The sequence below is a fragment of the Electrophorus electricus genome, chromosome 5 (assembly GCF_041902795.1).
Source record: "Electrophorus electricus isolate QZ-2024a chromosome 5, ASM4190279v1, whole genome shotgun sequence".
NCBI lineage: Eukaryota > Metazoa > Chordata > Actinopteri > Gymnotiformes > Gymnotidae > Electrophorus > Electrophorus electricus.
This window is the reverse complement of record NC_137501.1, coordinates 4,419,836-4,560,338: the sequence shown is the minus strand read 5'-3', so window position 1 is coordinate 4,560,338 and position 140,503 is coordinate 4,419,836. Positions and strand designations below refer to the sequence as shown.

The window sequence follows — 140,503 nt, the reverse complement described above, 5'->3', positions numbered from 1 at the left end:
AAGCTCAAGCCTGATGGAATGTCCTCAAAACAACTTTCAGAAGTTCCTCCTCTCGACCTCTCTTAAGGTTTTAGGTCACTGATGTCAAAACTAGCTGCCACATTATAGCATGAGTGCAATGGACAGCACAAACTCAACCAGAGACTTTGAAAATGACCCACAGCACACGGGAAGTGCGTGTCTCTGAAAGGGATGAACCATGCCTGACTATTTTCATGTATTCTGTTTTTCTTGTTTGTTTGTTTGTTTGCTTCATTGTTTGTAAATGGGCAGTGATCCGATGCACCGTTTAGAAACAAAAACACGTGGTACTTAGCAGCATCAGTATGATGAAACGTGATGAAGACATTTTTTAGAAATCAGGCCATAATAAGACTGGAAGCACACTTCCTGGCATGGCTTAGACTGGAACTGGGCATGAACTCAATGACGTGGACGCTGAAAATGCATTCATCTTTATGTTAGAAGCATCAGACAGGATCTGACATAAAATGAGATATTTTCGGGGGGGAATTTCATCTGAGAATGTCTGGTCCCTGGAAGTAGGCCAAACTACAGGATACTACAGCATTCTCATTTGAGAACAATAGCAAATATTGTACATCTATGTTACACCTTTCCTTTAGATAATTGCCACTACTGTAAACAGAGAAACCTTTGTCTTTACAAATTATTCTAAAACGCTTCTGATGTGTCTATAAATAACTATTAATTTGCAAACAGCACAAGACATGTTCAATATTTGATTCATATGCACACATACAAATGCACGCGCACACACACACACACACACAAAGAGCTGGTATCATGTTCTAGCCAAAGGGAGAATCAGTAAAACACCTACAATCTGTCTCTGAAAGATGACATGTAGCGCATTTTGGGTTTATGTTGGGTATTCTGTGGTCAAGGCTATCTGAGGTTCAGCCAGCTCTGAGCATTTTCTCCAGGATAGCTTACTCTTTGGGAGGAAATGGTACATTCATGTTGGGGGAAAATTATTCCTAAATTTTTTTGTTAACTAAGTGTGCTAGTTTTCTATCTTAAAGTAGCCTGCATTAACGTTATATCTATTCGTTAGCCACACTAGTATATAAAAAGCGCCTAAAGAGGGCAGTGGAAACGTTAACTTTTCTTGCTATGGAATTGTTCGGTGACATAGCTCGAGCGGCACAAAGACATTTAATGTCACTGCAAGTCAACCTTCATACGATATGATGTAGAGCCTGACTGGACACCATCCCGAACAACACGATGTCCAACTAAAGTTTAGAAAGTTACACTGTGCTTTATCCTGCTTGCCACATCTTCTGTAATAAAGCCTCTACAATAACATTTACATAAATGTGATTCTTGGCTCTCATCATAAGACTTCGATAGCCAAAGGAAATAAGTGTTCTGCATATAGGGAAAAGTTTAATGGTAGTGTTTATTTTACAATGTTGACAACTACTTACAAAGTTTCAGTATTTTATTCTCTGAGTATGGTATTCTCTCGGTATGGTGTTCTTTCAGTATAGTGTTCTCTCAGTATGGCGTTCTCTCTGTATGGTGTTCTTTCACTATGGTGTTCTCTCAGTATGGCATTCTCTCAGTATGGTGTTCTTTCAGTATGGTGTTCTCTCTGTTGACATTCTCTCAGTATGGTATTCGCTCAGTATGGTGTTCTCTCTGTTGACATTTTCTCAGTACGGTGTTCTCTCTGTTGACATTTTCTCGGTATGGTGTTCTCTCTGTTGACATTTTCTCAGTATGGTGTTCTCTTGTTATGGTGTTCTCTCAGCTTCTCCAGTTTGATGATTTCATGTGTGACCTACTTGAAAACTTGTGTTGTTTACTGTACCAGTCATTGTAGGTATGAATGACAAAGACTGATAGCAGATATACGTTTGGTTTCATGAATCAGTTCACCTCCTTCCCTTCACTGATCTCTTTGACAAGGACCTCCATCGCCATCAAAACATGAAGCAGTGCTGAGAGAGGACATTAGGGGTAACACCTGACCCACGGGGCTCCTCCCAGCACCTCTTTCTCAATCACACATACACTTGTAGCATATTGATGATGTCGTGCACAGTCTAGGCTATGGCATAGCCACTTTCTAATAGCCTTATTTAAATGAGAGCAATACTGTAAATGAATTTTGTCATGCCAATAAAGCTTACTGAATTTAATTGAAAAGGAGATTAGGTACACTACAATAACATCTCTTTAGTGTCATATAAGGTTAAGTCAGCTATATGGCTACCAGGACCTGTGTTCCATTTCAACAAAGATAAAGATAAAGCAGGTTTGCGTTTCGCACAGACTTTAAATGCCGAGTCCATTTGTGTTGCTCTTAAACAGCACCATCCTAACTGCCATTTGGGCTCATGAGTGTGATCTAATTATCAATAAAAGGATGGAAAAGGCAGCAAAGTGCTTACCCGACATCTCTCCCTGCTCGGTAACGGCCGCCTTATCTGGACACGGGCACACTGAGGTGTAGAGAGTACAGCGGTATGGAAAGTACAGTGCAAAACCATATGCTGCTACCTGTGACGACGTCCCTGCCGCAAATTGCTGACTCACCCCAGTCACATGACCTTCACGCAGCTCGCCAAAGCGAACTAGCAGTGCTACCGAGGGTCTCAGGGTGGGCCATGAGCGGCGGCCTCAGCTAGCGCCCAAGGGAACATGTAACGAAACCTGACAAAGCACACCTCCAACAGCAGGTGAGGATGGCCTGTGTTCCGCTGTAAGTTCAGTGCCACGCCTGTGACGTGAGTCTCCATGTGGGACGGGGGTCACTACACACAGCCCGGGCGAGGTTCTGTCCCGTCTGTCCTCCGCTGGACAGTGCTAGATGATACTACTGAGAAAGAAGCCAACAGGAATGCAAGGCAATACCTCCTACACACCTGTGTTGCATAAGCGGGTATAACCAAACATACACGCTGACGAGCACCGACACACACACCGACACACGGTGAGCCGAGGGCAGTCAGCTCTGGTGAAAGCTTTCTGAAACAGCTCTCCTTCCACTCAGCCAGCAATCTGATCCAGGGTGGCCCATAATGCAACCCACTCTGACCTCTCGGATGTTTGGTGAGAGGATGCTCTGGACAGTCCAAGTACAAAGTGGGTCATTACTGTGCATGTGAGCTCAAAGTAAGGCACAAAAAATGATGACATAGTAGTCAGTCACTTTACCAAAAACATTCAGTGATGTTTGAAATGAGATTTTAACAAGGAACCAAATATTGCATTCCTGGAAGAATCAAGCCAGCGATTATTCTTGAAAAAACAATGGTTGTCTGTGCAAACATATGTATGTGTACTAATGCAGACACCATTCAGACAGAAGTCTCTCTATCAAAGAGAAAATTGCATCCATTTTAAACTCAAACATCTTAGACTCAAACCCTTAATACTCAAACATCTTAAATCCAAACACCTAATACTCAAGCATCTTAAACCCAAACACCTACTACTCAAACATCTTAAACTCAAACATCTAATACTCAAGCATCTTAAACCCAAACACCTAATACTCAAGCATCTTAAACCCAAACACCTAATACTCGAACATCTTAAACCCAAACACCTAATACTCAAGCATCTTAAACTCAAACACCTAATACTCAAACATCTTAAACCCAAACACCTAATACTCAAGCATCTTAAACTCAAACACCTAATACTCAAACATCTTAAACCCAAACACGCACACACACACACACACACACAGACACACACACAGTAATAAGCCACAGATTGTAAGATGTTTCTTTGAAAAGTTAGGGAATTATTTCTATGCACTAAAAATTTGGAGGTTTGATATGTTTTCTGTGCAATCTAGGCTTAGATGGAAAAGGATCTCATTCACCCACTAGGTCCTGCGGATAGAGAGTGTTTACATCTAAAAAGATTTTTATTTCTATTTTTTTTTTAAAAACATAGTATATAGAGAATGAAAATGGCCTGTGATTGATCAGTTCGATGCTTTATTGGTGAAAATGTCTGTAGTGTTTTCATTTGGGAAACAACTAAATGGCATTCATCATTTGCCTTTAAATGTTTATCTTCATGTTGGCTGTTAATGAGGTCAATACTGATCTGCAGTCAGCCTAACCCAGCCAACAATGTACTACAGCTGCTGCTACTTAACACCACTACAGAAAAAAAAGGGTGTGAATGCAACAACAGAACACTGGTTGTAGATGCTAGCACCAGAGAAGGCAGTTCAAACTAAGTATGAGAGAGAGAAAGAAGATGACAGAATTGAGAGAACACAATACCTTGGCCAGTCAAATTTCAGTTAAACTAGAGAGACTGATGCTACTTCAATTGGACATTAACCGATTTTCAGTCTGTACACTAGACCCAGCCTATTTCCCTCTTTGACAGAGAGACCCCCATGCTGGGCTCCTATAACGCCTCCGGATGAGGGTGGATATAAAGCAGCTCCAGAAAGGAGCCCACTCTCAAAGCACATATCAGCCGTAGCCACATTGTTTTGGAGATGCGGAACATTGCGAAATGGAGGTGAGTGCGTGTGCAGCTATGGAACGTCGGCAAAGGAGAGCAGGGATGGAAGGAGCCTGAGCTACACAGGATCACCCTTCAGATGTTCGGATTGATGGTGGAATTCCCATCACTCAGGCCGACTCAATCTCCACTCAGTCCCTAAGCCACAAAATACTCTGTAAACTCTTCTCATACTTCTCTGTCTCTCTCTCTCTCTCTCTCTCACACACACACACACACACACACACACACACACACACACACACACTCTCTCTCTCTCTCTCTCTCTCTCTTCTCTCTCACATTTTTAATCTGCATTTCATACATACACAAGCTCACTCTCACACACACACACACACACACACACACACACACACACACCTGCCTCAGAAAGGGCTGAGTTACTTCACACTGTTTCCAAATATTTCCACATCAAACTATATGACATTATCCACATGCCAGGTGCTGCTGGGCTGGGACATCAGTACATTTGGCTTAGTACCATTTGCTGTTCCATTCGCATTCAAACAAATGATCTCAGTTCCTGAATAAACCGCACAAGTATTGACAATTCCAGGGCCATTGTGGGAGCTGCAGAAATACAATCTTCTCCCAGAGGTCTGCAAATGGAGAAAGATCAAGAGATAGAGGGTGGGAGAGAGAGACAGAGAGAGAGCAGGAGAGAGAGAGAAGTGGAATCTGGAGATTGCTTCAGGAAGTGCAGCGACGGCAAAATCTATTTGGCTGAGCAGAAGGGGAGGTGGAGTGGCCAGTGTGCAGCTTCCTGTTGGTCAAGGCGTTCTACACCACTGACTCACCAATACACCCGTGCTTGGATAAATGGAGAGGCCACATAGTAGCCACAGCTCAAAGGCTCAGTCGCATTTCAGTTTACATGCTGTGGATGAAAATGAAACCTTGACCATCAACATATGTGTCTCTAATAGAAAAATGCAATCCCATGGTGAGGGTGATCAATAAGGACTCCCATGGCAGGTTCCTGTGTTCAGCAGATGCAGGGCATAACCCTATCCAGTTCTACACCCTCGCACAGCCAAACAGCTTCAGAAGAGGGTGGATTGCTGCTCAGACCTCCAACAGGCTCCCACAGATCGTGTGTTTCTTATACTTCAAAGGCAGCAAGCACCAGCCGTTGGCACCTGTAGTGCCTGGACATAATCAACGCAGAGTGAGCATTGCTACATTCCTGAGCTATTGCCACGGTATGTCCCATTTGCTCGACGGATGAAAAAAAGTCCTGGCATGTGAAAACCGCACGCCGTTCACTGTGAAAGGTTTACATACGTGTGTGTCTAATACATCTATGATATGGCAGGTGTTTCAGTTATAAGCAACAACATAGTTTGTAAGATGATTCAATATCAATACCAATATCCAGGTTCAGGAAAGATAATCTGACCTTATTGCATAAGGACTTAGTGGATATGGAGGGTAAACATAAGTAGATTGATGGAACTGGAGGTGCATTATAACTGTATTGATTTCAACTATATCTGTGCTGATATCTGACACCAATTACTGTCATCATAGCATAGTACTGGCCATGAATCATCTTTTGTCACATCTTAAAGTCTGCCAAAAAAAATGAGGTTGCATTAGTATCCACACACAATATCAGTGCCATGTTCCATGCACTCAACAATATCTCGATCTCAGCGGGGGAGAGTAGGAGCAGAAAAGGACAGCACACATGGAGTGCAGTCCTGAGCAGGCGAGCCAGCCAGTGGAGAGTTTGGGGTGGAGTGGGAGGGGGGGAAGAGTGGGAGAGAGGAAAGGAGAGAGAGGCGGAGTGAAAGAGGGATAAAAAGAGAGGCAGAAAAAGATGGTGAGGAGGAGAGAGACTGAATAGATGAATAGAGGAAGACAAGTAAAAAAGCAGAGCTATAAGGATAGTGGAGTACAGAGGGAGGGGTGAGGGATAAAGGGAGAGGTAGAAGGAGAATTAGAGAGTGTGCAGGAGGGAAAGAGGGCGAGAGAGAGAATGCTGCTCGAATGCACAGTCATAAAGAAAAGTGGTGTAGCAAATCCATTCACTCTGGGTTTGGTTCAATAGTGTATTGATTAGGGTGGGACCACAGGGAGGCAGATATATGCTCTTATTAGCAAATCCAAATGTCTTATTGGAGGAGTATCGGAGCTGTGCAAATGGACAGATGAGGTCCATGTTACCTCGCTATTTCACATGAGAACATCTCATTTAGTTCATTAACACTTTAGGGTCCTAAAGTTATTTCATCATTCATCAAAAACCTATATCAAATTTTTACTTACTATTCAGAAATGCCATATTTAAAACTAAGACAAATGGTTTTATATCTGTTTGAGAAAGTCTTGTATGAAATTAAAATGGTGTTTGCACCATTGGCTTCATTTTTAAAACTGCGACACCAAATATTTAATTTATCCGGGAATACAAAAATGCTTTTCTGACACATTGTCAATTGTTGTCATCTCTTAATGACTAACACCAGACACTGACTACTGAGTCACCACAGAGAGTCTTCTAATGCTACTTTCCACTGCATCCTTCCGGCTTCACTTAACTCAGCTACTCGACTCTTCCAGCTTTTGGTACCGGGTACTTCGTTTTCCGCTGCAGTTAAAGTTCTCCCTTGGTATAGATGGTCGTCATAGCAACACAATATGAGCTGCCATGGCTGCGATGACGCCAGCTGTTGTGGCTCTTCGTTTATCTATAGTCACGTTAAAGTTTTTTTCACTTTTCCCTACACTGCTGGAATGTCGTTTGGTAATCGTGTGTGGCCAGTTCAGAGACTTCTTGGTAGACCTTTTCATTCCTCGTTGGTCCAATAAGCTCTTGCTGGATCTTTTATCTCCTCCGTCGACCACAGCATGGTGTTGTCAGCATCATCGCAGATATTATGTTTATAATGAGTGAAATTCTATTTAAAAATGCTGTTTGATCAGGACATTCCTGCCTTCCATTTCAGATGGCTATTTGAAAATGGCGGGTGACTCTTCTTAACATGTTAAGAGACCCGCCTGTCTCATGCAGTATGACGCATGTAGTGACAATTCTCTCTGACCAATCAGCAGCCTGCAGTGTTTTCTCATCACCATTGGTACCAGCTTGCCTCACCTGGAACCTTAAAGGAGGTGATACCAAAAAAGGTACCACAACTTTGCCCAGTGGAAAACCAAAATTGGAGAGATGAGGCAAGATGAGTCTGTACCATGCACTTAAAAGCACCAGAAGTACTATCCTAACTGCTTCTAGTGCTTTAGTTTTAAAGACCAGCTGAACATATTTTTTAGCTTTTTAAAGAAGAAGTTTGAACCCCTATTGTTCTTCTGAGCACTGAGAATGTTTTGTTTATGCAGAAGTGCTGAAAAATGACCTGACTAATATACCACACACCCCTGGCAAGGCCTCAGACGTTTAGAACCGACTGTGCAAGTTAAACAATAGTCCAAGTGCACGCAACAGCAAACCATACGCTTCTTTTTTTATCCACAAAAATATTGCCATTGACCTGCTGTAATTGTACTGGCATATTGTAAGCCTTCTCCAGCTCACCTGGACCAAAGCAAGCTCGTGTGGCCCATAATCAGCACCAACTTAAACCAGTCAGGCTGATTTTATCTGTGTTTGTTTAATCTTGGCCTTCAGGAGAACACCACCACGACATTCCCAATGCCCCTATAGACAAGCAGTCAGCAGCACAGCTATCACAGTAATGGACTTGTCATCCATCCTAAAAGGAATGGACAGGAAACAGGAAGCGTTTTCATGACGACTGACAAGCTCCCGATAATCTCGGCCCCGCCCCCTTTTGCCCAACAGCCCCAAGACAAAACATGTCTCCTGAAAAGCAGCATCAGTGGCCATCTGCCCTGAGCCGTTGCTACGTCCCACCTAATGACACAAACACCACATACACTGCCTTCCTCTCTCTGGTCTCTTTGCGTATCATCTCCTACTTGCACATGTCTTCCTCATGCTGTCTCTACAGCAGCGAGTTGCATGTCACGCAGGCTTCTGCTTATTGGAGGGAGGACTGTATGTCTCGCAGTCCTGCGCAAAAGCCAGAGTCACTTCCACCAAATCTGTTTATTGCAGTGAGCTGGTGGGGCTGACGTAAGCGTTGCTGGATGAGCAAAATAAATCTCCCAGCCATTAGCGACGGGGAGCCAGGACCCTCCCAAGTGGAGGCTGTAACCATACAGGGACCTGCTCCAACGCAACACCAACCCCCATCACCGCTTCATCCCCCAGGGTGGTGCCACGTCCCTGGGCTGTGTCAGCCAGGAGCCCTCCTTCTCGCAAGCCGGCACGCTGAACCAGCTCCGGCCTCGGCTTAAAACGCGCCTGCTTCGCATTGGGGTTTCTCTAAGGGTGGTTGATTCCTCTCCCCTGTTCCACACGGAACAGCTCTACGTTCTACAATCTGGGCATTTTCTGAGCAAGAAATGCATCAGCAGGCAATAATCGTCCCTTCGCCAGCTTCTCTACAAAAGCCTCATCAACCATTTAGTGGGGTAAACATTTTGTTTACATTTTGCAAAAGAGCTGTACTGTATGAATGTTGTTGTAAAGCACTGGGCCATGTTGTCTAGTTAGTGCATAGAGTGTTTTGAACATAGGAATTTGTTCATTGTAAAGTGTGAAAAGCGAGTCGCAGACATGGAGCGCCCCAGTAACTTCTGCTGTAACTGTGTTCCACATAACACAGATCCACAGTGCTAACTGATTACCCACTAAAACTGGCAGAGTGCAAATAATAACAGCCAAATCTCTGGACTCACCCCGTCAACACGACGACAAAATCCATCACGTTCCACCCATTGCGTAGATAGGAGCCTTTATGAAAAGCAAAGCCAAGAGCGATGATCTTAATCCCAGCCTCAAAGCAAAATATGCCAATGAAGTAGGGCTCTGTGTCATCCTGTGGGAACAGAAATGAAAGCACAGGGACTCTTACAGTAGGCTTAAGTTGTGGTAAGCTGCATCAATTTCTGGAGAAGAAAATCAGAAGGTCATTGATTCTTTGGGAAGTTGTGCCACTGTTCATCTAACAAGCTCATGTGGTAGAAACAGAATCTGCGAACATTGCCTCAAACATGAGCAGAGAGACATGATCAATGTTGTTATACAGTAATTAATGTTCTCTGATAAACAGTAACCTGTCACATTATTATATTTGCTTGCTAAGCTATGACAGCATCAAGGCTGAATAAAGAAGGGCAGCCAAACATAAAGCATTGAGATTCTTTTCTTAAATTCACACCACGTTGCACAAGGAGCATGAAGAAAGGGTAATATATCCCTGCCTGATTTCTCGGTGAAATTACATTCAGCGCTTTGATTACCTGCTTCCTAAAAATGTTTTAACTAAAGCAGGCAAAGAATTTCAACGAAGTGTGTGCTTTGTATTTTTGGTTGGTTTTTGTTGGGGTTTTTTTTGGTTTTTTTGAAATACTATTAGATCTAAAACTGGATCATCTTGATATATATAAAAAACAAAGTTCAATTCAGTGTGCTCCTTCATATTAGAAGCTGATGTATTATACACATCATGAAGGAAGGAAAACATCTAATAAATGCTCTTTTAATCCCCCCCCACACACACACACATACACACACACTTCTCCACCCATACACACGTATTACCCCCTGCCACATGTCTACCCTTTTAATGACATGACAGGGTTCAAAAGGATATCTGGATTTAAACACAAGGGCAGGGTGGGGGTGCGCAAAGGGAGGCGCAGTGTGATGCCAGTTCATTTACAAAGTGGTGATGAGATGAGCCTCCCATCTGCCTGGGTCTCACCACCTTCCTCCCCACTGAGGAGACTCTCATCAAGGAAGGACACTGCCGTTCAGGTGCCTTTCCTGATGCATGCCCTCTTTCATATCAGTTAAACGTGCAGGGTATTGATTATGCCTCATTTTGTCTGTGGGTAGGTAACGGCACAACTACAAAACACACACAGAGGGCTGGCTGTCAGCTAAACCTAAAATCACAAGATTTTGTACGTGGATTTGTACGTGGGAGTGTGACTGTGACCAGCTGCACACGTGCGTGGATCCAAACTCACCAGGCGCTGTGACATTGGAGTCTTGTCCTCTGCAGGTAAATGCTGCTCCAAAGCCAGCACAATGCAGTTGGCTATGATGGTGGCAAGGATCATGTACTCAAATGGAGTGAGATAGTTAAGAAAAAAAAACATATCCAGTGGAATACTGCACACAAACAAGCAGTAAATATGTTTAGAAAATTATCCAGATCACCAGTAATGCAGTTCTGTTCTGTAGCAGAGGGAGACTAAGAGGCTTATGATGAACATTATATGATTATGAATCACTTGGATGGCTATTATTATGAATCCAGACACTGGGCACACCTTCTGCATTTTTAATATGCTAGAACTGTTGAATCTCGATATATCTCCTATACATTGACTGTTGAATACCGATATATCGCTTATACCTTGACTGTTGAATCTCGATATATCGCGAATAACTTGTGTTTCCCTGTTTGCAAAGGGATCGGAAACATATGACTCTCTGGCAGCATTAATTTCCTGTTTGCAGACGCAGCAAGTGGGACGCGGCGGCTGTGTTTAGAGGCGGCGGTTGCCTCTGTCAGGTCCTCGGTTTGAGCTCTGGGAGCCTTGCACTGCAGAAGAGCGAAACCCCGACACAGCCCAGGGAGCAGGTGCGCGAGCTAAAAGTAGCGGGTAAACTGCGTCACTCGCCGCTCTGTGCCCGGTCAGAACCTTAATTATTTTCTTTGGCGCTTCGAACAGGTTTGCGTCAAAGCTGAGGAGTTTCAGAGTTTAATATAGTGAGGCGTCTGGTTATAAAGCTCGTCTCTCTCTCTCTCTCTCTCTCTCTCTCTCTCTCTCTCTCTCTCTCTATATATATATATATATATATATATATATATATATATATATATATATATATATATATATTCTCACGCCTTAAGTAGCCACTAGGAACTAGGAGCAAGCAACGAAACATACAGAATGGTAATTTAAACAAAAGAATAAATACAATCCACAAAAAATAACATTGATCCTGCGTGTTATGTGTAAATGTTGTACTTGCGCTCATGTGCACAGCCGCCCACGTTGAAAATGCTGCCGTGTGTGGTTTACTGGGCAACCCCTACTTCCTCGCTGCCTTTGCCATGTTCCTGTAGCGAGTTTAATCCGAGTGGGCGTTTTCAGAACCTTGGAGAGCGCTTCGATTTGGCACTCGCTATCTTTGCTGCTGCACGGTAAACTTACTCAAAAAGATTGCAAAAGATTACATAAGGCATGACTGTGAATAATCTTTGCCAAAATGATTTACATATCGTATAAATTGATTGGCTTTGCCACACACACACACACAAACAATGAAATCGAATCGCACCACAGATTTTTGGTAAGCACAAACGAATTTTTCTAGGTTGTCTTCAGATGCACATAAAAGATTGTGCCAATTGCCAAGATGTCTCCTGAATGCCTTGTATGTGAAATGCAGACAAGAAGAGCAGTAGTAATATCTTCATGAAATTAACTACTGCATTTTAGGCGCTTATTACTGGTATTCCCACGGGCAACTCTGAACAGTAATTTAGGCGGCCTAATGTAAGGACTGTTTTGGTTGCTAGGAGCGACCGAAAGGCTCGTCTGATTCAAAAAATCAATACTGCAATGACTTTATGTGGAAAAATCCATAACACGCATGCATACTGCGAACAGAAACGTTATCCTTGAAACTGAGAAAAGCTGCCTGCTTGTACACTAGGTGTAAAATACGCCAAAGACACCGTTCAGAATCTGCCATCTGCGGTTTGTCAAAGAAAAGCGGAACCTATCCGCTACTTCTGTCTGAGCAATTGCGTGAGACAACACCCCGGTTAGAGCGTGTCTGTAGGCTTCAGTACCGCGTACGTATATTTGCTTATAGAATTTTTATAGCAGTTTGACCAGTAAGAAAAAAACAAAACAATTGCATTTAAATAATAGTCGAGATGAAAATCTACTCTATCGAGTAAACAAACTTTAGCCCAGTTAAACGTTATCAGACCAAAACGTAAAAAGTAACCCTATAAAGCACGAAAGCAAGGTGTTGCTTCAAAAACAATATGCTTTGTCATACACGGTAACCTGCAGGCTTTTGTTCATTAAACAGTTTATGCCACCACTTCAGAAGCAGTACCATGTGTAAAGGATATGGCCACTCTGTTACTTTCTTTGCGTATTTCCGAATTATGTTATCCTCACTAAAGATGAAAAGAGACCGGTTAACGGTGAAACAGTTCTGTTTGACAGGAATTGGATTGTATATGGCCATTGTCCGGGCTCTCTGGGCCATTGTCTGCTTGTACATCCTCTGACCGACCGGGGGGCCCGGCTGCCGGCTTGCCCCTCTTCCTGGACCCGATGGTGAGCCACCCCCATATCGGGTCGGCAGATCGTCTTCGAAGCGAGCCATTCTAGAAACGCACAGATTTGACCACAGAAATCAAAATTGGCATCAGATAGAGCATAAAGAAGAAGCATCACAACGCACGATGTAGTCCCAGCCACGAGTTTTCATCGATACAGGTCTGGAATCCAACTGAGCAGCCCATTCACCAAGCGTCACACAGGAGAAAGGTAGAAGATTCTTTATATTATTCCACCCATCAAAACAACTAAGGACATTTCTTCATTTACTTCCATGCAAGCAACGTCATGGATCGGCACGCAGAATCGCCTAAACTTTATCTTCGCGTGTTACACAATCCTTTCCAAAGGCGACTCGTGTTAGTTGCATTCATTTCGCGTAAACGACTAACAACGAATATCAACGGCAATATCAATCGGCAAAAGGCGGGCAAAGATGCCTGTACAGTTCGCTGCAGCTGAACAGGGTGAACGCGTTGGGGGGCTTTAAAGATCCCGTTTCGACGCTGTTGCAGATGCTCTGTGATTCTTCAGGTCCAATCTGCCGACTTCTGTCTCTTTTCTCAAAGGCAGTAATATCGGTATGCCATCGCCACTGCGTGCAGCCTGCATAAACTACACCTTTAAAAAAACGACAGAAAAAGCGCGATTGGCACTTCTGTCTCTGTTTAGGCATGCGCTGGCAACGAACATGTAGCACATTTCTGCAGCCGCTGCTCTTTCCGAATCGCTCACGTGACCGAAAGACAGCCTGTCAATGGCTCCACCTGTACCGTTACAGTATCCATGGCAGTGGGTCGAAAGGGAAAACACTGAGAAAAATGTTACCCAAAGTGTCTCACTTAGTGGGGATTCCATAAACAACTGATAATGAACAATTTGGATACTGAGATTTAATCGAGATATTCCACGTATGTCTTCCTTCCTACATACGCAAGGAGTGTGCGTGTTCTTTTGGGTAGGGGTGGGACCGGCTGGCGTAATTCAGGATAGTCTGTGATTGGCGTGCGCGATTTCGGATTGCGACTTAGGCTAATAAACCATTATCGACGTTAGTTAATTAAAACGACCAATAATCTGTACTGCTGAGGCAGAACTCTGTAAAGTTCACACGCGCAATACAACAACAACAAATATATCCGAATCAGAACAACTTTCGTTTACCAAGCATTGTCAAATGAGTACCAAATGAATATCGTACCTACATAACAGGCCACAATGAGTACACGTACCCGTGTGCCAGGCTGACATTATAGGCAGGAACATACTCATTTAGAAGAAAACAGCAATTCATTTCTTAACAGTGCCACGGTCTGTGAATAACACAATGTACAACGTGTGCTCTAAAAGTGGACATAATTTGGATTGGAAATAGTATGAGGGTGACTATGGTTGAACTGATAACGCTCTGACTTATATTCACTTACATATACAAATTAACTATTTTTAAAATTGTGGGACATTTTATGCTAAGTCATCCCATGTTACTATCATTTCCACCAAAGCCGACAATCATGTTACAAATAGAATAAACCAAGCCACCATTTTACTGGTTCCTATATCCAAAACACTGCTCATGATTCAAAGCCTAAAACCTCAATATGTGAAACTAATTATTCAAATCACAAAGCCTCAATATGTGAAACACGTTGGAAGGAGTGTTGAAACAGAAATAGCTCGATAGAAAAGGCTGTCATGGGCCGATAGTCTTACTGGCACTTATCTCCATTGATCTTGAGGATAATTACACTGAAAAAGCTCATCTCCGTTCACATTTATTCCTTCCAAGTGAACCCTTTCTAAATTGTGCGTTATCTAGGATATACGATTTGATTGTGGTTGGAAAAGAGCTGATTGGTCTAACGTGGTTGGTTTGGCCTGGGCTGCTCTGTAATGGAGACTATCTCCACCTGCACACACTCCACCTGAGACGGATGGCAGAGGGTGTAGGTACAGGGACACAGGGAGGAATAGATCAGTGGATCAAATATTTTCATTAGCACTTATTGAGTTCATCATAAGTCTGTATTTTTTGTCTTTTTTGAAATTGGCAGATTGAGGAGGATTTGAAGGAGCTGGGAGTATAGGGTGCACTGGGCCAAGCATTGATTGAAAATGTCTGAACGCTGGGGCAAGCTGTTTGGCACAGTGCAGTTTTTATTACGACAGGGAACACAGAGCTGCAGCTCCAGATGCCTTTTTTGCCAGCTTTTCCCAAACCCTCGTGTTTCATTATGAGGAGTCAGGGTGTCTGTGGAAGAGCAAGTCTCTCCGAAATCATAGTGGGATTTGGGAGCATTTGTCTTGGACGTTACAGCACGTTTCCATTCCTCTGAAGTTTAGTAGAATGCTGCAGAATCCAATCTAGAAACTGATTTCCTAATGACTTTAGTCGATTCCCATGTGACAACGCACAAAGCAGGATGTACAGGATATCTTGTGCTAAGCTTTAAGTGAGCAATTAACCATGTCTAGCTATACTGGAAACTGACTTTATAAGTGGTTAAATCCAGCCCTTATCTAAAAAGAGCTAGTTATTAGGTGTTTTAACCTACTAACAGCTACCGCACCATGTATATTTACCTGACTATCTGAGCAGTTCTAACAGGTGCTAAACCAAAAGGTCAGAGGCAAAACATCAAGATTTAAAAATATAAATAATGTATCCAGGCAGCAGTGTATGTGAGAATTGAAGAGCACTGAAGCGAAACTCCAGCCCCATTAAATCAGCTGACAAAAGGAAAAAAAAACAAACAAACCTGAATGAAGACATGGCCTCCACTGACTAATAGAAAATATGTACAAAAGTCCTTTATTTCTTATACGAGCATCATAATCAGCATTACTGAGAACCTAATAAAACTGAATGAAAAAATATATTTAAAGATCCGCCAAACTGCTGCTACTCGAAAGGCACAAAAATGGGAAAAGGATGAACAATTCAGTTGTCCTTAACTCAGGGAGGTGGAGGCACGCAGCTGCAGACCTGTCCAAAGTTCATAAACATCTGTGATAAAAATGCAGCAGAGAGATGGCGTACTAAAACCAGCGCGTCTGCCTTTACTTTCATTAGGTGGTAGTATTCCTGTTTCCCTCCAAATAAAAATCAACTGTGACATCACTTCATCCAAATTGAAAAGTCTAAATTTAATCTGGTGTAAAATGATCATTAAAAAGTTCTGTTCTCTTCTCTGTTTGGAAGTGCAACAATAGAATGTGTCTTTATGAAAGGTAAAGTTAAAAAAAAAAAAGACATGAAAGCGCAGTACTGAGCTCTAGTAGCACATATAAAATAGTTCACGTGGCAGGCCATGGCAGCTATGCTAGCCATCCAAGCATCATGGCTGGATCCCTGCTATGGCAACACTGGCTGAGTGATTGTGCTCAGTGTTGCCTGGCTGTGCAGAAGACTGGACGGCAGCCACACGAGCCGAGGCGGCGCGGTGGCCGAGTTCTGCGACGGCCCCCGAGTGTCTACACCTTGGAGAGCCACACTTACAGCTGAAGTACTTCCTCTTGATCTCCCAATACTGATCGCCATAGTCAAACCTGGGGGGGAACACACGTGGGATGGGGAGATGGAGAGTTGCATGCTGTGATAACTGAATAAAAGACAACAGGCGAGACTGCTGATGGCTGGCTTTGTGCATGCAACGTCCAGCCTTAGCTGCACAGTCGTGCCTGCAGGGTTTTACACACAACCAAATTGTTTCATGTTTTTCTAATAATCGATTGGTTGCAATCCGGCGTGCGCCTTCACAGCTGAAGCGAAAACCTTTAACCACGCCGGCGCTCAGCAAATGCGCCTCGTTTTTGAGGCACAAACGGATTGAGCAGATACACATGCAAGGATCACCCGCATATTCTTGTGAATGATGCAGAGCGCCTTACCCAAGCTCCTCTCCGGCACATATGGGTTTGCAGGAGAAAAAAGCCACCCGTGGGAAGCGCAGGTCCTGGTGCTTGGTGAACACCCGCACAGGAAACAGATTGGGCTCACACAGGTGGTTCATAAACCTGCTGACATTGCCGTAGGACTGACCATCGATGCAGTACACCTCTCCAACCTAGAAAAATGAGGATCAAAACCATTTGGGCCAAGCAAAGGTATGGAAGATAAAGAGATTTTTCAATTCAGTGACTGGATGCCAACAGCACACCCTGCTGGCTTGAACATTATTCAACATCTTGGCAATAATAATAATAATAAAAACCTTATTATCCAGGTGGAACATGTAGGAATCATTCTCTCTGACGTTTGCCTCCCCATCTGAAATGATCTCACCAGCGAACCTGCACAGACACCAAAGCAAGTGCATAAAAAGTATTTGACCCAAAGATCAACATTTTCAACACAGACCAACAATTAATAACTATTGCACTTCCCTTTTACCTACTGCATTTCAAATTCACTTCAATCTGACATCATCCCCAGATTTATGAAGTGAGAGATATTAAGACTTTGAATATATAAATGTCCTGGTATATTCTAATATAACCAAACGGTATCTAAACAAGCCAACAAACAATTATGCTGTAGAAATGAATGCAATGACTTACTATGGCTCTTCAAAAACAAAACAAAACGTGTTAAACACACACACCCACACACACACACACCCACACACGCGCGCTTCCTGCCATTATAAAAAATGAACTTGCTAATAACATCTGTGAGGAGGATGCCATACTCGCATACAAAGGTTCCTTCAGGAATGTCCTGCAGTGCTCTCAGTCCCCAGCCCATTCTGGCAGTGCGAAAGACCTGCAGGCGGACCCTAACACACGCAGACGTCCCCTTTTACTTAGTCAAACCTATTACAGCACACTCAGTTAAGGCAGCCACTGCATGACACCTCAGCACGCCTTATTCAAAATCTTTATATCTGCGAAGGCTCTAGATGAGGAAACGCTCCTTACCGCGTGCGATTCTGCACTACCCGGTTCCGGCACGTTCTCCAGCACGAGCAGGCATGGTTACACTCAAACAGAAAGGGTGGGTCGTCCCTGCTGAACTCCTGCAGCAAACGGCCCTCCTGGACAGACGCGATAACCGTACCGGCGTATGCCGACTTCACAAAGAAAAGACAGATACAGGGAGGCTGGACGCTCTCCGTGGTGCTGATCCCAGCCACAGGACAAGTGTTATGGCTTCCTCTCAAACAATACAGCACGATTCTTCTTTGTTCATTTCTGATTCATTGAATCATTTATTCAGTCATCCATTCCGTTACTCGTACGTTGTTGCCCCAGGCAGGGGCGTCACCTTACCCTGTCATACCAGCAGCGCATGCTCAGCTGGCCACAGATACAGCTGCTGGAGGAGCAGTCGTCTTTACACGTGCAGTGCTTCACAAACAAGACCAATACAAATCAGGGACACGTCTGGGTCAACGTGTTACAAGATGTAGAATACAAGAAAGAAAATGATGAACAACACTGCCTGATGTTCTGAGGCACACACACACCTGCAAGTGTGTGATGTTCTCATCAACATTGACCTGGGTGGTAAAACAGTTCTCGGGGACGTATTTGAAGTCATTTGGACAGGGTTCCTGGTCAACGCCGTTCACACAGGTGATGGGCACCTCCTCATAGCCTCGAGACAAATCTCTGTGCAACATTGCATTAAAACAATATACATAAATAAACACAAACACCTGGGCCTGTGTGCAAACTGTAAGGACATTGCAATACACTAACAACTGTCTTACAACGATGCAGTTCAAGTGAAAATATACACAGCATTTTAAGGAAGGAGACAATAGATGGAAAGGTGCCAGTCGTCCTGAAGACCTGCAGAGGGGCCTCTCTCCCTGGTTCTCTCGGCTCCTGCGTGCATCGGTGAGCTTCTTGCTGGTGTTCAGAATGCCCCACACCTTGGAGTTGATGCTGCAGCAATCCAGAGGAGTCTCCCCATCCCTGTTCTTGAGATTCACGTCCGCTCCTCGGGACAGGAAGAGCCTGCACGCCAAGCACAGGTTTCACGTCCACTTCTCCACACGTAACCCTGAAGCATCACATACTGACCGGGCACTTGTGCGTCATCTTCCTAAACGGTCACACTGAACTGCTCGCGTGCACGACTTGCATGGCGCACCGCTCCACACTCACATGACACAATCTAGATGGTTCTGCCTGACAGCCACGTGAAGAGGCGAGTCACCGTGGATGTTCACGGCATGCAGGTCCGACCTGTTCTCCAGCAGCAGCTGAGCGATGGCATCGCTGCCTGCAAAAGCTGCCCAGTGCAGGCAGATATTCTCCTCCTAGGCAAGAGCAGTCATGCAGCATGTCGCAAAGGCTGACAATCGCACACAGATTAAGCCCTTCTTGGACTAACCTAAACTTGGCCTAGACTAAACTAGGGATTCTTCACCAAAAGAGATCAATAAGTCCAGGACTTCACACAGTGAAACAGCAGTGTCTGAATGTTTCAAATAAAAATCTGGAAATTGATCCTAATGGTAAAGCTCATATAAGCCATTAGAATGCCCTCCCCCCCCCAACCTACCCCATAACCCATTAGAACCTCACCACCTACCCCATAACCCTGTAGAACCCCTCCACGTTCTGCACTTCTTAACTTCAAAGAACTATAACTCAAACCCAGAAGAACCCATCTACCTACTTTGTCCCTCATATGGATGTCGGCTCCTTTGGTAATCAGTAGCTTGACCAGCTCTTTGTGCATATTTTCTGTGGCCCAGGTGATTGGAGTCCACCCTCCATCATCCTGACGGCAACAAGAACATAGAATCAGCACACAATGATCCTGGGCTGGGTTTTCAAAAAGCATCATAACCAAAAGATCGTCTTGTAAGGGTAGAGCAAGTATTACACTGCGCATATCTTTAATTTAATCTGATCTTAACACCACCACACTTATGGGAAATGGGGCCCTGCATGCTGCAGATGTCATCTTAGTGGCATTTTAAGTGCTCCATAGTGCTTCAAACACCCAAATAATTCCTGAGGCATGCTATATGAAAGCTGACCTGGTATGACCTCTCCTATGTAGGAAGAGTCTCAGGAGGAGCTACAGCCAGTGTTACCTTAGTGTTGACATCCACAGCGGTGGTGGAGAGCAGATGGCGCATGATGCCAGTGTGGCCTCCTCGAGCGACCACGTGGAGACACGTCGAGCCTCTCGTGTCCTGTGTGGACAACAGGGCACGTTCAGCGGAGCATTAAAGTGCAAAGCATTTGGGTTGGACTCGGTTCATCCAGCGGGCCTGCTCATCTGGTATACAAGTTTACAGTTCTGGCAAGAACTAATTACAAACCATCTCTTCTACTACTGAATCATTACGGCTACTTTCCATAAACATTCCCTTTTTGTGTTGGGAAAACATGAAAGTGAAGAATTATGCAGTGATCTCTGAGTACATTTGCCAGTAAGGGGGGGTGGGGCAAAAAAAAAAAAAAAAGTCACATGACTTGTTGCCTCACTATAGTGACTCATCCAAGGCAGCTTTGGACTTCATACGTTGCAGCTTTGCTGGAGGCCAATCGGCACAACAGTATAAGAATTCTCCGGCTTCACAGGTCGCCATCAGGTACATTAACATCTTATCCAGAGCGACTCACTAAAGTGCTCTCATATACTCATAGATCATATCCTAGCCAGTACAGTAGGTTAGAGAGCAAGATACCATTAAACTAGAACGCTTTTGCAATAGAAGAATCAATGCTGATGTCTACAAAGTGCAAAACAAGTATAAAGTTCAGACACCAAAAAGTGTGCTATTAGGAAGAGTGCAAGGCTCAGCTTGGCCTGAAGTCAGTACAGTAAAACTGAACTGAGCTCGGAGTGATGTCCTGGAGAACGTCCACAGGAGGGCTGCACTGTCCGCACCCCGCCCACGCCCACCCCACCCTCACCCTGTGGGCTATGGAGGCCCCAGCCTTTAGCAGGTACTCCACTGTCTCCCCACGGTTGTTCTCACAAGCCTCCATCATGGGCGTCCGCTGCTGCTCATCGGCCATGTCCAGGTTGGCACCAGCCTTGGACACACACACACACACACACACACACACACACACACACACACACACACACACACACACACACACACACACACACACACACACACACACACACACACACACAGAGAGAGAGAGAGAGGTAGAAGCCTTTCACAAGCAGGCTCCTTTCTGGGAGTCGTTGCTCAGAAGCCCCACACTAGCGGCCCGTGCAGATACCTGCACGAGGATGTGGCAGACATCCCGGTGACCCGCGGCAGCGGCAGCGTGGAGCGGAGTGCGTCTGCGCTCGCTCTCCATCTGCAGGTTTGGGTCCGCCCCTTCCACTGAGGTCCACGGCCATGCGGGGAGAGGGTAGCGTTCGGTCAGCAGGCTACGGACGGGGGTGTCCACAACAAGCTACGCACACGTGCTTGTGAGCGGCTCCTTACCCAGCATGTGCGTCACGTGCTGGAGTTCGCCTCTCCTGGCAGAGTAGAAGAGTTGTTTCGGTGGGAACTTTGACCTCTTGTACCTCAGACATGGGCCAGGAAGGAAAAGAAAGAGAAGAACCTAAAACACGCGAACATTCCAGCATACGTCCGAAGCGAGTATTCAAGGAGTGCCTTAGCTCCGACCGCCGGAACGAGAAGCGTGCGGATGTGGGCGCGTACTTCCCATCCTCCAGGGCTTCCAGAACCGTCTCCAGGGACTCTACGGTGGGTTGCGTGGGACTAAGCAGAGGTGTGGCATTTACAGTAGGACATCTGCGACATACGAAGCCACAATTGACAAAATCATGGCACATTAAATCACTCAAACTTTAAAATATAAATTGCACGTCATCGCAAGGTGAAGCCGAAACCATCGAACAGATGCCAAGGGCCCTGCCGTGAACGTACTGCGTGGGTGCTGGGTCTCTCCTGTCCCTGGGCAAGGCGTCCACGGCAACAGGGGGCGTTGCGCCGGGGTCAGGCCTGGGGACGGCGACCTCTTTGGCCTGGCTGGCCTCCTCGCCGCAGTGCGGGCAGAAGAGCTGGCCATGGATCAGCGAGGCACAGCCTCGGTGGAAGCGGTGCGAGATGTGCCCGTCCGGCTGGCACTCCATGAAGGTGCCCTGTGGGAGGGAACACAATGCACAGCATGCCATGGCTGCCTTCCCGGGCAGTGCCCTGTGGCGGTGGGCACAAAGCGCGCCCGTTTAGGCTCATTACATGAGAACATACAGCACCGAGGGAAGGAGAGAGAGGTACCAGCGCTCCAGCTCCGAGACCGAGATTAGGAGTTCAGCAGAATGACTGCTGGGTCAGGCCTCGCTCATATCCCAGGAGACTTTATTAAAACACCAATGAGATGATCAAAAAAAGTATAAATATAACCAAGTCAATCTCATTGTCTACTCTTGTCATTCATTTATTCGTGGTGGATGAAATGCACCACATTAACAGTTCCCAAGGCCTGTTAGGGCTGTACAATGCAGATAAAAATGCCATCCTGAGATTTCAGAGCAAAACATTGCAAAATGCAATATGCCTTAAGCAATGTTTTAAAAACATACTGGTCAATCCTTAAATCTGTTTATACATCTCAATGTTCCGTGATAAAAACGCAGACAAAACAGTCATCCATCTGAATTCAGTTAGGATGCAAGCACCTTATTAGAAAAAAATGCATTATGAATTTGATTGCTGTGATTGGTTAGGCAGCTCTCTTGCATATTGCCACCGTGCGCCATGCAAAAGATCAACCTTGCAATAGTGTTTAAGCAACGAGAGAGGGCAGGGTGCTCACCGCCCGGCAGAAGAAGCCACAGCCTGGACAGCTCTGGTGCTTCACCATGCCTGCCCGGTGGTCCTCACACAGCACCAGGAGGGGGATGCGCAGGGAGGGCCTCATCATCTCCTGCTTCTGGATTGCCCTCCGACACAAACTCAGCTGCAGTGGGAGGAGGAGACACAATGAAGAATCTTAAAGCAGTAGAAAGAAACATTGGTAATGAGACGGGGTGAGAGACAGAGTGATGGAGAAAGAGAGAGAGCAAGAGAAAGAGAGGGCGAGTCAAAGAGTCAAAGGATCAGAGAGAGAGAGAGAGAGAGAGAGAGAGAGAGAGAGAGAGAGAGAGAGAGAGAGAGAGAGAGAGAGAGAGAGAGAGAGAGAGAGAGAGAGAGAGAGAGAGAGAGAGAGAGAGAGAGAGAGAGAGAGAGAGAGCGCTACCTTCCCATCCACACTCTCCACAGCCATGCACTTGCCCTCGGCAAGCGTCACCACGTCCTGGTTCCTGGGCGCCTCCATGCGGCAGCTGCAGAGGGGCGGCTCCAGCAGGTCGTCGGCCTCCACGTTCTCCTTATCCTCAGGCAGGCCTGCAAAGCAAAGAGCACGGCATCAGCTTCCTGCCTTGGGCAGGTGCGGCGACCGATAAGGATCTGAGCGCTCGCCCCCGCCCGGCCGAGCTCCGTCTCCGTCAACAGCTACAAGTCATTTAGGAGTTCCGGAAGCCAAAGACGGATATGTAATCGGATAGGCCACTCCACACTCTCCAATCACCGTGTTGGGAAAAAAAAAAAAAAACAGCTCTTGTGCTCACTCACCACTTTATGTATCCACACCTGTGTGTACGAGTGCAGTCTACAGCCCATCATGTGGCTGGCACCGTGTGTCAACCCCCCTCACTACTGCTTGGGTGATATTTAAGTGGTGCTCCATTCTCAACACAGCGCCAATACTGACACGACAGTGGTACGGCTATCGGGGTTAAGTTAGACCAGGCTTCTCATGGACACCAGTGATTTTGCACGTGAGAACATCAGTGGAGGGTTGCGAGTGGCCTGCCTCCCTAAAAATATCCAGCTCTGACCAATGAGGAAGGAGTAAAGGAGGCATGGGAACAGCTGGGCTGTGAGAGTGTGTGGATGAGTGAGTGTGCATGTCACCGCCGCCCACCTGTGTGAATGGCTGTGAGCATGCTGTCTGGAGCCAGAGAATGCAGAGGCAGCTCCGTGTATTCTTCACAGAAGTTCTCTGGGGCTTTCGGCGTGTCGTTCGAGTTCTGCATTTCGGCTGCACCGCCCCCGGGCGCTCGGCCAGACAGCCTCTCCTGGCTGGCGGATTTGGGTCTGGGTTTGAACGCCTGCTCAAGCTGCAGCTGGACCACCTGGGCCCCATATGAAGGTTCCTTCTGAGGAACGCAAACAATGATCTCAGCTGTGTAAGTGCACGCTAGACTGGTCATAGGAATTCAAAACAGGTGAAGCAAATATTTTCTCTCAGCCAACATTAGTGCCCCTCCAACACAATCACATGGTTACACACGTGCACAAACACACGCACACACACACACACTTAAGTACAAGATATTGACACAACTATAGAAAGCAGTGATATACGTCAGGAAGGCAAGACTGGTCACCTTGCTATTGGAGGATGGTAACGTGAGAGTCTGCCTTGTTGACACTTTGGTTTTTTTCTTGGGAACAAAGTTGTACAAACCCATTTTCCTCTTCTTCCTTCTCACCACTGCGCAGAAACAGCAGAACAGAAGAATGGAGCTCAACGCTGGATTTAGGTGCTGATCGCCAGCAGCTACCCGTGGAAAAGGCCAACCTCAGAGGGTCGCAATGCTGACCTGCTTGGGGCTTTGCCGGGCCTTTGAGACTCTGAGGTAGCTTTAACTGCAGGGGCGGCGAGAATCTCTCCAGCTCCTCAACATCTCTAGTCGAAGCTCGCTGTTCAGCAATCAGGATCTTCGCATGTTAACATAAGAATATGCCAGTCATCACTCAGGATGTCACAGCCACTCAGTGCTATGCAACCCACTCGTAATCTAAAGAACGTGCCGCGCCAAGCAGGCCACACCACAGAGCATGGCGTAGGGATCGGGTTGAGATGCGGCGCTGCTGAGAAGCCATCAGACCGGCAGTAATTACCTTGAGTGCATCTGGAGGAGGGGCAGCTCTAACCATGGTCTTCCAGGCCAAGCGGGGCTGCACAGGCTTGGGCCCCCCCCGCACATCCTCCGGCCTTTCTGGGGCGCTCTTATCCGTTGCTGAGGCCTCGCAAGCTGCCGCAGGCGAAGCCTGAAGGGTCTTTGCTGCGTGGCAGGCAGTCATGTTTGAACCCAAGCTCTTCTGAGGCTGCTGTGTTGCTTGTACAGATCCCTCGCTGCCTGAAGTACTGATGTGAGAGGAGGTCGGTTTTTGTGCTGACTTTGCAGAAAGGAAATGAAGGTCAGACCCTATTTGATCCTCTACTGCTGAGAGTTGCCCGTCCACATCGGAGACCTCAGGCGTGGGCTTCGATTTGGGTCTTCTCCCCCTCCTCGAAGGATTACCAGCTCTGTCCACACCTTGAACAACCGCGCAATTGTGAAAATACTCAGCGGCAATTATATTAAAAAAAGAAAGCAGCTGTCCTTCCATGCAGCTTAAACTTGCACTTGTTTATGATAATAACAAGCGTTATGCATTAACTGAACTCACCAGTTCTTTTGAATTTGGCCATGGCACTCATGATTTGGACCACTCAAAGATCTCCCAAACCCTTCCTATTGCAAAAAACCCAGAAAGTGGGATATTATGGCGAGATGAGGCAAGCTAGTGAAGCTAGGTCGCGACGTGAACTCGGCTTCGAGAAGGGTATTCTGACAACTAAGTTCGCCATTATACTAGCTGGGAAATGTAACCATGTCATTTTTTTCGTATGATTCTCGTTAAATGTTTCCCTAGCTCTCCTAGCTACCTAGGTTAGCTAGCTACGTTACAACCAGAAAAGCATGAGTATACAAATAGCTACATAAATCTCGCTAGATGTGTGTTCTAGCAATAACGGCATTTTGCTGCTTTTAATAAATATAACGAGAAAATACCTGGCTGACTTGCTCCCTGCAAGACCAAATAACGCTAAGTGAGCAAGCTAGCAAGCTAACTAGATATCCTAGCTAGCTAAGATTAGCAAAACCAAATCATCAATCAAAACCTTAGAGTCATGACCAAGAACTGAATCTTTTTAAAAAAATCAACCAGGTGAAATCGTAAGCTCCAGTATATATCTATGCATTTTAAAAAAAGCATACCTGTTAACCTCAAATGACCTGCATGCTAATAAAAGATAAAAACAAAGAAAGTTGTGAGACTGGATCACTTCCTTTCCCTCCAGCATGCAACATGCCCTCTGCAATTTGCATGTGACCGCATGGCGCCCTCTGTTGGTCACTTATTTGCTTTAGTGTAGTGGGCCATTGATCATTGATCTTGTATTGCACACCGGTCTAAGTGCTCGATATGAATGAAATTCCTGACGAATATTCCCAGGTGTGAAGCTGAGTAATTATTCAAACCTTTTTTACATTTGCAAATTATATGACTGTGATATACCAATCAATAGTCCAGGGCGAACAAAAAAAAATCAAAATATGTGAATACACAATGAAATAATTCTAGGTAATTCCATGACAAAATACAGACATCAGGAATCTGCTCAACTCAACATTGAAAGGGTAGACACAGTATTTTATAAATCACCTTTCTCATCTTATATTGAAGCCATATAAAACACCAGCTCCACTGGTGGGGTATTACAGGGATATGTTTCTGAATTAAAAGTTGTCTTAGAAAAAGGTTATTGTATTTCTTATCTGTTATGGTTAGTTCATTAATAAATACTACATTGGCCTGTGTTGAAATTACTTCTATAATTTAATGGTTATCTTTAATTAAAGAAAATAAACTATCTGGGATAGCCCCACATAGCCTCTTTTATTTCAGTTTAGGAGCAAATGTAAAATCTAACAAAAGTGAAAGATGGTAAGGATATGACACCTTTGGTGAATAATTGTAATAATGTTAAACATGGATTGTAAAAATAGTGGTTTTCTCTCATATAATGTAATGTGCACATTGTTCAAAAAGAAAAACAATTAAAAATGATTAAAAGTTGTTTTCTGATTGTGTCCAAATTTCGCACATAATTACAATGCCTAATACACATGCCTAATACATTTATCAAATACTATTGCAAACTAGTCCAATTTTCTTCACAAACTTGATATCAAAATATTCACAAGACTGAATTTCAATAATTATCAAAACACATTTACATTTGTACACAGTATTTCCTCTACATACTAATCAATCCTCCTAAGATGTGCTTATTCATTCAAAACAGTTCAGGAATTCCTTGAATAATTTTGGAGAAACTTGACAGGAACAGTCATTTCTGGACTTTCAGGAAGTATGCTGATTTATGTGTATTTTTGATAAAAGAGGGCACTATAACAGTACTACAAAATATAAAATGGATCAGTTCCATTGTGTTCAGACTGCGTTTAAAAAATGCAGTGCAGTGAGGATCAAAGTGTTCCATAAATAACTATTATAAGCCTCACTATTATTAAAACCCTGGTTGGTCAAATACACTTTCAAATCTAATCATTGGCCTTTCGCAATCATTTCAATAGGGGAGCTTCTTTGTAAATAAAGATTAAAAAAAATATGTTGGCCTTTTAACACACTATACCTGTCACATATCAGTCAGCCTTTTTTGGAGGTCTCTTTATTAATCAACTGGCTAAAATTCTGTCATGGTTTGTCCAATTGTCACAAAATTTGAATGGCATTTACAAAAGAACATGATGTGGGTACAAACCAACTGTTGTTTTGAATTGGCCTTTTGGGAGTGTTATGATCCTCAACTTGTGTCAGATATAAATAATTTGACTGCTGAATTGCTTTTTATAAAACAAGAGAAAAACTACTTGTTTAAACTACTGGATTTAAAATAGATCACTCCTGAGATCCACAATCCAAAACAAAACACAGACACTGGTGAACTTGCATTAATATAGTTGTGAAGACCCATGGCTCACTGGCTATAGTACTATCCTTGTTCGTTTTTTGATATGTTGGGAAAAGGATCAAGACAATTATTTACAACAAATACAAAGCAACAAAAGATGGCTTACAAAACATTCACTTTAAATGTAATCTGAATTACAGCTTTATTTTATGCAACACAACTCTCTGACCTTAAGTGAAATGAACAAACAGTATTTACTTTTATAATGTCTTAAGTGAACAATCTTAACGTAAATGTTGTTAAATTTTATTGCCAAATGAATGTAGTTGTAGACCCTCCAGAAAAAACCTCTAAAAAAGAAGTCAAACTAAGTCCCAACAGGGATCGAACCATTCTTCTTCTGTTCCTAGGGCTTAGATATTCATCTTAAGTTATAAAATATGTGAAATAATTTTAATAACATTGCTTTAAAAAAAAACAAAAAAAACCTTTTCCACAGGATGTTCAAATATTGATGAGGAATAACTTAAAGAATGGTAATAAACTAAAAAGAAAAATACATTAAAATGAGGGGCATCACAGACGCACTTCCAAGCTTAAAGAAGATATTTCAGTAAATCCTTTTGCTTAAATCAAAGAACCTCCGGTGTGAACGTGGTCCCAATGTCCCAAAAGTGCAAGAACTGTGATTAAGAGAAGACCAGTCCTACAAAGTACATGTTTACAAAAGGAGTCATCCACAATAAGTCATCCTCTATACATCAGACACTGTATAAATCCTTTATGTGTTGGTGCAGCTGTCTTCGTACGATGGTGGAGGCGCTGAAGAAGAAAGCAAAACATTCAATAATTAGCATTACTTAAAATGTCACAAAAAGAAATAAGGTATATAACAAATATAGTTAAAAAAAATTTCATCTAACTGTAAAACATCCACAAGATAAATATCTCAAGATATCCACAAATTAGCACTTACACCATTAGGGTGTACAACAGAACTATCAGTATTTCTAGCCAGTTTCAGATCATAACCCTTATTTAAGTACATGTTTGCCCAAAACTGTCCTAAAGTCCAGCAGAGTTTTACTGTTTCTCTGGTTCGGCTCAAGATTTCATTTCCAAGTTTATTGGGTTCTGGTTGTGAACTGCGGCAATCCAGGTGCAGCGGCTACAAAATACTGGTTTAAGGATTAGAACTGACTGTACCATTCCATTTATGTACATGAGAACCATTTTACTCCAGTCTTGTTGCATGACAACAATCTGGCAGACCCAAGGGCCCATTTCAGATGCCTCTTTTTCATCAACAATTAACAGCAAATTAAAAGACCAAATTCTGTAGAGTTTCAAAAAAAAATCTTAACCAAAAGACCGCAAATCATAACGCTGCCACGCTACGGGGCCTCACCGCTTGGCTGAGCTGAACTCTGGTAGTCCGGTGGTAGGATCAGGGAGCATGAAGTTGGGATAGGGGCGATGTTCCCCTCACTGAAGAATGGGATAGTGGCCCCTGTGGACAGGCAGAACAGAGGCGCTGAAGCATCGGAGGCGTTGGTGCCATTGGGTCGCTGTGGGAAGGCGAGGCCCGGGGCATAGCTGAAGGCGCTGGGAGACAAGACCGGCACTGGGCCTCCACCTTGCTGCTGGGAGTGGCTCTTGGTGGGGATCTCTTCACTCTCACCACCCTCTCCGCCCATCCCATCCGGCTCAGCAGGAGGAGCACTGGGCGAGACGAGCATGCTGCGTGGCCGTGGTCGAGGGGCAGGCCTGGGGGAGGGGGCTGGGCTGGGAGAGGTGGGCGGGGCATACGCAGCATTGCGCGGAGCCGGGATGGGAGGCAGGGGCTTGGCAGCTGCACGCCGGCTGGGGTCGACTGCGATGTTTCCGATGCAGATGGGCAAGGTGACCAACGTTTCCGGGTACTTCAGGGAGACCTGGCAAATGAGAGGGTTTTACAGTTCTATAAGAGAAGGGAAGAAAGACAATATACACACAGAGCAGGAAAAGAAAAAAAGCAGGATAAGGTCTGAAGAGGAAACAGGAAATGCTAATTGTAACCTACATGAGCGCCGGCTAAACTGCATTTAGTGCAGAGCTAGTGACCTGCAGCTTACTGCCTTTCAAAGGGCACCATTACATCTACCATGCACACGTGAAAGACTTAATTACAGAGAAATGACTAAAAAACACAACATATCCAGCACCCAACAGTGTAAACACTTAGGAGATGATGTTTACTCAAATGAATGAAGCACCCCTCACCTGGATGAAATAGGCGATCTCGATGAGGTTACAGCCAGCCACAGAGGACTGAGGCAAAGGGGGAACAATGATCTGCTCCTTCCACTCCGCCTGCTTCCCCGGCTTCACCCCGGCCCCTTCCACTTCCGCTATCGCCCTCAGGTCGTGCGTCGGCTTCTTCGTGCGATACGTCACTTTCTGGTGGCACACGAGGTAATGCAACTGCTGAGCAATGCTGTGGAGAAAGCTGGGAAGCTGACGCATGCACGTCGGGCCTAGCTTTGGTTCCGGTGTCACGCTGTCAGACCGCGGAATATTTTGGGGCAGGAATGCTAAACTGGTACCTGCGATAGGCTAGCCAAAACCTTGGAATTATTTGATTCCACACACTCTTTTCAGTCCCAAAACTCATTAAGCAGCGCAGCCTGTTCCCATCTTTGCCACGTTGCCTTCTCTCTCCACTTCATTTCCACGAGGCAGAAACACTGGCTCATGCCTTTATTACACTATGTTCTCGCTACTGTAACCAAGTTATCATCATCAGGTCTCCATCTCAATTCCCTTAAACTTCCAATATGTCCAAAACTCAGTTACTTACCGACACTAGGAAAAATGCTCGTATCTCCTATCTTTCATCAACTTCACTGACTTCGATTTTACAGATCCAAGGGGGCAGAGACCCTTACCTTTCTTAATGTCTCCTTCCCTATAATACAGTAGCCCGCACACTCACAATGTGCAGAAGTATCAGCTGAACGGGTTTCCTTCCCTCCTACCTTACACAGCAGCCCGTACACGTGACATGGGCTGTTCTATAGGGAAGGAGGTAGCGAAACATGCTGCTAGGTAAGCTGGGGCGGAGATGTAAGGACGTACAGCAAGCCTAGCCTTGGCTCCGGTGTCACACAGTGGGATTGTGGGATACAGATGGGGTGAAATGCTCAGTCGCTACCTGCATTAGGCTGGCCACCACGTAGCCTGTGGATTTCCCCGACCTGTTGTCGATCTTGGTGGACAGTTTGATGACCTGGCCCGGGGTGTAACCTCGAAGGTCAGTTTCGGTCGTCAGCAGCACTGTTCCGTTCTTCACCAGCATGTAGGAAAAGTTCTTGGTCACAGACGAAGAGTTCGGCTCCTGTTAAACGAAACGCAAGGTGAAGGTGTTGGGCCGATACATCCGGAATGGCGGACAGCATGCAGAAGAGCGGTAGTCACATGGGTTATACGGCATTAGTCATGTGAGTGCAGTCAACTAACGTGTATGTCAGGAACTTCGTTGAGGTCAATGTTGTTGAGCATGTAGAAGGGTTTCTCCATCTTGTAGTCCTTGGAGAAGCGAGGAGTGTCAATAAGTGCTCTGATTCTGTACATAATCCTTCCATATGGGCCTTCATATGACGTGGGAGCTGTGGCTATTGGAAAAATAACAAACAGTGTTGGTGTCTTCCAAAATCCCCCCCCCCCACCACCACCATTAATAAAATCTGAAGACAATTCATGATTTAATATCAAAACAATGACTATCGCAATAGTCCATAAGATGCAGAAATAGCCTATCCAAATATCATAGTTCAAAAGGCCCTCACAGAATTACATTATTACATTACGGCCACGTGGGGGAACAGCTGGTGGAAGATTCAAGTATCTTGAGCAACACCATAGCTGCTAACACAAGGCAGGGCCAATTTCTGGGTTTGTTTCACGTTGCTAAGGAAGCCAAATCCACTGTAAGGCTAAGCGATGAGATTAGGTCCACCCTCTTTAGTGCTTCGTATAAAGAGCAACCCTCAGACATGACAACATCTGTACATAGTACTCCCAATGACTAAGATCTATTTAAAACACGGAAATGTCAAACTGATTTAAAGATGTTTCAGTGAAAATAAGGAATTCACTGTTTACTCTTCACATGTACTTTCTTCATGTCAGCGCATGGACACATGAGCAACAAACAGTTTCATAGCCATCTTCGACTCTTCTCAACCAGAATCATGTAATCTGGCCTGGTTTTCCACACAGATTTAACCTGACCCAACGCTACAAAAGCACGGTCAATTGAGAATCTCCATCAGTGTCATTTAGAGCATGACTGGGCCTCATGTATGACTCACAATCAAGCCTTGTAAAATTTCTTCTTGGCAAGTTTCCCCAAATTTACAGGCAAGTGCTACTGGAGCCAGATCTTTCTGAAGGCCTGTTTAATCAGTAGCACTGAAACCAATCACTTCCCCATTTAACGAATCTGCTTCAGGCTATTTACTAAATACTTTTATAACTTTCATAATGTCTACTCCCATCGATGGTGTAGGAGTCTACACTAATGCTCATAAGGCCCATTTCTAAGGACACAAGCTTGTAAAGAGCCAGAGAACACAATGTAAAGTTTTTAAATGTTTTGAATGACACTAGAGTGTTTAGTATTAGATATTCAGTAATCTTTCAGTTAAAAATAAAAATGAAAGAGAAATCTGATAAATAAAAACAACTAAATTGGCTCATCAGCCCAATTAGCATGCTTGACTTACAGTTCACTGTCACACACGTGCTACCTGCTACAATATTCAGGCAGGGTTGAATATAATTGTGCAAGATGGGAGAACCAGAATGATTCCAATAGCAACACAAATAATTCTGAAGTTCAGGCACTAAAACGTCTTGTTCAGGGGTGTTGACGGAATAGTGGGTTTATGCAATCTTGGTGCACTGCAGTGTGTTGATCCACATGTATAAACATTACAGTTAACATTTCAATTCAGTTCAGTCCCAAAGATGCAAATTGCCCTGTAATAACTGATTAAGGCTTGGTAATATCTGGTAATATGTTCTAACTTGCTCTCAGCAATCAAAGCTGAGGCAGCTTCCGTAAACTGTGTTCCTGCGTTCTCAGCCTTTTCCAGTATGAGCAAGTGCGTATCTCACTAAGTCTTACACAACATTTTCATCAGAAAGGAAGAAACTCTTCTTATGTACAGTACATGTACGTCATGTCCTTAGATCATCTTAATCAGAAAGAAAACAGATTTAGGTTCCCTGGGTTTTTTAAGTGGCACAAGGGCTCAACCATAAACCCCTTGGCTATGTGCTTCAGTTGTACACATATCTGAGAACAGAAACAATTTTACCACAACCACAGCCACAGGATACTACATCAGTTAGACTCAAAGTTTTTACACAAAAAATGAACCATCACAAGTATTTGTGTTTGCACTCTGTTTTTCAAGCTAAACAAAAAGAAACTCCCTTGGGTGTGTCTATGTGTAAAGGAATGCAGGGAGACAGGTGTGTGTTTGATGCCGTCACTGTGCTGTCTCACCTGGTATGAGAAACTTGAACGTGAAATTGTGTGTGCCCTGTTTCAGAGTACCTAGAGGAAGTAAACAGACGGTGCGTTAGGCGTTCTGAAAACATCAGATGACTAAGCTCAAAACCCAATGTGGGCAGCACAATTGAAAGGAAATGCACTTTAAAACATTACTTTTTGATCCCTGCCCAAAATAAAGACCAACCTAAGGTCCCCCATGTTCAACGCGCTCTCTCTCTCTCGCTGATGTCATTATAACTACTCCCAAATCCCCTCTCAGTTTTCTCATTTCTGTCCATCTGCTATCTCCTAGCATCGTTCGTCAGAGACGCACCTCCCAGCTAGTGGTCACACGGTGTCAAAAGACTGGATCCTGCGGGGTTCATGGGGTAATGATATGAAGTTTCATTAGCAGTATCATGCTTAAAACTGCTCGGTGCAGAAGGCGCGCCGATATCTTTTCCGACTACACGATCCTCTCGTTTGGCCAGGTTCTTCTTCTTCTTCTTCTTCGTCTTCGTCTTCCAAACAAAAAGCGGCCAGAGCAGGGACATTCTGTGGTGATAATGGGGCCCTGGTGCAGGGAAGGGCTCGGCGGAAGTGTAGGGTGATGTTCTTTTGTGAGTACCTTTATCTGCCACAGAGAGAGTACTGCTGAAGTACTGCTCCTCCTCCACCCACGCCGTGTCATTCGCCTTGCTTGTCACCCCGCAGAAACCCTGGCAGTTCACCTTGATTGCTGCACATTCAAACAAAACAAAATGGGAACAAATTGAATTATTGTAAGTTACATAAGGGGGCAGTAACACCTGACAATGGCAACGTTTACTAAGGGTATGGCAACTTATGAGGAACGCCAACAATGAGACGGCTATTGCACAGTGCGATAATAAGTCATGGGACTCGTGTGAGCCAACAAACAAATAATTTTGGTCAAAATAGGGCAGGATGCTCTTCAACCATCGACATCATGGAATCAAAAATTGTAATTCATACTGCAAATGTAATGTGTAGAAATTCAAATTACTACAAACTATTTTTGTCCACACGTACAGTTCTAGGTCAAGCACAGCTAATAGGTCTTTCTTGGGAATTTAGTGAATCACTCTTTTCTGTTTACACCATTTTTGAAGAGGTTAATTTTCTCAAGCGGTTAAACCATGCAGGAACTCAAGGTACCACACAAATCTCCTTGATGGTTTGTGTAGATAAACAAGAATAGAACGTCATGGTGACTCAGAGAATCATCACTGGGATTCCTGACTACATCAGAGCCTTTGAAATTCTTGTAAATCATCAACATGCACACTTTAAACTGCCTGTGAATGATCTTATACAGCACCTAAAATTATATGCTGTAGGTCTTTACGGAAGGATGCCTTGTGCCAGACACAGTACCCAATACACAGTACCCAGTATTGCCAACTTCTTCTTTCTCTTTTTCTCCACACTTGGAGGGTGACCAGTGCCAGACCACAACCACTTCTCGTTTTCTACAACTAAAAGATGAGCACCTCATTTTCAAACTATTTTCCCAACAGTACAGGGCTCTTGATGAATAACAACTATGAGTGTCCTCCAGAAGCCCAGCATGTCTCTCTCTCAGTGCACCTCTGCTCCTCTTTTATAGTATTCTATAAAAAAAATATATAAAACAAAATTAAACATTTGCTAATAAGCCACGTTTAACAATTATGTTTTAGCAAACCACAAAAACACAAGCTGTGTCCCAGTTCCTAACGATAGATCCTCAAAAGGGCTGTTTGCTGGGTACAGGATGAATGTATCTTAGTGTAGATTGACAAAAGAAGCCTTCACAAAAGAACAAGTTTACCCTTATGTTGCATTACGTCGGTTCAGACCATACAAGGATAGATCAGTTGACAGAATATGCTGCAGAAAAAATAAGGGAACCAGATGCAGTGTCCAAATTTGAAAGATAATTCTACATCATTTATTTTTAGAACTCTGCAGTGAAACAGCAGATTCTATGAGGGGCCCACTAACATTTAAATGCAATTCGCCCTCATGATCATTTTGTATATTTTGAAAAATATCAGTGCTTTCAAAACACAAGAGCATTTATGTCCATCAAGCAAGCACAGCTAAATTTCCCAGGTTAACTGTTTTATTTGGCTGTTTCAGAGGGAGCATTTTATGTTGTATTTGTGGTTAATATTTTGTGACAATTTAATTATACTTGATGGATTTGGTTAGATTAGGAAGCATTATGTTGTTCCTAAACCAGATCAATGTTCTAGTGTTTAGAATGTTCTATGTTCTAGTGTTCTATGTTTAGAACTGTTCTCGAACAACAACAACAACAACAAAAATTCTCATAGACGAACTGCTCTACCGTTGGTCACTTCTTCTTCCCTTTTCCCCTGCATGGATGATCTGTGCTAGAATACAACCACCTTCATTTCGTCAACAACAACAAAAATTCTCATAGACGAACTGCTCTACCATTGGTCACTTCTTCTTCCCTTTTCCCCTGCATGGATGATCTGGGCTAGAATACAACCACTTTCATTTTGTCCATCTCCCTCCATGATGAGCATCTCAGTTCCTCCTGGTGTGGCGCCTTTGAACAACAGCGAGGAGCCCTCTGAGGCTCAGTGTCATCCAGGAGCCCAGCACGTCTCACTCTTGGTGCTCCTCTGCCTGTTCCATCTGATGGGACTCTTCCTCAACGGCTTCAGCCTGTGGGTGTTTACCTGCCGGATGTCCAAGTGGAGCGCAGGCACAGTTCTGCAGTTCAACCTGGCCGTGAGCGACGCCATCGCCTCGCCTGCCACGCCGCTGTTGGCCGTCTACCTGGCCAGTGAGAGCCAATGGAAGTTTGGGAGTTTTGCTTGCCAGCTGAATATTGCCCTGCTCTGTGCCCACTTCTATGGTAGCGTCTTCTTCCTCATGCTCATCAGCGTTCACCGCTACATTGCAGTGGTCCGCTTTAACCGATCTTCGCTGATGAAACGGAAAGACTTTGTGAAGAAGCTGTGCTGTGGAGTGTGGTGTTTCTTGCTGGTTTTGGGCCTAAGCTTTGGGTTTCTCCTGCCTGTCACCACTGATGATCACAAGCTGTGCCTGTCCATACATCAGAAGAATCGCACAGAAGCGTACATCGCCATCAACTTCATGCTCTTCATTCTTGGTTTCATTGTGCCTTTAATTGTGTCTTTAATTTGCTACAGCTGCCTGGCGACCTCAGTTTCCCATATGAATGTTAGCTCGCCCCAGGGTCAATCGATCAAGAAGAAGTCACTGAAGATGATCGGAATATGTCTGATCATCTTTGGGCTGTGCCTTCTTCCTCTCAATGTGGTGCGGACAGTCGCAGTTGTTGTTAAGAAGTACTACCCTAAGAAATGCCAGCTTCTTTTACAACTGGAAACTGCATATTATGCATCCTACATCCTGGGAGGAATTAACTGCTGCTTGGATCCCTTTATCTATTTCTTTGGCTCACACAATTTTAGGAAAGCCTTCAGAAAATCACTGAGAACAACAAGCGTTCAAAAGGAAAGAGACAACGGAAGTGAATCAGACTGTAAAAAAGCTGTCATCTAAAAAGTAAATATACAGTTATACTGTTTATTAGTAGTTACATGCATATAGTACCTTTCTCAAACCCAAGGACGTTTTACAGACTGTTAGAATTTCTCTTTTCAGTATAGCACATTCTTTTCTACCCAGCTGTATCAAAGATCTATACTCTGTCGTTAGCATGTCTATTTTTAGATAGGTGAAAGACTATGTCAAATATAATTTGAGGTGATGACAGACAACTGTCTCATTTTTGATAGCATATATTCATGTCTGAACATGTAGCACTTGCTATGTCATTTATATATTTGCTCTAACTCATCTGCTTTGACATCTGTATATATTCATGCATCTCTGAATAAAGCATGCTTGCTTTTTAGCTTCTATGACTCTGTCTCACTCATTCTGAGAAACGTGCCCCTGAGAAACGAGAGTCAGGTTAAAGAAAACAGAGAATTTAATTATACAGACAGAACTCCCTTTACAGTTTCACAATCATATGACACACACAAATCTAAACTTCATATCTGTACAGATTATTAAAATGTGTCTTAAGTCAATAAAGAATTTATTTTTCCCACCATTCACCTCAAATCTGAAGATTCATGATGACTGTTCAGTTGTGCAATTTTGCCTTCTTCTTTTTGACCGTTTTGCTCAAATGTATTTCCTGTAGCATACTGTGTGTGTGGGGACAACAAGAGAACATTGTGTGAACAGCAGAGCTGCTAAGATCTGGAGCCTTAGAAATTGCATGTATTTGGCTGGAGTTTTCTTTTTGAAGGACCTCTGTCTGAAAAATCCCGTTTCTCTGAAAACACTGCATTTTACTAGAGGTTTGAATATCTCTACATCTCTTCGGAGATTCTTTGAATTTTCCCACCACATTGGGAAGCCAGATCTATTAGGACTGCAGTTTTGTGCATCTTGACGACTATCACAATATCTCTCTGGTTCGTCACTACTTGTTCACCTTATCCTTGTTGTTCTCCACCAGTCTCTGCAGTTGCCCCCTGCAGGGGGGGAGTTTCAGCTCATATGCATGTGAGCCTGTTTATGACCCCTGGCCCTTGGTTGAGTATCTTTTGCACAGTCTGCATCTTGCGTCCTGTCTCATGTGATACACTCCCTTAGTGCTTCACCTTGCACCGTCATGATTAGCGACTCTGTGCTGTCCATCAGTCCTGCCTCTTCTGACCATTGATAGGTTGTGTGGGTGGTACATTCCATGGAGGGGCTCATCTTGCCAATGCACCTCCTTTGCTTCCATGGTGATCATGTCCCCAATCTGACTGATTCACTTCCTCATCAGCTCATCCTTGGGGGCCACTGCTTGGATGGATTCATGGCTGCTTTGTGCCTCACCCTGGACATTTGCACTTACACTTTGTATATGTATGTATGCATGTATGTGCACTTTCTGATGCATAACTACTCAAACCCTTGATTCCAAAGCAGACAGACAGGTGTGTGTATGTCTGTGTACATATATATCAGTCCAGAAGAGTGCAATCAGCATCTCCACAATTTGGGGAAAATTATTATTATTTTGAAAATAGCTTTGCCAAGTGACAGTGTTATCACAGCAGAACACATTTTCCACCAAATTTCCATTATCCATTATCTGGCACACCACCAGGGGGTGCTATGCACAGCACAACTGGAGAATAACGGCCCTAGACAACAGCTCTCTCAAGCCTACACGTCGCTCTTTGTATTTTGCTCACTTCCCCAGTCTCTCAGCAATGAATAATGCTAACCACAGATACATGAGCCTTAGGGAACATGTCTAAACAAAGCATAATAACTGTACAAAGAAAATGGAATGTTGAGGAAAATTATATAAATAAAACAACAAAATGTCCTACAAATACACACAGGTAAAAGGAGACAGATAAAAACACTATTTGATTATTTATTATAGGAAATAATGACATACATGACTGAAACAAACTTTCTCTTCAATAGATAGTTAAGGTTTTGCATCATATATTTTAATAATATACTTGAATAATACCAATAGTTTGTTTATCTCTAGATTATTTCATAATACAGCATCATGAAATAATAATGAAAGATAATTGTTCTACACAACTGAAGTCCGACAGCTGATTCTACCTCTTCATGAGATGATCCATAGTACTGGCTGACATCATTTAATTGTGCAATAAGGCCTAAACTCTTACAGAAAAGTTCACCACTGTTAAAAACATTGTTGTTTACTGATGAGAAGTACTCGGCTTCGTTCTTGTCTGACCTGCCTGACCAGGAACGTCAACAAACCAGTTCTAAATGCCTTAGCAATCAGCTTTCCCCTACCATGTAAGAACAAGGTTTCACACCATTTCACTTAATGATCCAATTTCCCACAACATGACATTTAAGCACGGCAATTTATCATCATGTTCATGTAAACTGTTATTAATCTTTTCAGAGTTCTAATTGCAAGACTGAGTCTTCAAACGGGATTTGCATAAGTTCCAGCCAGACCTCACCGGTGGGACTAATACATTTCTCTCAAATTTGTGCTTCTTGAAATGTAAATGGTCAGGAACGATTCTGAACCTTTACTTCCACAGAACAAAGAGAAGCTGTCTATTGCCAAAGCCCTTAACGTTAAAATGGGTCGAGTGACAGAGGAGACAGTGCCGCTGTTGTCAGGAGGCCAGCTGCCTGTTTTCTCATCCCTTTTCAGGTTGGGGCTGGCTGCACAGATGCCGCTACACCTGTACCTTTGTTCCAAGGACAGAAAGCATTATTGCTTTCTTCTGTCCATCAAAGAAGAATTAAAAGTACAGCACAAGTTTTGAAATCTTTTGCCTCCAAATGTAGTGTAAACATTTTGTATAATAATTTAACTCAAATTCAAATGAGCATATTTATAGTATAATAGAGCAACCCATAGTCAGAAATAAAGATCACTGGATACCCAATGCAAGACATTATTCATAATTATTATTATCCATTACTAACTATAATTATCAGAGCTGTTGTGGGGCATGACTGGAGATTTTCTCTTGTGCACTCTTTTCAGGGTGTTTAGTCACTCATAAGTCATTAGTTAACTCTCATAACCAAGTGACAATCCTTTGGACCAAGACACTAGTCTCAGCAAATACTGCTTCTATTAATCAGTTTTGTTTTATTGTGTTAAAATACAGAAGGCAAACTGGTTAAACGTACAATAACATGTGTCTATCTCACCACCTGTCTTTAATGGATAAACATGTCTGCCTTTCTTGGAAAGTTGTTAACAGTGACATGTTAATATGAAACATATCTCCTAAAGAACAGATGAAAAAGCACTTTAGGTGGGGCCAACAGGTTGTTGGAATTAAGGTCAGATGACGTACTACGATGTTTATCACAAAGGGTAGAACCAAGAGCCTTAACTTCCAGGATGTTTAGCTAGATTTTAAAAATAGACTATCAAGATCGATGATCAGACAGTTAAAGGTATAGTGTGAATGATTAACCACGCAGGCTAGGTTTTGAATGGCTTGAGGGTTGAATACATTTGAACCTCTTGGAAAAACAATAAACATCAGACTAACAACATATGGGCCAAAGTGGTGGAGACACACAAATGAGTTAAGGCATTCACTAAATAAACACCCTTCAATTAATATAAACAAGGAAATGTTCCATTATACTTCACTCTTGCTCAGTAGGTATAATTAATAACGCGGTGTAAGCCTCTCAAAAAAACAAGGCTTCATCATACATCCTGGACACACGCTTTCGTAAATAATTATCGGTTTCTGTATCATGATCCTGACATAATTTTGGGCTTGTGTGAAGTTAAAACTATCTGTGACAAACACGTAAAAACGTTTAAATGTTTTCTCCCCTCGTCTTCGGCTGTAGGTAGCTAGGTAGGCCCAGACAGTAGGTTCACTAGCGACACAGGCTTTCCCTGGATTTCCGTTTCGCCCCAGCCAGTACCTACGCGCGTGTTTACCTCCTATAATAAATGACATGTATCCTAATAAGGATGTTTAACGTTAAGCCACTAGATATAATAAAAAAAAAACGCAATCCATTGGGGGGACCCCAGTGCCTGGGTGTTTTAGTGATCAGAAGACAAGCAACAGGAGAAAATGCCTGGCAGACTACTTAGATTTCTTACCTTTACATTGTATTGGTTGCGCAGTCGAGATTTTCACAGATCCAGAGATAGATTCGCCAGGACCGTAGACTACTTTATTGTTTTTCAGAGTTATTTCGAATTCCTGTAGTTTACCCATCTTTCGTTTCTTCCCACCACTACGGACTGGATGGCCGCGATCGTCTGATCGACAGGGACAGGGTAGGAAACTTTCCACCTTTGCCAGGCGCAACGTGACGTCACGTCCGAAGTGCTCCACAGTGCTCACCTGTAGCCGATATGTAGATCTATGGCTCCTGCCCCACAAACGGCGTTCAAATACAAACAGAGGTGCACAAGTTCAGGTTTAAAAAAAAAAAAAGTCTTAGCATGGTTTTGTATTACCTTGCTCATTCACCAGCTGATGCATGGTAGTTTGAGATTATCGATAAGGTACGTTTTGAACTTGAGCTCTTCACTTCTGACGTCATATTAGTGCATAGAGTCTGCTTATAGTTGTCGCAGTCGGTGGCAACTCTGTACTGAAATAGAACTTGCTGGTTGATTCACGTTAAATTTAAATTAAAATTAGCACACCCAGTGGTTAAGGTACCTGACTATTAATCAGAAGGTTGCCAATTCAAGCCCTACTGCTGCCAGGTTGCCACTGTTGGGCCCCTGATCAAGGCCCTTAAAAATAAATTGCTTTAAAAATTGTACTCAGTCCTAATTGTAAGTCACTTTGGATAAAGGCATCAGCTAAATGCTGTAAATGTAAAAAGTTCCAGAAAAAGACTGGTCATTGCCTTACTAAAATGTCTTATGATCATATAATAGAAATGTTTGTAACTTCAAATTTAACCTTTCCATTTTTTTTCACAGTTTTTAAATAAATTAGAATTAGAAAATGCTGTCAAAGATGTCTTTATGGCTAACCTTGAGAAACTTGCATGTAACATTGGACATGGATGCCGAATTCACTCATTAGGCATTTTAGGGTTTAGGCTGGTGGTGCTTAATCTAACCGTCATTGCCCAGATGGTATAAAGTGTGCAGACCAAATCTGAAAGCCTAGAGACAGAAACGTAGTCGTTATGTAGACCTAGTCGTCCCTGCTGCTGCTTTGGAAGTCAGGAAATAAAATCCAGCTGAAGGGGGTGCGACAGTGCAGCACCAAACAATTTGGGCAGTATCTTCTGAAGTGTAAATCGCAGAATCAAAATTCTTTGTTCATCCTTGGCTTCCAGTAGAGTTCCCTTCAATTTCTGCGATGAAGATTTTTTAAATGTATTTATTTTTTGCTAATTTGCTAATTTTACATATTACTCTTACAGTTCTTGTCAGATCTGCACAAAACTGGTGTTATAATATTTGCAAGTGATAACTTTAAATGCTATCCAACTAAAAACATATTGCAATATTGTCACATGTCAATCAGCAGTCATGGGGCAGAGCTTTATTTGTTTAAACAGCTTTTAGTAAATCATTTTTAATATGAGTCTAGAAACAATCTGGAGAGTCCCTGTGGATTCCTTGCAAAGAATTGTCAAATATATGTTGACTTTTAAATTCACTATGGCTGCCACATATCAGTCAGTCTACAAGAGTTGGTCTTTTCAGAGTCAAGTGTCTAAAACTTGGCCATTAGGTGTCAGTCTGTCACCAAACCGGAATAGTATGTACAGAGTTACATGTTGTGGATGAATGCAAAATTTGCTTTGAAACACCAATTGGGGAGAGCTATAGGTCTCAGTGTTTTGTTAAACAATATGACCAATATGACTACTGGATTGGTTTTGACAAAGCAGAGATGAACTTTTAGTTTTAAATTTATTTATTTTTTAAATACTATTGAGATGCGCAACTCAAAGACAAACCACAGAGACAGGTGAACTTGCATCATGCTAAAAGGTGCTATCATGTCAGTTGCCAAAGTACAAATGCACATAAATGTGCTTGAACACGGGGACTGCCATTTACATCTTTGTTTGTTTTAATTCACCTATGGTGACACCATTTGTTGTACACTGCATACATGCTATTATATACATTAACTGTGGCATATAGTATTGCATCATACTAAAAGACATAAGCCAATCTAAGTGCTCATCAGTGTCATTACTGTTGTTTAAAAAATGTCAGCTTACTGTGGTATTAAAGGCCACTGACCATTGTTAAGCATTTCCACTGAAGGGAACAGCATAATTCTTCATTTTAATATCCATACTGGCCTGCAAAAAAAGACATGTATATGTATAAGAGAACCACTGCACTTCAGGTTGAGTGCTATATTCACACTTAACACTAGCACGCAATATGCTACAGAAGGAAAGCAGCTGAACAGAAGGTAAAATTGACCAACCAAAGAGATGAAAATATTAGTGGTAAGGACAAAGAGATTCTATGTTAACTGAAGATGGACAATTATATTTTAATAATCTGCAGATATGACATAATAAACATGTTCCAAGCCAAATAATAGCATAATTGTATATTTACATTTAAGAAGTGACCGTATAGACAACATTTTTATTTACACTGTAACTTACTGTCTCCGATTCGGTTCTATTTTCTCTGTCCTGCTGAACCCTTATTATTCTCAGTGATTTTCTGAATGTTTTCTTAAAATTGTGTGAGCCAAAGAAATAGATAAAGGGATCCAAGCAGCAGTTAATTCCTCCCAGGATGTAGGATGCATAATATGCAGTTTCCAGTCGTAAAAGAAGCTCGCATTTCTTAGGGTAGTACTTCTTAATAACAACTAGGACTGTCCGCACCACATTGAGAGGAAGAAAGCACAGCCCAAAGATGATCAGACATATTCCGATCATCTTCAGTGACTTCATCTTGATCGACTGACCCTGGGACGAGCTAACATTGATACGGGAAACTGAGGTCGCCAGGCAGCTGTAGCAAATTAAAGACACAATTAAAGGCACAATGAAACCAAGAATGAAGAGCATGAAGTTGATGGCGATGTACGCTTCTGTGCGATTCTTCTGATGTATGGACAGGCACAGCTTGTGATCATCAGTGGTGACAGGCAGGAGAAACCCAAAGCTTAGGCCCAAAACCAGCAAGAAACACCACACTCCACAGCACAGCTTCTTCACAAAGTCTTTCCGTTTCATCAGCGAAGATCGGTTAAAGCGGACCACTGCAATGTAGCGGTGAACGCTGATGAGCATGAGGAAGAAGACGCTACCATAGAAGTGGGCACAGAGCAGGGCAATATTCAGCTGGCAAGCAAAACTCCCAAACTTCCATTGGCTCTCACTGGCCAGGTAGACGGCCAACAGCGGCGTGGCAGGCGAGGCGATGGCGTCGCTCACGGCCAGGTTGAACTGCAGAACTGTGCCTGCGCTCCACTTGGACATCCGGCAGGTAAACACCCACAGGCTGAAGCCGTTGAGGAAGAGTCCCATCAGATGGAACAGGCAGAGGAGCACCAAGAGTGAGACGTGCTGGGCTCCTGGATGACACTGAGCCTCAGAGGGCTCCTCGCTGTTGTTCAAAGGCGCCACACCAGGAGGAACTGAGATGCTCATCATGGAGGGAGATGGACAAAATGAAAGTGGTTGTATTCTAGCCCAGATCATCCATGCAGGGGAAAAGGGAAGAAGAAGTGACCAATGGTAGAGCAGTTCGTCTATGAGAATTTTTGTTGTTGTTGTTGTTGTTGTTCGAGAACAGTTCTAAACATAGAACACTAGAACATAGAACATTCTAAACACTAGAACATTGATCTGTTTTAGGAACAACATAATCCTTCCTAATCTAACCAAATCCATCAAGTATAATTAAATTGTCACAAAATATTAACCACAAATACAACATAAAATGCTCCCTCTGAAACAGCCAAATAAAACAGTTAACCTGGGAAATTTTGCTGTGCTTGCTTGATGGACATAAATGCTCTTGTGTTTTGAAAGCACTGATATTTTTCAAAATATACAAAATGATCATGAGGGCGAATTGCATTTAAATGTTAGTGGGCCCCACCGTACTGAGGAAGATAACCAGAGCAACTACAACATCATGTGTTCTGAATATAATTGCTTTGTCACGTTCACACGCTTCAAGTGTACTGCTTCCATACAGTGACAAAATATCCTGGTTAGATAGTACAGATGACCTGTTGAAATTTGTAGTTGATTACAGAAAACCGAACAGTCCTCTGCACTTTTATGCCCCTCATAGAATCTGCTGTTTCACTGCGGAGTTCTAAAAATAAATGACGTAGAATTCTCTTTCAAATTTGGACACTGCATCTGGTTCCCTTATTTTTTCTGCAGCATATTCTGTCAACTGATCTATCCTTGTATGGTCTGAGCCGACGTAATGCAACATAAGGGTAAACTTGTTCTTTTGTGAAGGCTTCTTTTGTCAATCTACACTAAGATACATTCATCCTGTACCCAGCAAACAGCCCTTTTGAGGATCTATTGTTAGGAACTGGGACACAGCTTGTGTTTTTGTGGTTTGATAAAACATAATTGTTAAACGTGGCTTATTAGCAAATGTTTAATTTTGTTTTGTTTTTTTATTTATAGAATACTTTACATTGTATGTATATATTTACATTGCTTTTTTTCATTATAAGTAATGTGAAATTCTGACAAGGTCAAGTTTCTTTTTGTGAGATGAGGGCAGATACATATAAATTTCCTATTCTGTGCATCACTTTGATTTGTATCACTTTGAATAGTTAAATTAAATTAAATTAAATTAAATTTAAAAAACACGATGAGCTACAATACCAGATTTGAATATAAATGACTGATTATATGTTTCACATATTATTATCTTTTATCATCTTAAAAGCATTTTGAATTAAAATATATGTATAATGCCTATGCCTATATATTATTTTATATACAAAACAAAACTGCTCTCAACCACCACTCACTCCACCCCACCCTGGAAGTGTTCAGCATATATGAACGATAATTAAATTTTCAATCGATTCCCCCCTTTTGCGTTTCTTTCTAGTTATAAGCTTTGACCCCTGTATTTAGCAGTATTCCAGTTCAACAGTATCTTTGACTGTAACCGACTGTATTGGCCAGGATGCATTTTATGAGAAAATGACAAAACAATTTTGTACATCACTCTGTATAAGATTGTCTACTAAATGCCATAAACGTAAACCTTTGTCAGCGAGTGTCAGTCATAGTCATACGTTTCCCAGTAATGGTCCCTGTGGCAGGTCTGACATGTGTTGTCAGACCACTGTCTTCTTCTGCGTCCTGGCGAGCTGTTTGGATGTGGACCCTTATCTTTCTCAGGGAACTGCGAACAGCCTTAGTGAACTTCTGTGAGGCAAAACAATATATGAGTGGGTCGAGGCTGCAGTTAATTAAAGAAACGATCCATGTGACGAAGTATGCTACCTCCACTCCATCAAGAAGATCGCAGTTTTTAGGAAAAAAAAACTTCACCACCACCATCGCAATGCGAACCACATTCATGGGCATGAAACACAGGCCAAATATCACCAGGCAGGCAGTCACCATTTTGTGTGACTTCCTCTTTATCAGCTTGCCTTTCGGGTGACAAACACTGATACCTGACACAGACCACACCAGGCGGCTGTAGCAGACCACTGACACCGTGAATGGAATAAGGAAACCGAAAATGACTAGAATGAAGTTGATGGCAAAACACATCTCAGTCGTTTGTCCCTGGTGGATGTATAAACATATCGTGATATTCCCATTATTGCTGCTGCTGTCAAAAAAAGAAACCAGCAGTATTCCTTTTAAAAACACAGCCACCCAGACTCCTAGGCAAAGCTTGTGAACAAAGTCCTTTTGTTTCATTCGGGAGTCCTGATGGTGGTAGACCACAGACACATAACGGTGGATGCTTATAAGAGTAAGAAAGAAGATACTACCATAGAAGTGAACCGTCATTAATATAATTTTGAGACGGCACGTTACACGCCAAAAGGTATCCCAAAAGTACTTTCCCTGAGCGAAATAAAGCACAATGACGGGTCCTAGTGGACAAACGATGACATCGCTGATGGCCAGGTGGAACTGGAGCACGGTACCAGCTTTCCATTCCGGCATGCGGCAACAGAACACCCACATGCTGAAGACGTTGAGGAAGAGGCCGAGCAGGAGGACCAGGCAAAAGAGCACAGCAGTGAACATATGCTGCTGCTTCACTGCACACAAGTTGGTGTTGTTCATCTACAGAAGGCAAATTTGAGTAAAGAGAACTTGTTAATGGAGCCCAGTACAAGAGAAACACTATAATCTCCCACACATATCTAACATGGGCATTGCTCAAGATTAAAAATGATTAATGCTCCTGTATTAAAATTTGATGATAATCCATGAAATATTTATCTTTTTCAATATTAGGCTATTATCAAGGTCACCTCGATGGAATTTATACTCATCAGCCACTTCCATACCTGCCTTCTATAGCTATATTGCTAATAAATCTGTGTTGTTGCTTACAAAATTATATATTTTCAACCATGCAAATATTACATACTATATTGATTTTTTGTTAAAGAAACTGCAGCATGTAGCTGTGCATAAAAACAAGTAAAATACAGTTATACACTCCAGCAAACTATAATTGATATAGATAGTTAAATGATAATAATTTAAATAGGTTTGAGCTGCTTACCATGTAAATGGATTCTGATTGTAAATGTGGGTTAGGCTAGTTTGCAGTGGCTTGTGTAGCTTCTGCTTACCCGTAATGCCTTTAAATGACGTCCTGTCTGCTAAGGTCACTGTTTTGTTCATAAATAACTGTGGAGGATGTTTGAATGAAGAAGTGTCTGCATAAGTGTTAAACCTGTGCGTCAACACTCCAACATCTTACCCAGTGACTATGCTGGTGTTGTCTACAGTTTCATTGTGCTTATACAGGGAAATGTGTCGACAAAATAACTAGCTATTAACCTCAAGATAATGTCTTAATAAAAAAAAAGAAAGAAAGTCTAAATTTGGTGTGTCATTTTATATATGTACATTTATTCATTACTGGTGAAGTAATGCACATTTTCGAGCTGAATCACACATACAAATGGAATGGTGTTGCTGTGGTAATAGATCATTAACGTTCTTGCTTGGACGTTCTATGAAAGACACTTTGTTCATTATGTTTGGAGGATGAACCCCAACTGTAAAGCACAAAATGAATCAGTTTTGGCAAGATTACCAATTAGGATATATAATATTCATTCTTTCCTTTTGTAATTTTCAAAACATTCACACAACTTTGTGTTTCTCTATTTGCAATTAAACAATAACTAACAGAAGGGCTAATAAGGGGAATTTCTGCATTTTGCATTTACAGAATAATGTCCTGTTTGTGGAAAATGTGTACCCCAGTGCCAGTGCTAGAAAGGGCAACTGGGAAACCTCTGGATTTGCTGGAGTGTATTGGAAAACCAAATTCTGAGCTGCCATTAAATTAAACAGAGATGCAAACAGTAAACAAACGCAGGCTGAAACAGGTGATCTTAGCTTGCTTAAGAACATGTCTAATCATTTGGTTAAATGTTTAATAAAGCCTTCATCAGTGAATATGCAAAACGTTAGGCCCAGAACAAGTTTTGCAATTTGGAAACTCTAAATTAAAAAAAAAAAATCATAAAGAAAGTGACTGCAGTTCTTTTGTGTATTGTAAGAACTTCTTTTGTTTGAGTAAATTACATTTTCTCTCAGCAGTAACACTGTTTCCACTTGAAAGACATTTTTCTGCCTTTTAATGTACTATAGAGGCAAAAAGGCCCCATGAAAATCATCCTTGGCAGATGTTCAGGTCCAACAACAAGACTGCATGATTACAATCTGTGGCCCCAAGTTATCTGTTAGCACTACCACCTCACAGCTTCAGTGACCTGTGTTTGATTACCAGCCCACCTGCTGTCTGGGGAGTTCAGGCACGTTCTCCCTGTGCCTGTGTGGGTTTCCTCCCATATTCTAAAAGATGTGCACCTTATTTTGATTGGCATCTCTAAATTGGCCTAGAGTGTGCACTCTGTGGACTGGCACCCTGTCCAGGGTTGATTCCTGCCCAGGGCTACTGGGATAGGTTCTGACCCCCCACCCCCACCACAATCACTCTGAATTAGATTAAGTGGCTTGAAAGATGTATGAATGAATGCAAAATTTTAGATGAGAAACACTTCATGGACCTGTTTTGTAACTCAGTCACTCATGTCTAGCAGGTAGAAGACTTCCCCATGTGCCACTGCTTTATGGAAGCGTTAGTGACTCAGTGAGATGCATTGTAGCTTTCCTCATTTGTAGGACAGGTGAGGCACATGTGAAGATGTGGGGTAGGAGGAGCGAGGCTGTGGAGCTTCTGTCTGTCCCACACCCAGGCCAGACGACCCAGCACCCCATCCAGAGTGAGGGAACTTCCACTTTCAAAATGATTAATACGGTTTACAGAGACCATTTAAAACGCACATATCATACTACACAGCAGTAAAGAATATCAAAATCAAATAAATGCTCCATTCTAAAAACAAACAAGCTCTATATGAACAGCCTATATACTCACCAGCCACTGTATTTGAAACAGCTACCATACAACTTGTGGCCCATTTATTACCATTCATTATTTGTGTTATTCATTCTCCAGCCTTTTATCTGTGAGGGGTTTCTGACCACATTATTATTGTTGGCTGGCCATTTTGTGTAGAGGATCGCTCTGAACACAGCAGTGATAGTGACACTTGTGAAAGCCCAGCAACACTGTTTCACACTGGCATCAGTACAACACCCACAATCACGCCAATGCTGTGACTGCTACTGCTTTGTTGAGAATGGTCCTACACACAAATCATTCGGGCTAGAAAGGATCTTGACAAATTGTGCATTCCCCCCCCCCCATATAAAATACAAAAAAAATAAATAAATACAAAAAGATTAGGTGGTGGGTAATGTGAATTTTCCAAACAGTTAATTTTAAAAAATGCTTAGGGGTTTAATCTGCTGGCACTGAATGGCCAATTAAAGTTTTGGTATTAGTATTGTGATTCAGCGTGTTGATATTTCACGAGCCACCACCGCAAACAAGCCGCTGTCAACACTCCAGATGCAGGGCAGGGAGACCCTGGACGGCAGAGAAGCGACCCCACCAGGCAGATGCCTCTCAGGAGACCAATGGAATGGCACTGCCACTGTTTGGGTTTTTTGCTAGAAAAAAAAAGGCAAAACATAAAGCCTACTAAATCTAAAAATAGAAGCAACAACATTCTCCCTCTGTCTATGAAAATAAAACTAGTTTTACTTCCACATTTTAGTAACATGAACAATATCCATTTTTGGCCACTGCTACGCCCAGTACATTTACACAGCTCAAAACATATATATATATATATATATGTGGCACTACGTCAGAGGTGCTAGTCTAGTATTGGTGTACTTCTGAACTATGCTTCTGCAATAATTGCCAAGAAGCATTGTGTAAAAATAAAACCTCTACTATACAGTATCCCATGCATCTCTGTTTAATGCTCTGCTAAATGTGCCTATGTTCTCCTTCTCTCTCAGCAACCTGAAGCCTCTGAAACCAGTCAACCAGCAAGGGCCAAACATGTCTCAGCGCACTGGAATTATGTTGAGTAAGCCAAACTTCATACTTCATTATGATTTTCATATGATCTTCATCTGGCCCTTTATGTAACTATTAGGTTATTCCTTAATAATAATAATCATAATAATAAACAAACAACACATGCATTACATAATTTGATTGTCATGACAAACTGTAATTAGACAAATTTCTAATCTGTCAATACATAATGTACTATTTACTACTGGTTTATGAGAGCGAGGCAGGCATTGGCAGGATGGAGGTGAGGTTGGAGGTGAGGGGTTAAAGGCCAGGATTCCCATGTTCAAGCATTTCTATGAGGTGGCACCTATGTTACCAGTTAAAGTGATATATCAGTCACATGTGTCTGGGAGGACATTGGGTGGTCCAGTTTAATCCACTGCAAATTCTGCAGCAAGTCATTCATATGTAGTGATGATGATGATGATGATGATGATGAAGAAGCACTGGAAAGACTTCAAGCTCAATATTAGGTAACTTAAGATAATTAATTTTTAAAAAGACACAAATACTTCTTGTTCTTCATAAAGCACATGTATTATACGGAGCACTACACAGTGGTGTGAAAACATGTTTGCCCCCTTCCTGATACTTTATTATTTTGCATGTTTGTTACACTGAAATGTTTCAGATCATCAAACCAATTTAGATATTAGACAAAGATAACACGAGCAAATGCAAAATGCAGTTTTTAAATGAAGGTTTTTATTATTAAGGGGAAAAAAAATCCAAACCTACATGGCCCTGTGTGAAAAAGTGATTGCCCCCTAAACCTAATAACTGGGTGGGCCACCCTTAGCAGCAGCCACTGTAATCAAGCGTTTGCGATAACTGGCAACGAGTCTTTTACAGCATTGTGGAGGCATTTTGGCCCACTCATCTTTGCAGAATTGTTGTAATTCGGCCATGTTGGAGGGTTTTCGAGCATGAACCGCCTTTTAAAGGTCATGCCATAGCATCTCAATCGGATTCAGGTCAGGACTGTGACTAGGCCACTCCAAAGTCTTTATTTTGTTTCTCTTAAGCCATTCAGAGGTGGACTTGCTGGTGTGTTTTGGATCATTGTCCTGCTGCAGGACCCAAGTGCGCTTCAGCTTGAGGTCACAAACAGATGGCCGGATGTTCTCCTTCAGGATTTTTTTGGGAGACAGCAGAATTCATGGTTCCACTTACCACAGCAAGTCCTCCAGGTCCTGAAGCAGCAAAACAGCGCCAGACCATCATACTATCATGCCATTTTACTGTTGGTATGATGTTCCTTTTCTGAAATGCTGCTACTTTTACACCTTTATGTAAACCTTTATTTAAAAACTGTAAATAAGCTGTTGTGTTAACTTGTCATCTTTGTCTAATATTTCAATTTGTTTGATGATCTGAAACATTTAAGTGTGACAAACATGCAAAAAAAAAAAAAAAAAAGATATCAGGAAGGGGGCAAACACTTTTACCCCACTATAAGTATATAGAGCATTACATGAAATAACCAGGGTGATTAACTAGTGTGCTTTTCCATGTTTGTGTGTGCTCAAACAGCTCTCAGTTCCTAACCTTGCTTTTCACCTTCCTATATACATTTTCAATTCCTGTCTATGATGCCAACAGATTGTTTACTTAGATACTATCAAACTACCGTACACTGCACTCAAGCACTATTAAAAGGTAAAATGCTCTATATATACTTGGATACGTTAACAGGAAAACAATGAAAAGACAGATTATGGCAAAATGTTATTTTGATTACATCTTAGAAATTAAATTGCCAGCTAAATGAAGCACTTCAGTAAAACGGAAATAAGGTCGCATTTGATTTGAGTCATTGAGCTACTCCAAGCATATATACACCATATGAATGCAAAAATAATGCAGAGTAACCATTGCTTACAGGATGAAAAGGACAATTGGGTCAAGGGGTTCTGAACACCTGCTCGCCCGTCCAGCTGAGCTTCTGCACGTGCATCCGGAAAACCCCCGTCCCAGAGGACTCAGCCGGAGACAGATGGAGGACAGACCCTGCATCCCACAGGGAGGGACCAAGGCTAGTCTTCAAACGCAGACTGAAGACCCATCTATTTGCAGAATATTTAAAGGACAACTGACCCTGCTCCTATATTGACTGACTAAATTAACACTTATTGTAGGGTATTGTTTATGTTAACAAACTCTAGCACTTATTTATTGCACTTATCATTGTTTAAGATAGACCTCATGTATTTTGCACTTCTAGGTATCAGCATTGATCCCTGTATTCTACAGTATTCTAGTTCATTGGTATGTTGGACTCTAACCTACTGTACTGTACTTGGATATATTCTATGAGTAAACGACAAAGCACTTTTGAAAGTCGCGCTGGATAAGAGCTTTTGCTAAATGCCGTAAGCGTAGCAGAGTTAGACAGGCGCATCCAGAGCTCCGCAAGGATGGAAGCATAACAGAAGATGGAAAGGACAGACTAGGGGATGTAGATGAAAGCCCTGCACACATCAGGCCACATACCAGAGCAGGGGCTTTCCAACTTCTGCTATTAGGAGTAGAACAAGAAGCAATGACACCAGTGGTTAGGTGAAATAAATAAACCAATCTTATTTTGCAGTGAACAGGTGACTTAAAATAAAGAGCAAAAACTTTGAAACACTAAGGAATTTTATTTACATCTAGGCTGGCTACAAGCACAGTGCAAATGTGTCTATACCATACACAGTCAGTCACAATAACAGTGCTGTACAAGAATAGGTATGTATCCTTTTGAATTGACAACACACAGGTTAATAAAATATCCATTCACACCAAAAAGGTTCTCAAAGTAACCATTTTGAAGCAGGAAGAGGCCCTAGTGGAGCCCTGCTGTAGCCTGACTCAGAGGGGCGTGGTGGGGGCGGATGCCGAGGCGGGCACCGTGACCGGATGGAGGCCCAGGTCCAAGGCAGGAGCCTCCTCAGGCTCCGGAGGACTGCGCTTGAGAGCTTCCAGTTTCTCTGCCAGTTGCATGTACAGCTCCTTAACTGGATCGCTGCTCTGTGGACACCAGTGCAGAAGACTGACATACGATTCACTGAGAAACAGACATCTAGTGGCCTTTGAGTTTTAACACAGACCCAGGTGAATGAACAATTCATTTAAACCTTTACATGGCACAGAGCGCAACAGTACAGGGACACGTTCCTCAACACTGCAACCAAGCCAAACCGGTATATAGTTGGTTTACACTGCAGCCTTTTGAACAAACTGATCAAGGTGACGGGCTCTGTTGTAGCAATCAAGCTGGACAAACTGGACGATGTGGCAGGAAAACCGACTCTTAATAAGCCGTTGTGGACAATGCGTCACACCCTCTGCAAATTATACTGGACACACAGAGGCATGCTCAGGGGAGGCTGATACAACTGTGCTGGGATAAGGAGCGCTGTTCTCCCCTCTGCAATATGACTCTACGAGCTTCCTTACAGCAGGGGCACTACTGATCTCTGAACAGTGCTGAGCTACACCATACTCTTACATGTCCACTTCATACCATCATTTACACTATTATGATGTGCTCATTTTCATGCTTACTTTCATCTGACCTGCTACTAAAGTTCACTTCTACTTTCTAGATGGACCAATTTTGTTACTGTGGCTTTATTAGTGCAATAATTACTTATGCAGCTCTTGTTTGTCATTTATGTATACAGACATTCTCTTGTACATAATTTATATATGTATATAGAATAAACACTGTTTAATAGCTGTACTCTACTATACAAAACATGTTTATAACACATAATGCTAATTTACACCAATTCTACTTACCTGTTTGGGCGGTTCAAGGGTTTTGATCAGGATCCCCATAGAGGACGGGTGAACCTTCTGGTGAAGATGGTTCAACAGTCGTAGCGTGTGCCTGTGCACGTTCTCCTTACTGGGCAAAAACATTGGCATTAACTTAAATGGCTTAAACATATAGAAATACAGTTTTAGGAGTGTACGCCACGCCTTCGAACACTCAATAAAAGCAACATTCTCTGTAAGGGTTCCTGTACAGGTTGTCATTATCACAACCTGGAGGGCTTATCTTGCATGGCCAGCTGGCTATAATTTATTCCATGGCTACTGCCTAATGAATTAAATAACCTGATACCATATAGTGGTTTAGAAATTATGTGACAACGTAATTTTCTGTGAAAAATGAGCTGCACAGCTAACAGTGATTGCTTATGGCATTAGTCTGTTATAAAATACAGTGACCACTTATTCAGAAATAACAGACGTTCAGATGCCTTAACTTACCAAGCAGAATCATATTGCACTGACACATATAAAAATAGCATTACCTGTGGTTGATCTCATAAAGAACATTCATTGTACTTCAGGTGAGTCATCTTTACACATCACATACAATTGTTTAACAAGGTACTGTTCATATCTAACCATTGGCAGGCTCATGCACCAAGTGAGACAGCACTGACCTTGAGTAAGAGGTGAGGAGAAAATTGTCAAAAACCGCATGGCAGAAATCCTCTGAGCCAAAATCATCAGAGAGAAGGGTCAGGTGGCCAGTGAGGAGATGCAAGAAAATGTCTCCAAATGCCACATCATTATAGGTTTCCACTGCAGTAGACACACAGACACACACACACGCACACGCGCAAACAGATCAACTACAAAGCCACTAGAGAGCAATGGTGGTGGTCGTAATACGGGAAGAGACGTTGGGCCAAACTTAAAAAACAGCGCCAGTATAGTGCGACGTTAACAGCAATTAGCACAATGATAACACATTTCCTCATTCACAAATGTGTGGGTTGTTGGCATGTTTTACTTTTGGAGTGATATATGGTGCCAGCACATTTTTTCATCATTTGTATATGAATTTAGTAATTCTCAATAGATATCTAAATACCTGAACCTGTCCAACGCTAAATGCTCTGCAATGCTAAAGAAGCCAATGTGGACTGGATGATCTTTTCTCTAATGTTTGGTCACACATGCAAGTGATCACCAAAATTTTGAACATGCACGCATTTAGCGAACTGATACATTTAAAAAATGTTATCTGTCTGGAGTGAGCATGATGGCAAACTGCAACTGCAACAGTAAGAGGGGCCTACACAGAGCAAGGTGACTTGCTTGAGCAGGATCTCATTGTCATGAACCTTTGCTATAAGAAAGTAAAAATCACAAAGGAAGAAACTATCAACTGATTTAGACTGAGGAGAGATACAATTTTGCTACTGGGCCAGAATTCAGTGCAACCATCCCACCTTGGTAAAAGTAAGAAATGCGTGAAATTTTTATGCAAATGTCGGTTTTCAGAGTACAGCTGGTCTCACGACTGGGGTTTGTCAGTCATCTCTCTCGACAAGGTGCTTTAATATACATGGGCTCATTTTCATGTTGATTGGTTTTCACATTGGGCACAGGTGAATTATCATCGCAGTAAGCTGACATTGGTGTGTTAATTATCAACAGTAAATTGAACAGGAATTAAATTGTGTGTCACACATTTTGCATGGCTAGCAAGTTTCCTGTCAAGTTGTATGAATCTGGTCCCATTGGTTTTTTTTTGATGAAAATATAGTTTGTCGTTAACAATGATTACAAGATACACATGTGCACACGAACACTGTGATCACAGAATGGGTGGCTTACCCAGAGCAGGTAGCAACCTCTGCAGAGCATTGTTATTCCTCTGCTTAGCAATGTGAAGCACATAATAAAGGCCCATCTCACAGGCTACTCTGTTGTCCTGCAGATATCTGGGGAAGAAGCAAAAGTCTCTGAAAACCCACATGACAAAACACACAACAAAAACACCCTACTTTGATCGGTTCATGTGCAGGAGCATCCGTCCTTAGAAAGGCAGACCTAGTGAAAGTGTTTTGCTGCTACACTGTGTGTGTACCTGGTAAAAGTCTCAGGCAGAGCGATAGGGTAAGTGAGCGAGCTCTTCTCTTCACTAGGTAGTTTCTGCTCCACAGTGAACGTATAGTCATCCACCACTATTGACATCATAGCAGGCAGGAAACGTGTCACAACTTCCAACTCCTGATGACAGCACAGAAAAAGCACGCTCGTCTAGAATTTGATCGGCACTATTTTAAAATCACACAAAAGGGTGTTTCAGGCTCTTCCAGGAAGTAGCTGACAGTGGCAGACGATCTTACCAGACGTGGCTCTTTGAAAACCTGGCTGTCGATCATGTCCCAGGCTCCCTGGCCGAGCGAGAGCATCCTCAGTAGCAGAAGCAGGTCTGGGCTGTCCTGATCACACACACATACAACACACACCTTAAGAAACCTGACAGTCAACAAATATACATACACATAAGCACACAGTTCACTAAGGTTTTTAATATTGAAATTATCCTAAAAATAAATAAATAAATAAATAAATAGAAATTGTGTCTCGATACAACAGAATTGATACAGTTCTAGATTCTCCCCCATGACGCTTGCTACATTGTCAAGGTGGAGCTCTTACTCTGGGTAAGGCATCTTGGCTGAGAAGCTCCTGCAAGTTCCTCACTGTGCTCAGTACCAAGGTGTTACTGGCAAAAGGATCGCACAGGATCATAGAGAGGTCCCTGCAAGAGACAGAGGCATAAAGGACATGACAATGGTACAGCAGCTAGGCCTATGCAGTCAGCTTTACCCCCCCGAGGCCACAGCTCACACCCTGGCACACAGCACGCGTCATACCCCAGCACTTGTTCCTGCCCTTTCTTCACACCGTCCAAGAAGCCCTGCAGCTCACGAGCCCGCTTGGCATCCACAAACTTTTCCCTGATGCAGGCATCCAAGCACCAGGTGAACTGCAGAACAGAGAGAAAAACCGCTGTACCTTTATGCCATTTGCATTTGACCACGTCTAGTGCTGTTGAATACGATCCCCAGCACTGGTTTAGAACTTAGCACATTTTCCAGCTTCAGGTTTCAAATTACACCAGCAGAAGCTGATGAGAACAGGTTCCCACCTTGTGGCAGGGGTCAACGGAGCAGATCTCACTGACATCTAGGTCGTGGAGGGACATAAGGAGTTCAGCGCGCAGGGTGCAGTAGTGTACATTACGTGTGCGCAGGAACAGTGTGCGAAGGAACTGCAGCACCATGTCATACAGCTTCACGTTCTTTCCGATCATCTGGGTGAGCTTCTGCACCACCTGCAGCAGGTAGACTCACTCGGATCATATGTTGCTAGGCACTGCTGTAAATCAGATGGGTTAACTCAGGGGAAACACTACAACAGATGCAATCAACTCCAGATCTAAAATTTCATTTTCAGTCCTAGATTTTTGCTTTTCAAATAAAAACCGTCCCACAGTCCCGCTCACCTCCCCCTGCCTGCGGGTCTTTGGTGAAGCACTGAAGAAGTTGTGCAGGATGGAGAGGTCACTGCTGAAAAGGGCCGCCTCTTTCTCCACAATGTACTGTTTGAGCAACGGAGAGACCTCGTCACCAAACAGCGCCTGGTTGTCCTGCCAGATCTGCCTCTTCACCTCCACTGCGCAGACCTTGTACAGGTCCTTATCAGCCATCACCTGCTTCAGTTTCTTTTCAGGAACCTGTATGAGAGGAACAAGCCCAAGAAAAAAGTAAGGCAACATACAGCTCAGTCTTCCCTGCCACTGATACAGAAGGGCATGAATCCCTTACCTTTGGTAGGTGTTTCATAACTTGCATGACGACAGGCTGTATGGAGGGCATTTTAACCAGTGGAAAGCTCTTCTCAAGAAGTTCCTCCAACTTACTGTATCTATGTTAGGTTCATAATAATAATAATAATAATAATAATAATAATAATACTATTTTTAAGAACATTGAGAAGGATTTTCGAGTTGCATCTTGCACGCATACCTGTCCTCCTCCTTGCCTTCTGCTATAAAAGCAACTCGCTCCATCAGCTTTTCTCGAAGCTCATCAAATACAGACTGGTGGAACTCCAGTCGAGGTGTACCATGAAGATCCAGGAATGGCAATGCAGACTGCAAGGTGGGCAGCAAAATGCCATTCTCCATCTGTGACAAACACACACGGATGAAGACGAGTCCTGGACTAAGCTGCTTTGTGAATTACCATTAGAATTCTATTAGACTAGGTTTCTGCTTCATTTGGGTCCGGGGAAATGGCCCATGACGCCAAATGACAATAGTATGCACAAATCCAGATAGCATGCACTTCCTTCACAATACCATAACATTACGTAAAACTCCACGTTTGAAAAGCCAGCTTGCAAACAGATTATGGGTTAGCTAAAATGCTAACCTACGACAGTTATGCTACAGCGGTCATCAAGCCAGCTATGTCGCGACGCGTAATGTGACACCATACTCACTATTTTATTTAAACCATGGTGCTTTTATACGTGCTAAACCACCTAAACCAAATGTTAAATATTTTCAAACTGAAAGCCCGACTCCAAAAAATATGAGCGACCATAACTAGACGTCTCAAGTTATCCGCCAGCTAGCTAGCTAGCATAGCCACCTGAAACTGGTCAATGGCTTTCAGAGGTTCTGTGCAGTTCGTCAGAGTTTCCTTAAGATCTTCGCCGTTGGAGATTCCAAGCTCAGGTAACCCCGCAAACATTTTGAGACGAGATGTGTAGGTATCTGTACTGTCATATAGTACTGCCGAAGCACAATTTGAGATGAATTAAATGAACAATTAAAATATTATCTAGCATTGGCTAGCCTTGTATAGTTTGAAGGAAAGTGTATTCGCGCACTTCCTGAGCGCGCAACAAACTGGGCCTTGTAGCGTTGGCCCATGATAAATAGTTCCTCCTTGGAAAACGTTCTTATGTTTCATTCTACACAGATCAGCCTATCAAATTGAATTCATTAACAAAAACATATATATATATATATATATATATATATATATATATATATATATATATATATATATATATATATATATATATATAATGTATTTATTTATTTTTGTTTATTTATTTATTTATTTATTTACTCTTTTTTTTATCTGTTAGTGAGGGTGAAAAAAAAAATCAACAGGCAAATCATTACAAATGGAACCAAGAGATTCAATTTTAAAAGATTTCATCTTCATGAATCATATATAAAATGCATGTACAGATTAATAATTTTACATATATCATGCAAACTATTCTAACCATTTAATAACAAATATTTAACCAAATTCCAATGAAATATCTAAGCCTGTATAACATAAATATATGCCTTGCTTCTTTCAAAAATGCATGCAAGCTGTGAAAAAAAATAATATTCTCAATCCATTTAATTATAACAATGCAATGTGTTTGCTTTAAGGAGGTATTATCATTTACATCAATAAGGCTTTATATTTTACACTCCAAGTACTAATAACCTCCAATATCATCTGGTTTTATAGTTTTTAATGTTATTTCGAAGTAGCACTTCAATACCAAAGTTACTTTTTTTTTTCGATGGATGTACATGTTTGACACACCCCGCCACCTTAACAAACCGTGTTTAACAAAACCTATTTTCACCTGTTCAGTGCATAACGATCTGCAAAATAAAACCCTGCAAAATCATAGCGTGGTTCTGTCATCGTTAAAGGAGGCTATTGCTCTGTTTCTTATTTTTGCACATAAAGAACAGAAGAGATGCGATAGCTATTAACAGCAGAAAGGTAAAAAGGAAAATGAGTGTGTTCCAGGCTCCTGGACGCAGAGCCTTCCTCAGGGCTAAACTCTCCGATGGGAGTAAGTTGCTTAGGCTCAGCATGTAGCCCAGGGCCCAACCAATAGAAGTGTCCCCTGCCTGAAAAAACAAATACACTTTTACAAAGATTGCAGTACATATGAAAATTCTTTAGTGCTTGTTAATTGCTGAACTGTGTTTTGCTTTTATAGATTTAGACAAGAGTAGTAGGCAATTGAAACCATTTAGATGACACAACATGTCATTGGATTCTTGGTGTGTTATTTTATATCTGTAAAACCGCCTTATATAACCACCTTTGCACTGTGTACTCGTATTGTATTTGTTTCCTTTCTTCTTCTATATTTTGTACTGCTTCATTATGTAAGCACAATCATTTTAACATTTCTTGTACATCTAGGTGTACTGAACAAATAAACTGATTATAAGGTGACATGCTGTCGAAAGGAGTGCTGCACAGTTTTGGGAGGCTGTGATCTGACCCAAACCCTGTTGACCTGTTGCCCACACTGCACACTGCGGTCAGGGCTTACCGTCTTTTGGAAGGAGATGTGAGGGAATGATAGTTGATCAAAACCGTAGCCTTTGAGCAAGAGCACCTGCATGAAAGCGCTGGTGGCGCAGTAGTTCTGCAAATGATCGTGCTGCTTTGGATCCTTCTGTAACATCTGTAAATGAGAACGAGAGAGAGAGTGAAAAAAGAAAAAGAGAAAGCATGACATGCCTGATATTGCTTGTCAATCATACTGACATACATCGCACTAACATGTTGATTTATTTCCTTGGGAGGAACATTTAAAACACCCTCACAACATGATTTCTTTCAGATGAGCTTAGAGTTCCACATTCTCAGCTCAGTCTAAAGGCATGTTTACTTCCATCGCCTTCCGTTCCTCAAGGGCTTTTAGTCAAGGAGATCCAATTCAAAGGCCGATTGATGAAATCTATCATTCGATCTTTGATTTAATCTGTTTTATCTGAAATGACAAGCTTCAGCTCAGATTACATTTTTGTGCGTGTCCTAATTTCTAAGGTGAAGGTTTTAGTACCGAAAGGCTGAAACACAGAAAACGATATCTTAGAATAGAAGGAGACAAATTTAGCAAGAAACGGCAGAACCTCCTGGAAGGTCATGTTGCACACAATGACAGCTGCCTGCTTCAAGAGCACAGGGGAATTAATGAAGATGCCCGTGCTCTGTACCAGGAAGTCGAATGTGTAGTAGAAGGCAGAAAATGCCTGTAACATAGAGAGAGAGAGAACTTTTATTCTATGTCCTTCACAAACACCTGAGGATGTCATCTGTTATTCCGAGAGAGAGAGAGAGAGAGAGAGAGAGAGAGAGAGAAATAGGCAGACATGGAAATAGGAACCTCAAGAAAAAAAACAACAAAAGGAGATAAAAAAGAACAGAAAGATTGCATGATGATATAAGAACTATGATGATACAGGCATATGGCACAAAGGGTCCCCTCTTTATATTCAGAGCTGCCGTGAGCTAACATTGTTTCATTTGCCAGCATTGCTCAGCATTGCGACTGTTTCTGTTCCCAGGGCTTTAGGTAAAGTAAATACTGATTTAAATGCCAGACTAAAAAGACCGGCATCAGTGCTCCCTGAGGTTCAGAAAATGAACATTTTTTTTTCTTTGTCTGTTCCCATTACATGTAATGCTTCCAAATCCAAATGCTTACCATGAAGTTGCCTGTGACGTTGGGCTGGTAGATGTCATTAAAGGAGCATTTGGAGTATGTGCAAGTTTGAAAGGAGAAGATTTGCAACATATTTTCCAGGCAGTGCTGGTAGTTCCCTGAGCCTTGGATTTGCAGCTTCTTGCTGCCATTGTATGGGGAAGGCCTGCTGGAAACTGTGCATGGGGAGTCAAACAGTTTGTTCAATGTCATGGATATGTTGTAATCTTTTGGATAGCATGGGTGGGTTAAGACACCATCGTAGCCCTGGTTCTGAAAAAAAAACAAAGAGAGATAGCAAAAAACAGAATGTCAGTGATCTGTTAATCACACGAAGGATCTTCAAGAAAAACAAACAAAGCATTATGTGTAAGACACAGAATGAATATCAAACTCTCTGCTTAGAATGGTTAGTGTCCTTAAGAGAACGCATAACCATGTGTAGTGTGTGTTTAGAATCAAATATAATATGACCCACTGATTAATATGACCAACCATCAATTAAATATCTCAACATAATTGCATCCATTTAAAGGAACAGTTCAACAGTTCACTCATTTTACCTTGACCAACTGGACCAGCAGCAACCGCAACATCTGGTCCTTGCCGTAGCACAGAAAACTGTGGGTATAGATCTGATATGCCTGCCCATAAAGCTGCAGCGTTAAACTGTTATCGTTGTTCTCCACCTTTTCGTTGGTCTCAAATGTAATTTGGGTGGAGGCTCCACCAAAGTCCAGCGCACCGACTGTCTGCTTGTTAGGGGACAGCCAGCGACCCACAATCCCATACTGGTGAGGGAAGGTGAGCAGGTCAGGTCAGAGAGAGAAGAGGGGTTTAGTTCCAAAAGATTCTGGGCCATACAAAGAGAGGAGATTAGATTCAAAAGAGTCCGGGAGTCAAGGGATGTGCAAGGAACTGATAATCAAATTTTGATTTCAGATTTAATATATTCCTTGCACATTCTTTCCTGCCTTTATATATATATATATATATATATATATATATATATATATATATATATATATATATATATATGTGTGTGTGTGTGTGTGTGTGTGTGTGTGTGTGTGTGTGTGTGTGTGTGTGTGTGTGTGTGTAAAAGAATAATTTATATTTTTAGGCAAAACGTATTTGCATATCAAATGAGTATGAAATTACTTTCTGAAATAAAGCCTTCATAATATGTTATTTTTGTTGTCTTTTAAAGCACATTTGTTGCATTTACCTTGATAAAGTTTTCTGATAGATAGTTGACAGTGATCCAGCCATATGCTCCTTCCATTTGTCCAGTCAAGATGGTGGCCCCTTTGAAGCCAAATGGATATGTCTTCAGCTTGTGTTCCACTTCTTTTAAAATCTCATCTGACTCCGTGTGATTTATCATACTGCAGAAAACAATGCACAGTAATGCCTCTTTGATAGACAGCCTGCTTCTGAAGTTCTATCATGCAGAGGCTGCACACAACAGTTTAATTCAGGTTCAGAACACAACAGTTCAGGTTCACAACACATCCACCTCAGGTTTTGCTTCCTGGCTTGTCTGATTTGCTCAAATCAACAAGCAAAAGGAAAAAGTGAATTCAACTGGTGGATGCAAATTCCTGACAGAAACCTTTTGGTTTGTTTGCTTTAATTCAAACATTTGATGTAAGATTATAATTCACTGGGGAGGACTGGATCAGGCCCTTTGGCATGTCTGAAACCAAGTAGCTCACTTCAGCAGTCTCATCCCAGCTGTAGCTCCAAGGTACACAGGTGTGAACTGGTGCCTGTTCTTGGGTATTTGTTTCACAGCTTTATTCATGCACTCCTCCAGGCTTTCAGCGGCTCCCCCTCTTTTGCTAGCAAAGCTGGATATCCCTCCTACGAAACAAATGAAACAACCAAACAAAAACAGAATCAAGTCTCTGTGTGTGTGTGTGTGTGTGTGTGTGTGTGTGTGTGTTTGCATGGCCATGCCCTCTGATGTGTCTCACTTGATCCTTGTTCTGTGTCATTATTGTGAGCGTATATAAGTCTCTTGTCTAGTAGTGGATGTTGTCTGTGTTTATCCAAATAATAGTCTGCGAGCTACATTGTATGTTTCTGTTTCACGCAACTTGTCCCCGCATAACCCCGAAAGGATGGTTAGTTTTCATATGACAAGAGATTGTTTGCTTTCATATGAGAAACGATGGTTAGTTTTCATATGCCAGGTGCATCCTTGCAACATCCCTTATCAGCAAGAACCATGCAGGGTCATGACAGGGTCGTAGCATGTGTCATGAACTTGGGGTTGGCATATACACAAAATGTGAACCACAAGGAATGAAAAGTTAATGCCTTGGAGACCTGCCATAGATACCACCCTGATGGCATCACCTAAAGCAGGAAGTTCCCTCAAAAAAGCACTTTTTCTCTGCTTCTGCAAATTAAGCAGTTATGTGTATGTTTCTGAGGACACAGTGAGAAGAAAAAGAAGTGAGAAGTCTACTGTGTGAAGGAGAACATGCCGTGAAGGTCGTGTAATTTCTGAATTATTTGGCAATGTTTGAGCGCAACATTTTTAGAAGCACAATACACGCTTACATAAGAACATGAACTGAAGCCATCATAAGGGAAAACAGCTTCCGACTGACCATCTGCTAGGTTCCCTCACTCTCAGTTATTAGCATGTTCATATATGTTCTTAACATAGTTACACACACACACACACACACACTACAGCACTCACTATTTATGTAGCACTCGCAGTGCTGGCTGACGATGCCTGTGCCATTCTGCTTGTCTGCTGGCCATTTGTAGATGTACATGGTTGTGTGGGAGGATCCAGCATCCAGGACAATGCCATACTAGAAGCAGAAAAGCCAAATGAAGGAAACAAGCCAAAGGAAATGAACGTTGTGCAATGCAAGACATGTATAAGCAGAGTGCTTCTGAATTAGTGGTAAGAGGAGCCAGTTTATATGATATAAACAGTTGATTTAAACTCCTCCTACCACTAATTCAGAAGCACTCTGCTTGCACAGCTGATGAAGGAACTCTGTCCGAAAATATACTATTTATCTGGAAACACTGTGTACTTCACTAGTTACAATTTAGAAAATAAATAAATAAATAATATATATATATATATATATATATATATATATATATATATATATATATATATATATATATATATATATATATATATATACACACATAATTACTAAATCTGTAGTATACACACACACACACAATCTATATACTATATATACTATAAATATATGGATATATACTATTTATGTATTTTGTCTTGTCATGCACCTGAGAATGCGATTATAGTATACAAAGTCACCGACAGTGCTACAGGTACAAACGTCTCCCCATGTGAAAGAAAGAGATGAGTGAAAGAGATTTATGGTAAACTACGTCAGGATGAAAGAAAGGACAAGTTTGAGAAATGCTGCAAGAAAGAACAAAACAAGCCCATAGAGCCTCTTTTACAGTTTTGCTACCAACTCCAAGTCATGAGGGCAGGGCTGGAACACGTTCATCAGGACTGCACAGCACCACGGTAGGGGACGACGGGCAAGATAATACACGCTATGACAGCAGTAGTGTTGTTCCCGGTTCCCACTCCACACCCTTTGGCTTAGTTTGCATAAGGATTCCTTCTGGCCATAACGTGCATTAACAGTGAGCTGCGTCCTCGGGTATTTTGACTCAAGTCATTCAGCATAAACGGTAGACGCTACAAACAAGATGTTGGTTCTTTCCGCTTCGCCTCAGTGCTTCTAAATTAAAACGCAGCACTCAGTTTCATTCACGTTTCTTCGGGCATCTGAAATGATTCATATTCATATAGTGACCTTTTAAAATATTTGATGAAGATTGCTACAAAGTTGAACATTTTATATTTAATAGTTTTACATTTATTATTTGTTTATTTGGTGATTTTACAGTAAGCATGCACATATCATTATAAATGAACACTGAAGCCATCTCTACTACTTCCCTTATTATACAACTTGAATTGCATCTGAAATTACTGTTTTATTTGTTTATATGTACTATCTCTACTATTTTGCCTATAAACATATTTTCTGTAGCAGTACAAATTAAACCTGATTTGAGATTAGTCTTTCTATAGCTACAAGATAACACGAAGTCTTGGAAAGAAATTGCCATCATGGTTTAACGCGTCTGTCGCGGAGCACTCTGTGTGCCACTCCCTTCTGCAGCTTTGCGACCCTTCTGCAGCTTTGGCTTCAGTTGCTCTATTCAGAAGTACCTAGTACAGTAAAATCACATTTGTTAAATGAAATGACCTCCCACAATGGGCTCACATAAACTTTTGTAGTAATTCTGATTTTATTTTACGTGAGGACAATAGTAGAGCGAAGCTGGTGCATATTTCCCTAACATTTAATCACACCTCCAGGGCAATAGTTGTTTTGGACTGGAGGTTTTCAGTAAAATAGAATGATAATACAGTATGGTGAAGTAAATCTCTTTTCTGAATATTTGTTAAAAACGGCTTCCTTTTCGTATAAATAAAACGAATAGGTCTGATGGGGCTTGAGTACAGGTTAATTTAAATAAATATAATAATCAATATTTGCATATTATTAAAAGCGCCCCACCATCGAACACACACACTGACAAATAACGTGCGAATGCGAGTAAAGAACCAGATCTAATTAGAGAATTAAAGAAGTAGTACCTTGACTATCCGTACTTGCTTAGTTAAATTTCTAGAACATGAATAATCCTACAAAGTGCATTTATGCCGTATCTACTCCGTGGGCAAATCGTGTAATCGTGTTTAAATAATTTATTTTAAAGCAAGTATGTTCTTAAGGAAGTGCATTTAGCTTGATAATGTTGTGCATTTAAGATGCTTCCCACACTGAGAGCAAAACAACAGTCGACCGAGGCTCTGTCAACACTTGACGTTTGGCCAAGACGTTACAGTGTCGGTCACGGCGCCGTCATTTCGCGCAGACTAGGTATACGCAGGCTAGTCATCTCTGGAAAGAGCACGTCTACACATAAACCTGTTTACCCTGACAAAACATTGTCCATTCATAGGACAGTTCTGACTAGTACCGAATATCCAGGGTATCTAGGTTTTACTGAAGTGGGATTACCATGTTTTGCGCAGGTTCCTTCAAGTCTTCAGTGTTAATGGTGAGCAGAAGAATGCCAACAGTTATCAGGAATACAACAGCAACCAAGAAGACAATTCGAGAGGACCGTTGGTTACCCATGTGGAGTAGCTGGTTGCAGTCCACAACTTTGTTGACCTGTTCTGCCGACTAATGGAAAGCCGGTAATGTGACTGCGCGATAATGTGACAGCACGCTAAAGTGGGAGTTGGGGCACCAAATAAAGTGGGCATGGCGCGTCTCCTCTCATACGTTCGGCGCGACCAGACTGTGCTGTTAGAAAGGTTACCGCAACTACGTGCGAAAACAAAATCATAAAGGCATCAAAGACTATGCCACGTTTTGCTTCCCATGTCTTTCATAACAGAGCTGGAAATAAAAGAAAACATTTTAACTTTCCTTAGCATTTGAATACCACCAGTATCCGACTATTGAATTAAAATATTTGATCCCACAAGGGAATGCAAACTATAACACAAAAAGACATAATAGATGATTATACCACCTCACTCCATAGTCAGCTATTCAGTGGGCATTCTGCATGCTCTAATGTTGACTTTAAATCTTAACCTGCTTCAGACTTTAAAAAAAAAGTTTCATCTCGACTTATTTTATAGAGGAACACAGGCCTTCTGGGCATGAAGAAACTAGTTCCAGCCATGAATCGCGCTTTCTGCATGTATGTCATTATGGTATTCTTTTCTAACTTCAACAGAAGCATACAGAATGTGGTTTAATGTAGACTAGAAACCAAAAGATGTCTGCACATGCCAGAAGTGCTTTGGTACAACGTTTAACCAGAAGATCCCACAAATATACCATGAATATACAGGATCTTTTTCACAGGTCAAGGCACTGGATCAGATTAGTCATGGCTGTCCAAATGCTTGTTAAAAATACCACGTTTAGACAAAGTAATGAACTTATTTAACGTAGGATAGAAAAAGGCTTAATATTGTCATCCCACAAGTCACGTGGTGCGGTCTGTCCCGTGCAGGGAGTTTCACCCCATGTGTAACCACACCGTTCATGATTGCACGCACCTGTACGGGGTTTAATGTCTTGTTTCTTTGTCTCTTTAAACCTTGGTTAGGGGGTGTATTGTGTTGGTTATTGTTAGTCTGCTGCTGTATGTCAAAACACGTATGTAGTCTGTGTTTAGTTCTATGTTTACATGATGTCTGTTGGTAAAGTTGTGTGTGAGTGCTACTGTTATTCGTATGTTGTGATAATAAATGTTTCACATTATCGAGGGAGTCTGTGCGTCCTGCTCCACGCCCTTCGGTACTCGGGCCAGCAGATACATTACAAATATTCACAACTTTAAATAGAATGCTTAATATTAAGCTGTTTCGCTGGTTGTAGTATAGGAAAGACCTAATATTGACGCTATTAAGAAATGTATGCAATTTCTGGCTCTACATTTTACATACTTTCAGCCCAAATAGCATGAGTATATTTAGTTTTTCTTTATGCAATACTATTTTTATCATGTGCTTTAGTTCGTACTTAAATGAATACATTTTGTCTGTATACCAAATACTAATCGAATGCTTTAGCTCTTTTCTGTGTGAATACAATGGAAAGGAGTGGTGTTTAAGATGCATATGTATCAGGTGAGAGATGCAGTCAGCACTCATGAATCATTAAGTTATTTTGCTGATGATTTATTTATGGAATCTAGCAGACAGCTTTATCCAAAGTGACTTACAATTATGACCGAGTACAACTTCAGCAATGGAGGGTTAAGGGCCTCGCTCAGGGGACCAACAGTGACAGAGGAGGGGCTTGAACCGATTATAAGTCAAGTACCTTAACTACTAAGCTACCTAGCTCCTGCTGTTCCTTTTTAAATCTCTCAAGTTCGGTCCTATGAGGAAGGTCTCTCCTCATTCAGAGCTGAGCGAACGGCCCAGCGCTGCCCTCTCAGTCCTGACACAGTCTCGTCACCATGAAGCACTGATAGTTCCACAGCAGAAGCAGGACCATGCAACACAGAGCCACAAGTGTTAGGAGTGCCAGCTGGAGGCGCTGTTTATCCTGGCACACCTGGCTGCTGCCTTGTTTGAACCTCCACGACCATCTTTTCAGCAGGAAGTCAGAGGTATGAGGGCATTCCGTATCTGAGACATCTCCACTGTGAGCTGAACTCTGTGCCTTGCAAACGCACGCCTCAACCGAGAGAAATGGCTCACCTGCGGAGACACAAAAGGCCCAAAAAAAAAAAGGTTGACAGACCTGTGTGTGCAGTGTCCTGTGAACCAAAATATGTGATTGCATGCCATAGAAATGTAATGAATACTTGCCAGCCTGAGCTGTTTTAATTATGATCTAAATGTCAAATTCTCCTGTCTGTGGACTTCAGGGATTCTGTTATCTTCTAGGCTGTAGCAAAGTTTCAATTTCCTCAGACTTTTTTGTCAGTTACTGAAAAAGTCTGATTGAGTGTGTAAATTTGATTGAGTGTAACCTAATTCTTTTCGACTAAAAGAGTATATAAAGCAGCAGCACACAGCAAGCAAGGCAGGCAAAGACCATCGCATAAAAATAAGAAATCACTTCGTTTTGCTTTAACAATATTATAATGTTGATGTTAATTATTCTCTCTTCTTGCACCTACATGATTTGATTTCCTGGCTGTACTTCTCCACTTCGCCCGTCATCACAGAACACGCCCGAAGCCCAGACGCCACTCCGCTTTAAAGTGGAAGCACTCTTAATAGTTTTTTCAGATTTGTTTTTCAATCAGTATCCATCTTTTCTTGACTCGTGAGAGTGACTTTTTACTCCATTTGATGTGCCAGTCATCATCATACTGTAAACGCACAACACGCGCTCACAAAAATTAACTTGTTTAAAAAATCGCCGAGGTCTCCATCTCCGTGTCCTCAGTGGTGGTTTCAGCCATGTTCATTGTGCACAATGCTTCTTGTTTTGACCAAGAGACTGTCGGTGCAGGCGTTGCCCGAGAGACGGCTCATTCCCCTCGAGTGTCACTGTGGCAACCTCAGCAGTGAGTGCCACTCAGCTATACTACACATGGAGCAAGCAGGTTAGGGAGGACATGCTGTCTGTTTCACACTCCCTGTTTACTCAGCAGCCCATCTGCAGGTCATTGGGCCCTCGCAGGACAGAAAACAAAGGCCTTTTCCGCTCCGGCTCCCTGCTCACAGGGCCCAGAGATTGGATTTGAGCCTATCAGTGATGGTGCAGGTTTCTTCCACTGGTCTGCTGAATAAAGAAGCATCTTATTATATGTCCATTCTCTGACCAGACGCTTGGGATGTTTGGACTGTGTTAAACCTCACTGGTTTCCCAGATGGTTCTTCAGCTTTGCTGGAGAGTATCCCTGCCCACCTTAGGAAAATTTGCTATTTCAAAAATTAAGTTAATCTGTAAGCCCTCTCAGTACTTACAGATGGAGGTTTATTCCAGTCCCTAATGACTGGTTTGTGGAATCCATCACTGTGGAATATGACTGCAAAGGAGAAAATAGAATAGTTATTTTGTGCTTGGTTCATATAAAAAATGTAGAGATCATGACAGCCGGACAAAAGCTATTATGGTGTCTTGTTCTAAACCATCCCCTTGACAACAGAACAGTCCAAAAGATCATGTAGATACTGATTAAAGGCAGCCTACTTACATCAGAGTGTTTGTGCACTTGCTGATGAAAAACTGATTAAAACTTGTCAACATTAGTACATCAATCCGTTTTTTTAACTGAATAAAGCGGAATATTTATATTCAAGTACACATATGCAGAGGTCAATAAGCAATTTACAGTAAATAAAGTGCTCACATACTGCAAATACAATTGGATGAGCAATATGGTCAAGCCCAGCCTAAACAATGTTTTCTGTGCTAAAGGTCAGGCAGAGCAGCCTACTCACTGATGAGGGCTAGCTGACCTTTGCTGGTTACTTTGTTGTAAGACCTCTTTACCTGTTTACCTAATGTACTGTTATTGAAGCCTCTGGCATACAACTTCAGGTAGTTCCAAAAGTAAAGAAAGAAAAAAATTCAACTTGATTATTGATTCCTTCATGCGACATGCAGAAAATCACAGGGAAAAGTAAAGTAGTGAGCTGCAATATCAACGTAGAATAACTATGCAAAAGTCACATTCAAAATTCTATTTTGTCAGTTTTTCATCTGATATATTTTATTGACACATAACAGTATCAGTTTATACATTTTCAACATATATCTTAATCATCATTTGAATTCAATAGATTTTTTTTTCTTCTGAGCAGAAATGACCTTCAAAAGCACATTTGGTAGTACAAAACATAATGGCAGCTCAGTTTAACTATATTAAAATACCTTTAAAGCCCCAAAGATACAGAAGATCACAATGTTTGAGTGCAACAGTGGACTGGACAGGCTACATGGCTGCATGTTCTACTAGGCCTGTCCCATGTTATTTTAACATATGTCTATGTCAACAGTGCACCTCTCCTACACACACTACAGCTCCCAGCAGCACCTGCTAAACAATTTCTTTTCCCAACATCGTAACAGATGTATGCCATGCTCAGAATAAAAAATCAATTTCTGATCATTTTGTGATAAAATATAATTTTTATATCAAGAAACCATCTTTGTCAATTTAGGTCATAATATATTTTCACTGAGCCACAGTTAAATACTATTCTTAATCCTTAAGCATTATACTGATTATTTTCTGCTTTGAAGCTGATTTGATGTTCACAGTAAAAACCTGGCAACCCAAGAGCCAACACTATTGACAATGTACAAAGATCTACTTGGTACTATCTCTATTACACAAAAAAATAACTGCTCCATTTAATATTTCCATCTTACAAAATTGTTCCATAACATATGTAACATAGTTCATGTTCATCAATTAGCAAAGCCCCTGGAATGATTGTTTAAGACAAAAGTGCTATAAAATGTTCTAATCATCATCACTACCATTACAAGCCACAGAAAAAGACTATTTTGACAATGTTATGGTCTCTTTACAGGTGACCTTCAGCAGTTATGACAAGAATAAAGAAAATATGAAAATATGCAGGTGTTTGTGTGTGTGTGTGTGTGTGTGTGTGTATGTATATATATATATATATATATATATATATATATATATATATATATATATATATATATATAAAAGATACAAATGTAATACAACAGTGATTAAATTGAATGAAAGGTTCCCTTTTGGTAGCAGAAAGAGCCATGCTACCAACTTTCGTAAAATGGTAAAGAAATCATTACAGGTTATTTCAATCAGAGAATGAAAGAAAACCAAATAAGGACACTGCTCAAAACAACCTGTAACAACAGCTGTATCATTACCTATGCCACTTTCCTTTCATTAGTTTTAGTCACAATGCCAAGTTGTTCAATTAAAAAAAGAGTTCTGCTACATTTTGTATGTGTTTTCTGAAAAGACCTCATCAAACACAGAGATCAAATTTGTATTAAGAAAGACTAATGTCGAAAAAATGAAAAACTTAACATAAAAAACAGGAAGGAAAATCTATCAAGAGTGCACAGTATCATTGACTAAAGTGATCCGGACAATTTTAGGAATGTGTGTTTGGGAAAGTCAGTGGAGAGAGAGAGAGCTGTATGTCAGCAAAGTGCAAAAAGAACCCAGCCGTACCAAACAGCATTGAACCGTCAGCGCTATTTACATGGCTGCCTGGTCCACCTCACACATACGATTTAGCTATTGCCTACTCTAATAATACAAATAGCAGTCAAAGATATATTCTGTGTTTGGAATAACAAAGTCGCCACGTAAATGAAATACACTGTAGTATCAGCAAAAGCCGGAGCTCAGATGGTTACGCATATATTGAGAATGTGTGGATACGTGGAGGTGGGAACACATAAAAAGAATAGCTATGTAGGACACAGGAGGAAAGTATGCTTTCACACTGAGATAAGGCTAACGTTTCATAATAACATAGTGTGATGGCACAGATTAAACTTGTGTTAGTTATGACTGCGTATATATGTGCTCCCACATGTGTGAGTGGGTTCAGAAAGCACAGCAACATGAGACAGAACATCTGGGTGTTTTTATTTGGGGGTGAATAACTGGAGGAGTGTGCAGCATAGCAGAGTGGAAAGTTTGGAAAGAGTGTGAGTTTGGTATATTTAGGCGCCTCTGTGTGTGTGTGTGTGTGTGTGTTCACCGGGGGTTTTTGTTCGGTGAGAATGTCGTCTAGATCACATGGTCATGTGGCAGCAGGAGTTAAGGATCAGCAGGTCTGGCACAAATGTCAGTCTGCTTCTCCCAGCCATGTCCTCCTTTTCTAGTCCATCAAGTGCCTCCCTCTCTCTCTGGCTCTCTTATTCTCTCTGACTACGCCCCTCTGTCTCGCGGCATGTTGGCCTTCACACCACTGTGCTCACAGAGGGGTCTGACAGGTTGAGTTGGCCGGTAATGTCCGTTGGATATGGCTATAGATGAACGGGACACAAACAAAACAGAGGAGTAATTTTTTTTTTTTTTCCCATCAGCACAAGTAACAAAGAAAAAACAACTAATAACCATTGACCTGTGATTAGCTGTCATTAATGAGGCAAATCCCCCATCCAAGCTGTGTTTGGTCCCTGACTGGAACAGCCTCAGTCAGGACAGGGACAAGCTCTCTCTGGGTCTCGAGTGCACCGATTGATCATGCTGCACTCCTCTTATATCTTGAGCTGGAAATGTCTCTTTAAAAAGCTCTAACGACATAACTGTGAGATCCAGAGGCTCTCTGCCCAAAGGTAATTATTTACCTGACCAAGACATATTAGGCCTATCACCATAGTAACTGTCCTAATGCCATGCAATGACTACACATCATGCAGCATCGAGCCCTGAAATTCTGTTCCTTCAAGCAATTTATTGAGCGCATCACATCACTGAAGGGCAATTTAATATGAATGTAATATCAGTTTGGATTATTACTTTAATATAATCTAATAACCCACTAAATGCAATATTATATCTTAACAACATGATTATTTTATTTATGTACAGGCAATGCAGAGTTGTGTCATGCCACATTGAATCCTGGGGAGGTGCAACCATGAATTGTAATCTTTTCATCTTTTCACAAAATAATGGTCAGCATTGTAAATTTGGGCACAGCATGTTGGTTGGGGATGGCCTCACTGACAGCAACAGCATTTACGAGTATCAGCATTCCGAATCACAGCCGACAGCGCTCCCTGTCTGCAGACAGGCAAACGGCACAAGGAGTCTAAGTCTACAACAACCACAGGAGTCATGCTGGTAGAGGAAGAGAGAGGCAGTGTGGCATGTGGTGTAGACACCGACATTTAAAACTCCATTCAAATCCATTTATAAAAAACACTCATATAAAAGAAAATGATGATAAGGACTGAGATGGGTACACATCAGTTCAGAGGGATGTTTTTGCTTCATTTGTTTGGCTAGAGGCCTGCTGAAGTCCTTTCTAAATGCCACATCTGTGTCATCTTTGAAGGTCTGCATGCTATATGTCTAGTGCTACCAACACAATAAGCTTGTTAGGATGTGACAGGATAGAATAGGCTAAAAACATGTTTCTTAAATCCTGTATGAACAAATGAAATAAATATAGTATTATCCTTTTCCTGATATATTATCCATTACATTTCACCTATTCCTCATATCTAAGCGAGAGCAAATTTTCCATCTTATTTGACTTAATTTTGTTTTCAGATGCAAATGACCTGGGATGCTTTGGAGATAGCAAAAAGAACAGAAATGTTATCCCTTTGGCGATATTGTTTATGTCAGATGTCTAAATGGCAAAAGTGAAGACATTTTTTGGTATCATTTCACACATAAATGGAGTCTTTACATGCTGAACATAAACAATATCACTCCAGGACATTGACAGTCAGAACCAGAAAACCAAACATAAAAACTGAAGAGTATGCTAACTGAAAGGGACAGATCAATGCGATAATACGGTGGCCTGTATTAAAAATAGCTGTTGTTGGGATTGTGTGCACTGCCTCCCCAGGGACCGATGCTCTTTAATGTGGTTGCTGGCACTTGCTGGACCTGTGGAAACATGAAAGACTGGACAGGTGCAGGTAGGAATGCATCCTGTAGAGAGTTATATCATTCAGCACAATACTTTATCAGCCTGGACCCAAGAACCCATCCGTGGAATGTCTCCTGGAAATGAAACTCACAGCGTACAAGACTTGGTAATGCTGCAAAGAAGACATTTGGTGGTTAAAAATAAACAGGGAAGTAGACCTGTTGAGGGAATATTCATGTTTATTTCAATGTCATGTACTAGCTTTTGTTTAGCCAATTAACCGTGCACTGTGTGAGACGTAAAGGAAATGTGACTTTGTGTGTGACACCAACCACATAAAATGGGACAACTAAAGGGAGGTGGAAAAACATGGAAACCCTTTTTTTTTACAAGACTGAGCAGTGAAGAGGAGGACAACGCACACATATAAGAAAGAACCAAAGAAGTAAATGAATAAAAACATGTCGGAGCGTCAAAATAAAGTCCCATCCAGGATAGGCTCGGGAGAAGTTCCAGCCTAGGCTTTTACCTTGACCCCTGAATCTACCTTGGCCTGCCTTTGTGTATGGTGCTAATGTAAAATTGAAGTTCAAGGTCATACCCACAGGCCCAGAACTCAGTCTTAACCTGCATCCTTCAACAGCATGGCTCCCTACAGCTAACGACTAAATCCCTGATTGGGCTTTCCCAACAGATGTCTGGATGGTGCACTGATGGCTGACAGACATGTGGCCATGACCACAACGCCATGTGTGAGGGTGAAGAGAGTCTGAGATGAGACGTCGTTTTTGGTTTGTTCGGGTTGTTTTGCGAGGAGAGATGAGGCGACAGGGGAGAGGAGGGAGAGAGAGTGAGAGAAACAGGAGGTGGAAAAAGGAGTGAGAGTGAAGGGTGGATAGGAGAGAGAGCAGAGAGAAGTACAGGGCAGGGTGTCATTTCTTCATCTCCTTACCGTGTCTTTGGAGGACCTACGTCTCTTGATGGTGGAGGCCAAGGTGGTACTGACGGACCTAAAAGAGGCTTTCTTTTTGGGCTCTGGATCTGCTCTACCACTTTTCCTATCCTAAAATAAATATACAGTATATGTAGAACAATTATTTACGTTTTCTGGAGGAGTGTATTGGTTTAAGTCTCCAACCGTCACCACCCACCAATACTTCTACTGCGACTGTAATGCTCTTCTCCTAATACTACTTGTATCCAGTGTGTGTGTGTGTGTGTATATATATATATATAATAAACTGTCTCTTGCTAAAAGATTTTTTTGGTTGTCTTCAGCTGTTATCATCAAAAGGCTTAAGCTAAAATCAACATAGCGTTTCCTATTCACTCTGCATCGTCGTCCTGGCTTTGAGGCACAATACAGTGCTTTCATACAGAAGAAGGATGCTGGCACGCACTATGTTGAGAGATACTTACAAAAGTCTTCTCATATACTCATACAATCCTGAGACTCCAGAGGGGAAGAGGGCTACTGAGAATGGCGGGATGAAAATTAAAGCCATTCCCAGTTCTTACTTCTTTGTAATGGAAAGCAAAAAGCATTAGCAAAGGAAATGGGCAAAATGAGAGCAATCAAGACAGACAGAATCATCTCTTTTGGTGTATATAAAGGTAGGAGTGGTTCGACTGTTTCATGGGGTGAGGGGGATGAATAACCGATGACGAAGTAATCGAAATTGAAACTCAACACAGTCTCTTACCATTATACCCACGGCATGAGTATAATGGCTATGGCAGCAAAGGAGGATTGTTAGGGCTCATAAGAGGGGCAGGATAATACCAGGGAGAAGGGGAGGTGACTTCAACCAGAACGCATGCAGTACATGAACCCGAAAAGGAAAATGCAAGATGAATGACATGACAGTTGACCTTAGCCGGCTCCGTCCTTTATAGTCTTAGAACTGGACTTGGGCCTCCTGGTTTGCCCAATTAGAACCTGATCCCACCTAGTTGACACTCACTTTGACAAAGGTGTGAACCAAAACCAGATTGGGGAGGGGGGGGGTCATAAATATTTTTATTGCACTTTATTTTACAGTACTAAAAATTTATTTGCTAAGCAGTAGCTCAAGAGTCACATATTACTTACACATTTATTTGAACCATTTATTTGAACCAACTGACTGACCTTCAGTTAAGTTGCCAATAAAAAGAAATCCCTTATCATAAGCTGAAACAAACCTGTAGAATAAAGTGCATTCTGAAGTTCTTACAAAAATACAACGGTGCAAGCATATTTCTGACTACACAGGCTGGGACATGTTTGTTCTTTCTCCAAGGCAGCATAGTAGGGTTTCTCCATCACAGTACACACGTTAACATTTCAACCAATGAGTGACCTTCCTGTTTGCCTTTTATCCCCATGGAGGAACTCAGATGCAGAGAAAGCGTGACTGTGTGGAGTGCTCGCCACTTTCATCCATTGCGTCTGAAACCCTTCTGATGAGCCGGCGTCTCGGAGCCGGCCGGCAGCGCCCAGCCGGCTCCGAGCAAGCTGGTGCTCGATCTGCACCTGGTCTGCATCGTTCTGAAGTGCAAATGTGTTCAGGGCAGATGCGAGCGGTCATGCATTAGGACAGGTACCGTGTGAGGCGGGAAGCTTCGATGGCCTGCTGCGCTGCACACCATGGCATGAGCATTACACTGCCACGTGGCATGAATGATTCTGCCTTTCGATGGGAAATTTATTCGCTGGTGCTTCAAATCCACCGTCTGTGTGTCAATTCATTTCATATACCTATCTATCCACATGTCATATCCTGTGATATTTTGTTCTTTTTCCTTTGGCTCATATAAAAATAGATTGGGAAAGAAAACAACAAAATCCAGATTCATTCTAATTATACACCCTCATCAGTGTTAGCCCCTGGACTTTTTGTGGGTGGGATGTGTGGGCAGAATAGCCATGCCATTATGTCTTTGGACACTAGTGGATGTAAACAGCCTTCAGGCCAAAACACTGATGTTAGGCAGGTAATCCAATACAAACACTGTTCAGCTTGTATTTCTGAAAGACCTCAAGAGAAAGCTGTGGGCATTATCACTGTGCAGTTCTCTGAGTCAGGGAGGGAGGGGTTGTGTTGCTTTGTGGTGCAATATTTGTCTAAAGGTCAACCATTAAAGAATGAAATCCATATTAACTGGCTCACGTAAAAATCTATAGTTCCATAGTGTGCAGTTTTAATATTACTGATTTGGGCTGCAGTCATCCTCAGCAGTGTGTCTGATGTCTACAGAAACTGTGGTGGTGGAGCCATTAGAACTTCAGCTGGGCATTTCAGTGGGTGCGGGGGGGGGCCGTCCTCCTTTTCGCCAGCTTCCTGCTGATTGCAGGCCAGTGACCCAGCATGTACAGGCCCAGCCTAGGGCTTTGCCACCAAGGGCAGAAGATCTGAGCACAGGCAGAACAAGCGTCTGATCTCCACGGAAACCCCACTGGGACCCTCACCTCACGTGGCCTTTCTGTTAGAGTAACGCCCAGCATGCGTCTGCCTTATGCGTCTGTGCGTGTGTGTGTGTGTGTGTGTGTGTGTGTGTGTGCATTGCTCCTCCCAGTGGAAACTTTGTAGAGGAGTATGGAGAAGCTGTTTCCTCAAGGTGCGAGCTGATTGGACAGTGGAAGACGTGGAAGGAATTGATCCTTAGCATGGATCTGCAGTGAACTGCTCATAAGATCATAATCACAGTGTCACTGTACCAAGGAACATTATACAGATTTGCACAACATTTTTTCATCCTAGTCTACAGTCAAAGTCTACTGTAGGCTAATAGAGTATTCATTCACTACAGTTGTCTTTTATCAATTATCTCTCGCAAGTATTATTATAAATAAAGTATACATAAACATACATAAATCATTTTGTCATTAAGTTGGTCTCCGTGATGCACAACCCTTTTAGTTTAAAAGTAACCTTTTGACCTTTGGCTTCTGCAAAGGTCAGGAACTGAACATGCATCTCACTATAACTAGCTGCACTGTTTGAGTGATGTGTCCATGTTTATCTCAACATTATCTTTTCAACGTAGCCCTTAAACTGATATGTTACATAGCACTGGAAGAAAATAATTAGTCCCCATGTATTGTGAGGAAGCTAGCAGGTAGCAGCAGTGTGCATTCAGTAAAAGGCCCACAGAGGGGCAGTCATACCTGTAGGTTCTTCCTCCAAACATTAACTGCTGCAAAAGCCAGCTGCATCTGCTTCCTACGAGCATCCTTGTGCCGCTTGTATGCAATCTCAATAAAGATGAGGAAGATCCCGGCAACGATTCCACCAGCAACCAACATAAACACACCTGCAAAGCAGCCATTGCACAGTCTCAATGTTTTAAAAGAGGCAATAAAATCCAAGAACAACCCATAAGCTATATAAGGATTTCCAGAGATTTAGATAAATAGAACTTGTGATAGTGGTGATTCAGTGAAGAGAAAGAATCATTTGTATATCATAGGTTCTGCTTGAACCATACCTGCCATGTTCTCAAAGGTGAGTGTGGCTGGCGCATTGCTCCTGGAGTCACACTCCTGGTATCTCACCCAGGTTTTATCCAGGTCCTCCATGAAACCATTCTCATGGGAACTGATGGTTTAGATGACACATTTATCAGTTCAGCCATTCTGACTGGTACCACTTAGTGAGATAAATCAGGCTGAGGAATGAAGCAGCCAAAGACCAGAGACAGCATAAGACTACTCTCGGGTGGGCTTACCTGAGAATGGCCAAGGAAACGTTTTGCTTCCATGGGCTGTCCTTTCGCATACCGATGCCAAATCCCGAGCGGAAGAACAGTTCCCCCGTGGTGACCAGATCACACTTCTGCGAGGCTTCAAATTCCAGCACGGCTGAATCCCAGATGAAAGCGTGGAGTTTGCTAGGGCAGGGCGGAGACAGGAGCACATTACTGTGCCTCTCCAGCTCCTCGCCAACCGAGTCACGATTGGTTATGTGAAAGAGTGAGACTTTGAGAAGTCTTTTTGGATTGAGGACACAGTTGTGTAAACTACTGTGAACCCTCTAAACCTAATTAATTCAAGTCTTGTTCACTTAGTCGATGAAAACTTTGATTTCAGTTTCTTTTTTCCTCCAACAGGCCCTAAACAACACTGGCCCTCTAGTGTTAGTCCAAGCTGTGAAGTATCACAATGATTTATGAATGTCACCCTTTCAAGTGCAACTCCCTAACCTGCTTTGTATTCTCGTCAATATGGGTTCTGTGAATAACCCAAAGCACTGGGTTATCCACATTCAACTTCTTATTTGCTCACCTAAAGAGTGTGTCTCGCATCACTTGGGTAACATGGACTGAGGTATTGTATACATTTCTTTGATGTTCCTTTTTATCTCTCGGACCACACTTGGAATGGAACAACGGAGTTGCTGCTAATTTCTGTTTTGTCCCAGTCCGGTCACTGCTATGTTTATGAACCTGTTTTTTTGTTCCATTGATCTTCTGGCCCAAATCCAACATGGTTATGTTACTCCCTATGTCCTTTTTGTTAGTCTCCCCATTTGCATTATCTAAGAAAACAAAGAACGGACTAGCACAATTCCCACAGGCGCTGCTAACCCCTCGGCGCAAACCACTGGGCTGAACAGAGAGGTGACTCACCCATCTCGCACTGCCTGGATGGCTTCAGCGGCGCTCTCATAATTGTGCTTCTCCATGTGGCGGTACATGGTGCTGAGCTCGACTTGGCGCCGGAAGTAGATGTCCACCGAGCTCTGCTTCACCGTGGCATAGATGAACTTGTCTGATGGGTTTCGCAGCTGCATTGGCACCGGCACAGGGGGAGATAATCCAAGTCACGTACAATCACCAAAGCGATTGTCCACCTTAAGTGCTTCTCAGTGAATTAGCCTGCTGGTTTTAGAGGCATGAAGTCAGACTTTTTTTCTGCATGGCAACATTTACCAGTGACAGGAAGCTGGGGCCCGGGGGGGGGGGGGGGGGGGGGTGGTTTGGATGGTGGAAGTTAATAGGGCAAGCCAAGGTAAGCATGTCCTAAAATGAAAGCAGGCATGCCCCAGCATCCAGCATGTTGAACAGCTACCGCTGGGAGCATTTGTGTCATTCGATGGTTCCCAGCATGCCTTGAGCCTGCTGTGTAAAATAACCCCAGCATGCCACATACCTGATTATGCTGCAAAGTATAGCTGAACTAACCCCTGCATTATCTCTTTGATATGTACATTCACTGATCACATCAGTAGGGTAGGTAGAGCAGAGGTTCCCTGTGCTTTTACAAAGGGATCTAAAAATATACTGAGATTAAGAGGTTTGTTGGGTCCTTGACCGACCTAATTACATGCCCCTGATGCTGAACCATGTAAAACATGAGATGTGTGGGCAGCACAAATGATGTGTTTGTTTTCTGTGCACTTTACTGATGCAGTGAGGTCACCCTGTTCTTGGTGAGCTCACCCTGGGGTCGTTGATGCCGGTAATGCGCTCCTCAGGCCGATCCAGCACTAGGAAGGCTGCCAAATTGGCAGTGTAAGATGCGACTATGATCATAGCAAAACCAGCCCACACCATACCTAAAATCCTCGCCGAGAAGCTTCGAGGGGCCCCTGTAAATAAAGGATGAGAGAGACGTAGTGAGGAAGGAGAGGATAGAGGGAAAAAAAGAGGGATGATTTATGTCCGCTACAAAATCAATCCCGTGTTATGGGTGTATTTCTATGCCAGACGTGTTTGAGTAAGTAATACTCTTGGCTGGCGGGTACCTTCTCCGATGCCGGAGTTCAGCAGTACGCCCCAAGAGAACCACATAGCCGAGGATAAGGTGAGGGCATCCTCTTCTTCCTCTTCACTGTTCACTTTAAACCTTCCGAAAGGGCTGTGGATCGAAGCGCACGTTAATCCAAGAGGCTTGAAGAAAACGAAAAGAAAAGCCATTTTCTTGCAAACCTCAGTGGGCATTGCTCTACAGATGTTGTCGTCATTTCGTCATGTCATTTGACATGAACTCCTTTGATGTGTTCAGTGCTCCCCGCAGGAGCTGGCAGGGGTGGCGTGAATGTGGCATGCATTTGCCGTGGTGGGTGGTGAGAAAAAAGCAGAGCTTCTTTTACCTGAAACGGTCTAATAGGTAGAGCATCACCGCCACAACGTGGACCGACAGACCCACCAGTAGCCACAGAGTGCTTTGAAAGGGCTGCATGAACGAATCCAATGTGCTGCGCGGGATTTCCTGCATTTGACCACATGGCATTATTCACAGCGCGAACGAGCAACACCCACGCTAGCAAATGTGCCACCATATGGAGCATCTAGCACTTTCTGCAGTTGGACTCACAGTAGGTGTATTAATAGATTCTAGCCCAAAGACCTAACAGTGGCTTCAAAACAGTTTTCTGTGCGCAGATATGCTCAGCTACGGGAAATTAATTAATGAGAAGAGCTGTAAAATATTTCTAGGCAGAACATCTCCCGTCCAGTTCTCTGGGGAGTTTTTGCGTAATTAATCAAACTTTAACTGCTTTTTCGTGACAAGGTTTAAATGAATTTGACCCCAGCTCTGGGCCTTATTACATTTCTTATTACAGCATCTTTATCAAATGCTTTGCTGAGAATGTGGGGCATGACTTTCATTTCCCTTGGCATTAAATATTGTGTTTGTGGTGCTGAGTATCTTACATGCCATTTCACCCTACCTTTTTGACAAGGATGGTAAGCCCTTGGTACTTAAAGGGTTTGGAGAACTCAATGTACTGGGCTCGCTCATTGTTGATCGTGAGTGGAGCCACAATCATGTCTGCCAAGCCACCCAGGAGTTCACCCATCATGCCATTCCACTCTTTCTTGTTGCTGTTATTAACCTGATAACAGAGCGTAAATCACATTCTGTAATTTGTCACACTTGAAGGGCTCCCAGCGATGCCAGTGAATCATAATTACACCTGTGAGCAATGGCTCTGTTAGCTGTACACACCCTCAGAAGCAGACGTCATAACTCAGCAGTGACCTTGGGAAAAATGGAACAGGGAATTCGAGGGGGCTGAAGGCAAATCAATGAGCTCATATTACTCACGCGTTCCTGGGTGCCGAACTTTCCGTCAGCCACAAGATGCACTTCATAGGTGAAGTTCATTGTCATTGCAAGCTTGATCAAGAGGTCAATGCAGAATCCATAACAGCACTGAGGCACTATGGGCCGACCTATACAAAAGCGCAAGCCAGCCAATTTTATTCATCCAGATCAAATCCAGGCATAAACATATCTATCAGTGCAACATCTTTTTACCTGGAATAGTCTCATTTGGGCCAGTGCAGATCACTTTTTTGATCAGAACTCCATTAACAGTGTGCTCCTCCTTGCAGGTTCCATCTCGGAGGGTTGGTTTCACGTAAACAAAGGGCTCTTGGTGAATTGTGACAATCTACCATGGACGCAAAAGGCTTAAGTTTCTCCATGCCAAAACAAACGCGAGACGTTTTGGCAAAACCGTTAATGAGCTACTGTAAAACAGATCAATAGACACCTTCAGTCTTGTTGACATCTGATAGCCTCTTGGTTTCTCAGTCTCTCCTCCAGGCCAAATGATCTTCCTCTGAGTGTTCATCACAACCTATAAGGTTGATAAAAGATTTGTCAGAGAGGTGTCTTTTTCGAATGGCTGTAAGTGTCACATTGCCGTACGGTGCTGTTTCTAAAAAGGCAGAGGTGAGCACATACTTGCGAGCCATTGTACATGCCAACTTGCACCAGACGGGTCTTCTGGTAGTTGAGGATGCTGTAGTGCGCAAACCTCCTGTCCCCATCATCATTAAACTCCACACGGCCTGTTAGGCCATCTGGATACTTGGATGACATCAGCACTCTAGGAGGGGGTCGAGAGTCGAGTGAGAGACAGCACAAAACCCTTTGCCCTCTCTCTCTCTCTCTCTCTCTTCAGTGGCGATAAGCGATACAGACACTGACGAGAATGACAGTGTTTTTTGGGTTTTTTTCACATTTTGGATGGAGAGTGCTGGTGGAGGCATCAAAGATAAGGACCGTTCCCAGGGGTGGATGGGGTTAGAGTGTGCCGATATTGCACAGGCAGGAAAGAAGGAGGTCTGCAAGGATATGACACTAATACAAACACAAACATGCCAGGCTTGGGTCTGACGTGAGGTTCATGCTGGACTCAAAATATCACATTCTCAGTGCGATTTAACAGGTCTGGTCTGTGTTTGTAAAGTGTTATCCTTGCGCCCCCTATAAGTCGTGACCAATTCATTCAGACGCCTTACATATCCCATGGCATGTTTATACTAATCTACCCTGAAACCTTAATTTTCACGTATGCCTCGAGCGTGGCTTGTTTATTTCAATATTTTCAGTGCGAAAGCCGGAGCGCGCGCCAGCGCCGGCGCTAAAGCACGGTGATGCACCAGAGCAGATGGCACAGTGAGAGCGAAGCAGCAGCCGCACATCCGCTTCTCCGGGCCTCACCGTTTGAAGAGCGGCCCGGTCTTCCAGATGTTCGTGTTGCCCACACAGCCCCGGGGCGGCTCCGTGATGTTCTCCTTCTCAAAGAGCTCCTGGATGGACTGGGCCACCACAGCCACGGCATCGTAGATGTGGGCTGACTCGTTCTTGCCATTGATTAGCTGGAGGCCAAGCAAGCCTGCCCGGTTGACAACAGCGCATGACGTCGGGCAAAGGTTCACAAACGCAAAAAATCTCAGTCCAAGACAACATAGCAGAGAAAGACGTGCACAGGATTATCAAGAATGCTCGAGGCTGACAGGGAGGGCTATGTGACATACAGGTGTGGGGGGGGGGGAGGTTGGACAGAGTGGACACTGAGAAGACAGCGATGGGAAGATTACTTGTGCGTACAGAAGCTGGGAGGGGGGCAGAAAGAAAATGCGGTTGTATCTTACCATTGTATTCACACTTCAATGTGGCGGTAGCAAAGCACCACTTACAAATAAACTCATGACAGCCAAACCGTAACAATGTACGTGCATTCAAACCAACATGGATTACCACAACTCTCTATTGCATCATTTGTAGTCTACTGAAAGAAAGGACACACACTTAAAGATGAAACAAATTAAGCGTTAGACATAGAGCACAATACAATGAGCAGAAGATCAATGTGTTTAAAACCTTTAAACACGTAGATGTTTAAATGTTCAAACACAAAAGTACAGCACAGACACTGGTTTGCCGATGTGGATATCAAACTGTAATTATATAAAAGCACTAAGGCCAACACGCCCAATCTGTTGCACAATCTGTGACAGAGAGAGAGAGCGAGAGGGAGAGAGAGAGAGAGAGAGAGTGAGAGAGAGGGAGAGAGAGAGAGAGAGAGAGAGAGAGAGAGAGATAGGGATGCAGTGGTGGAAAAGTACATACCATCTGGAGCTTCACTCAGTGCTTTACCAGACATCTCCCTTTCTCCGACCAGCCACACGTAGCCAGAGCCTGTCATATTGAGCTGGCGTGCTGCTTTGTAAATGGCTGCAGCCTCGTCTTCACTGTGATTGGATAGAGGATGTTAGTACTGAGGACATGCTGACTACTATAACGTCAAGATGATGGTTGGGCTAAAGAAGGTGAAGGATCAGAAGGCAAACCCGGGAAGACTCAAACGACTGAGAGACTCTCCCAATGATCCCTTTATATTAAATGGAAGTCATGTGGAATCACAATAACTTCTTTCCAAGAGCTAATCCAAGGCAATAAAGGCACTGATTAGTCATGTGCAGATAGACCCTACTTTTGGGACGCAGGTTTGAGTCTCAGCTATGAGTCTCAGCTATTCAGCTACGCTATGTGATTTCTATTGCTATAAGTCTGTGACGATGCGACTTGCTGCATTATCACTGAGATGGAAGGGCTACACTCATGCTCTGCAATGTAGCAGCTGACACAGTGTCTGCATGGTCTTGTGTTACACACTTTCAAATCTCCAAGTGCCCTGAACCAATTCACACTGCAGGCAGGACTTAAGGCAACAATGAACAGGCATATTTATGCAAATTCAGATTATTTCCACAGGTTAAGAAGGCCTTTACCACAGTCTGCCAGCATTTCAGAATAATGCGAGAGCAATTAAAGCGCTCCAGGAACAGAAATTGTTAAGTAAATTATAAACTTCAGATAGATGTAAATGGCTATATTTAGCAATTCCTATATATACATATTTCAACAAAAAAAATCTGACAAAACACTGTTTGGATTGCCCAGTTAATCATTCTGAACTTGTCCTGAGCCCTGTACGGTGGGGCGTTCTCTATACTGATGTTGCCAGTACATTAGGTGACGGGCGTGACCGAGCTCACCTGGCAGACAGTATGATGACTCTGGCCTCCAGCTCCTTGGCCTCCTGGAGCAAAGCGGTCAGATTGGTGTCTTGACTGAACAGGAGCACTTTCTCTGCCTGGAGTTAGGACACAAGATCAGTGGCATGATGAACTTGCTGCCAGCCTGAGCCATGCTCTGCAGCGCTCACACTTGATGTGTTTGTCTCACTTTTTTTTTTTTTTTTGGAAGGGATTGGGAAAAATGGAGCAAAAAAGGTTTCCGTGATAATCTGCTTAAAATAAAAAAAAAAAAAAAAGGAAGCTCGGAGGAGAAAAAAGTTCTGCATTTTTTAATTTTTTTATTTATTTGCATGCAAACTGAAGGGAAACAAGACTCCAAGGAAGAGCGTGCATGTTAGAGGAAGAGAGAAGAGAAGATTGATGCAACCGGAAAGCAAAAATCGGGTGGAGGAAAAAGGAGCAGGGTGGTGGTGGTGGTGGTGGTGGCTTCTTTTCCAAAGGAAAATGCAAAAAGGCAGTAATGTTGCAGAAAGGTGGGAGTAACATCTGGATTGTGCCTGTCCCACATGACCAGATCTCCACGCACTGTGTCAAAAGAACAGACTTGCAAATCTTGCTGGCTTCAGTACATGCATTCCTTTACACGAAAATAAAAAAAGAGGGGGATAAGGGGGGGGCGATTCTTTTGTTGAAATTATACGTTGTAAAATGAAAAGATAAAAATAATAATCCATTCTCGATTGAAATCATAAAAAGAACCCAAACATAAATAGACGTGCTAGCAGGATTCTCTGGAATCTGTTTGTTGATTTTTTTTTTTCTTTTTTTCTTTATTCGACTGGTTTCTAGTTGCTACGTTCAGAGAACTGTTGGGCGGCGTGCATTGACCATGCAAATATACCTTGGGTCCTCGCTTGTTGTCATAGGACAGTTGGTCGAGGTTTTCATAGTTCCTGTTTTTACTCTGATGAATAATGTGCACAGGGAAAATATGCAGACACAGAAGAATATTATAAACAGGTATAAATGGTGTGCAGTAAAGCATTCCAACAAATCTCCACTTTTCTGCTTCAAACTGGGAAACTCTAACCCTGGGGCTTGCAAAAATATCAAGCAATACCACAGCGAGCAGACAACTCCAGCCAATCCTTATTATATTATTTAAAAAAAAACTCACTGCACTGAAAGTTTTTTTAATCTTATTTGACCTACACCTAATTAAATGCATAACAGACTTCTGAAACCTCTTCGGTTTCCCTGATGTAATACTCTAAATAATATATAGCCATGTGTCATAGTCTTTTTAGTTATGATGCATATTTAAAAGGACTTCTGTTTAATAGTGAGTCGAGGTTGAAGGGAAAATGAATAACAATGGTGCAAGTAACAGCAGTCGCAAACATCTCTTTAAAAGTCTGCAAAAAAAACCACCATGAATCTACACCCACTGCAGCCCATGATGTGTAGCTCATCACCACTCTCAGATATGGAGAAGCAGACATAAGACATCCAAACCAGTAGGAAAAATTCCATCCACTTCCTCAAGATCAGTCACATACTTCTAATCCACTGCACGTCATGGCTCTACTCATGCGTCCCTCTTCTGTAACTCTCCTTGATGAGACAGCTTATTTCAGGCTTATAAACAAAATGTGAAATACGGAAAGTGGAAATCTGTGCACACAGAGCTACAGGTTTGCTGTCTGTCTACTGCATTTAATCTGCACATTATCCCTAGCAGAGCAAATACAGGGGAGTAGATGTGTGCAACGACGTCGTTTATCTCACGCTACCGATGGAAGACTGAAACTCAAAAACCATTTATTATCGTTTCGCCTTTAACCGTTTTCCTTTGACGCTCTATAGTCTTGCACACTTATACACGCTGTCGTTAAGGCTTTCATTTCTAATTTGAATGGGATGATGGAGGCTTTTGAAAGGGAATGACTGCGGCAGCAAATCTCCAGATAACCATAAGTGCTTACAAACTTTGTTCAATTTCAGGACCTGTTACAACACTTAAATGTCTCTTCATTAGGTTTTAAAAAACTGAACAAGAAAAAAAAAAAGCAAAAGTTTTCTCATATTTACAGCTCAAGAGTCAGAGATCCAAGCAGAAAAGCACAGATAGATGTTCAAAGCAAGCATATATATTCAAAGCTAATTACAATTTTATATTATTTGCATCAAAATCTGTACCACACAGTGCATTCAAAGCCTGTGATCAGAGAGTAAAACAGGCAGCCTGCAGCGTTTTCTGAGTCTTCCCAGATGAGTTTTCAGAAGAGAAGAAAACTGCAGCATTTAAAATGAGCAGGCCTTGAGGCTGGCTTGACTGCACATGACATTACAGTGGCACTGAGGTTCATTTAAATGTGCTGAGACAGGATAGAAATGCTAGGCTTCTGTCTCACATGCACAGCTTGTTTCAGAAAACGTAGCACAAAACTGAGAAGGATGGATATCTAAACTCAATACCCCAAATCATTATGAACACCAAAGCAAATGCACAATAACATTTGCTCCCAGTCAGAGGTCGAAAGACAACCAATATCATGCATACTTTTTCAGAGAGAGATTAGGCTCATCTTCCATGCATGACACCCACAGATCTCTAGCCTCTGGGCACAGTAATTAAATACCCATGACTCGTGCCATTGATTTTTTGCACAGCCCCAGGTTAAGTCCCTCATTTTGCTCCTGTTGCGGATTGAGAGACACGTAGGAGAATTTGACTATGGCAAAAAGCAATGTGAGATGAGTAGAGAAAGTACAAAGTTTTGCAGGTAAACCACTTAAGACGCTGTTGATGCCTCTTGCATAAAAAATGTTAGCCAATGGAAAGAAATGTGCTTACACAACAGAAAAGGAAACAGTTAACGTACATAGAGGACCTCTAAGGCACTGGTTACAGGAACACGCAGACACGTACGTGCGCGCGCGCGCACTCGCGTGTATCCACCCCGGAGCGTGCGAGTCAACAGGCCCACGTGTCTCACCTTCGTCTCCCTCTCCTCCAACAGGGTCTCCAGCCTCTTCTGTGCCGCGCGGCCCTCGTGGTCGTCGCTGACAATCAGGATGATGTGGTTCCAGCGGAACTCGCGCATCATGTCGAACCAGACTTGGGCTTGGTGAGAATACGGAGGCACCGTGCGCAGGAACGACAGGTGGATACTCTGGACATAAACAAAGCAGAGACGGTGGGGGCGTGCTGGTTGCATTGCTAGGTTTGACAAGGCCTGCAGGCAGTAACACTCAAGAACATTTTAATTACTTTAACTGTAATTAATTTACCAGCATGCCCAACCACCTCCTGTCAGCGTGCCACAAGGGAAACCGAAGTGCTATTAACTGCATTTGCTTTATAACGGTTCAATCACAGAAACTCCACCTCCACTGGAAAGAACTTTTCATGCAAAGCCATTTAAAAAGACCACAGTGCTGACAGATGACCAAGGATCAATGGTATCGCTGACAACACATTCCTGCACATGCCCAGCAGTGTGCATGCTGGGATGCGGTGTCATGGTAACTGCCATGTACTGGGAGCCCATCCTCACGTGCTCACCTTGTCCGAGTAGATGGACATGCGGGTGGTGAGACCCACCACAGGGATGCGGTAGAATCCAGCCGTGTAGGACACTGGTGTGGGGGTCAGGTGGTCATTGGACTGCGGAGGATGACTCACCAAGATTGCATAGACCTGAGAATAGAGGATCAGATGGAGATACAGATTGGAAATGTGTCTGGTAAAAATATACAGAATAACTTTTCATTTGCAGTTAGCATCAATGAGTAGCAACGGTAATGTCAATATTATTGTTTTACAGTTTGTGTGTGTGTGTGTGTGTGTGTGTTTTCACGCCTACGCGCCAGCGCATGCGTAACAGTTTATATGATAATCCACGCTGATACGTTAGAACGTATAATATGAATCTCCGTCGCTGGTTAAGGCTCTGCCAGAGCCTCGTTCAGCAGAACAAAGCAGCTGTTATCCGACGGGTCGACGCCATGTTGGCCTCATTTTACATTAAATGCGACTAGGTGGGTTCAAGGAATGGACTTTGTGTACAGGAGTCACGGATAGGGGCGTTAATATTTGATTAACATCGTTCAGATTCCTCATGTGCCCACAGTAGTGGTGTGTCACAATCGTCGCAAACCTCTCCTACAAAACTACGAGGTAGGACACATTCAATCAGAACCGTGAAGCTATACAACCGAAAACAAAAAACAGCCATGTAGTAGCGCGTGCATGATGCTCTATGCCTCCTCAACATGGCAATTTAAGGCAGGGAACGGTCGAGCATTAATAGGGTCAAAAAGGATCTTATAGCTACTGTTGAGTAGGTTACTCTCATTTTAGTCGTGAATAACATCAAGATTCGACATTCTGTCTAAACTCTGAAGATTATAAAAATTCCATCTTCTTGGGAGACTGAATAAAATGTTTATACTACGTATTCTAGGGAACAATTCTAAGAGGTTTGCAAAGTGATTATAGGCAAGGCTGCGTTTTTTATTGATTGGATTCGATTTCAGTTCAATTCAGTTAATTAAAGAATTATTTAATAATTTACTTACATTTAATAATAATAAATACCGAAACCTTTTGCAAAATAATCCAGTTCTGAAATATTTCACTTGTAAATATTTAATTCTAAAAAATAAATAAATATTAACCAAGTACATTCCCTTAATTTTGCGAGACAAGTGAGGAATACCAATGTCTTAGGTTATCATCATTTAGAATAATATAGAATACAGCCCTACAATAACAACGCCCTTTTAGGTATATATAAAATAGAAATAATCCGATTTAGAGGTAAACCTGTGACTTTTTCTTTCGGAGAAACGAAAGCTTCTAGCTTTCTTTTGCTACTCTTTAAAAAATATTACTCATCTCTGCCTCAAATATAATGATCTGTTAAATTTTTTGCAAAAGTGACTGTATCATCCAGTAGAGAATGTTGCTTTTAGTCTGCTGAGCTTTTACCTGGTTTGAGATAAGGTCCTCACACACAGAGAGTGCCATCTGGATCGCGTTTGGTTTATGGGTGACTGAGATTGCGTTCATCTTGAACTTATCTTTGCCATATATATTGTTTGCCTGGGTGACCGCGTCCTTGAACACCTGTTCGTACCGCTTTTGACTCAGGACAGCCCCAATATTTACAATCTTCGGTTCGCAGCCACCTCTTGCACAGGAACAAGAGACGAGGAACGCAAACAATACCAGACGCATTTTGCCTTCGATCAAAGTGGAGTCATTCAGGACGAGTATGCGTTGCGATGTCCGTTGATTACACAGCCCGGTAAACCGATCCCAGCCGACCACGTCCTGGCAGCACTGGAATGTGATCACATTAATCTACTCTGCTGAGGAATGTGTCATTTTCCGCGCTGGTAATGAAACCCGCTCGTTAAGAACGTAACGTCCAACACGCCTTGACATTAATGATGCGCTTTCCTGTTGATATTTGCCTCAAACATTCATTCTGCCTTTACAAATAACCAAGCAAAAACAAATGTAATAAAAGCAAAGTCGAGCGCGACGGGTTTGATTCGATTAAGATTTTCTGGTCTCCCACTCTTGACGTGGTTCCATTCAAGGTTCTCTTTTTCCGCGGGTCCAGTGACCTGATGCTCAGTGTGAGCCGCTGTCCTTGGTACTAAAACTGTGCCCGCGCAATAATGCGCGCTCACTCCCAGATTACGACTGATACGGATGAACGGTTACGCTCGAATAAACTTGGAAATATTTGCATTAACGCGGTGAAATTTTACTGCACTGACAGAATGCTAACAGATGCGGTATGTTTTCCTCCTATGAGGTAGGCAGGTTACATGTGACCAGGCATATTAGATGATGTTTTGCTTAGCTATAGTTACACAAAATGTTTCTTTCCTTCATGAAAGTGTAAGTAATTTTACTTCCATTTCATAATAAATCCGGGTCAAAATTTGACATCAGTGGGTATTTCGTCAGGAAAACATTTCAGTTTGAGTTGTGTCATATATAGTGCATGTCTACATATTTCTAAATTTTTACAAAAACTTGTACAAAAACGCTTGTTTTCACGGACTAGAGGATCATTCATCACTGGTCTATGTTTTCACAAAGTCTTTCATATGATGTTACTAGAGGAAACACCAGCTATTATTTGTCCACATTTAATGTGTACAGGTACTATAATGGCTAGAGAGCAGTTTTATACCCAAGAAAAGCAAAGCAGGATGCTTTCTTTTAGGAATAATCAATGAGAGGTTTGCCTCATCCATCACTCGCGATAGGCGTAGAACGCTACAGCAGCGAGAGCGACGGGAAATTCAACGAGACCCCCGTTACCAAGGAAACAAGCATCTCTGGCTTGAGGTGCAAGTCGTTTTTTTTTTTTTAGACAGCATAATTTACAATTATGAAAACTGCTTTTGATTGTTATGAAGGGGAAAAGCAAAGCGTCCGTTCCGAAAGCCATTTGATTAAAGTTTACGATACGAACATTAAAAAACATTAAATAAACATTTATTTATGTGTTATTTTGTCAGGGTTAACGCTTCCTTTTGGCGTTGCATGTTGATTGCATCATCATTGGTTACTGGGAGTACATCACCCACGGCTACAGTAAGAAAAAAATTTCACAACTAAAGACAGACATGCGTGGAATTGTTTGATAATCCTTCTTTTACGCAGTCTCACACGCGCACCGTATCTTCGGCCCACATGCGCATGGAGCGACCTTTACAGGATCAGGAGAACGTCTTTCAGCCCTCTATCCTAAACTATGTGGGAATAATCTATAAAATTGTTACGGAGAAAAAAAATCGATTATTTCCTGATTTAGCAATCATATCCGACACACATTAACGGGATTTACACATTAATTGGATTTAGAATGAGCAGGCAAGATAAAATGCACATATTTAGCACAGATTAATCATATGTCCTCAAATACATGCTTGCTCGTGGACTGCATTAGTCATTCACAGATGGGGATGAAGACATTGCTTCAGTTCAACAGACGCACAAACAGCAGAGTAGGACTGAACATGAAATATCAGTCCGTCAAGGATAAACCATTCCTCTTTTGGTCTGCCAAGCCCATTTGTCTACTGAGACTGGTCTTCCTACATTACGGAAAAACATTTGGGAGCACTAAGATTATTCACTGGATTTAATGGAAAAGCACACAGGAGCAGGGAAGATAAGGTGGGTTGGGGGAGCAGGCAGCTTCACCATTCCGCCCTGAGGTGCTCAGAGCTTCTCAATAAATGATACGATACGACCACAGCCATTTTCCAACCAGGTCTCAGCTCTTAAAGTGTCAACTCACGTCATGCTTACATTCCCTTCTATATATTCCAAGTGCCACACACATGACCTCAGCAACATGTAAGCCTGTTCATACACTACCGAGTGCTGGTAATATGTTACATGTGCGAAAACAACAAGGAACACTGCTTCTCATTAGCATATTATAAGATGACTGACCTTAAAATGAATAATTCTGATTAGAGAGATTACCATATAAATGAGGGGAGATAGCTAAGTATTCTTTTTTTTGGGTTGAGATATTCAGGCTCCAGATAAGCGTAGGGGCCATTAGAGGCTGATGCAAATTATATGCTAAGCACAAATGCAACTCAAATTAGGCAGGGGTGTTTCTGCTTCTCTCCTCTGGAGTCTAGATTGACTCCTTTTGTAGAATATATTCTTTTCGTGGATAATTTAAGAAGGTCTGCTCCATGCAGAAGCTCTTACTCTTAAGGGCACCTAATGAGAAGGCTGTTTCTCCTGATTGTCCAGCACAACAAGTCAAAAGGACCAACTTGCTCCATTCATTTATCATTAGGGCAGGCTGCTGAATATTCTTTTGAGCACATCAGACGCATTCACTTTGCCACTGCTATAAACAGGCTGCTCAAAAATTGGGCTTTGAAATCTTCGAATATGCAGCATTCAACAGCGCACACTACTCTTGCTGTTTAAGACGAAAATCAAAATGGAGTGGTGTACAGGTAACACAAAAAAAGCCTAGTCACTGCAGTTCTGAACTAACAGCGGTGATCTGTTACATCATGCTCAAAACTACTTGGACAAATTAGACTGTTAGGGTGGTGTGATCTGGCTTCTGAAGCAGATGGACCCTGTTGTTTTGTTTGCAAAGACAGTAATACGAGTACAGTTAAAATGTGATGCAGCTGGGTGAAATAAAAGAGGGATGTAGAGAATGTAGCCACCTCATGGACGTGCAGTGTAAGTGCAGTAGAGGCCGGACGTGCGGTGGTGACATAAAGGATTATTATCTAAATTTTAACATGGTAAACAAATAAACATAAACATTGACGAAAATCAAGAATGACTTCATAAGCATCTTAAAAGGATCTAGATTGTATTTTTGCATACATAGAGGAACATTCAATTATATTTCAAATGTTCTGTGTTTATAAATGCATATCCTTTCATCTCAATGTTTCTCTTAACAGTATATATTGCTCTTGTACCAACGAAAAACATTAATTACCATTTATGTATTAACAGATGCATAATCATTTAATCTATTAATTAAATATAATTAATTGTAAAGAGGGGAGACTAAGTGATGCCAAAAAAAACAATCTGACAAAAGATCCTGCTGATCTTTTTAATTTGTGACAATCTGATCATTCCTTTGGATATCAGATGATCAGATAAGGCTTTCGTGGATCACAGAAGACCATTTGTCAGGTGTTTCGCTTTCTCATCGGGTTTCATGTGACTAGAGCATATAATAAGGAACATGGTAAGAGTGAACAACTGTGATACCTACTGGTGTTGTTCAGCCAGTCTGGCCAAGCAGGTCCAGTAGGTGGTCATGCAGCCAGAGAGATTTCTGTGTCCCTGCATACTCTGTGAGAACTGCCTCTATCCAGCCTGCAGTCAGTCCTATCAGTGGGCATGCTTAAGTCATCCCGCCACGCTCATGCCATTCTGCAAATAACATCAAGCTTAGCAGAGGAGCCAGAATTACTGGGCCATATCATTTCCTAATGGCAAGCATGAAAATGTAGGTCTCCTCATAGTTCAGTGTACAGACGACGCATGTATTTGACAGATGGAAGAGTAATGGTTATTCCACTGTAAATAATTATGTTATTAAATGTTAACTGGATTGCACTTTAGGCCTATAATCACAGCCAGCATAAATTGCTTTGTCAACTGTATGCAAACAAAAGAACACCAATCCCAGCAAGGTAGTCTTTATTAGCTGGGAGCGTATTAGGACTATCTAGGAGACATTCTCAATCCACTACAGGTGAGTGCACCAACAAGTATGCTACATGGTATACAGGGTCAGCAGACTGATCACTGGATTGGTAAGATGGTATATGGATATATGGCTAAATGCCACACACTCATATTTGCAGGTGATATGGTATATGGTACTATCCACGTAAGATGTGACCACTACTGTGTGACAAAATCCTACAAAAAGTGTAAACCTTGTTTCAAACAGATTTTCCTACATCTTGGACAGAGTCAGCTTTTTTCTTCTGACAGCTACAGTGTCACGGATCTTCAAGCAGGCAACCATCTGCTGTTGTTTGGCAATGCTAGCTTTCTGAGCAATCTGCAAACAGAAACATAGCAGAGGATTTCAACTTGATTGAATCAAACCAGATAAAACTGGGGGATCTGGGGCTTTGTCTGACCTCCTTGTCTAGTGCTGTGGGATCAGGGCCACACCACACTCAAAGACAGCACAATGGAACAGGCCTCGGGGTACTTGGATGCTGAGAAACAGACAGACTTCAATACTGCTCTGAATCAGGGTCATTTGCAGCCACCTCTTATGGTACTTTGTAACCTCAAACTACATGTGCATGCAAAGTAGGAAATGCAATGTCGGCAAAGTGAAAAGTTGCAAAGGGTTTGCAGGAATTCACATATGGGGATGCCATCCAATCACACATCATTAAGTACTTACTTTTCAAACCAGCATGGGGCTTAGGTTTATCAAACTGCCCAGAAATTTCAGCAAAGGGATTTACTTTAAAAGCATCCAAGTAGTGGCGCTTTCCCTGTCCCTCCATGTATATACACTGCCCACATTAGGGAAGTGAAAATCTTGCTCCAGATACAATCTTGCTGCAGAGTAATCTAAAATTACTCATTGAACTCATCACTCTTTGAAAATGGTGTTGGAACATAACACTTTTTTATTATTACATTCATAACACTCTCATTTATGACTTTAATGGAAATCCAAGTGCTGGTCTTGGCTGGTTTATTCTGTTAAAGATAAAATAACTCCTCTAACTGTACATTTCCTCACAGGGTAAATGGTAATATTCTCAAGCATGGTCAGATTTTACAGGACACGGTGCGAACGCAGAAAGGTTATGATGGTTGCTTGCAGGGAAGGTAGTTTTCCCAAACTGATCACTTGCTTATATAACTTAAAGGGATAGTAACATCCTCTCTGATAGTTCACAGCTCCTTAGAACAATTAGTCGTGAAAGTGAATCATGGTATGCATGAGCATCAAGTGCTTTCCATGCAAAAGTGGGAACACAAAAGCCTGTTACTTACTAATATAATCAAAGAAAGAAGGTTTTGAACAGCTGCACAGGTGCTAAGTGGACAGGAAGATACTTAAGTGAAACTAATACCAACCTTTCACTGAAGAGTTTTTATTTCTACATATTACTTGGTAAGCAGTGATTTCACACGTTGAGATTTTGAGTCAGACTTTGACTCGTTCTCTGTGATTGTAGACTTCCCATTCTCTGTGATTGTAGACTTAAAAAAGAAACTGATCTGTTTTGCAAGAGCAAAACCAAAAAGAAACAAACAGAAAACACAAAAGAGAGATATTTTCTGCAAAAACAATTGCTGCATTTGTAATTAGTTTAATGTAGGGTAAGAGCCTCATAGAGTATCATGATCAAAAGATTGCCTAACTGCTATGAATCATTGTCTACACACATCACTGACTCTGAAAGCCACTGATAGTGACCCCCCCCCCCATACACACACCCCAGAAGCCTAATTATGAAACACATCAAACATTCAATGGGTGCATCACAAACTGGCTGCTGAGTCTAATGCATTTCAAAGGGAATAAAGTTATCGTTGGGAAAATCACTAAACGTTTGGAGAACAATGATCAGCAGCATGCTCCTCACAGCTAATAACAGTCTGAAAGGATTGTTTGAGCTATGTACACAAATGTTTTCCAAAATTGTGTTTTTCAACAAGAAATTAGAACATTATTAGAATTATGAGAATCTCATCATGCACTCATATATATATATATATATATATATATATATATATATATATATATAGAGAGAGAGAGAGAGAGAGAGAGAGAGAGAGAGAGAGAGAGAGGTCCTCCATCAGCTGTGTGTGTGTATGTATATATATATATATATATATATATATATATATATATATATATATATATCGCCAGCTATGCAGAGAAACCTCCGGAAAACAGTACTGGTAAAATAATTTACCGTTGTAGGTATAAAAAAATATCCACAATTTCTGGTTATTTTCATGACTTTCGCTCATTAAAAGAACAAACAGCCGTGAACGTGCTCCTTCTAAAGATTCCACTGATCATTTCCATGAAAAAATGCAAGTCATTCAGAATCTGACACATGAAACACGTCAAATTACTGCTTGTTATAACATTAAAAATATATTTTGGTTGAACATCAAAATGAAATGAAACACGTTAATGTTCATACAGCTTCGTTGTTGCTTTTTTTTTACAAAGTAGTGACAATTTGTACTGCTTGATTGCTCAGATATTCATTTTTTGACTGGGGTTACATTTACAGTTCCATGTATTTGGGTAGTGTAGACGTCATGCATTTTTATAGCCTGTGTAGAGGACTTTCCGCATGCACCCATTTAGTGAAAATGCAAGCGCTACCCCAGTTCTTATTTATTTGTATCGTTTAGTTTGTTTGTCCTTTCAGTCAATTAAAGAACAACTCCAGCTGAACGAGATACGACGAGTCCTTCTAGAGCTCTCGTGTACTTGCAGACAGTGACTCCATTTGTTGTTTAAGTACCTTTTGTAAAGTAGTTACATCCATCACATGTGGTGTCTCGTTTTTGGAATTTCATGGACTGATACGTCAGACCACCTTAAGATAATAAATAAACATCACTGACGTCATCTCCGCCGGTCGCGGTTTCTTTTTTCTTTTCTGCGCATGCGCAGTTGGTCCTGTCACACTGAACTCAGCTCCAGTTGCAGTCCCACTCGCACCTCTCTGTCACACACGCAATAATCTTGTGATAGAGTGGCAGAAGTCTCTCTTAATGTCTGATTGTAGTGGCAATCAACATTAATACAACCGCTGAACTTCATTTGGACTGGAACATACTACGAAGGTGCTGTGGACTATTTTTCATCTGCGCAAACAACCCAGTAGCCCATAAAGTTGTTAGCTAGCGAGATAGCTAAGTGGCCAAGATGGCGGTAATGTGTATGCTTCAGACTTTTTAAAGCGTAGCCAATAAAGTGTTTTTACGGCAGCACATGAAATTTATTTCATCGCATTACACGGAATCTCTGTTAAGCTGTTGTAAATGTAGCGTTTAGGATAATGTCATCACTGTTAGACTGAGCGAAACCAATTTCTTTCTGCTAACTAGCTAAGCTAGCTAACGTTAGCTGTGATTGAAACGTAGGCTTTCGGTCGTTAACCTACGCAGAATGTTGTCCAAACACGAGAATGAAAGTCAGTTTAAAGTGTTTATTGTTGTTCATATAAATGTCAGTTGTCGTGTGTGTTAGTTAATACGAGAACGATTGGTGACTGAAGTCTAGATAGGGAACTGTAACGACGATAAACGCACAAACAATCACGTTGTCAATAACTAGCTAGCTAGCGTTAAATGCAACCTGCACGTCCTGCATTGTTTAGAATAGATTCAAGGTTCACCATGAGGCTAACTAGCTTAGCGGTTAGCCAACTTAGTCTTGTATTCCCAAGCATACTCGCATATCCACCGGGGCAGTCGTCCGTTTGCATACAAGCTGTGTTCTGTTAAGCTTATTGCCGACACTGACATCACCTCTCATAACTAGATATTTTATGTTTTTGCCTAGGCACTCCATGTTGACACAGCAGGGCCTTAGAATACACTGTGAGAATACCCGTAGTACTGCTCTCTGCCTAGCACTGCCATGGCCAAGGACCAGACAAATGTGATAGACCTCCTCCCACTTTTGGAGTCCACAGATTTACATGAACTGGAGCAGGTCAGAAGTCTGTTACAGGAGAACCTTAGCACAGGTTTGCCACCTTGCCACTCTCCCCTTCTTTCTTTGAATTTATGATTTATAGACAATTCCACATGGTACTTTTTATTTCAGCTTTACTTGCATATTGAACTCTGTAATAGAATCTTATTTGTTTTGCCCATCAATTTGTTTGTTAGATAAAGGGTATGTGCTTCTCAATGGCCTTGTGGATTATTATTTGGACACGAGCTCTCCTCAGGCTGCGGACATCTTGTCATCGGTCAGAGAGCCTCATGACAAGGTGAGGAAACTATGGAGGAATGAGCATGCACTGTATGATGGTGTCATGCGCCCCCAACTCTGCAGTCATGGCCTTGTGCTAAATAATTATGTGGCTTTTTCTTTTTCCTTAAGCACCTTTTGGACAAGATGAATGAATGTCTGGCCAAGCCAGGCTGCAGGCTGCCCACACTCACCCTCCTGGGCCACGTCGTTCGCAGACAGCCGCCCTGGATCCACAGGATCGCGCGCTTCCCGCTGCTCACATCGCTGCTCAAATGCCTCAAGGTACTGAGCAAAAGGCCAGTGGAGTGCAACTAACTGTCCAGGGGGGGGGGGGGGGGCGTCGTGAATGGGTTCACCCGTGTGATGAGAGAAATTAGGTTGTAGTCATGTCTGATTTGAGTTTGGGTTTTTTTTATTACTGAGTCGATAAGCATCATGTAATGATGTAATCATCTAATGATTTCTCCCTGTTGCTGCGCCGACAGTCCGAGTCAGATGTTCTGGTTCTCATAACTGGCGTGCTGGTGTTGATCGTCCTCCTGCCTGTGATACCGCAGACTGGCAAACAGCTTCCCTTTGAATGTTTCGACATCTTCGGACGACTGGCTGCTTGGAATCAGAGAAACCCAGGTAGTTTACAATAATGCTCCCTTTACAGTAATAATGTAAATAACAATAGTGTTACAATAATGTAAATAACAGAACTGTAGCTAAAAGGCTAGTGCTATTTTATGTTATTTCCCCTGCTTGTGGGGGGGGACAAATGTGTCCTTCCATAATGCTGAGTACATGGCCACCATTAACACTTTGAAGAACACTTCAGCCTTCTTACTAATCCCCATTGTAATAAAGATTTTTTTTCCCCAATTGGATTATATAAAAACTACAAAAATCAAAATAATGAATCATGCAAGGTAAGCTTAAAAAAAAAAGGGTGGGGATGGTTTTTTTTCGCATGTTTTGTTGTTTTGGCATATTACCCAGCTCCGGTTCCATCAGAGCTAGAACCTTTATATTTTTAAAGGGTGTTATTAATAACGAGAACCTGCTCCTTTTTGATGACTTTTTTTTTGTGTCTGGAAATTGTATTTAGGTCATAGTATTTTAATGACTCTTTTGACATGTGTCCTCTAGGCCATGCTCAGGGAGTATATGCAGTTCATCTCCATGCCAGCGTGTACTCACTTTTCCACCGCCTTTACGGCATGTACCCCTGCAACTTTGTGTCCTACCTGCGGGCACACTACAGTATGAAGGAGAACGTAGACACTTTTGAGGAGGTGGTTAAGGTGATGCCACAGCTCTGTATTGGCAATAGGCTCTTATGTTCCTTAGTGATGTGTGTTTAATTTCTGCAAAGGTTTCATTGCTGACTGTACGTCAGTGCATGTCACTGTCTGGCCCTCTGGGTTGGACCTAAGCTTTTTATTGTTGATAAATGACAACTAAGCAGCAGCTCATATGATCATTTATTGGTTGTTTTTCAACAAGCCAATGCTGCAACATGTGCGGATACATCCAGAGCTTGTCACTGGAACCAAAGACTGCGAGCTGGATCCGATAAGGGGAGTCTCGCCGAACTCCATGTACAGTTGATATATTGATCCACTGATGTGTGTGTGTGTGTGTATATATAATATATAATTATATGCAATGTTTCAGGTGGAAGAGGTTTGAAACCCACGACATTGTTATTGAATGTGCCAAAGTATCCCTGGACCCGAAGGAGGCGTCTTGTGAGGAGGGATACTCGTTCCTGCCTGAATACATGCCATGGGGTGCTGTCAACTGTAGCAGGTCCTACTCGGACTTCCGCAGCCCGGGTTAGAGTACATTAAACTTGTTCGCTTCTTCGGAAGGCTCAGAAACTTCTTTGGAGGTCAAATTCAAACACCTTTATGAACCTGTGACCCCTTCTGTTTGTTTCTTGAGTCAGTTCCCTCACAAATCGAACATGAATGTCTGTTTTGCCTTCTGACTGCTCTGTTTGTGTACCTCTTTATAGGAAGTTCCCCTCTCACATCAATGACCACAGTTCATCAGTCTCTCTCCCTTTACTTACCACATCTCACAGTCACCCAGGACACAGGTCTCAGCCCACAGACACACAGACTACAGGTGACTGGTCTCACCAATTAGTACCTGCATATTTTCAGCATGAACTGTGTAAATAGCACATAAGCTACTGCAAGCAAAGAATGAAATCAACAACAAAACCCTTAGACAAGGTACACAGTATCTGCTTGGTGCATCTGATGGCCACTTTTGTCCAATGTGATTGCAGGGTTTTGAGGCAACGCCCTCAGGGATGAAGGAGGTCACATGGAGCCCATCCTCTGTCTGCGGGTTAAGCACCCCTCCCAGCTCCAGAGGAATGTCCCCCACCACCGTCACCGATCTCTCACACAGTGCCTCGCACCTCTCGGGACGGGTCCCCAGCACGCCAGGTCAGCTGGGCACATGCATCATGGAGTTAATGGTCAGCTTCATTGTGTTGAGGTCTTCATTGTTTGAGAGGTCTTGGTCAGCTCTCCCAGTGCCGCCTTTTTCACCAGTGCTGTTTGTCACGAATGCCTGTGTTTGGGCCCGTTTGTGCTGACACCAAGTTTGCTGGAGCATAAGGCTGTAATGTGTCACATGTAACGAGTAACGTGTCTGCCACAGTGGATGGAAAATCCGCCTCCACACCCTCAGGGTCTTCTCCCCTCCCCTCGCTCACGGAGGAGCTCGAGCACACTGTCCAGCCTACCAGCACTACCCTTCCTCCTGTAAAGGTGAAAGACTACCCTGAACAGTACACGCTCAAAACCATTTGGGGAAACGGAATGGAATTTGCATGTCACTGCTTTCTGTTTTTCTTTTCATCTTCATTTTTGTCCAATCCCTGAACCACAAACTTGCTCAGGCAAATCAGGAGCCAATCAAAGAGCTTAAACAAGACACATCCACATGTATCATCAGCAAAGGTGAGTGCATGTAATGACTTCAGTTTTAAAGCTAGTTGGTTTTATTGTGATTTCACCTGGTCATGGTCATGCGGAGTCTTTTATTGATCAGTAAATCCCTTCATCTTAAATTTGGCAACAAAGGTCACATCTGTCGCTCAGTGTAAAAAGCTTGTTGTGCTTCCTGCTGTTTCAGGTGGAGCAGGTGATGCTCTGAGTCCTGTACTGTTGACTGAGCTCCCTGACTTTGTGAAGACAGAGAAGGAGAGAGAGGAAGGTAATGTTGGAAATAATACGTTTTATCCTTGTGACTGTATAATTCTGTGCTTAGACAGATTAGGAAATGAATATTGAGTAGTAATTATTATATTTGTTCTTGACCATTTTTTGCACACCAGAGGCCATCACAGAGGAGTTGCTGACACTAACCCGGGGCGATCTCAGCCCACTCCCCATACTCGGACTGGATTCCTCCTGTGTGGCCCCTGATGCTCCCTTCCCCTCCAACCCCTGCCAGGACACCCTTCCTCCCAATATGGCCTCCACTCCTGACAGAGCTGCGGGCAGCCCTAAAGGCGCAAACCATCAACCTCACTGGTCCCTCTGGCCTGGGTTCACGCCCATCGAGAGCTCCCTGAGCCCCAACGCAGCGGAGGACGCCTCAGCCGAGCTGTCGAAGGGCTTCTTTCCATACGAGCCCCTGTTTGACCTGGCCCTGCCCAAGCTGGCCTCTCTGTTTGTGGGCAGGAGGACAGCAGAGGCCCGGCGGAAGGCCGAGGGCGAGAGGGAGCAGCGAGGAGAGCTGGAAGGTGAAGATCTGTCCGCCACGTCCCCCCTGGAGGTGCTCGATCGTCTCATCCAGCAAGGTCAAGAGCTCCACGAGAAAGTTTCAAAGAGGTGAGCTGTAACGCTGGAGTCATTTTTCATTTTAAAAAAAAACCAAAAAAAACCTACTTTTTGTATGATAATACTTTTATATTTTGATTGCCATCCATATGGAATTGGTTAACGTTGCGTTAGTCACTGAGGACGCCACTATGGGTTACGCTTTAGGGAGGATTGGCAGTGCCGAAGAGGCTGTGCTTTGGGTTTAACGTCAGCAATTAATTAAGGAAGAGTTTGGCTACGTGGGAACAGGTGGTTTTAAAAGTGAGCTTGGAGGGGGAGGAACTGGGAGCCTTTCAGAGGTGTCATGGGCTCAACGCTGAAGAAGGGAGGTGAAGACACCTCCTGACGACCCCTGTGACGAGCTTGCACGGTACTTGAACAAAAGGTGTGGCCCATGTAAAACCTGAAGGGTTTAGCAGAGGGTATTTGACATCTCATCCTGTGTGTATTAGGGAGGATGTGTAGAGGAGCAGGAAAGGCTCAGGCAGGCTTGGAGGATTTCCAGCTAAAACTGGAAACACACTATCGTTTTCTGCCCTTAACATTTTACCCTGAAATCACCTGATGTACATGGGCTTAATTCAATGAAGGCAGCTCCTGGTCTGATGACCGCCGTGATATTCGTCACCTCATCCTGGGTATAATTAAGTTTGCACCCCAAATTCCATCACAGAGAAGTTGCTGGCACTAATTCTTCTGAATTGTGAGGTCTTTGTAACAATGTTCAGGCAAAGATGTCTACGAGAAAGGTCTGAAAGGTCTGTTGTTGTCTTTCAGATCCACATCTTTGTCAAATCAATCAGCTGAGCTACACTCTGGAGGTAAACGTCAATGCAATAAAGGAAAAGGTATTTAGTCATCTAATTTGCATAGACTCCACCCACAGTTGAGAAGGCTGTCCTTCAAGCTGTCCTTGGGATCCTTTCGTGCCTGTCTGTATACATATCTCTTTTTTTTCTTTTTTTTAGCCATTGTCTGACTTAAAATATCAGTGTATTTATATGTTACTCTTCTCCTACTTTCTACTCTTGAAATGTTTTACATTTACCCTTTTCTTAAATGTTAAATAGTTCCAAAGTAATATCAGCTCATATCTGTTCATAGCAAGAGGGTTTTTCCACAGAACTAGGCAGTGAGGGTCATGCAGTGGCATGTTGGTGGCGACGAGGCCGTGGTACAGAGCGCTATGGGGTGTGCGTGTGTCGTTGCGTGCGGGCTGGGCCGTGGTACAGAGCGCTGTGGGTTGTGTGTGCGTGTGTCGTTGCGTGCGGGCTGGGCCGTGGTACAGAGCGCTGTGGGTTGTGTGCGCGTGTGTCGTTGCGTGCGGGCTGGGCCGTCGTACAGAGCGCTGTGGGTTGTGTGTGCGTGTGTCGTTGCGTGCGGGCTGGGCCGTGGTACAGAGCGCTGTGGGGTGTGTGTGTTGCAGGCGTGGGCCCCGGGGCACTGGACGAGCAGGAGCTCCTGCGCAGTCAGCTCCTGCTGCTGCACGGACAGCTGCTCTACGAGAGGCACAAGCGGGAGCAGCACGCCGTGCGCAACCGCCGTCTGCTCCGCCGTGTCATCAATGCTACGGCGCTCGAGGAGCAGAACACCTCCATGGTAAAGGAGCTCAGTGTTACAGATGCTTTTTAATGGAAGGCTGACACCTTTCATCTTCCTGTATTTTTTACGTTTTTGATGTGGGATCATTAATGTTTCGGAAGTGAAATTTGCTTATTTGGGGTGGGCGTCATATCACAGAATCATCTTTGATAAACATTTGTACAAGCATAATTTTGAATGCTCTGCCTGTTAGAATAGTCTTAACAATTGGACATGTGACCACTTAAACAAAGCTGCCGTTTTCCTAAATGCTAGTTTTCTGTCTCTCTCTCTCTCTCTCTCTCTCTCTCGCTCTGTCTTTTTGTGTGTGTGTGTGTGTGTCTGTGTGTAGAAAGCCCAGCTCCGCCTGCAGGAGATGGAAAATCAGGCTCTGCGCGTGAGCCTGCAGGAGGAGCAGCAGCGCTCCAAGCAAGTGCAGCAGGATGCCGACGCCCGCGTGCAGAAACTCCACGACCAGCTGCATCACCTCCAGCAGGAGAGGAACGACTACTACACCCAGACTCAGGAGCTACAGGTCAGCCCACGGCACACCAAGCTTTGGCTTGGAACAGAGATGGAGGCTGATGTATGGGGGGGATGTTTGGTCACTGATAGTTAAACAGTTGTATGTAGATGTATTCAATGTGTTGTACACAAGGTCCAGGTTAGATTTTCCACGCTCCCTTTAACTGGGGCATGATGACACAGTTGCCAATCATTTACATTAACTGTTCAGTTATCTTCTGTTCAGTGATTACAAAAAAACAGACTGGAATTGTATTTGAGTGCTGGAGTTAAATAACATTTACACAGAGTGCTGATCATTTTGGAGCTAGTTAATAAGTAAACAGATTCGAAGAGTGACAATTGGGAATTAGCTTGGCTTCAGTTGTGTAACGTCTCATTACAGGAATATATAGGAATGTACTGTTGTTAATTATTTCTGAAAGAAACCTTTCTGTACTTTTGGCAGTCTGTTTGAATGCATAGAAGTGTCTCGTGTTTTGCTGCTTTCTCAGCGGGACTTGCAGGAGAGCCAGAAGAACATGGGCAAGTTGGAGGCGAAGCTGCAGAGAGCCAATAACAAAGTGTGCAATGCAGGACACCTGCTCAGCCAGCTGTCCATCAAGGTTAGCTGCAGCAGGCCTGCAGGCTGAAACCCCGCCCTGTGTACAGACACGGTGCACAAACTACTCCTGCGTTTACATGGTCACTTTTGTAAGAGCGCTTCATTTTCTTTGTCTTGCACACACCCCAGCTCGAGAACACTGAATGCATGGAGCAGCAGGTGTCCTTCTTGAACAAACAGCTGTTACTGCTAGGGGAGGCCAACAGAATGTGTGTGCAGGAGGTCCAGCAGCTAGGACCTGAGGCACACAAGGTAAGTGTGCGACTCTGTACATGCTGGACCTGATGCTGGACCTAAACTGACCATGTTCATTCCATCAGTAAAATATCAGCGAAATATTAATGTGCACTCTGAGGTGTAGGTATTTGCTGTCTGTTAGAACTGGAATGAACAAATTCCAAGTATCTGATGTCATGTTTATATCCAGGTGTCTGCAGTAGTAAGCTAATTTGACAAATCTCCACCAAAACGCTTCTTTTCTTTTATTCGCCTTGTCATCGTAGGATCGCATAAGGTAAAATATGCTGGGAAATGTAGGTCTCATGGCAGCAATAATAACATGCTGTGAAAGAGTGGTAAAATGCCATAAACATTAAAAATAAATCTAAATAAAGAAAATGAGTTCTGTCAAAATATATGCACCTTAAAAGGATTCAATGTACATCCTGTGTACAGTGCATAAAGTACCAGATGTAAAGATGTGACATTGAGGAAGTGCAAATATGCAGATGTAATCAAAATGCAAATGTGGCGATGTGCCTCACTGGTGTACCTCGGTGTCCAATGCACCTGCTTTGATGTACAGACAGTCCACTGAAACATCAGTACTGTGCAAATATTCAAAATAAAGACTGGATATGCATGGGTGGATATGAAGAAAAAATATGGCCATGATGGTGACAGTAATAATAACGTGAGTGCAGCTGTCTGGCAGAGGCTAGCGAAAGTACCGTAGCGGGGAAGAGGACTGTCCATGTTAGGTGGACGAGGTGTTGTACACCATCCTAGGTGCTTTTTAACTGCTTTGTCTTGCATTTGCGGGTGGGTTTATGGCGCTAGGAGCTGAAGATGCTCCAGGCATGTTCTGCTCGAGAGTGTGAGCGGTTCAGGCAGAGCTCTGTTCAGCAGAGCCAGAAGCTGGAGGCAGCTCAGCAGCGCATCATCGAACTGGAGGCACAGCTCGCCAAGAAAGAGCACCTCATCCTGGAGCAGAAGAAACTGCTGGAAAACGTCAAAAGCCAGGCCAAGTACACACATCTAAACAGACCCTACACTGCCACTGGGCAGTGGTAGCTCAGTGGTTAAGGTACTTGACTTGTAATCAGAAGGTTGCTGGTTCAAGCCCCACCACTGGCAAGTTGCCACTGTTGGGCCCCTGAGCAAGGCCCTTAACCCTCAATTGCTCAAGTGGCTTTGGATAAAAGTGTCAGCTAAATGCCATAAATGTAAATGCTTGCAGCTATGGAATTTCTGTAGTACATGTGCAACTCCTTTCCCCAAACTATTAACTTGTTTCTGTTTATGAATAAGTAAATTCCCGCTGGTGGTCTGTTAGAAACATGCACTTGCATGTTTTTTCTCTAGGGGGGAGTTGCAGGCTTCAGAGAACAGGTATCTGGCTCAGAAGCACATGACTCAGGCGCTGCAGTCAGAACTGCTCCAGATGTATAGCCAGCTAGAGATCAACAATATATCTAACACTACACCAGCAGGCAGTGCTGAGCACACCGGCTCCCCTAACCAGAGGTGAGGAGTTTAAAATCTCTCTTCTTTCTTAGTTGCAAGGTGATAACAAGGGACCGTATACTAACTGTCATTGCAAACAGGTCAAAGTATGTCTGAGAGGCAGCTGCAAGAGAAAACTTTTAATATAATATGTAATGTGAAACATGCTTAATAATTTAACTTAAGCAGATTCCCAACTGTATTTATATCAGGTCCAATGGCAACAATCCAGGGCCAGCCCAAGCTCCTGAGCCAGGCACAAGAGAGCAGAGTTTGTACATGTGTGTCAACGGCGACCTTTGGTCTGGCTCTCTACCTCCCACTGCATTGATCAATGGCAGTCAGGAAGAAGACCTGTCTGTCCTTTCCCGCAACTCCTCACTGGCTGTCGACTCCTACCCCAGTGCCCGCAGCTTCCTGGGAATGCACAACCAAGAGCTTGTGAAAAAGCGGAAGAGCCAGTGTGAGGAGGAGCTGGCACCACTGGGCTGCCCCTACCGAGGCCTGCAGGACCAGAGCTCAGAGCCTGCAGAAAACCCCCCGCCCAGGCTGGGCAGGGAGGGCCCAGCGACCCAGGCCACCGAGCCCGCTGAGCGGCCTGAGCCCCGGACCGCGGATCGGCACAGGGCCCGGGCTTACAACATCCACCGGCGGAGGCAGCAGGACCTGCGGATCATGGACTACAATGAGGCCCTCCAGGAGCAGACTTAGGGAACCTTGGAAGGTTGAGTTAGTAGGACTCGTGCTGTAGACCTGCTTGTAACACTAGACAGGGTGAGGAAGAGACCTTTTGAAATCTGCAGCTCCTTTTAACAAAAGGGTGGACTGCATTGTTTTAGTTCATTTTAAAAGCTCTATTCTATTATGAAAATGGCCAAATGAGACATGTATATACTGAGGGCTTTAAAGCTACTGTCACTATGTTTTAGGAGGAGATTCTGTTTTGACCTGTAGTACCGCTGGGCTGCCCCTACCGCAGCCTGCAGGACCTACAGAACACCCCCCCCCCCGCCCCCGCCCCCGCCCAGATTTTCACATTTCACATTTCTCGTAGAGTAACCCTATTGCACTAAATTGGATAATGTGATGCAGTTCAGCTCCAAGAGCATGATGATTGTAGCTTTAACCAATCCATCCACTTTTAAACAGTCTTGTAATCACCACACTGATTTCACACTATGAAATCAGAGCACTTTGTGAATGCAAAAAATAAGGTAGTGTTAAGAAATTTTCCACTTCACTTATTGGCTAACCATTTGGTTTATTGCTGCATTAGAATTTGTTGATAGGCGCTTTGGCTCTAGACATGTCTGAGTTTGGCAGTGGTGTGTTTGGATTGTGATTTGGCCCTCGTGTTTTTTTTTTTTCCAGCAAGCGTACCATCTCAGTTATTGCGTTTGGTTCTGTAAGCGCCCGATTCAGTTATGTTCACTTTCAAATTAATTCAGGATAAAGGGGACTTTGATGGTTAGAGGAAGCACATGAAAATACCATTAATTACCAAAAGCTTCTCTTGAATTAATTTACAGCACAAGGCGAAGAGCAATAACGTAGCAATTTGAGTTTGTTTTCCCCTTGTGGATTGGGCACTGAATAGTTTTGGCAACATCAAGTCAAACCCAGACAGTCTGATAAAACTGTGAAAGGAAAAAAATCAGTTGTGTAAGATGGTTAGTGCAGAATAAACAAGAAAAGTTATAGATTTTGTTGAAAAAGATAGCCAGGTGTGTGTATGCTGCCATACTTTATATGCTTGCCCACGGAGGAAAAGAAGCAAGTGTTAAATGTAGGTTTTATTTTTACGAATTCAGTTTAATACTGGGATTACCTAGCCCAGTCACCAGTGCAATATGTCTTTTTAGAATTACAATTAAAGCCAGCTCAAAAGCATGGAGGATGTAAAATCACGCAGGTGTTGTGGTTGCTTGGCAAGTCTCGTTGGAGACTTGCACCGCACAGGCTATGCTGCTGTTCAGTTCATCCTGCAAAGACAGTAGTGACTCAGCTTTAGAAGCTCCACCCTATTTAGAGAAAGGAGTCTGGGCTGTTTGATTGTACAGTTAGCACAGCTGGATGGAACACTGTCGCTGCTTGGAATGAATGTGAAATGTGAATGTTCTGTGGTAACAGCGTACAGACTACAGCGATATCTGATAGCTGAATTCTAAGATCATGAATGGGTTAATGCCAGTTTTGTTTTATTTCATTCTCTGTTGAATATTGCAGAAACATTGTGAGCAGGAGAGGAGCTTGAATGAATAGATTTATAATTGCCAAAGCAAAAGCATTTCCCCTAATAGCCAATACACGGGCTCCTCACGATGGCTTGCACTTCAGATCCATGGTCTTTATTTTTAAGACAAAAGAAAAGTCAGTCCTGAGGCATGACTTCGGTTCAAAATGTGAAACCAGAAAATGTGGAATACTTCTCAGTATAACACAGTTCTAACCTGTAACTGAGGGGAAGACCTCAAGGTTTACAGTGATGAGGATAATATGAACATTATAAACTGTTCATCCTTAGCCTTGGACTTGAAAGGGTTTTCCATGGTGAGTTAGTAGGGTAATTTTGTTCAGGAGACTCACCGACCCAAACCTGCTCTCCATGGACAAAAAGTATATGCCAACAGTATAATTGCACCTTCTTACAATTACAAATCTTGCATCATATATTTCATTTTAATGAAATGTATCCATAAACATTGTTGCTGCTTGTTTTGTGAGCAAAAGCCCTCCCAGACATTTGTGATTTATATAGTTCACAAAATGCCTTAATAAAAACAGGACATCTCTCCCCAGAAGCCAAATTCCAACAGATTTTACAACAATGGTACAATTTGACAGTAATCTGGAGTGGAGTCAGATGCCCTCAGGGACTCTGTTCAAAAAAGTATTGATTCTGAATACACAGACAAAAGGTATTCTTCTTGTTAAGCTATGATCAAGAAAATAAAAATATATGTTTTGCATGTTTTGCCTGCATTGCTCCATTTCTTTCTTAACCGATGATTTACAGCACACTTCCCAGTTATGCTGTGACAGATCAGAAACATTTAAGCACCTAACTAAAAAAAAAAAGTGACTCAGCAGGTTACATAATACATCCATAATGCCAGTGAAGAGCATTTTAGAAAATTTTGAATGTCCTTGCGTGGACTGGTGGCTTCCAGGCAGGTGTCCCTGTATGCCAGGTTCCTGTACGTACGGCATGTCTGGGTCTAGTGGATGCACTAGCTACTTTCCTACTCTGCTCTGCACAAATGTTCTCTACTTTGCTGGCTACTGTTTGCCGGAGAGGCCCGTTAGTGGCGGTAATTGAGGGCAATGGGACGCTAGCTCCCGTCAGCGCGAAGCTGGCCACGAGAGGGTGATGTGGAACCAAAAATAAGTAACAGCTTATCCAAACCTTACATGAACTACATAAAGAGGGAGGTCATAAAAGTGCAAATTGTGTACAATCATATCTGTAGTGAATTTTTTTGCTAGCTGGACTCTCTGCTTCAGTTCTTCCATTAAACAGATTGTCACATAACTGCCAGTGTTTGGCTGATGTTAGAGCTATAGGGATGACATGCTTCTTGCAGGTGTCTAGAGCTTCACTGGAGAAGCTTTGGGTGGATGCTGAGCACTCGAGGAGTTTAAACTCAGTCTCGAGGTCGGCTATGATCACCAGAAAGAGCAGGAAGATTGGCCTCTCTGTGGCATTACTGCAATGGTGGGTCATATACCGTTGTACCTACATGCAAAGAATGTTTTGAACTGATTACAAACTGATTGTTCACGTAAACCCCAGTGACTAAGTGATAGGTCTGTAAGTTTAAAAAATGCACAATATAGTAAATATAGCTAGTAAATATAGCGGCAAGTGGCAGTTCCGGGTTCAAGCATGATCTGCGGTGTTTATCTTTGCAAAGATAAACTGGGAGACCTCTGTGAGCAGAGACGCAGTGGCAGCCTGATGGCTGTTTGATGATTTGAATCAGCTCTTCAGGAGTGAGCTGTGCCCCATTGTCTTTCCTCCTTAATTCCAAGAGTTTCTGTCCTGCAGGTGTTTGGGTGATGAATGGTAACATGAAGTATGAGTCTGGGTGGACAGTGATTTGTAAGCAGAGTGATGTAAGGTGCTGAATATGGCAGAGATCCAGACACGGCTGGCTTACGTGTGCTGTGTGCGCCAGCTTGAGTCAGTCAAGGAGAGTGAATACTGCGAGTACAGTATTCGGGACTCTAGACTTCGGCAAGTTCGACGAGATTGCCGTGAGTTGTTGCCCCGCCCCCTGGACTCCTGCTCCCCCGCCCCAAATTTATGGTTGATCCCTCCACATTTCCACTCCCCCACTTTCATAGGATGTGGGCTACCAGCATGGGAAGACGGTGTTCGACGTGTGGTGCCGTAGTGGTGTGGTGGAGAAGATGCTGAAGGACCGACACCAAGAGGAGTTCCACAAGAGCAGGAGCAGGAATGTGAGGCACTGCAGGTTCTCCTTCACAGCTTGGCATGGATCCAGCTGACTCCACTACACCCTGCAACATTTGGCACATAGAACAGCTGATAACCTAACCAGAACTACGTTATGTTTACATTGTACAAATAGGCTAGAGCCTACCACCAACTAAATCATGAAACAAGGTGAAACTTACACAGCTTTTCTCTCTGAATTGATCTTTGAATGGTCTTTTATGCAGGTGGTGACATGTCCAAACGCCTCGTTCACAGACCTGGCTGAGATAGTGTCCCGCATAGAGCCAGTGAAGCAGGCCAATGCAGGAACTGTGCATTCCTGCCATAATGCAATACTGAACCAAGGATCAACTGCTGCATGTATATACACACACAAACAAAACACAACACTTACAGCATTACTGTGTCATTTCTTTGAGTACAAACATAATCTGTTCAACCACAGAAGACTTTGTGGTCAGGATTCAAATTTCTTTTTTCTAATGCAAGCCTTTCAAAACAATTTTCATATAACATTTTTGGAAGTCTCCTTTTGTTGTGTTTATGTCCATGACCATGTTGAAGAGATAAATAGTATTGAATTTCACTTCAATGAAATGAAGCCTATTTCATTTGCTTCACTTAACTTGGATAACTGAAGGATTGCGGTCTCCCCCACCCCTTCACAGCTGACCTGTACAAACATTAAAGTAAGTAAGTTTAGAATAGCCTGATGTGGGGTGGGTTTGTAAAGATAAGACTGAAAAAGGAGCAGGAAGTCAGGCTGCAGTCAGTGCAGTAGAATTGGAGATCCGTGCTAGTTTACATTTAGTCTTCTGGATGTGATGCATCCTGCCAGGGTGTGAGCCAAACACACACGATTCAAGATACTTGAGCTAAACCAATAAAAGGAATATATGAATGTATGAAAATGTACAAAACAAAAAGGGTCTAGTACCAAACTACCCTTCACTCCTGCCAAGAAACAAATATTATATTAGAATGTCCAAAAGAAAGGCAACAGATGAGTTTAAAAACCATGGAAACTACACCCCCTTCCCCCATTTTGTGAAGTTGTGGTCAAGGCTGGGTCACAGTACCACTATTAAATGCCGCACTGCCATACCTACCAATCCCTTACACATGCACCTGACTGTGTGGTCATTTGGTATATTACAATAACAATTGCCGTAGTCTGTACCATAGAGAGTATTAAACAATATGTAGCTGGTTACATTGGTGGATGCATCATGTTACTGATTATGACAATGCATGAACATGCCAGGTTCCATTCATCACAGCCACCAAGAATTCTGCATCTCCAGGGCGGGTGTTGCCTACCACTGCCAGTCACCATGCTGAAGTGATGAGGCTTGTCATATTTACTGATGACAACTCCATTTGAGTCAGTCTGGGTTTCAAACTGAAATTGAAAGGTTAATGTTGACATTTCAACAGTACATCAAACACTAAATCTAAATGATTCATTGTTATAATTATTTTTGGTTCAATATTACACAGCACTTTAGGAGGACTTCTGCATGGATTCATCTGAAGTTATCAAAAAAGCTATTTGAGTTATTAGCCAATTAAAGAACAGACAGGAGCATACAGTAATTAGTAATGTATCAGGAAAGTTTAGTAAAGCAAAGAGACTCCTCGTGGTAATAAAACTGATTATTTAATTCACATCAGTTAAAAATGTAATGAGCTTGCCCATGTATCATTCAGTTCAAATTTACTTGTATAGTACTTTTCATTACAGGTGTCATCACAAACCAGCTGTACAGACATCAGAGTCCAATTACAAGGCAACATTAGTAAAGAAATACTCCTTTCAGAACTTGAAGAAACCTTGAGAGCAACCAAGACTCAAGTGCATCCCATCCTCTGGATATCACAATACAAAAAAGCAATGGGAGTTAGAAGCCAATTTAAGAAAACATGGGCGCATACAGTAATTAGTAACGTATTAGGAAAGATAGATAGATAGCTTAGTCATTAAACAGAAAGCTTAAGATTAATCAGAAGAGACCAATGTGTGAGCATCTAGTAATGTGAGGTCACCTAAAAAGAGTGGCAATCAGAATTAAGTCCATCACGGACAGTGAAACTGTTGTAGTTGGAGTGCACAGAGGACACAGTCACCAGACCAGACAGAATAAAGCTGCTGCTGATGGTCTAATTACTAAAATCTCTGATCCAGTCTTTTAGTTTCTTCAGCAGGGTGAGTGATCATACAGGTGAGGCCTTTGTTTTCAGGCACAGCAGCAGTGTCTCTCACATGCAGGTGACTGCACTTTGTGGTCAGGATACAGATTTCTTTTTCTTTTTTAATGCAAGCCTTTCAAAACAATTTTCATATAATATTTTTGGAAGTCTCCTTTTGTTGTGTTTATGTCCATGACTTTGTTGAACAGATAAATAGTACTGGATTTCAACAAAGGATCGTTATTTGTAGTTGACTGTAAAAGTATTGTAGTTTCATTATTAACAGACATTGTGGAAAATATAGCCTGGTCATCTTAGCGACGTTATCTACCGGGTCGCGTGGTGGGGCTGATATTTAACCATCTTACTTAATCTGGGCATATTTAACTGTTTCCTGTACTGTCAATATGTTCGTTTAGCCACGTGGTCCTAAATTTATCATGGAACTAACAACGGCTTCCATCACAGAAATAGAATGTGTTGTTGAAACTAAACTGATTACAGTATACACATGCTGAAGGCATGCTGCTTGTGCTTGCTGTGTAGAAAATGGAGAAACGTCTGGTGTTCCAGAAAGCTGCGATAAATCTGGTGCTCTCTAAAATGGCCAAGGCTAAGAAGCTGGTGGAGCAGAACCAACAGAATTTAGAGGTAGTGGAGCTCCAGCACACCCAGATCAAGTTCAATGGCTACAGCAGAGGATTGGAGAGGTGAGCCCTGAATAGAGCTACGCACAAATCCATACACAAAGCTATAGACAGAACTATATGACATGCAGTCTACATGGAGCATATACAAAAAAAGCTATACAGAAAGTTACCCACACACAGCACCAAAATGTCATTCTGACATTTACTGGAAAACATGAGTCAGGTGTGTGATGGGCTGCCTGACCTGATCTGATCTGATCATAACAGATAAAGCTGATAAAATGAACACTCCCTCTAATGTTAGCAATGATCTCAGCATTTTGTTGCCTGCTGGAGAGTGAAGCAAGGTCAGTCAAGGGATAACATAGTACAGTCATATATATACCATATGACATAATATACTGTGTGAAGGAGCTTAGTCTTGCAGCAACTCATCCGATATAGCGAAGCCCAGCAGAGTGTAGATAAGAGCACGGGGAGCAATACTGCACGCTGCTTTTTTGCTTCCTTATGTGAACGGAGAGCTATTACCCACTGCCTCCATTTGCAGACACATATCAATCTGCCATCACTCATGCAGACAGTGATTGAGTTGCACTGAGCCATCCTGGTGATCTCCAGCCTGTTTCTGGGATTGACATCATCCGTTCCCATAATCAGTTCCCTCTCCAACTCATTCAGCACACAAGTGGATGCAGGCACCAGGCAGCCCCTCCATGGGCGGACATTAGCAGTGGTTGTAGTGGTTTACTGTTCAGAGAGAGGCCGAGAGCCCACGCTGCACTGATACCTGCAGGCGGGGTGAGTGGGCGGGGCTGTAGCAGCAAGACGCAGTGTACTGGAACTCTCCTCATGGCCAAGCCCTGATCAACATCATAGTTGATCCATATTGAGATGCATGCCTGTGCTACTTTTGCCCCTTCCACCTCCAGAATTTCATACAATTAACGACTCCCCTGGCGACACATTCAATACAGCAGCACTCCATTTTAATGCCTTAATCTGATAAAACACATGGACCCCACTGCATTCTCTCTCCTTTGTCTTTTAACAAAGTTAAGGAGCTGTCTAGGATGATATAAGGAGATATGACTCCAGACAGAATTGTAAGCTAGTTTTAAGTGGTGCTATCAATTGTATCATATTTGTGCCATGTAGACTGCTGCTTTTATGTTGGATTTAAGAGGACACCTTCAGGGGTTAGCAGTGATAAGTGAGGGACATTGTTGGGTGACTGAGCACTCGATGGTTTAAAGGTACGAGCAAATAAAGGTGGGGCTTGAAGGAGCTGTGTGCCGAGAGCAGGAGCAAATCAACCGATGAGAGCACAGGCTGGCCGAGTCTAAGGAACTGCTGCAGATCATAGAGGAGGGCATCGACAACCTCAACTATAAAAGGAGCTGTTTGAGAGTAAGGGTAGGAATCCACCAAAATGTAGTAGACTAAAAAAAACTAACTTGTCTAATTTTTATTTACTGTTTACTTGGGTTTACAAAAGGGCATTCAGAGACTCTTCTCAGCCATGATACAGAAAGGGACAAAAACAGCCATTGAGTTCATAATTGTGTTTATACTGTTGACTGATAAATTGGTAATATTTCACCAGGCCTTAGGCCTACGGCTCTCACAGATCTGCATGATGGTAGGGATCATGGCGGATAGGATAATTTTAGGGTTCAGTCTAATCTCCTTCAGGGCTTTCCATTTCAATAACGCAACGGGTCCACATCCACCTTGGCACTTCTTGCCTCTTGCCCTGTCCTACCCATAGGAGTCTCTCCAGAAGGGCAGACTGACTGCCATGGAAAAGCTGATGGAGATCTGTGCCTATCTGCCCTACCTGAAGAGCATAAGGCCAAAGCCAGTGAAGATGAGCTGCCGGACTCAGGAGAAGGTCAGGTCCTCTCGGCTGATGGTATACTCTTGGCTGAGTTATATCATTGCATTCTTGAAGCCCACAATTGCTTAGGCTCACCAAACTGTTCTCTCAGCAGATGTGGTGCTTCCTAGTGCAGAGCACCATGAAGGAACCCAGAAACTACAAGATTGTCAGCAGATTTGTGCACGACAGTGCCACGATCTTCTAGCCCACTGAGCCAGACAACTGGGTTGCTTAAATTTAAGTGTTAAAACTAGCATTTACCACCATCCATCAAGAGTTGTTGTGGAAGGTGATGGTCTATACTTGTTACCCTGACTGTGTTTGTGTGCCCGTGTGTCTCACTGAGGATTTCTTACCTCTTTTTCTTCTACTTTGAATGCTTGCCGTAACCCAGACTGTCTGTTGTTGAGATTATGTGATTCACCTGTTTGCAAATTTCCTAAACCATCTCTCTTTTTCTGTCTGACTCATTCTATATTTCTCTTCTCTCTTCTTTGCCTCAGAAGAGGAGGACCCCCCTGGATGCGCCTCAGCATCCAGTTTATCAAAGACTACAAAAAGAAACTGAGAATGCAGAAGCTCAAGAAAAGCAAGAGGCAAGTCCTGCCCTGCCCAGCTGGAAATAATCAGCCTAGAAAATAAACAGCCTGAGAGCGTAGATGTTATAGCTCTCCATCTGTGGTTTCTGAACTGTGAACTTTGTGCTTTTGAAATGAGCACAAGTGTCTCCAAGCGCTGTCTTGTTTTTAATGTGTTTGAGTTGTGCTGGATTTCATTCCATCACCTTATGGTGGCATTGTGTATTCAGTGCCAGACAGCTTCATGTCTGAGCACTAGTTGTGAGCTGCAGTAATGCGATGTAGCTCTGGTGGAGAGGGTACGACAACATGAGCGATGTAGGCAGGTTCCAACAGAAGACAAATATTGCCTTTCTATAAACAAAGTGCAGGTTCTCGAGTTGGAGCCAGTCTGGATTCCCAGGAATGAGTGAACCCTGGAAAAATGGACATGCGTTTCTACTGATTTGAGAGCTGAACGATGTATCTGATGTGGGCGTTCCCCAGCCCAGATACAGACATTGACAGATGGCCTAAAAAACAACATGCATCACATCCTTGGTTTGGAGCAAATTTGATGACCGAGAATGAACTCCTTCAGTGGTTCCACATGGTGCAGAAGAATTGTCATAGACACCAATTGTCATAGATTATCAAAGCAAGACGATAAGCGCCTTGTTTATTATGTTGTGAATGTACATGGTTATTAGGATAAGTTTCATCATGAGAGAATTTAGAGGAAAAGAAAGACATGATGCATTGACCAAAGGAACGGTGCTCTGAGAGTCAGGCTCAGATACACATCTGATCTTTCCTAGAAGTCTAATTAGTAGTCCATCAAATGTAACCAGAACTCTTCAGTTCTGTTTGGAACACAGACTCACTTATGCATAGGATCACTGATTTCAGTGAAAGGTCGTGTCTCACTCACCCATCTGAACCAGAATTTACATTTGCCTTAAAATCACACTGAGAGGTCAGTCACCTGGCTACTAGAAAATCCATTATCCTTCAGCACAGTCCTGCTTTGCTCTTTAAGATAAGATCACTGTTTACATTTTCAAATCAGTCATTGCATTGTTTTCCTGCTACTTTGTGCTGCATCATCTTGATCACAGAGTCCCTGCTCCTCTGCTCCCCGGATTTCTCCCTCTGATGCCACCCCTTTTTGGGCCAACAGTAGCAGGCTCAGGTAAGTGGGTCAAGGACACTCACCGGCATCACAGCCAATTAGCCTCGTGGGTCATCAGTCACATGACACCTCCACACCTCCTGCTGCAGGATTGATACATTAAATTAATAAGGAGGCACAGAAATATAGCTGCTGTGATATTCTTTATTGGTCATGATGCCAGTGGCCATTGGCTACCTCTGGCTGATGAGATTAACATACTTGGTGTCTGCAGCTACTGGATAGCAGAAAAATCAGCAACAGTTAAATTAATAAAATATAACATGCTATTCTATGCGAGACTGGTACTGTTTAATACTATGAAACACTACTGTGTTCACATTCTCCGCAGGTTTCACTAAACACAACATTTATTATGAAGAACTCCTTTTTAGTGACTTCATGCTGCTTCATTGCCTCACCATTAGAAAAATCTTCCTGCAGCTGGTATGTTCCCATGAGCTTATAGCTGTCAATCAATGCTGTATCTGATAAGGGGAGTCTCGCCGGACAGAGTTTACTTTAACTCTTCAGATCCAAGTCAAGCAGATGCATCAGTTATCAGTGAGGGGCTCGAGGGGTCAGATGCAGGGTCCTGCCAGTGTCAGGTGAAGAAGGCTCCAATATCTTGGTGCCATGGAGGTGGCACCTTGCACTTCATCTCAGTGAGGTAATAAAATGATATTGTAAGCAGGAAACTAGGGATGGTCCAGAATAAACTGGTTTCATACAGGAAAGGCCTCTGTAGGCTTCTGCGTAAATCCTCAGGAGGCCTCTTTGACAGGCCTCTAGGGTCCTCAGTCGAGGAGGGAGCCTTGGTTCAAGGGCGGGACTTCCTGGCCAAGCACTGGAAGATACAATATGGACATCGCCAGAAGAACCTATATGGGCCGCCAGTGATATAGAATATGATCTCCTTTTAAAAAATAGAAGTAGTTCAGGATGAACCTAATGGTACCCAGAACTGGTTGGTGTAAGTATTGAATATCAATTTGCATACACTGAATAATGCTTGGTTTGGAGAACAATAGTGGAACCGGAACAAATTTTTATGAAAAAAATTTCGATGGTTATGAAGAAAATGAATAAAAGGTGTGCCCACCTGAGACTGTTAGACATTCTCTGGACAATGCCTTGTTTGTTACATTGAGCTCAGAATAAAGACAGGACCAGCAATTCTCTTCAATTAATTCCAGAGTCTGCATCTTTATTTTTATTTAGTGTGTATTGAGTAAACAGTCTTGAACTTAGGAAGATCTAGGAACGACATCAGCAAAACTGATGGGGGAACATGCAGATGTGCAGTGAAGAACTTCACTGCAGCACATCTGCACTCTTAAACTACGTTACACAAGCCAAGAACATTTAAAACATTGTGTTACCATGTGCTGCTGGAGGATCCTTGGCCTTGACTGTGTATACAGGGCTCTTATTCAACTGTTGCCACAAAAGAAACAAAAATAGCACACAAGATATGGGCAGTGATATTTTGGAGGAGGCATTGCCTCCAAAAAGAAGGTCTGTGACCCTCAACATTGAAGAGGATGACATTTACTGTTCAAAAAGGGACATTCGGTTGTGAGACGTGGACGGTATGACAAATCCCCCCTGTATATACTGTATAATTGTTCTGCACGATTTTGTTCCACAGTCTGTTCCTGCACATTACAATACTATGATTCCCTGTGAATAATTCTCTATACAGCAATTTACATTCTACCTCACAATATTCTAAATCAAGCCTGAAAAAAGTAGAAAAATTGCAGAAAATTGTATGTGATGTAAATTTTATTAAACTTAGAAAACCTTTATGTTGACTAAATATGAACAAGAGTTTATGAGAAAAATTACAATGGTTACACATCATATAAAATGTTTGAATATTCTCTATAAAGACAAATAAATATTCTGTAAAAATTCAGATTATATAAAAAATGTAAATTCTCTAGAACTCCATAGAAAGAATCTGTAAACTTTCTGCAATACAAATCTGGTCTTTATCTGAGCTCTCTAAGGACAAAATACTACATAACGCTGCCATCTGGTGGTGAAAATGAGTCCTACAACAAAAAAAAGTATTAATTTTAAAAAGAAGAAATACGTAATTGTTATGTGTTTGTTGTAGACATATTACATCATTTTCAATTAAGTTAATGTAATTTCTTTCATGCAATGCTTGAGGAGCTTTCTCATGCTTATGTAAGCATTCAAAATTACATTAAAAGTTAAAATTGCAAAAAATTTTAAAAAAAGAAGCAATTGACTGACTGGTCAGATCGGACATAAGTCGATTTTTAGTCCTGTTTTAAAGGCTGTTATTATCTCTGCAGTCAGCCCATTACTTACGCGTCCCATTAGGGTCTCTGGCCTGCCAAAGTCAACCAGGCTGCCAGGTTCACCAAACCTGACACGGTGTATCACGAGCATATCCTGGTTAAGAAGATGTGGTCAGATCTGACTCCATTTTCAAACCCTTTTTGAAAGACTGATATTACCTGTGTGGTCAGCCTATTACTTACGTGTCCTGTTTGACACAGTGGGTCATCAGGCCATGCTGGATGAGTAGGTGTAGGCACCTCTGAGATTGGACTGTTTTTGTCAGATTTGCGGCCACTTATTACCAATGAGTTCCAGGTATTAACATAACCTGTAACCCTAGACATGCCAAGTCTCCACAGGGTCTGTTTCAAATAAAGCCATTGAAAGTGAATACAGTGAATGAAATCTTTTGTATTTCTGTTCTCCAGGTTGATAATACTAGTAATGCTACTAATCCTGTTCCCTTAATTACTACCAGTGTGCGTATAAAGAGCACAATCTGGAACATTGAGATGACAGGGGCCCCCTGCATGCTTGTATTAAATAGCTACATGCAAAATCATCTTGACTGAAGAGATTTTGGACTTGGCTGTGCTATTCTAAAATGTGTAAAATGGCTAAATTCATTTACATACAAAGATGATAGCCGCTGGACATGGTGACGATGTTATAAAACACAACATTGCTGTGATTGGATGACTACAATAGTGAGATGGATACACAGACTACGAGGTGGTGTAACATCACAAGCTACTGGACAACTATTAGCACTGAGACTACATACTGAATACATGCTGCAATGTAGCTCATACTGAAATCAAAGAGGCTTTGTTAATGTCTTTGTTAATGTCTTCACCATTTCCTGAACTCATCAGTTCAAACAGTCAGCTTGTCCTTCACAAAGTGGGTTGAAGGAAACATTGCATGTACCTTGAAAGCAAAACAAAATAAATGTTAATCATTTATAACCTTTCCTGCCCCATTTTGGCCAAAAGTATTATTAGATTAAGGAGTTATCAAAACATACAGATGCAGAAATACATTACATACCAACAACCATCTATTATACACAAAATACATAAAAGAGTGTCTGTCTCTGAAACCAGTCTCTGCACATATCAAGGCAGTGCTTGGAGGTTTAACTAGACAATTCTCACCACAGTCCAGCATTGTTTTAGTAACCACAGTTGTTTGTCAGATAGATGAAGGACCGCAGGTATAATAGCCAAATGGGTGAACAAGGTCTTTGAAGTTGGCTTGAGTCACACAGGTGAAGGGTTTGGGGTCGAGTCATTGCCTTGGGTCACTGTAGTTCTTAGATGCTTCCAGTCAGACCACACAACAAAGGATTGAACAAAAAAACTGTAGACATAAACATATATAACAAGCAGCACCAAAGTCACACATTCTTCTATTAACCTTGATCTGGTATCACATCAGTTTGAAGAGAATATTGTAATATTATGAACTTGTAATATTATAAACCTTAGCCATTTCAAACAGTAAAAAAATATAATAAATCATGCAACCCTGAACAAACATTAACCAAATTTAAACCTACACCAAGCAGTAGAACAAAATGTTCTTTAACGAGATTTTCACCAAAGAAGAAGTCATTCCTATTTTGTACTGTGCTTCTTTTGAATATGTAAAACAGAGACATCCTGAGCTAATTTAACAGTGTTAATATATATTAATTATATATTATATATGAAATCCCCGTAAAGTGGTATCAGCGCCACCTATTGGTCAGAAACTCTCCAGCCCCCTATATAATGCAGCGTGAACTGGTGGAGCTGCACGGCAGAGGGAGACATAGCTGCTGTGGGTAGGTTCGTCTACCAGTCATGTTCCAAAGTTTGTCCTATTACTTATTATGCTCCGTCTCACCGTTTTTGGCAGATTTCACCACGTTATTACGGAACGTGGATACGTTAACTCATACTGAGATGTGAAGCTTAGTGAATCACACGTGGAGAATTTCTAACAAATAGCCTGTTTTGTATAGACTGGCTATCTGCCCTCTCGGTGAGATTAAATGCGGTTGCTAAACTTGTTGCAGGTGGGTCAGTTTCATTTGTTTTCATTGTGTTTAATTTTTTAACTCAGCTGTTTGCCATGAGGCATAAGTTAATCTGAGCATTTTTGTTTTAGCTTCGAGCTAGCGCTGACTTATCCTAGCTATGTTTTATAGTTAGCTTGAAGTAATTGAGGTTCTTCGCTAGAGGGTGCTGTTCATTTTTATTTATTTAAATTTTTTTTTGTATTATCGATCAGGAAAATATCAATTATGTGGACGTTTTATGTGTATGATATGGAATTTGAGTATATGAGTGAATGTTACTATGTAAATGTATGATTATATGTAGATACGATTATGAGATCATAATTTATAATCAAACAACTACACTATACGATCACAGCTTTCTTTTATTTATATATTTTATTATATTGTTATAATGGAAGTTGTAACATTTACTGGGAGATGCAAGGCAAAGCTAGACATACCTGCTGTGAGCTGGCTAGCTGAGCCCTCGGTGAAATTAAATGTGGTTGCTGAACTTGTTGCAGTGTGGAAAATAAAAGGAAACCCTTTCATCCACAATCTGGTGTGCATTATTGAGTGGGATGGAACACAGAGGTCACACGGGCTATTTTACAATCCCATTTAACCTAAAGAGATGTTGTATAATACAACTCTGGTTTCTGGCTAAATACCTACAATTAGATTGTTATTTATTTCAAATCACTTTTGGTATGCATGTAGCTATAAACATGACACTTCAGGTAAGATAAGAACAAGATAGTTGACCAGCATTACCAATGACCAGAGTGGTCACCCAGTATAATAAGATTGACATTTGACCAGTATGTCCATGTTGCTCGATCATACTGGTTGGATAGCTTGGCCAAGTTGTTTATGCTGCTGGACAGTCTGTCTAGTTGGTATTTGTAGTGCATCAGCTAAGCCATCAAAGTTGAACCAATACGGATCCTTTGCTGGTCTACCAGTTTAATCAGTTGGTTTAACAGCATAAGGTATAAGGTATAACCTGATAAACAAAACATTAGAATTCATGAAATAGAATGTGCCCACAAGTTGCACATCCTAAAAACATCTCCTGTTCTAAACTAAATATTACAATGTCAATGTTCATTGCAGAATGTTTGGTCAGTGTACTCTCATAATAAATGTTACATTATAAATGTTGCATTATATTTCCATTTTCTTCTGTTTTCGGATCACAGTGTTTTGTCCTTTCTGTTGTTTCTGATTGGAACAAACACCAAAGTTTTGCAGCTCTTGTGGGTGTAATGTACAGTTTTTAGAAGAAGCCAAATCTGCACTGTCTGTATCTACGGTTGAGGACTGTGGACCATCTCATGGCACAGGTGATAGTTTAATAAGTTAATACATGTCCCATTGCACTGTTTTGTGTAGCATAACTGAGTGATCTAGTAACCAACCTTTCACAGGTCATTTTCTGTGCAGGCTATTTCAGTGTATAAAACCATTGACGTAATTAAACAAAACAAAACAAAAAGATCTGTATACTACTTACTCAAAGGCTAAAGCTAACAGTATGTGTGTGAAAAACAGTTGATGTTGAGGTAATAAAAGAGTGTTTACAGGGGAAAGAGGCTTACCATTGCATTATGCAGATTAGTAACATAAACAGAAGTGAGTATAAAGATTCTGTGTCCTTTCAGAATGATTTGTGTACAGGGCTTCAGCAAAGGACCCTGGGTAAGCTTTGATGGACCTCAGGGGAAGATATATGACCTCTCCACCAGGCTCAGGACCAGGTCAAGAGACGTCTTCTCTTGGAATGTAGTGGTAACGGGTTCCAGCTGGTGTGGGTGTTGAATATCAGTTTGCATATGTTGACTAATGTATGGTTTGGATGTAGTGCTGGCGAATGTAAACGCTAGTATGTAAAAAAGGTGGGTTGACTACATGATGACTTGTGAGAAATGTATTCTGTTGTGTTGTGGCACACATCCCTTGTGTTGTGTCTGGGTTTGCATGCGTTTCTTGGAAATGTAATTGAAGTCCAACGGAAACGCATGCTTTATCCTATTTTATATAAAGCAGAATTGATTTGCAGATCGATGCCTTCTGATGCCCCAGCTCATGTTCTCCATTGGTCGATGCAGGAACATGGTTGAATATTTTCATGAATGGTTTGCATATATGTGAATACTTGATTCATGTCTGCCATAAACTACATGACACAATTGTAAAGCTATGTTTACCAAACTGTGTACTGTTTTAGCCAAATGATGTGTATGTGTAGAACTATCTAACAAATGTTTAATAGACATAAAGAACAATAGAAAAACCTAGTGGAACGTGCACCTAGGTGATTGGCACAAGAGAAGTGAAAGACCTCCCATTCTTAAGTGAACAGTCTCCAACAGAAACATGACATCCATCCTGCTAGAAAGAACAAATGCAAAGATGCTTGACAAGAGTAAAAAATTATTGAAATTCTCACAAACTGCTTTTAAACTTGTTACATGTGAATCCTTTGCAGATGGCGACACTTGTCAGCCTGTCAGGTTTAAAAGTTTGCTATATTTGACCTTTTTTCTTTTCTTTTCTTTTCTTTTATTCTCTTCCCTTAGATGTAGAGTTTTGCTGATGCTACATTATGGGCTGATTGAGAAGATGTGGACCTTCACAGTCAGACATTTCATCATACTAAGCTTGGGTGCCGTGAGTGCTTTGTGTTGAGCAAAACTTGGCTGGCCACTGGAGGTGTGGACAGGGAAGGAGTGTGAGCTGAATTTGATCCCAGTGATAAGAGTCCCTGTCGGGCACGCGGGGCTGTCTGTGACTCTGGCCCTCATCTATCTTCAAATGCAGACTGAAGACCCATCTATTTGTGGAACATTAAAATGACCACTGACCCTGCTCCTATGTTAACTACCTGATAGTAGTACTTATTGTAAGGTATTGATTATTGCACTGATATTGACTGCTCCTTTTTTGACTAAGAAACGCTAGTAGTTATTGTTTATTGCACTGGTTGTTGTTTTAGGTAGTGCTTATGTACTTTGCACTTCTAGGCATCAGCATTGATCCCTGTATTTCAACAGTATTCTAGTTCAATGGTATCTTGGACTTTACCCTACTGTACTGGTTAGGATTTATTCTATGAGTAAATGACGAAGAACTTTTGTAAGTCGCTCTGGATAAGAGCGTCTGTCAAGTACCGTAAATGTAAATGTTGGGCGAGAGTCTTGCTACCTTATTCCTCCAGTGTGCATGAGGATTAGTGTTCGCTGAACCAAGCTCACGCTGATGTGTGAAAGAGTCAGAGAAGCAGAGTAAAGTCATCTTAAGAACCCGACCGAGGAAGATGAGAGCACTTCTCTACAGTGGCAGAGCAGCTTTTAAAGTGTTGCCATGCAAATGTTTCCTCTAGGGTGTTGTTGCTGCCTTCCTGTTTTGAATGCATAATGATGTGCTCACAGCATGCCTGCTCTGGAATAGTACTGATTAGACTTGTACCAAATCTGAATTGTTCTTTTGAGAGCATGCACAAATTATCCTATTTAAGTAGTCATGTAATACTTGGAGCCCTACATTTGACACTCCACTAAAATTCTCTGCTGTACATGTCAAAAACAAGCTGGTGGCACATCAAAAGGGATCAATCATTCAGCAAGCACATGAGTGGCCCTTAAATCGATTACCAAAAGACAATACAAGAAATAAGGTATTGAACAAGTTTAGGTAGCTAAATGGTAATTCCATTAAATTTATGTCTGTTCACATTGTACCTTCCACCAGACCTGAATACAACCCTGCTCACCTTAATCATGTCATACCCTTTGAGATTACTTGAGTTGCTTTGTAGTTCTTTGAAGTGTTTAGAATGAAAACTCCAGATCATTTAGCCTCCTCTCGAGGTTTCTACCTCATGCTCTAGGGAGTTTTTCCTTGCCACTGTCGCCCTTGGCTTGCTCACTGGGGGCTTGGACTTGGACATTTGTAAACAGTGACACCATCTGTTGTAAAAAGCGCTATATAAATACATTTTGAAATATATTTTTTTTTATTTTGAGAAAATGACACCAGCCTCAGTCTTCTTTCCTTTTTGTCGCTCAGTCCAGAAACAGCGTCAGTGTATTGCTCCTGAATCATGAGTGCTGCCAGGTTTGCTGAATAGTTGGCCAAGAAGACAATAGCAAAGAAGGCCCACACCAGTACCGTGATCTTACTCGTGGTGCCTTTGTGGTTCTCAGTGGAAACTGAATTATTGAAAACATTTCCCCACAGCAGCCGCACTGACTTCCCAGTGGTGAAGGTCGTCCCGCCTGGATCTTAAATGAAGTTTATTTTACAGGTGTGTTTCCATATGTATCAGTCTATAGGATATCAGTAAAATATAAACAATCCCATTTTAATTTTTTTATTACGTTCCATAAGCATTTAGTTATTTATTCTTAGCACTTAGCTACATCTTAATTTGGTATAGGCCCGATTACTGCTGTTTTTCTACTGGTTTTGTGGTTCTCAGACAAAAGGCTCCATTGCTTAAATTCCAAAATGACAAGTTTTTCTGTCTCACACCCAAAACATTAATCAGAGGAAAATAGAGAAAATCCACTTGAGCACTACTACATGAGCACTACCACTTGAGCACAACCACACGAGCACAACCACACGAGCACTACCACACGAGCACTACCACAGGAGCTCTACCACACAAGCTCTACCACACAAGCTAACCACACGAGCTAACTACATGAGCACTACCACACGAGCTTACCACACGAGCTAACCACACGAGCACTACCACATGAGCACTACCACACGAGCACTACCACACGAGCTAACCAAATGAGCACTATCACACGAGCACTACCACATGAGCTAACCACATGAGCACTACCACACGAGAACTACCACATGAGCACTACTACAAGAGCACTACCACATGAGCACTACCACATGAGCTAACCAAATGAGCACTAACATATGAGCACTAACACACGAGCACTATCACTTGAGCACTACCACACGAGCACTACCACACGAGCACTACCACACGAGCTAACCAAATGAGCACTACCACATGAGCACTACCACACGAGCTAACCACATGAGCACTACCACACGAGCTAACCACATGAGAACTACCACATGAGCACTACTACAAGAGCACTACCACATGAGCACTACCACACGAGCTAACCAAATGAGCACTACCACATGAGCACTACCACACGAGCTAACCACATAAGCACTACCACACGAGCTAACCACACGAGCACTACCACATGAGCACTACCACACGAGCACTACCACACGAGCTAACCACATGAGCACTACCACATGAGCACTACCACATGAGCACTACCACACGAGCACTACCACAAAAGCAGTACCACACGAGCTAACCACATGAGCACTACCACACGAGCTAACCACATGAGCACTATCACATGAGCACTACCACTTGAGCACTACCACTTGAGCACTACCACACAAGCTAACAACACGAGCACTACCACACGAGCACAACCACACAAGCTAACCACATGAGCACTACCACATGAGCACTACCACACGAGCTAATCACACAAACACTACCTTTTCAGCCAGACCACAGACACTTGTTTTGTCACGCCAGTCATTAGAGAGTGATGCAGCTATTTTAGGGTTAAAATTAGACCGAGCAAGAGCTCACCTTTGACACTCTCCAGGCTGCGGTTGTACCCTGTGGGACTGAAGTACTCAAACACACATCACGAAGATCATCACCCGCACGGCAGGGCTGAGGGCTCTGTCACAGAACAAGAGAAGAACCTCATGAACTGATGCAGTTTAGACTCGGGGCAGATTCCGCACTATATGGGTCGAGCATTGGGCTATCAATCAGAGGGTTGTTGGTTTGAATCCTAGCTCTGCCATGCAGCCACTGTTGGGCCTTTAAGCAAAGCCCTTAACCCTCTTAGCTCCAGGAAGATACATTGGGAAGCCATTGAGTGCTGCACAATGGCTGACCCTGCACTCTGACCCCAGTTTCCAAAAAAGCTGGACTATGTGAAGACTGCATTTCATTACCTTGTAGTTCTTCTGAGTGAAGACAGTAAATTGAATCCGAATCTTATCTTAGTGATATGATATGAGTTTAGCCACCAGTTTGATGACTGCAATTCCAGGCACACTGATAATGATTTGTACTGAGACTAAAGCAATGTAACTGGTTGCAAGCTTAATTGAACTAGAATACCAGAACATTTCATCAAGATTAAGTAAAACAATGTTGTTACTTCTAGGCAATGATATGCAAATCAGAAGCAAGCACTAATGCCTATGGTATATCTGTGGAATACAAGCCTCATACCTCGAAAGGCTGAGGGAGAGCCTATTCCATTGTTCCTGGACACCATCGCACTGATCCCTGTCTCCACGAAGGGCACAGAGAAGTCCGTGATTTGAGAGCGCTCCTCATTTATAATCAGAGTACCAATGGCCATATCTGATCTCTTACAGACCACCGTAAACAAAAAAACATTATGCAGTGGTCGCTCAGTGGTTAAGGTACTTGACTAATAATCATAAAGTTGCTGGTTCAAGCCCCACCACTGGTGAGTTGCTGCTGTTGGGCCCCTGAGCAAGACCTTTAACCCTCAATTGCTTGAGTTGTATTCAGACATAATTGTAAGTCACTTTGGATAAAAGCATCAGCTAAATGCTGCAAATTTAAATGATGAATTAACAATCTGCATATTAGAATCTATTTGCATTAGAATCTGACCATAAACATCTTTTCATCCGAGTAGTGATCTTTTCATCATAGGAGAACTTGATATTGCATGAGAGTTTCTTCAGGGTGTCGATGCAGAAACCTTCACAGCAAGCTTTGGTGTAGGGCTGTAGTAAGAAAGGGCAGTCGCTGCCTACTGTTTGAAATATAAGGCTCATATTGTTTGTGCAAAGGATATTCATTTCATCAGTGGGGTGCTTCCAGTAAAGCAAACAGCATTGCATATATGTTTAGATACTTCTTTAAGGGTCAGTTCTTTTATAATTTAGTCTTGAATGAAGCTAAAAATTGCATCAGTATGTAATGCCCTTCAGGACCTCATTTTATTCCATATGTCCTTGCTACCAATGTACTTATGTAATTACGTACACAGACTGGTGGCAAGTGCATGATGGAGGAGGAGTTAACCAGTGGCCTTAATGTTTTGCTCACCTATTTTGTATTCAAGATGAGTCATGAAATCTATCAACTATTCAGTAATGAACATATTGTCCTCATATACAAATTGTATTCAACAACTTTGACTATGTTTTTGGATTTCACAAGCTTTCTTTCACAGGCGTTCTTAATTTGGACTCAAGCAGGATGTGAACAGAAAATAAAGAATGGCCATGCAGAATGGCACTTAACTTTGTAATTAAACTTTCATAGTAGGACTCACTACTCAAGAATGACATTCTAATTACCTTTGTTTGCCTTCTCAAGGTTTCTCCTGGCCTACTACATTTCTGGAGCTGGGCTTGAAGAGTAAGTATGTGAAGAGAAAATGACAAATGTCCATTCAGCATAGCACACAACATACTTTATTTAAAAATGCTGAAACTGCATAGTTTATATTATTCACCAATGGCCTGATGTTCCTGAAATATCGTACTTTATTCAGTGGTGCTGATGAAAATGTTTTGGACTTTATGAGCTTTCTGGTTGCTGTATTAGAGGTAGACTCCAACCATATATGAAAAGAGAATGAGACATTTTCAATGTGTGAAAATTCACAGCATTAAACACCATTATTCACAAACCATTATTCATACACATATTTCTATACATATTAGATTGCACGGAATGACTTTGAGTACCTTTCTTTGGTCTTCACAGCCTCCGCTTTCTTGCACACTGCGCTGAGGTCCAAGAGGTGGACTCATACAGTATATGAAGAGAAAAGGAATGGCCATTCAGAATAGCACTCACCATGCTTTCAATGTTTGGGGAATCTGTTGTATCAACTAATGTTTAGTAAAGAACATTCATTATGTACATACCATGTGTTTCAGTGTCTCTCTTTCAATACCTTTCTTCATCTTAAAAAGCTGCCTGCGTCCTCTGCCGACGTACCTGAGATGGGCTCAAACAATATGTGAAAGAAAATTACAAATAACAGTTTAGCTACACACTCACTTTAAGTAAAAATGTGAAAACTCATGGCAACAGTTACTATGCAGTTTGGAAGCTATTGCCACTATGTATCAGACTTTATTCAATAACTTTGATGACCCTTTTTGTCTTAACAAGCTTTCTGCTGACTCAAGTGGTATGTGAAGAGAAGGGGATGATTGGCCATTAAGAATAGAACTCTAGCTCTGTACTGGGAATTTTCACAGTATGAATCACTATTCATGAATATTGACATTTTCCTCACATATGAGTTTATATTTAATAACTTTACCTTTTCTGGCTTTACAAGCTTCGTGTACCAAGGTAACTGAGGCAGACAAAATGTGAAGCATCAGAGTTGGGCTCAGACAGTATGTGAAGAGAAAATGACCAATGACCATAATAACATAATGCAATTTAATTCATTACACTTGTAGAGTGCAATCACTAAATGGTAATTAACATTTTTCCTTAAAAAATGCAATCAATGACTAACATGCCTTTTGTCACCTTCACAAGTTTCCTGCATAACAGATTTGGCAGAATGTTTGGAAGAATAAATCACAAATGACCATTTAGAAAAGCAACATACTGTCATTAACTTTATCAGTAGTGAGTTCTATTAAATATTGCAATGCCCTTTGTAGTGAGGCTGCCATAGCAACAACTGGCAATGCAAATAGATGTGTCATTAATGCGGTGACTATAACAGGTTCCTCAACCTGGATTGATTAACCATGTATGGCTCACCACCAGAGACTGTGGTACATATAACAGTCCAAAGTAACTATTTATAATGCCTCACTTGCCTCCACTTGCCACTGACACATCTGACTGGTGTTATGAAGGTGCAGGTCGTTCAGTTCTGAGCTCATGCTGGACTGCTAGAGCAGAAAAGCACTGTAGCGTGTGGAGAACAGGCCACAAGAACCATGGCGATAACTATGTGCAGAGGAGAAATGGCAGGTGCCGTGTGTGAGCTTACTGTACTGTGTGTGAGAGCATTTCCTACCATGTGATCTTATTTGGCCTGGATTTTAGCTCAAGTTTTTGACTGAGAGCGGCAGGTTTATTGTTACAATTTAAGAACCATAAAATTAAACACAGTCAGAGGAAAATCTGCTTCTGAGTTTCAAGCACAAAGGGCTTCAGTGACATTTAACATGGTCACCATCACGCATGCGCATGAATCACTTCAACAGTACATTTCATGATAAACTTTCCACACCAAACCTAATAAAACCCTGCCATAAAATTCTACATGACAAAAGTTCATAGAATCATGAAAACAAAAAATCTTAATTAAATTAAAAATATTTTTTCACCCCACTCTCCTTTCATTCAGGACACAACCTACTCCGCCGCACCTCTGCTATTGTCCCGTGTCCCATGTAGCCCCAACTAGAACACGAGCCACACTGCATCCACTCACACTTTAGCCTGTGGCTTTTTGACACCGTTCATCGCTCTTATACACTTGCTCATGAGCGACGGGGACTCCCCCTCCTTAATTGCACGGGTTCTGCGCGTGCGCCTTCTCGTCACTCGTTCACTTAGTCCTATTGACTTTCCACTACATCACACCATGCCGCCATAGCTAGATCTGCTGGAGTCCGTCTTTGAACGTACAAGAACTCTCCAGCATAATGCTTCCGTGTTGTGTTAGTACCAACGCTCCGGCTGGATGGGCGCATGACGACGTGGACTCCGGATGGAGGACGTGACACGACGTGACGCAATGTCATACCGAGGACAGTGAAGAAGTCAATGATCCAACTCAGGTCCGGCCATGCGTGCACCTTATCCTCAGCTGCTAGGAACTACCCAGAAGGCACGTGAAACCAGCAAATAATGGTGGACCTATGACCAGTGAGGCACACATCATTATCAGGGTTTCTGTTCTCAGAACTGCAACGTGTCCACTCACCCCGACGCCAAATATGAGGCGGTAGAAGACGTGGAAGGCGACGTCCACTAGGAACACAGGGCTGTAGCTCTGTATGTAGTGCTCGACAAACCTGGTAGAAGGTGACAGAGGGTCAAATCACTGCAGCGTAACATAGATCTTCTTTAGAATGGTCTCGTACAGCATGCTCAACCCAGGGTTCCTGACTAAGTTTTAGCTTCAGAACACCCAGGTTTAGTTACTCAAGCTGTGTTATTTAATCCCTGTGCATGTGCCCATTAAACTGTTATGCTTGCAGCAGTCAGTTGGTCAGTCAGATGAAAAATGGAGGGGTTTTAAGCAGGGCTTACATTTCATCCATGGATCAAGAAATCACACCGAATTTTAATCTCTCTGTTGAATGATGGGTTGTGTATGAAAGGTCAAACTCTCTCACATTTGACCTAATAGCTACATATGTTATGCAGGAGCTACATGCATGTCCAATTTTGCTAAATATAATGTACAGATGAGTCCAATCTACAGAAACCAAAAGTCTGTGTATATGAACACCTGAATGTTGAGGTTGTGAGCAGATCGCCTTAGTGAGGAAGAGAAAAAGTGAAAAAATGATTGTCTGGTCATGAGGATGTATGTCACCACCGAGCAAACATTGGCACCGAGTGTGAGCAGCATCTGACAGGAAAGGGGAAACATGAGCTGAAAAGAAACCATTCATACTAGAGGACGAACTCAGAGCAGCTTCCTGCTGACAGGACTGCAGCTAGCAGGTCGGCATCCTGTATGGACCCGTAAGCGTCAAACTAAGCTGCACCTCACAATTTTAATCAGTAATTCAGTACTAATGCAGTAGTTCAGTAATAATACAGTCAGGTATATGAAGAAGTATTGAGTTTTGAATTTTAAAAGGTTGACATAGGGGCAAAACTTTCCCATGGGGACATGCCCACCCAACCCATTAAATACACCCCTCACACCATCCAGCCTAACATTATATGAGTAGTGTGAGCAGGAATTATTGGGGGGCACACATCCCCACCCGCCGAATCATATCAATGGGTTGTTGTAAATGAGGCAGGGGGGGTTTACAAATGAGTATCTTTCCAGGCAGGTATTGAGCAGCAATAACAGAGATGGCCCACATTCTCAATGAGCTCCTGAGACTGAACACAGACTCCATGTTTATGCCCTAAAAACAGACGTTTCATGGGGCACGTACGACTTTATCATCCAACATAACCTGCAGCAGGCGTAGGCACCAGCTCACATCCACCCGGCTTCCTAAAGCAGTAATGCAAAGCGCAAATTCTGCAATGAATTTGAGTGTTCCCTGTGCTAGTTCAGGCCTCTTCTCAAGCCCTTCACAGGGGTAACATCAAACCCCAAGCAAAGGCTAAGCAGGAATGGTATCAGGGCAGGAGAAGCGCAGGAACACAGAGAACACTAAACTCTTAAGGAGGTCTGACACAGGTACATACACAAGGTCCGCCATAACCATCTCAAACTTACCTGTGGCTGCACCCAGGTGGGTCTTGGGAGGACATGCGTGCAGCTGAGGGCTTTGTGCCCAGACCAGCATCATAAATCCTCTTATGGAGCACAGAGAGAGGTGCAGAAGAAGAGCCAGCTGAGGCGCTGGCTGCACATTCCACTCATCACTGAGGCTTCTCAGGGCTTCCCCCTACTGCTCTGATGCTTTACTGTTACCATCTTAACAGCAATAACATGCTGGTTTTGGGATTTCACCCGAGACTGTCCAGTTTCAGAACGTTACAGAATATCTGTGACATCACGCTTAGCCTGTTGCCATGGCTGCACTGTACTAAACACACACCTTCCAAAACACAGCAAGCTACTTGGTGATGTGCATCCTCGCACCTGCATCACAGGAGCTAATGAGTGAATACTGAAGGAATTAAGGTCATTTGGTTAACTTCCTGTAAACTAACCCAGCCAAAAGGCAAACGCAGTACAGCATTAACCACCAAGCTTTTGCTTTACCTAGTGTATAAATGACAACCAAGTAAAACAAATGTCTATGCTATAGGGTTAGTTTATGACCCAAGAAGTGTACCTTTTTTTTTTTTTTGTTTAAATTTACACACATACTTACTTGCTGGAGACAAACGTCTTCTAACCAAGACATTAAAGGATTGAACCAGAGATATAAATAAGATATAGAAATAAATTAGTAAAATGAACTCTTGGATTACTGCCTTTCAGTTATCTTTAGAAATTCTTTCCTTTTTTGTTTATTCCTTTCCACTTTACATTTCCAGTTTTATTAGCAATTGCATTTATGGAACTTTTAGGTCATCATACAAATGTCTACATGAGTGGGGGGAGAAAAAAAGAAAAGCAAATAGACAGAACGTACCAGAGTCTCCGAATACTGGAACAGTATTTAATGGTTATCTCAGTTATGGATATCAAGTTATTTACAGACGGAATCAAAACCAAAAAAGCTCAAGAGAGGTCTAGAAAAAAAAAATGGAATGAGGCAAGAAAAAGAACTCAAACAGAAAAATCAAGATGATGAACAACAGTACATTTCTTCAGCTTTTTACAAAATACAAACCAAAAATATGGAAAGCAGACCAGAGCATTTCTTATTCCAAAATTACTTGAGTGGCAAGTCAAAAAACCCAATATTATTATAAAAAAACAAAAAACAAAAAAAAAAACAAAACAAAAAAAAAACACAACAACAAACCAAAAATACCCCCCCACACACACACACCACATCCCAGCAACACGAAGAAATTGCGCGAGATCGAGAGTTGCTTTGGGACTGGGGCTCTTCGGGGGGGGGGGTGTCAGACCCAGGGGAGAGTGAAGGAAACACACTGGACAAACCTCAGGCCTCTGCAGGGAGCACTAGCCGCTCATATTTACGGCTGTGTGGTGCATTAGGAGCGAAGGAGCTCATTTAACCCCATGCCTCAAGCGCATCTGAAACAGCAACCGGTGCTTGGCGCACGGCAGCGGGTTAAGAGCTCCAGACACGTCCATAGCCAGGCCTCTTGTCTTTGGCTTGTAAAATCAACACAGTGATGAGCTTGCTCATGTAAAGCAACACAAGGTTTTGAAGGAATAAACAAACAACCAAAAAAAAAAAAAATAATAACCCACTACTGAAAACTGCATATGTAAAAATCTACTGAGCCCCAAAAGGTCTGCCATGTGTGAAGGTGAAAAGGACAAGCAGACAGTACCCAACTGTCCCTGCAATTCACGAGATGGTACACAATTCCCAATTTACAAGCTTCAAAGTCAGTCAGTCAGTCATTCACAAGCCCATTTTAAACAGAATTACAAAAATATCTTTACATACAACTTATAGTACTTCGTGCTGCCATAACCTAATTTAATCCCAGAAAACATGATTTTTTACTAACAATACAAAAAGAGAGAGAACGTTTGAACACCAGAGTTTAACACAAGTACTATACATCACATAATGACAGATTACAATCTGATATCTTTAATTAAAAAAAAAAAAAAAAAAAAAAAAAAAAAAAAAAAAAAAAAAAAAATCAATTTGAGGGGGAAATGGGGAACATTTTAATGAATTTTGTTAAAAGCTGGAGAAAACAAAATTAAGAACAATGTTACTTCACATGCAGTTCTGATAATTTCAAGTAGATATGAAGGCCACTGAGAAAGGTCTCCTCCAGTCTAGGAGGCGTATGCCCAACTACCTGTATGAAAATAACACTCCAAATGCCTGCATGTTAAGGGGGGTCCAGATTAAATTCCTGAAAACCTCAGTGATGAAAACAAAAGGAAACAGCATCAAAAGCACACGCACACACAAACCCCGAAAAACCAGATGTACAGAAGTGATGGTTTTAGAACGATAAAGGGAGTAAAATCAATAAACTAAAAGTCATACAAAACAAGCATTGCTTTATACAAGGGAAAAAAAAAAAAAAAAAAAAAAAAAAAAAAAGTGTCCTGTTAAGGGGCGAGACTACTGAAAAAAGTGGGGGGGGGGGAGAGAGAAATTACCTCAAATTCCAAAATTAACAAAAAAACTAAACCAAAACAAACAACAACTCAAAAAAAAGGTGCAAGGTTTTATTTTTCTATTTTCTTTTAAAAAGACTGACAACTTGACCTTAAAAAGCTGTCCAGAGAACAGGAAAGAAAGGGGGGGGGGGGTGGAAAATAAAAATTCAGTGGCAAGGGCATATTATTGATCCGAATATACTGTACACTGGGTTGAATGTAGTCCTTTCACACCCCCTCCTCATTGGCATAATAGTACATCCTGCTGGACATTTGCCTTAGTGGAGCAAGTGTGATGGTTCCATTGTGGAGGCGGCGAAGGGATACCCATGTCTGTACTTACTTATAGCCCTGCTGGTTCCAGGCCTGGCCATACACTCCATAAGTGGGCATTTGCCAGCCATTGGGCATGTATTGGCCCATATGCTGCCCGTTCCCATAGGACTGGCTCCACTGGCCATACGGCGGGGCGGCGTAAGCCGGGTTACTCTGCTGCGTTAGGGGAAAAGGCAGAGGAAGACTCAGATCAGGTTCTGGTGAACAGTGCACTCAGGGTTTGAAATGCTGAACAGGTTAGCAAAGCCACAGAGAAGCAAGCACACAGCTCAATGGGGTTACACACCGCAAAGCATGCTGGGAAATACTGGGCTGAGACCCATGGAACAGTGCACACACTTTACTCATCAACTAACTGCCAGGGTCTTGGTCAGGCATATTATAGCAAAAAGCACATGAACAGGTGGTCAGGTTGGGCCTACAGACGGCAGGGCTGAGGGTGTGTCGGGGGGGGGGGGGGGTTAGTACCTGAGGCATGGGCATCTGCTGCATGGCTCTCACGTCGGCGGTTTCTTTGCCCCAGTAGCACTTGACCATGTGGCCCTCAATACACGTGCCATTCACCGACACAATGGCGTGAGCCGCGGCCTCGTGGGAGTCAAACCTGCCGGAGGAGGAAGACGAGCTCAGACCCACGTTGCCACATGCCAGACAACTTCCTTCGTTTCCTCAAGTTTCTGGTTGTTATTGAGTCGTTACTGTCATCTGTACGGTTAGTATGTTTTAAATGAATTCGCAATCACGGCTGGGTTGTGTAAGCCCAACCAGGGTTTGACCAGCCGGCAGAGCTGTTCTACTGTTGTACTTGATCTAACCAATGCAAGGAATCTTTGCTCAAAACATCTCAGATCAATCTTTAGCCCAATCACAAAGACGCCAGTGTAGTATGATGTAGGGACAGGTATATTGTAACCACAATATGTTGCAATATAAACAGTAAATACGGTATACATGATAACTGACTTGTTCTCTCCAGGTGCCAAGTCACACCTGTTGGGTAGTGATCTACATTCAGCACACCTGTCCTAGATGTCTTAAACGTCTCTTTGTACAACACACCTCACAAACGAATAGCCTTTATCCGGGAAAACTCTGATCTCCATGATCTGCCCGAATGGAGAGAACGTCTGTCTCATCAGCTGATCTGGAACAGATAAAAAGGAAACAGTGACAATCCTGTCCAGCCACTGGATTTCAGCGACGCCCCCGTTTTGGCTGGTACAATTCAACTAGCCAATGCATGCAGTCAGACCAAAATCTTTTGGAGGGACTTTATTTGCAGAAGCGCCCCAAAGAGGGAGGGGGAAAGGGTCAACACTCACCCGAGAGGCCGGAGGTGACGCCGCCGCAGTACACGGTGCAGTTACTCAGGCTGGACTGGCTCAGCACCTCATCATAGGACAGGTGCTTAGAGCCACCTGTACAGGTAGGTCGGGGGGGGGAAAGAAAGAAAGAGAGAAAGAAAGAAAGAGAAAGAGAAAGAGAGAAAGAAAGAAAGAGAGAAAGAGAGAAAGAGAGAGAGAGAGACCCACATCAGTGCTCTGAACGCGGCGCAGGCGGCTTCTGCAGAGCGGCCTGCTCCTGCGCATCACTGCAGAAGAATAGTTTTGAAGATGGCTCACTCTCGTAGTTGGACTTGGGGGCAGGAGGCTTCCTGGTGGCCCAGTTGGTTCTGATCTGCCTGCCTCCCAGCCATTGGCCATTCATCTGCTGAATGGCGTTCTCCGCGTCCTATCAGAAATGGAGGAGGAGTCAGTGCGCTCAAGTCAATTAAATCAGATCATATTACAAAAGTAAGAACATTTATATTTTTGCTCTTGCCCATTATCCGTTTTACTTTCTTTTGTTTGTACTTTATTCATTTTCTTCAGTACTTTGTGTCATACCAAATAGCAGGAGTGTCAGCCTCAGTTTGTAGGACGGCAGTGTTTACCTCGCACTAACCCAACTCAATCTCAACTCAAACCTCAGCTTGAGAATGATGGATTTCCACTCCAGTCCTGACGCCCTACAACTATGAGGGTTAAACATTCTCCCCATTAGTAGCGCAGTCACTAAAACCCCTGAGCTGATGTGCCGAATTAGGAGAAGTAGGAGTAGAGAAAGCCTGATTCTGAGCAGGGTAGTCGGCACCAGCACTGGCTTTCAAACACCCCCTCACACACCCCGCGCAGCGAGTGATGAATGAGGAAAACATCTGTTGTGCTGGGCCCTTCCAGGACCCATCCATGTCTGTATTACACATCTCACCCATTTGTTGATGAAGGAGATGAAGCCGTATCCTTTGGACTTCCCAGTGGCCAGGTCCTTCACCACGCGAGCATCCCTACATCACAACACGCACCGCCGGCAAGACGGAAGGAAGGGGAAAGACATGAAACACCAATACTCCACATAACTTAGCGGACTAAAGGCTACTGAAGCTGAACAGCTCGTGTGCGATTCTGAAACTACTGAACAGCTCACTCACGATATTTTCCCAAAAGGAGCAAAGGCTGCTTTGACATCATCTGTGGAGATTTCTGGACTCAGATCACCAACAAAGACATGGAAGTGATCTGTTAGGGGAACAAGAGCAAAAAATACACAAAGCCAGTCATTAAAACTCTTGCACAAGTGTTCTTTTACAAGCAAGGCAAACTTCCTAATGGGACAGTCTAGTTAAATGTTCCTACTGGGACACTGTAGATAACTTGGGCCCCTTACAGATGCATGCTAGCACTTACTGCTTGTGTCTTTCTTCTGACTGCTTGGCATCGAGGCCCAGTTGACCTTCATGTCCTGTGAGGAGCACAGAAAACAAAAAATAAAACCACTAAGAGTGAAAATTCAC

General features: G+C 42.5%; 12 protein-coding genes, 2 long non-coding RNA genes and 1 pseudogene across 41 annotated transcripts in view; 4 read left to right on the top strand and 11 right to left on the bottom strand.

The window, feature by feature from the left end:
• Positions 1–8,977, top strand: part of LOC145657930 (uncharacterized) — a 15,009-nt pseudogene extending 6,032 nt beyond the window's left edge. The window contains exon 5 of the transcript XR_014123882.1: positions 8,716–8,977. The product of XR_014123882.1 is annotated as an uncharacterized LOC145657930 (transcript). The remainder of the gene's footprint in view (positions 1–8,715) is intronic.
• Positions 1–11,373, bottom strand: part of cacna1ba (calcium channel, voltage-dependent, N type, alpha 1B subunit, a) — a 100,779-nt gene extending 89,406 nt beyond the window's left edge. For all 14 annotated transcript variants that reach the window (XM_081715113.1, XM_081715117.1, XM_081715118.1 and 11 more), the window contains exons 1-2: positions 10,591–11,373; positions 9,295–9,434 (exon numbers count right to left, since the gene is read on the bottom strand). In XM_081715113.1, coding sequence (XP_081571239.1) covers positions 9,295–9,434; positions 10,591–10,722 — 272 coding nt within the window. In that variant the 5' untranslated portion in view covers positions 10,723–11,373. The remainder of the gene's footprint in view (positions 1–9,294; positions 9,435–10,590) is intronic.
• A 4,349-nt stretch (positions 11,374–15,722) lies between these two features.
• On the bottom strand, positions 15,723–26,069 carry ehmt1a (euchromatic histone-lysine N-methyltransferase 1a). Of its 6 annotated transcripts, none has more exons than XM_081715131.1 (24): positions 25,970–26,069; positions 25,377–25,441; positions 24,825–25,243; positions 24,524–24,641; positions 24,308–24,414; positions 23,842–24,076; positions 23,116–23,261; positions 22,693–22,836; positions 21,804–22,018; positions 21,576–21,668; positions 21,354–21,436; positions 21,142–21,248; positions 20,740–20,943; positions 19,992–20,093; positions 19,568–19,672; positions 19,051–19,205; positions 18,733–18,900; positions 18,405–18,549; positions 18,208–18,285; positions 17,857–17,972; positions 17,628–17,714; positions 17,151–17,229; positions 16,828–17,003; positions 15,723–16,485 (listed from the first exon to the last, which is right to left on the bottom strand). In XM_081715131.1, the coding sequence occupies exons 2-24, from the start codon at positions 25,405–25,407 to the stop codon at positions 16,275–16,277; spliced, it is 3,324 nt and encodes a 1,107-aa protein (XP_081571257.1). In that variant the 5' UTR covers positions 25,408–25,441; positions 25,970–26,069; the 3' UTR covers positions 15,723–16,274. The 6 variants fall into 6 exon arrangements, 5 of the variants coding, with proteins under 5 accessions (XP_081571257.1, XP_026866664.3, XP_081571255.1 ...); XM_027010863.3 differs by having other exon boundaries at positions 20,821–20,943; XM_081715129.1 differs by having other exon boundaries at positions 18,405–18,900.
• Positions 26,070–27,873: 1,804 nt separating this feature from the next.
• Positions 27,874–41,108, bottom strand: arrdc1a (arrestin domain containing 1a). The gene is made up of 8 exons (XM_027010883.3): positions 40,908–41,108; positions 33,861–33,971; positions 33,245–33,295; positions 31,189–31,343; positions 30,884–31,066; positions 29,953–30,129; positions 29,099–29,624; positions 27,874–28,512 (listed from the first exon to the last, which is right to left on the bottom strand). The coding sequence occupies exons 1-8, from the start codon at positions 41,023–41,025 to the stop codon at positions 28,472–28,474; spliced, it is 1,362 nt and encodes a 453-aa protein (XP_026866684.1). The 5' UTR covers positions 41,026–41,108; the 3' UTR covers positions 27,874–28,471.
• LOC118242007 (cysteinyl leukotriene receptor 1-like) lies at positions 35,335–37,157 on the top strand. Its single transcript, XM_035530071.2, has one exon. It carries the CDS (start codon positions 35,735–35,737, stop codon positions 36,800–36,802), a length of 1,068 nt encoding a protein of 355 aa, XP_035385964.1. The 5' UTR covers positions 35,335–35,734; the 3' UTR covers positions 36,803–37,157.
• A 1,660-nt stretch (positions 41,109–42,768) lies between the features above and the next one.
• LOC113577954 (cysteinyl leukotriene receptor 1-like) lies at positions 42,769–45,018 on the bottom strand. Its single transcript, XM_027010886.3, has 2 exons — positions 43,415–45,018; positions 42,769–43,096 (listed from the first exon to the last, which is right to left on the bottom strand). Exons 1-2 carry the CDS (start codon positions 44,462–44,464, stop codon positions 43,040–43,042), a joined length of 1,107 nt encoding a protein of 368 aa, XP_026866687.2. The 5' UTR covers positions 44,465–45,018; the 3' UTR covers positions 42,769–43,039.
• A 768-nt stretch (positions 45,019–45,786) lies between these two features.
• LOC113577963 (lysophosphatidic acid receptor 6) lies at positions 45,787–47,560 on the bottom strand. Its single transcript, XM_027010895.2, has 2 exons — positions 47,511–47,560; positions 45,787–47,062 (listed from the first exon to the last, which is right to left on the bottom strand). Exons 1-2 carry the CDS (start codon positions 47,511–47,513, stop codon positions 46,022–46,024), a joined length of 1,044 nt encoding a protein of 347 aa, XP_026866696.1. The 5' UTR covers positions 47,514–47,560; the 3' UTR covers positions 45,787–46,021.
• Positions 47,561–53,084: 5,524 nt separating this feature from the next.
• nelfb (negative elongation factor complex member B) lies at positions 53,085–59,183 on the bottom strand. Its single transcript, XM_027010891.3, has 13 exons — positions 58,922–59,183; positions 58,292–58,452; positions 58,091–58,190; positions 57,769–57,999; positions 57,412–57,597; positions 57,137–57,249; positions 56,919–57,021; positions 56,603–56,698; positions 56,341–56,483; positions 56,088–56,194; positions 54,905–55,046; positions 54,249–54,357; positions 53,085–53,474 (listed from the first exon to the last, which is right to left on the bottom strand). The coding sequence occupies exons 1-13, from the start codon at positions 59,021–59,023 to the stop codon at positions 53,316–53,318; spliced, it is 1,752 nt and encodes a 583-aa protein (XP_026866692.1). The 5' UTR covers positions 59,024–59,183; the 3' UTR covers positions 53,085–53,315.
• A 279-nt stretch (positions 59,184–59,462) lies between these two features.
• On the bottom strand, positions 59,463–67,429 carry entpd2a.2 (ectonucleoside triphosphate diphosphohydrolase 2a, tandem duplicate 2). Its single transcript, XM_027010870.3, has 9 exons — positions 66,914–67,429; positions 64,513–64,630; positions 63,515–63,662; positions 63,025–63,184; positions 62,360–62,587; positions 61,800–62,069; positions 61,225–61,344; positions 60,639–60,773; positions 59,463–60,204 (listed from the first exon to the last, which is right to left on the bottom strand). Exons 1-9 carry the CDS (start codon positions 67,031–67,033, stop codon positions 59,995–59,997), a joined length of 1,509 nt encoding a protein of 502 aa, XP_026866671.2. The 5' UTR covers positions 67,034–67,429; the 3' UTR covers positions 59,463–59,994.
• Positions 67,430–71,977: 4,548 nt separating this feature from the next.
• On the bottom strand, positions 71,978–91,988 carry grin1b (glutamate receptor, ionotropic, N-methyl D-aspartate 1b). Of its 4 annotated transcripts, XM_035530111.2 has the most exons (21): positions 91,220–91,988; positions 89,792–89,926; positions 89,223–89,399; positions 87,125–87,187; positions 86,242–86,339; positions 85,313–85,434; positions 84,401–84,575; positions 83,639–83,783; positions 83,445–83,531; positions 83,207–83,342; positions 82,994–83,121; positions 82,617–82,781; positions 82,035–82,153; positions 81,687–81,799; positions 81,382–81,530; positions 80,569–80,726; positions 79,669–79,830; positions 79,429–79,538; positions 79,109–79,254; positions 75,911–76,021; positions 71,978–73,372 (listed from the first exon to the last, which is right to left on the bottom strand). In XM_035530111.2, exons 1-21 carry the CDS (start codon positions 91,466–91,468, stop codon positions 73,307–73,309), a joined length of 2,814 nt encoding a protein of 937 aa, XP_035386004.1. In that variant the 5' UTR covers positions 91,469–91,988; the 3' UTR covers positions 71,978–73,306. The 4 variants fall into 4 exon arrangements, with proteins under 4 accessions (XP_035386004.1, XP_035386005.1, XP_035386007.1 ...); XM_035530112.2 differs by lacking the exon at positions 87,125–87,187 and having other exon boundaries at positions 91,220–91,986; XM_035530114.2 differs by lacking the exon at positions 75,911–76,021 and having other exon boundaries at positions 91,220–91,983.
• A 6,470-nt stretch (positions 91,989–98,458) lies between these two features.
• On the top strand, positions 98,459–110,995 carry tsc1a (TSC complex subunit 1a). 3 transcript variants are annotated; one of them, XM_081715111.1, is made up of 22 exons: positions 98,459–98,617; positions 99,339–99,525; positions 99,671–99,774; positions 99,888–100,040; positions 100,244–100,388; positions 100,893–101,047; positions 101,250–101,324; positions 101,422–101,581; positions 101,764–101,876; positions 102,043–102,205; positions 102,423–102,532; positions 102,664–102,724; positions 102,900–102,980; positions 103,102–103,600; positions 104,369–104,412; positions 105,018–105,190; positions 105,525–105,707; positions 106,192–106,302; positions 106,431–106,553; positions 107,361–107,548; positions 107,886–108,047; positions 108,239–110,995. In XM_081715111.1, exons 2-22 carry the CDS (start codon positions 99,417–99,419, stop codon positions 108,735–108,737), a joined length of 3,411 nt encoding a protein of 1,136 aa, XP_081571237.1. In that variant the 5' UTR covers positions 98,459–98,617; positions 99,339–99,416; the 3' UTR covers positions 108,738–110,995. The 3 variants fall into 3 exon arrangements, with proteins under 3 accessions (XP_081571237.1, XP_081571236.1, XP_081571238.1); XM_081715110.1 differs by having other exon boundaries at positions 104,369–104,439; XM_081715112.1 differs by lacking the exons at positions 98,459–98,617; positions 99,339–99,525; positions 99,671–99,774; positions 99,888–100,040; positions 100,893–101,047 and having other exon boundaries at positions 100,249–100,388; positions 104,369–104,439.
• Positions 110,996–111,146: 151 nt separating this feature from the next.
• spaca9 (sperm acrosome associated 9) lies at positions 111,147–112,099 on the bottom strand. Its single transcript, XM_081714829.1, has 3 exons — positions 111,971–112,099; positions 111,519–111,762; positions 111,147–111,452 (listed from the first exon to the last, which is right to left on the bottom strand). Exons 1-3 carry the CDS (start codon positions 112,097–112,099, stop codon positions 111,154–111,156), a joined length of 672 nt encoding a protein of 223 aa, XP_081570955.1. The 3' UTR covers positions 111,147–111,153.
• A 10,973-nt stretch (positions 112,100–123,072) lies between these two features.
• LOC113590901 (uncharacterized) lies at positions 123,073–131,262 on the top strand. Its single transcript, XR_003412142.3, has 5 exons — positions 123,073–123,319; positions 124,507–124,650; positions 124,969–127,613; positions 130,749–130,790; positions 131,142–131,262. It is a non-coding gene; the product is annotated as an uncharacterized LOC113590901 (long non-coding RNA).
• Positions 128,314–131,207, bottom strand: LOC113590892 (uncharacterized). 2 transcript variants are annotated; one of them, XR_014123984.1, is made up of 4 exons: positions 131,123–131,207; positions 130,888–130,970; positions 130,730–130,782; positions 128,314–130,150 (listed from the first exon to the last, which is right to left on the bottom strand). It is a non-coding gene; the product is annotated as an uncharacterized LOC113590892 (long non-coding RNA). The 2 variants fall into 2 exon arrangements; XR_014123983.1 differs by having other exon boundaries at positions 128,314–130,782.
• Positions 131,263–135,705: 4,443 nt separating the features above from the next.
• The window catches only part of tia1l (cytotoxic granule-associated RNA binding protein 1, like), a 7,663-nt gene continuing 2,865 nt past the window's right edge, over positions 135,706–140,503 (bottom strand). For 2 of the 3 annotated variants that reach the window (XM_035530296.2, XM_035530299.2), the window contains 8 exons: positions 140,397–140,451; positions 140,141–140,228; positions 139,921–139,996; positions 139,293–139,401; positions 138,993–139,088; positions 138,730–138,814; positions 138,139–138,274; positions 135,706–137,826 (listed from right to left, as the gene is read on the bottom strand). In XM_035530296.2, the coding sequence (XP_035386189.1) occupies positions 137,674–137,826; positions 138,139–138,274; positions 138,730–138,814; positions 138,993–139,088; positions 139,293–139,401; positions 139,921–139,996; positions 140,141–140,228; positions 140,397–140,451 (798 nt within the window). In that variant the 3' untranslated portion in view covers positions 135,706–137,673. The remainder of the gene's footprint in view (positions 137,827–138,138; positions 138,275–138,729; positions 138,815–138,992; positions 139,089–139,292; positions 139,402–139,920; positions 139,997–140,140; positions 140,229–140,396; positions 140,452–140,503) is intronic. The other variant, XM_035530298.2, reaches the window with a different exon arrangement.

Bases quoted from the DNA above. Each gene is read 5' to 3' on its own strand.
- ehmt1a (XM_081715129.1), bottom strand. From the start codon at position 25,407: ATGAGTGCCATGGCCAAATTCAAAAGAACTG. The intron at 18,286-18,404 runs GTGTGTGTGTGC...TTGTTTGTGAAG, and splicing joins AGAACATCACACACTTGCAG to CACTGCACGTGTAAAGACGA. The intron at 17,715-17,856 runs GTAAGGAGCGTT...TGCGTGTGTTAG, and splicing joins GTAGTGCAGAATCGCACGCG to GGTCCGCCTGCAGGTCTTTC.
- LOC118242007 (XM_035530071.2), top strand. From the start codon at position 35,735: ATGATCTGGGCTAGAATACAACCACTTTCATTTTGTCCATCTCCCTCC.
- arrdc1a (XM_027010883.3), bottom strand. From the start codon at position 41,025: ATGGGTAAACTACAGGAATTCGAAATAACTCTGAAAAACAATAAAGTA. The intron at 33,296-33,860 runs GTACTCACAAAA...TACTTCCTCTAG, and splicing joins TCTCTCTGTGGCAGATAAAG to GTACTCTGAAACAGGGCACA. The intron at 30,130-30,883 runs GTAGCGACTGAG...GTGTGCCACCAG, and splicing joins TGGTGGCCAGCCTAATGCAG to AAAGTGACGTATCGCACGAA.
- LOC113577954 (XM_027010886.3), bottom strand. From the start codon at position 44,464: ATGATCTGGGCTAGAATACAACCACTTTCATTTTGTCCATCTCCCTCC. The intron at 43,097-43,414 runs GTAAGTTACAGT...CTTTTTTTGCAG, and splicing joins ATAGAACCGAATCGGAGACA to GCCAGTATGGATATTAAAAT.
- nelfb (XM_027010891.3), bottom strand. From the start codon at position 59,023: ATGTTTGCGGGGTTACCTGAGCTTGGAATCTCCAACGGCGAAGATCTT. The intron at 56,484-56,602 runs GTAAGATCGTCT...TGCTGTCATCAG, and splicing joins TTTTCAAAGAGCCACGTCTG to GAGTTGGAAGTTGTGACACG. The intron at 53,475-54,248 runs GTAAGTAGAATT...TGGTGTCCACAG, and splicing joins CCCTTGAACCGCCCAAACAG to AGCAGCGATCCAGTTAAGGA.
- entpd2a.2 (XM_027010870.3), bottom strand. From the start codon at position 67,033: ATGGGTAACCAACGGTCCTCTCGAATTGTCTTCTTGGTTGCTGTTGTA. The intron at 64,631-66,913 runs GTAATCCCACTT...TTCTGCTTCTAG, and splicing joins AGGAACCTGCGCAAAACATG to TATGGCATTGTCCTGGATGC. The intron at 63,663-64,512 runs GTGAGTGCTGTA...TTTGTTTCGTAG, and splicing joins CTGCGAGTGCTACATAAATA to GAGGGATATCCAGCTTTGCT.
- grin1b (XM_035530111.2), bottom strand. From the start codon at position 91,468: ATGCGTCTGGTATTGTTTGCGTTCCTCGTCTCTTGTTCCTGTGCAAGA. The intron at 85,435-86,241 runs GTGAGCTCGGTC...ATCCAATCACAG, and splicing joins GTCATCATACTGTCTGCCAG to TGAAGACGAGGCTGCAGCCA. The intron at 83,532-83,638 runs GTATGTGCTCAC...TCAACCTTATAG, and splicing joins GCATGTACAATGGCTCGCAA to GTTGTGATGAACACTCAGAG.
- tsc1a (XM_081715110.1), top strand. From the start codon at position 99,417: ATGGCCAAGGACCAGACAAATGTGATAGACCTCCTCCCACTTTTGGAG. The intron at 100,041-100,243 runs GTACTGAGCAAA...CTGCGCCGACAG, and splicing joins CGCTGCTCAAATGCCTCAAG to TCCGAGTCAGATGTTCTGGT. The intron at 101,877-102,042 runs GTGACTGGTCTC...ATGTGATTGCAG, and splicing joins CACAGACACACAGACTACAG to GGTTTTGAGGCAACGCCCTC.
- spaca9 (XM_081714829.1), bottom strand. From the start codon at position 112,099: ATGTTACCATTCATCACCCAAACACCTGCAGGACAGAAACTCTTGGAA. The intron at 111,763-111,970 runs GTCTCTGCTCAC...CTTTGCATGTAG, and splicing joins AGCCATCAGGCTGCCACTGC to GTACAACGGTATATGACCCA. The intron at 111,453-111,518 runs GTCCAGCTAGCA...TATGACCTCCCT, and splicing joins TGGAAGAACTGAAGCAGAGA to CTTTATGTAGTTCATGTAAG.